Here is a 144,179-nt window from a genome sequence, read left to right on the forward strand (position 1 = left end):
AGTTCCATCTCCTACATAGTGTTTATTACTGTTACATGTACCGAGGTCTAGTGAAACTTATTCTTTAGCATGCCATCTATACAGACCACTTCATTACAAACTTGTATTGAGATAGTACAAGGGAAAACAATAACAGAACACTGAATAAAGTGTTACAGTTATAGAGAAAGTGGAGTACAGGAAAACACTGAGTGCAAGGGTCATGATGAGATAGATTGTGAGGTCAAATCCACTTTATCATACTGTGGACCATTCAATGGTCATATTACGGCAGGGCAGATGCTGCCCTTGAGCCTGGTAGTAAGCTTTTGCCTGATGTATCTTTTGCCTGATGGGAGAAGGAAGAAGAGAGAATGATGTGCCTTGTTCCATGTTGAGTGGGGTGAACAACAGAAGGTGTGAGTGGGGGCTGCAGTCAGGGAGCAAAGGGCAGATTCAGAAAATATTTTGAGGGTGGGTGAGGTATTGGGACACCTCTCCTTTCCCCTCATAAGCCCCATCCCCTGGTGAACTCTCAAAGGGACATCTACCTCTCTTTGACACTGCATACTTGCCACACCCTGGCATTAGGCAGTGAGATAATTTTTGAGACAGACATTTCTGGGGTGAGCCAAGACAGTGAGGAGCATCTCTGAGCCTTTCTCTATCCAGCACACTGCCAAAGATCAGAGTGGAAATTACCGTATTCTATCAAATATTTCCAGGTCTGGAAATTGGAAAAGGTCATGACAGCCAATGTTGCACTTAAATAACTTGGACAGAAACGTGGAGACAACTGATTTGACTTTGAGAAGATTCACATCTTTTCCTTCTAATTAAAGATTAATCTCAGTAAACTTTCCTGCAATTAATTCTGAAAAATAAGCAATGTAATCCCTAATATTCTTGAGTTGATTATTGAATGAAGTATTTGAGTCTTTAAAGAATTTTATCACAGTTTCAAAAAAATACATGAAAACATCTCAGGCAATTTCCTTTTGAGAGCAATCTGACTTCTGTGTGCAGCAACAAACATTAAAACCGTTCATCATTCTCAAAACAAAGTTATCGAAATAGTTGAGAATTGAGAGCATGGGACTTGATTTTATTTACCACTGTAATAACAGTATTTAATGATCTGTGCAGCCGATAACTTAGGTTTTTTTTGTGACAAGATGTTGTCTGAATTGAACAGTGAATGGTAAATATGTTAGGTACAGCTTTTTTCAAGAAAGTAATAACCCCCAGGATTGTGTCCTGTCATTGATAGTGCCCCATCTGTTGCACAAGCAAGGATGTTGTTGAGCGGAATGTATTTCTCTTTGAAAAATAGCTCAACAACCCAAAATATTGTCTCCCCCTTTGTATCGGTTTCCAGTACCCTTGCAAATAACAACTCTTGAACCATGTTTTCATCTTCTATGAAGCAACCTTACACAAGAAGCAATGATTCATTACCTGGGAAAGTTGACTCATTCAACTGCAGAGCAAATTCTGTTCTCCTAAGTATGTTGCACAATGGGTCTTCTACAATCTCAGACCTTTCATCTATTCACCTTTGAACAGAGTTGTCACTGAGTGAAATTACTTTAATTATTTGGTCTGGTGACTTATACAAAACTTTACTCAGAACCCCTCCTTACTGCTGACAGAATCAGTTCTTCTATAATTGTATGGTGCTTTCCAGCTTTAGCAAAGAGCAATGAAATGTTTGTATGAAGCACGCAAACCATTACTGTTTTGTTGTGAAATGCTGGCAAACGTGTAATGCCATGGTTAAGATTTTTACTGCTAATACTGTAGAGTATTTCATTTAGTAGCTTTCTTTAGAAGCAGTGTGTCCTGTTGACAGCATGGTTGGGTTTCAGGAAAGATAAAGGGTTATGATGTTCAATTTAGGAGTGTTGTGTCAGCCAATCTGGATGGTGGAATTGGAGAAGTTTCTAGAGAAAGTTGAGCACAAGGTACTTTGTGCAGATAAATGGCTCCAAGGAGGAAGGGCCAATACCTCCAAGAAAGTGCCTGCTTGTTGGAGATGGATTTTGAACGACGTAGAGAATGTGGTGTGTGCTTTCATATTGCGTGAGGGTCCAGCACTTGAGTTAAACAACAAGTTCAAGATTAGCTCCAACGATGTGCATATTTAGACTGGTTTAACTGTAAGAAGTCCTTTTGTTTTTTTCCCACAACAAACACCTTGGCCTCTTTTGGTTGCATGGTGCTGGTATAAGTCCAGATTTCAGATACTCCACACTGTACTGTCTACACTTCTTCTTTTTCAGTCTGCTTCTGCCGTTTTATTATGGATTAATGACCACGGTCAATCACCTATTGTTTAAGCCCGACCTCAAGTGCTGTGATCAATAAAGGGTCACATAGTTCAGGCAAAACCTAACTCGCTGTCTGAAGATACAGTGGCATGCAAAAGTTTGGGCACCCCAAGAGATTTGAGCTCTCAGTTAACTTTTACCAAGGTGTCAGACCTTAATTAGCTTGTCAGGGCTTTGGCTTGTTCACAGTCATCGTTAGGAAAGGCCAAGTGATGCAAATTTCAAAGCTTTATAAATACCCTGACTCCTCAAACCATGTCCCAACAACAGTGGCGTATCTAAGGTATGGCATGTGCCCCGGGTGTCACTTGAAGGGGGCACCACTGAGCAGTTTCTATTAAAGTCAGACAAGCCATCTGCAGATAGTGAAAAAAGAATTTTCTTCAGGTGTATGATCTGTCTTTGATTAACATGGGTGAGAAGCACTAGGATGGGCTTATTTTAGAGCATGAAGAAGACCATGAAATGTTTCTTCACGAAGAAGAAGGAAAGTGGAGCTGAAGGAGGGAAGAGATGAAAGTTGGAAGCGGAGGAAGCCAAGAAGTTGAGCAAGTTCTTCATGCTCATCTTTGAAAAGCCCGGAACAAGTAGTTTGACACATTCCATGGAGTTGCCTGCACCTGCTACAAGTTCGTTAGAATCCGAGGGTGGATCAAGTAAAACTGTGTCACAAGCCGAGAAGGAAGTCAAGTCAAATAAATCCGAGTATGACGAGATTAAGAGTGAGGCTGCCACAGAGAACGTGGACATGACAGGAGGGGAAGACGATGGTGGTGGTGGTGATGTTGAGTTTATTGACAAGATTTTACCTGACGAGATTGAACCTGACGACACGGAATCTAGTGAACTGGATGGTGTCAAAGAACCTTGAACTGTCATATCAGAAGTGATTGAACAACATGACATTGGACTTCTGAAGTTTGACAAGGATACTGGAAAAGCAATTCTGCCTGATTTGTTGTGAACAGAAATAATAAAGCTGGGTTTGAAGTATTTCCAGAACATTGAGGGGCCTTTCCTACTAACAAATAACAGCTCAATGAACAAAACTTGGTTCAAGAGGAAATTGGGAAAAGGTCGTGGTGAGGAAGTGACTTGCTCATGGCCGGTCTATTCCCCTTCTAAAAAATCTGCATTTTGTATCTGTTGTCTTCTCTATTCCCGGTCAGACCATCAATCCTCATTGGAGCAGGAAAGTGGATTCAACCAGTGGAAAGCACCTGAAAGGATTAGTGTTCATGAAAATGCCAAGAATCGTTGGGAATGCTTCACACAGTGGAAAGAAATGGAAATAAATTTAGCTGGAAACAGAGGAGTTATTGACACAGTATTTCAGTCACAGATTGAGAAAGAAAAGCAGAAGTTGTGTGATATCTTGACGAGAATCCTTCACTGCATAAAATTCCTTGCGACTCAGAACCTGGCTTTGCGAGGACACAGTGACTCACTTCAGCTGGACATTGTTTTCAACAACAATAACACACTTCAAGCAAAGTCTAAGAGAACGGTGGGTTAGCAAGAGACAAGTGAGTGCGTGATCATTGTAATCAATTATGTGGCACTAAGGATCAAAGCTTATAATAAGTATCCCCTTTCTTAAATTAAGCCTGTAATCCCTCAGCTGCCCCCCTGCTACTGTGTAACTCCTCTCTGCCCCCTTAGAAACTCCCGCCACCCCTGGGGGGTGATATCGCCCACTTTGGGAACCACTATTTTATGTTAATGCCCTTGCTGTTCATGGTACTTACTGTGTGATGACTGAATGCCATGCTTCACTACACTGTAACAATGGAATATCATTCCATATCTTTGTTCGATCAAAGGAGATGAGACAAAATCAGTCATTGATTGTTGTTGATGGGAAAGAACTCTGTTGCCCGAGTGGCAAATGAACCAACTCACAGTGGCTATAGGTCCACTTATCAGAGCTTGGGGGACAGTCTGCAGTATCAGAACTTAAAACTGCACCATTAGTATGGAGTCTGAGAGCTGCAGGGCATCCTGAGATTGTGGAAGTCTCTGTGACGTAGAAATTCATTGTTTGTTGCTTGCACTAAATGCAGTACAATTCTCATTACACTTTGAGCAGATATTTCATGGATGTCCAGATTAAGGTCCAATTACCTATTGTAATTGTGATAGTTTGTAGAAGGTTAAAATTATTTCATGCAGAACCTTCTCCTTCTAAATTATGCTAATATTCTTATTACTCATATCCACAAAATGCTGGAGGAACTCAGCAGTTCAGGCAGCATGTATGGAGAGGAATAAACAAATGATGTTTCAGGCTGAGACCCTTCATTAGCACTTTCCATAGGTGCTGCCTGACCTGCTGACTTCTGGCATTTTGTGTTTGTTGCTCTGGATTTCCACCATGTGAAAAAAAATCTAGTGTTTACTCATATCCAAATGCTCTCGGTGTTTTGTTTTTATCCACCATAGACAAACTCCAGGACTTTTTTCCATTTACCAATCTTCTTCCTTTTGTAAAATCCTATGATTGCAATGGGAAATACTCCTAATGTTGTTGGTGGTTTACTGCATGCAGCACCTCCACTGGAACATTAGGCTGTAGTGTCATTATTCTCCCTGCTTAGGTGAAGAGAGCCATTTACAGTATCCAACTCATCTTCATTTTACACTCCTCCCACTAACAAGAACACTGCATAGGAATGGCGATCACTATATATGTAGGAGCGTTCTACATGTAGCAAAGGTGACCAAATGAAGCCTCAGAATACTCATGATTAAAAATAGTCAACCCTGCTTTCAAGAGTTTATTTACACTGTAGCTTTCAATCTGGAGTACATAGATCATAAAATAAAAGCTCTTATAAGTGATGCTACAAAGTTATTATTTGCGTTTCTGTAATTCCAAAGTACACTTAACATGTACTAGGGCAGCATGGTGACACATAATGGGCCATAATTTACTGTCAAAATTAAGCTGAGGTTATAGTGTATGCTGTTACTTAAATGGAAATGATACAGTAACTTCATTTGATGGCAGGTTCATGACTAATGGTAGTAATCCAAATGGAGACAGCAAATCACTGTTATTGTTGGAGATTTTTAAAGAATGTAAAATTTAAAATTCTTTCTTCACCCTTCTCTTTGTCTACTTTTTATCTCTTTCAATCCCATCTTCCTTTCCTTCCCTTGTCTCTTTATTCCTCTTTGTATAATTTGACAATGAATTCACACGCTCAAATGTGCATTCCGCTCTCTGTCCCTGTTTTATTGATTACACTTCAATCTGGTTGGTTAGAGAGATGTCCTGCTGTATTACCTGATACCAAGTCTTAGTTCCTCCTTTCATTCATTACCATATTGTTCCTTTAGCAACTTGTGATTCAACATTATCAAGTGGGCAAGGGCAAGTCTAAATAATGCTCATTTCTTGCTACAATAGATTGTGGCCTGATGTCAAGCAGTAAGAAGATGGAGTAAGCTCAAATGCATCCTGACCTCTTCATTCCAGCTGTTATATTATTCATTTATTCTAAATGAAATTAACTAAATCAGCACAAAATATTTCCAATACTGATGAGAACAAGACTGACCTACATATATTTTGTTACAAACATTAAATGTAATGCAGTATTTGGTTTTATAGAGAAGTTTTATTCAGCACCCTCAAACATCTTCTTTCTGCCTTCCATTCCAGCCTTCTCCTCAATGTTCTTACGCCAGTCTCCAACATCCCGCAGATCCTGAAGGGAGAAAGATTTGTATACATTCAGTAAAATGTTGAATTAATCTTTGATAGCACATGCTTCCTTCTGACTATCGGAGTGATAGAATAAACATTGCACAAGGACAGGACACAACCATGCCTATAATGTGAAACTTAATACTCCCTCTGATGGCTTAGGCATCAGTCTCTCTGAAATAGAGGTTACCATTTGATTCTATTCTGCAGCCTAATGTCTATTTCGTACTTCTTGTGTGAATGTGAAATATCACAGCAAACATCCCCATGCCTATTCTGCATTAACTAATTTGATGCAGATCAGAAATGGACAAAAACATCTGCTCTCTACACTGTTCCTGATTGATTGTTAAATTCTTGTTAAATATTTCCCTGCAATGTGGAGCTTACAAATTATTATACTTCTGATATTGGTCAGCCTGATAGATCAAAAACATAATCTCTTAAGATCAGAGTGATGCTGCAAGTGTAACCAAACACAGGGCACCACTTTCAGAATTCTGAATGATTATTATTCATCAGTGAACAGTGAGCACAGGCACTTTATGGGGATTACAATCAATCTGCCACTGTTAGCTACCCATTCAGCTATACTTTCTGAAAGAAGCATCAGTTAGAAGCTGTTAATCTCTTATCCATTATCCTTTACTCATAAATACTGGGGGCTAATTTTAGATTTGCTGACAGTACAAAGTAAGGGAGGTTGCTTAATGGCATGTAATCCAATATTCATCATTTCACATTGTAACCAAATGTTAAAACTACTGCAAGAATTCTGGAAAATGAAATGTCACTCGTTTTACAGATAACTTTTTCCAAGTCCCTCTGTATCTCTGTCTGCTGCTACCTAGCCTCGTACAGTGGTAGTGCTTCCCTACAGCATGTGGTTAGCACAAGGCTTTACAGTACCAGTGATTTGGTTCAAATCCTGCCACTGCCCGTAAGGGATTTGTACATTCTCCCCGTGACCTTATAGGTTTCCTCCGGGTGCTCCAGTCTCCAGTACCAGTTGGTAGGTTGCTTGGTTATTGTAAATTAGGATAGGATTAGGATAGGATTAGATTGGGAGATTGTTGTGCGGCATGGCTTGAAGAGATGGAAGGGCTGATTCTACACTTTATGTCAATCAATCAATCAATCAATCAATCAAACAATCAATCAATAAATAGTTCAATTGATCGATCAATCAATCAATCCTTTGCTAAAGTCCATGTCTCCTATCTAAGTTTCTCTACTATGACTTAGTATTTGTGTTCTATTTTACTCTGCTTTATGGGTAGACAGCTTTTTCTATATTATAGGTGCTGTTGTTGTGTGAGCCTTTGTGTAGCAATCCATGACCAGAAAATTATAGGGTTCTATCCCACTTGAGAAATTTGAGTGGAGAAGTCTAGACTGACTTCTTGTGCTGCGTGGGGAAAGTACTGCATTGCTGAAGGTGCTGTCCCTTCTGATGACATTTTAAACAAGGACCCACTAGTCCTCAAATAAAATTATAATATGTATAATCCCAATACACAATTTTGAAGAAGGGAAGGAAAATGTTCTCTGGTATCCAGTCAATATTTATCACTCAGACAAAAATCACTTTAAAAAAAACAATTATTTGATCATTAGCACATTGCTGTTTTTGGAAGCATTCCCAGCATAAATTGGCTGCCACATTTCCTACATTGCAATAATGACTACATTTCAAATATTACATCATTGGATCTGAAGCATTTTGGGAAGGAATAATGTCATGAAAGGCACTGTATAAATGCATGCATCCTGTCTTTATATAAATGCACATTGTTGTAGTTGCTAATTGAGATCAACCAGCTCAACAAAAGCTGTTGACAGGTCCTAGAACTGTTTACTCAGAGTGCAACATTCCCACAAAACATAATGTAATTTCACACCAATTTTTCCTAAAATAATCTGAGATATATAGGTTTAAAACTTGAGAACCGAACAATGAAGTTGCAATTAATGAGTTCTGCTGGGTGGGGTGTCCGTTCTTGAGTGTGATCTTTAATGCTAAATCCACACGCTATTTTGTTTGGAGGGCATCAAAACCAGAACCTATGTCAGCTAGTTGTTATTGTTGTGTGTGTGCATTCCCTCACATTTAGAAATTACTGAAAACGCCAGCATTCATTGTCCATTCCTAATCACCTCTGAACCAAAGAGACAGGAGTCAACCATATTGGTAAATATAGAGTCACATACAACTGAGACTGTGTAAAGACAACAACGTTTATCAGATTTATCCATTGGTTGAGTTCCTTCCTACCGACATCGGTGCGACTTCATATGCTCTCAATCTCTTCAGCAACCTTCAATTGCCTGGCACTGATCGTTACATTTTCACCATAGATGCTCAGTTCCTGTATAATTCTATCTCTCTTCAAGAAGACCTTAGAGCTCTCTGCTTCTTTCTTGGCAATAGACCTAACTTGTTTCCTTTCACCACCACCCTCCTCTGACTGGCAGAATTGGTCCTCACACTCAGCGGTTTCTCTTTTGGCTCCTCCACTTTCTCCAAACCCAAGGAGTAGCAATGGACCCCAGCTATGCATGCCTTTTTGTTGGTGATGTGGAACAGGCATGTTCCAAGTCTTCACTGGTAACACTCCCCAACTCTTTCTGCACCTCATTGACAAATGCATTACTGCTGCCTCATGCATCTGTGCTGAACTTGTCAATTTCATCAACTTTGCCTCCAACTTCAACCCTGCCCTTAAATTTACTTGGTCCATTTCTGACACCTCTATTCCCTTTGTCAATCTCTATCTCTGTCTATTGACTATCACAGCTATCTTGACTATACTTCTTTCCAGCCTGTCACCTGTAGAAATGCCTTTCCCTTTTCTCAGTTTCTTTGTCTCTGCCGCATCTGTTCCTAGGATGAGGCTTTCCTTTCCAGTATATCAGAGATGTCTTCCTCCTTCAAAGAACGGAGTTTCTCTTCCTCCAATATTAATACTGCCCTCACTTGTAATTCCTCTATTTTCTGGACATATACCTCACCCCATCTTCCTGCCACAATAACAGGGATAGAATTCCTCTTGTCCTTACCTACAACACCATGAGCCTCTACATCCAACACATCATTCTCAGCAACTTCCACCAACTTCTAAGAGATCCTACCATCAAATACATCTTTACCCCCCCCTCCCCCACGGTCCTCTTTCCGTGGGGATCATTCTCTCTGTGGTTCCCTTGTCCATTAGTCCCTCACCACTAATCTCCCCCTAGGGACTTATATATGCAAGCAGAAGAAGTGCCTGTCCATTCACCTCCTCCCTTACCTCTGTTCAGGGCCCAAAGCAGTCCTTCCAGGTGAGGTAACACTTCACCTGCAAGTCTGTTGGGATCATCTACTGTATCTGGTGCTCCCTATGCAGCCTCCTCTACACTGGTGAGAGATGACATAAATAGAGGGGCCACTATGTCAAGCACTTTCACTCCATATGCAGGAAGCAGGACCTCCCAGAGGCTAAGCATTTCAATTCCAGTTCCCATTCCTATTCCGACACATCAGTCCGTGGCCTCCTCTATTGCCACGACAATGCCGCTCTCATATTCTGTTTGGGTAGTATCCAATATGATGGCATGAATTTTGATTTCCCTAACTTCTGGTAATTTCTCCCACTCTCCCTTCCCTCTTTTGCTATTTCCCACTCTGGTTCCCTGTAAACTCTATTCTTCTCCTTACCTGCCTCTCACTTCCCCATGGTGCTACCCTCCTTCCCTTTCTCCCAGGTCCACTCCTATCAGGTTCTTCCTTCTTCACTCTTTTACCTTTTCCACCTATTACCTCCCAGCTTCTCACATTGCCACCTTCCACCATCCACATGGCTTCACCTAGCACTTCCTAGTGTGTACCCCTTCCCCTCCCCTCACTTTCTTATTCTGGACTCTTCCCTCTTCCTTTCCAATCCTGATGAATGGTCTCAGCCTGAAACATTGACTGTTTATTCCTTTTCGTGGATGCTACCTCACCTGCTGAATTCCTGAAGCATTTTGTGTATGTTACGCTGGATTTCCAGCATCTACTGAATATATTGTGTTGTTAAATTTTTTACCGATGGGCATTTATGAACCAGACATATTTACAGCAATCCAGTGTTTTCACAATAACCGAGAGTAACCTTAGCTTTCGAATTTCAAATTTTATTTAATTACTTTAATGCTAATTCCATGCATATCATGGTGCAACTCGTACTCATATCTCTGGAGTAATCATACACAACTCCGTATTCTACTCCAGTAATTTAACAATGACGCTACTGTACCTCTTCTTCCAACAGAGAATATTACAGATTGGAAACCTCCAGTAGTGCAGCCTATCGTTGTCTGTGGTGTTAAGACTAATTATCACACCCTGATTCAAATGGGACACACATCAAAGTTGACAAATTGAATACCATTGACTTAGATATGATGTTGTGGAAAGACTGAAGTACCTACCAATAACATATCTAAAACTACTAGCAAAGGAAAACATCTGAAACTAAAAGAGCATAACCAAGGTGTGCCGAACTTTAGGGCACAGGATTAGGGTAAATGGTAAGAGGTTCAGAGGGGATCTGGAGAGGGTAGGTTTTTCATCCAGAGGATGGTTGGAATCTGGAATGCACAACGTAAATGAGCAATGAAGGCAGGTAGCATCACAAAAGTTAAAAATTGTCTAGACAGCTATGTGAATCATACCGAATGAGATTGGTATGAATGGGAATTTGATGGTGAGCATGGTTACGGTGAGCCAGAAGACCTATTTCTGTCCTGTGCAGAGACTTGAGTAGATAAGCCACAGAGGCATGCTTGAGTTACTCCTGTGCAACCCTCAATAGGCTGATCAGAGCAGCAGTGGGGGTGCACCAGACATAATGGCTCACTCTTGCTGGCACAACAAGCAAAGACATTTCGACTTCCAAAAAAAAAGCAGAGCATTTTGCTTTGCCATTTGTATTAAATGTGCTAAATTTTCAAGATGACATTAGACAACACAGTGATGCAACTAAAATAACCACTGCCACGCAGAACTAGAGATCCAGGTTTGTTCTGCCAGGGTGCCATCTGAGTGGAGTATGCACATTCTCCCTGTCAGAGCAAGGGTTTTATCTAGGTGCCCCCGTTCCCTCCCACATTCCAAAGGCAAGTTGATTAGTGTGTTAATTAGCCACTGTGTATTGTCCTTAGCGTGGAGGAGAGAGGTAGAATCTCAGTGGAGTTGACATGGATGGGGAGAATAAAACTAGGATTAACAAAGGATTAGTTTAAATGGTGGTTTATGGCTGGCATGGACTCAGTTGTCCTGTTCCTGCTCTGTGTGGCTCTCCAACTGTCAATGGCTAGCATAGAAATGAAATTTATTTAAAAAAATACAATATTTTTATTTGTGAGTTGTTTTGCCGTTTGGCACATGGAGAGTAATTTGACACATCAACACAATGAGCACAGATCAAAAAGGTTTGAAACACTTCTCCATTCTTGTTTCACATTGGAAAGGCTTATATTTACATAGTACCTTTCACAGCCTTCAGATGTCCAAAAGTGATTTACAGTCAATGGAGTATATTTTTGATTTGTGCAACAAGTTCTCACCCACAGATCTATGATAATCACTAGGTAATCTGTTCTGGGGGAGGTTGTGGGGTAACCATTAACCAGGGTAACACCCTCTCAGCCTTTCAAAACAGTGCCAGTGGGATTCTTTGCATCCAAGTAACACCTCTTTAAAACCATACTTCTGACAGAGCAGCACTCTCAAAGTCTTCCCTGGGCTATGTCTGTGGAATGGTGAACCAACAAGACTCCGATTTCTGGATACTCAGAGTAGTTAACTCTGGAGAGATCCCAATCCACGTCCAGCTAACAGAGAGGCAATGATCACAATCCAAGCAACACACAAAATGCTGGAGGATCTCAGCAGGCCAGTCCTGATGAAGGGTCTCTGACCGAAACGTCAACTGTTTACTCTTTTCCATAGCTGCTGCCTGGCCTGCTGAGTTCCTGCAGCATTTTCTGAGTGATGCTTGGATTTCCAGCATCTGCAGTTTTTCTCACATTAATGATCACAATCTGATCATCTTTCAAAGCCGAATTGGGGTTGGGAATATGGGAAGATTGAATAGAGCCATTGTTCAGTTCTTTTAATGGGTTTCCTAGTGGTTGATTAAATTATCTAACAGTAGGGCCTCAAATGATCTCCACAGAACTATGAGATCTTGGGGCTGGGAGGGAGAAGATCATAAAATAGTAACAAAAGAATGAAGGGAAGGCAGACATAGAAACATAGAAAACCTACAGCACAATACAGGCCCTTCTGCCCACAAAGTTGTGCCGAACATGTCCCTAATGTAGAAATTACTAGGCTTACCCATAGCCCTCTATTTTTCTAAGCTCCATGTACCTATCCAAAAGTCTCTTAAAAGACCCTATCGTATCCACCTCCACCACCGTTGCCGGCAGCCCATTCCACGCACTCACCGCTCTCTGAGTAAAAAACTTACTCCTGACATCTCCTCTGTACCTACTCCCCAGCACCTTAAACCTGTGTCCTCTTGTGGCAACCATTTCAGCCCTGGGAAAAAGACTATCCACACGATCAGTGCCTCTCATCATCTTATACACCTCTATCAGGTCACCTCTCATCCTCCGTCGCTCCAAGGAGAAAAGGCCAAGTTCACTCAACCTATTCTCATAAGGCATGCTCCCTAATCCAGGCAACATCCTTGTAAATCTCCTCTGCACCCTTTCTATGCCTTCCACATCCTTCTTGTAGTGAGGCGACCAGAACTGAGCACAGTACTCCAAGTGGGGTCTGACCAGGGTCCTATATAGCTGCAGCATTACCTCTCGGCTCCTAAATTCAATTCCATGATTGATGAAGGCCAATACACCATACACCTCCTTAACCACAGAGTCAACCTGTGCAGCTGCTTTCAGCGTCTTATGGACTCAGACCCCAAGATCCCTCTGATCCTCCACACTGCCAAGAGTCTTACCATTAATACTATTTTCTGCCATCATATTTGATCTACCAAAATGAACCACTTCATACTTATCCAGGTTGAACTCCATCTGTCACTTCTCAGCCCAGTTATGCATCCTAGCAATGTCCCGCTGTAATCTCTGACAGTCCTCCACGCTATCCACAACACCTCCAACCTTTGTGCCATCAGCAAATTTACTAACCCATCCCTCCACTTCCTCATCCAGGTCATTTATAAAAATTACGAAGAGTAAGGGTCCCAGAAAGATCCCTGAGCATGCCACTGGTGACCGACCTCCATGCAGAATATAACCCGTCCACAACCACACTTTGCCTTCTGTGGGCAAGTCAGTTGTGGATCCACAAAGCAATGTCCCCTTGGACATTATGCCTCCTTACTTTCTCAATAAGCCTTGCATGGGGTACCTTATCAAATGCCTTGCTGAAATCCATGTACACTGCATCTACTGCTCTTCCTTCATCAATGTGTTTAGTCACATCCTCAGGCTCATAAGGCACGACCTGCCCTTTACAAAGCAATGCTGATTATTCCTACTCATATTATACCTTTTCAAATGTTCATAAATCCTGTCTCTCAGGATCTTCTCCATAACTTACAATCACTGAGTTAAGACTCACTGGTCTATAATTTCCTGGGCTATCTCTATTCCCTTTCTTGAATAAAGGAACAACATTCACCACCCTCCGGAGCCTCTCCCGTCCCCATTGATGATGCAAAGATCACCGCCAGAGGCTCAGCAATCTCCTCCCTCGCCTCCCACAGTAGCCTGGGGTATATCTCACTGGTCCCGGCAACTTATCCAACTTGATGCTTTCCAAAGGCTCCAGTACATCCTCTTTCTTAATATCTACATCCTCAAGCTTTTCAGTCTGCTGCAAGTCATCACTACAATCACCAAGATTCTTTTCCATAGTGAATATGGAAGCAAAGTATTCATTAAGTACCTCTGCTATTTCCTCTGATTCCATACACACTTTCTCACTGTCACACGTGATAGGTCCTATTCCTTCATGTCTTATCCTCCTGCTCCTCACATACTTGTAGAATGCCTGGGGGTTTTCCTTAATCCTGCCTGTCAAGGCCTTCTCATGGCCCCTTCTGGCTCTTCTAATTTCCTTCTTAAGTTCCTACCTGTTAGCCTTATACTCTTCTAGATCTCTAACATTACCTAGCTCTCTGAAACTTTTGTAAGCTTTTCTATTCTTCTTGTCTAGATTTATTACAACCTTTTTACACCACGATTCCTGTACCCTACCATCCTTTCCCTGTCTCACTGGAATGTACCTGTACAGAACTCCACACAAATATTCCCCGAACATTTGCCACATTTCTTCTGTAATTTTCCCTGACAACATCTGTTTCCAATTTAAGCTTCCAAATTTCCTGCCTGATAGCCTCATAATTCCCCTTACTCCAATTAAACGCTTTTCTGACTTGTCTGTTCCTATCCCTCTCCAAGGATATTGTAAAGGAGATAGAATTATGATCACTATCTCCAAAATGCTCTCCCTCGGAGAGATCTGACATCTGAGCAGGTTCATTTCCCAATACCAAATCAAGTACACCCTCTCCTCTTAAAGACTTATCTACATATTGTGTCATGAAACTTTCCTGAATACACCTAACAAACTCCACCCCATCTGAACCCCTTGCTTTCAGTGGTCTGCAAATTAATCAGCTCACACCAATAGCATATTTGAATCTCAATAAGGTCAGGTGTTTAGTAACTAACTGTAATGTTTCAGTCAGATTACATGTCTTGATTTTAGGGGATTGGTCAGACATGCATGCTGCTGCCATCAGAGACAGAACTAAAATCCAGCCATGGGTTTTCATTGGTGATGACTTACCTTCTCCTTTTCAGTGTCCTCTTTCTTCACTTGTTTCAGGTTGGCTCTCAAGTCCATGGACACCTTGTGTTTGGAGCCCAGCAGAGCACGCAGCATGGCATCGGCCGACATGCGCACTCTCTTGAGGGGTGGTCTCTTAAATTTGCCCTTCAGGTCAAAGACTTTCAGGTTCAGGTCATCAATCTGCAACATTTAAGGATTGACATTTGCACCTAAATAGTACATAACTGAAAAATCAAAGAACTGTTCTTGGTTCCCGGATCCTGGCTGGGTTAAAAGTGACTTTTTAATCATTTCAGTTCTGTCTGACAAAGATTGATTGGGCACTTTCACCACTTCCCCGCACTCCCATGACTCCAGCTTCTTGACTGGCAGTTTTTTATATCCCCAACGGAGACATTGAAGAGTGCTGGTGCAGATTTCCCAGGACATGTTTATAAAGGCTTCTCCTCCTTGGTGAGAGTAACAGGCCTTGGCTTTCAATCAGTGATTGAGGATGTTATACACTTTGGAGGTGGCTGCTAAAGGTTGTGCTGAATACCACACATGGTGGGGCAGGATAGAAAGGTTTTAAATATGAGCAAAAACATTTTTTAAGAAACGACTCTGGAACGCAGTTTACCTGGCTTAATAAAGAAATAGCAGTGTACCTTTATGACATCCTTTACAATCCTCAGATTATATTTGAGAGACAATCGAATGACGTATTTGCTAAATGATAATTAATCCTCCAGGATGCTTACCCTAAACATGTTCTTACTTTACATATTAAAGTGTGAAGCCTGTATCTATTAACAGAGCCTTTACGGTATGCTACTTTGTACGTTTCAATTCGGTTATTTTACTAAACCTAAGATTTAGTGATGTAAATAAGGGGATATGAACCAACAAAAGCTAATGTTGTTCATTGATAAACAATTGATAGCTTAAGTACCTTGTTTGGAACAATCCAAAGAAAGCTTTGAGCTTGAGCCTTTATAAAAGACAGGCTTGATTATAGCTCGAATGTTTTGTTCAGTAATGGGCAGCATAGTTTGGAAAATATGTGAAGGCTTTAGCCAGTGTAAAGAAGAGATTCACAAAGAGAGTACAGGGATTGAAGATGAATTATGTGGATTGACTAGTGAAGCTGGGGTTATCCTTTTTTAGGACTGATGAGTTTGATAGGTGATCTGCTCAAGGTATGTAAAATCATATATGGTCTAATTACTGTAGAGTGAAAATGTTCCTATTGGTGGAAAGGTGAAAAATCCTAAAGGATATAGAATAAAGGTGAATGGCTGGGGAAATAGGACAAGTTGAATTAGTCTTCCATAAGCATGGCATGGACTTAATGGGCCAAATGTCCTCTTTATATTCTGCATCATTTCTTAAGAGGCCAAATCATTACACAGAATCGCAGAATCCAGTTTCCTTTCAGGCTCTTGCTCAGAACAGAACGAGTGCAGTGAGTGAAGGGAGAGGAGGAGTCCATCCACCAGCCAGTCTACTTTCATAAACTCTGACTGAGCACGGGTCTACCTCAATAAGGTTTTACACTGGAACTGAGGACAAGCAGATTGAGAAGAAATACTTTCCAAGTTAGTTGTGGAATTCCACAGATGCTTTGGTCTGTTTGTGGTTTGGGTGCAAGTTCTCATCCCCAGTGTTCATAGGATCTCCTTTGATTGGGTCAGATGAGAAGGATATTAGCAATGTCTCATGTTACTTTGAGATATGGGTTCTGTATCTGCTCTTTGTCCAAGGTCATGGCAGCCCAGGTGAGATGAACGGAAAAGGGATCCTGATAGAATGGACTTCACCCATCTTTCCTGTTTTGGCACTGATTCCTCTTCTGATACAATGAAGCAGTATCCCAGTTGTGAGCCCTTGTGGAAATGTTTGGGTACCAAGCTTAAGTTAAGTGAAGGCAGTGTAAGGATGGATGAATAGTGTGTTTTACTTGAATACCTTTGGATAATCAAGTTATTTGTGGAGATTAAATGGGTGGATAAAGAACTGAGTGGGAATTGTTATTCCATTTATTCCATGTAACAAATCTGGAAAAAGAAGAAATTGATTGACACAGGTACTAGAAACTACACATGCAATGAACTAGCAGTGATTTGCATGATTTAGATAACTGATAACTGTGCAGACAGACACTGCTTCACTTTCTTTCCATTTCATTCCATTGATGTTGTCTAACCTTGTGCTCATGGAGTCAATATGCTTAAATTGTTGATTATTATTAATATCGTTTTCTGTTGATATTTTTGGATTTTGCTTGTGGCTCCTTTATTCAGTTTTAGTTCAATCAGTGAGTGGCCTGTTTCATATGATACAGAGGTGTGATTACAGGTTTAAATATTAAGGAACTTTCCTATTGTTAAACAGTTTGCATATAATTATACATAAAAAGGCACTGAATTGATCCATGTTAGCTTCCCATCATCTAATCCCAATAGTTTATTCTATTTTTCTTTTCCCCCTCATGTCTCTGACTTCCTTCCCCTTTAAATATATCTGTTCTAATTACTTCACTTGTTCTCTGTGGAAGAATATTGCACATTTTAAACAATCGTCATTGACTTCATATTCCATTCACTAACCAGGCCATGCAAAAAGTTGCTTCAGAAAAGGAACAAATAAGATGTTGAACATGTTTGGGGGAGGTGGCCATTACCTCTTTGGCAGTCTTATCAACTCTGGTTTGCAGGTCATATCTCTCCTCATCAGCCACATCTATCTGTGAATGAATTTTTTTGCATAGATCCTGTTGAGACAGAAAATCAGCAAATTTAACTCTGAGGTGTCACTGTGTCTTGCATCCATTCTGTAATTAGAGCATAGTTTAAAAAGCACTCGCATTATCACTGTTATTGATGAACAGGCCTGTGAGCCACACTAAAACGACCAGTAACACCTTAAAAGGGAAGAAATAATTGCTTGACTGAAAGGACTTGCTTTCTTACCCTTCCGATTGGCATTGATAAATTGTGTAAGATTCAACTAGAAATCATAATATAGAAGAAAAATCATTATACGTTTCTCATCAGTTTTCTTGTTCATAGTGTTTCTGCAACACTTTGGTCAACAAAAGTAGACCGGAAAAACCTACTTACAATGCATCTGTTATGCAGTTGTCCAACTTAAAAGAAAGGATAAAATGACTGTTTCTACCAAAAGGTGCCAAATTTCTAGGATTGGGGAATAGCTGTTGCTTGTGAGAAAGGGATCCATGTGGACAACAAGTGCTTAATGGAGGTACTTCTGCAAGGCGGCTGGAGCTTCATTGCCCTGAATGTGGTGCGTGATAATTTCTTACAACTGAGGTCAGAAATGGTGAAGAATAGGGAAAAATGGCAATGAACATTTAATGTAGGGCTGCCTGAATTGTGATTAATTATATTCAGTTTAAAGCTTTGGATCATTTCCAAAAAGGAGCATGGATTCAACTGAAGACGGAAAACATGAATTTTGTCCTGAATTATAGTGACACCATTGACAAATGAAGAAATATTTTCATTGCTGGCGCAGATTGCTTCCAAAGTAAAAATTTCTTCTACAATGATCATTGTTCCCAAGCTAAAAATCTTTCAATTGTATGAGCTGTGTACTCCTATGGCTACAAAAGCAAGATTTTATTTGAATAAAATGATATTGAAGTAACCTGTAATTCTGCCATTGAAATCCCATGAACTTGCAGAGCTGCACAATGTTCTGCCATGTACCTCTCCTTCTCCGCTATCCGATCTGCTTCTTCCTTCTCAATCGCAACTTTGGCAAGTGAGAGCAGCAAGCTCTGAAACACAGATGTAATGCAGCAATTGGTTAAATCGAAATCTGTCAGAATCAGTGAAAGGAAAGTGCACAATAAATTGAAAAGGTACCTTCAGATGCATTCTGCGAGAGGAGGTCATCTTGGATCTTTTCTGCAGCAATACATGAACATCAAATATGAGGAACATTTGGTAGGTAATTTGAAATCAGATTATTGTAAAAGAATGTTTAAGCAGTGGGACATGCTGTTACTGTGCAGTAACTTTAGTTAATCTGTTAGAACAAACTTTTCTCCAACAACCCAGAGTTATTTCCAATCAACTACATGGTTTATGTCAACCACTCTTTCTCCTCTGCCTTGCTGATGAACACTAACTTTGTACCACTAATGTTTTTCCCATTGAAAGCAATGGGCTAATACATGCTCATTTTCGCTAAAGGAAGTACAGTTCATTTGTTCATACAACCAACCTTCTGCATCACTATCAGTTTCAGCATTTTTAATTAATTCAATATGGTTATTACCATGATTAAAATACTATGCTCAAATTATACCATTACAATTTAAATTCAGTTAATAAACAAACATATGAATTTATCCTTGAAGTTGATGGTTTGTCATATAGGTTAATTCACTAAAATCATTTGAACTACTAAACTGACAATTCCTACCCTAAGTCACAACCACATTGATTTGTTTTACATTTGGGCATCTATCAGCTCTTTTGCAATCATCAGAACCATAATGGAATGAGTAATCCCATTGCTACCAGACAACACTTCCACACAGTTCTACCTGCTTATAACTTACTCACCAATGGTCACATTGGCAGCCACCCAACAGCAAAGAGACAAACCAACACCTATTGGTGTTTTCATTAACAAGGTCCATCTTAAACTCCTGGGGCTCATCACTGTCCAGGAAATTCCTTGCACTGGTCGTGTACATTCTGCGGCTGGCAGAGCAGGTCTGAAATTAGGCATCATGAGCACAGATGGCCATTTCCAAACCCCTCAAATCTTGCCAGCACCAGTGAGACACTGCTGGCTAACTGCTGTTTGCCTGGATGACTGCAGCAGCCACAAGGGTCAAAAATCTATGCAGGTCAGCATTATTTTTAGTTCGCTTTCTTCATCCTTTTTTCTCATTTAAATAACCATACCTTGACTAACATAGCTCCATTTTAAGCACCATTATACCCAGTGTTATTACTGTCTGGTGGTCAGTGTTAGGAAAAAAAAGCTCACACATCATAATATTATTAAATATTACTGCTTGTAACTCATCATCTCCAATAGCCACTTTCAACACTGTCTCAAGACAGATGAAAATTACCTCACTTGTACAATATGTAATTCCAGGCTGACCCCACATCCAAAAGTAAATTCCCAAGTTCCCCTTTGTGGATAACATGGGTGCAAAATAGCCATGCAGAGGGGCTTGTGGGAATATTTCACACACCTAGTATAAGATATACCAAATAACCCCAGCTGTTGAAACTGTTGGAATGCAGAGCATGATTGTGCATGCTTTAAGCTACACAGTGAAAGTGTTCTTTAAATCATGAGTAAAATTATAATAGGACCAGCTTCACATTATCATGCAGTCACACAAATTGTACTGTAGTGGACATCCAACACCATACCTCGTCACTGTAAAGAAAAAGGGCAGTCATTAGTATCCAAACAAATTCCAGATTTTCCAAATTTCATTGTTTATTACTACTAAGTTAATTGGCACCAGAAAAATCACCATTACATGGACTTCCACAGAGCTTATAACAAGAAAGAGGCCATTTATCCCAAGTTGCTCATGGCCCACACAATCATCCCCGAACCACTCTTCATCTGTCATTACACCCTTGCTTGTATATGGGTGCTATATCCTTGCATACCTTATACTTGCATGTTTTGCATAAAATCTAATATTTCTCTTGATGTTTTAATAAATTCTTATTGTCTGGATGATACTTACGACTTAAATCTCAAATACTGCACTTAAAAATATTTACCCTATGTTTATCCCTACTGCAAACTTCACTTTTCAACAGGAATATGCCACAGACTGTTCAGCCTTATAAACAGTAATAAATATTTCTTCTCAGGTCTATTACCCTCACTGAACATATTTTATCCATGCCCCCATATTTTATCCAAGCCCCCATATTTATTGGATATTTTATCCAAGCCCCCATATTTTCTACCAATGCAGAGATCAGAACTTTGGGCACACCGCACATGGTGAATAGTTATCAATGTTCAATACAACATATATTCTCAAAGTTTTAGGCTTCCAATTTTAGTAAGGAAATAATCTTTTTTTAAATTTGTTTTATTAAGGCCTTAGTTACCTGAGCTGCTGGTTTTTAATTAACCTGAGCTTCTCTATCTCCAGGACTCTTACCCTATTCAGATCTTTGCTACATAAGCAATGCTTGGCTCCTTATTCTTCCTGCCAAAGTATATCACCTCAACTCACACTTGGCTGCATTGAAATTTATTTGCCAATTACATGCCCATTAAATCAGAAAATGTACAAATCAAACTGAACGATTTAAAGCTTAAGGTAATACTCACTCTCCCATTGTGACAGTTGTGTTTTATGACCCTGTAAATAAAGAACAATTAAATGACTAAATTAATGATATAATCTCAAATGTTTACTATATGACTTGTTTTCAATGCAAACAGCCTTAAATATAATGATTTTTGAAATAAAGGTGACTGGACTATATTACTTCATGTAATCAATATGGAAATGGGTGGATGATCTCAATAGCAAAATGCTGATTGCTTGTAATGATTTTCAAAACCAGACCCAAGAGGGAAAGATTAGCTGTAGGGAAACCAAATCCTCCAGAATGGTTGGCATTTGGAAATTAATTTGAGAAAGTGTGTCTAAATTTGGACTGAACACGAAGGGTAGCAGATGCTTGATGGAAGGGCTTCTTAATGTCAGTCATTTCTTAGCCCCACACACTCTGAGACCAATGTCAGGTGGCAGTAACACAACTGTCAAAGAGACAGCTTTCTCCTTGTAAAACTGGAGACTTTCTTCACCCATGTCAACTTCTGCTTCAAATAATTGCTGAAGTAGTTTATGGTAAACATCAAACTTTAAAAAGTCTTTGCAATGCAATTTTTAAGATTGTTTGAATATTCATCATTCCAATATTATATGCAATTATTTTAAAACAATGATACACAGAAATGGAAATACTCTAAATCTATGGGCACTTTTAATTAAAAAATCATAACAGGTCAATTAATACAATATATAAAATTATCTTATAATTATGGAAAATGTTTTGCTTTATTTCATTGATGATATTAGATACTTTTAGCATAAAATATTAAATATATTAAATGGCAGTCATAAAAATAAAAATTGGTGTTTAAAATTAACAATACATAGCAAGAAAGATTGCTAGGAGTGATATGAGAAAAGAGATTGGTAAAGTCAAAATTTAAGCTCACCTGGAAGAAAGAAGGCAAACAGCAGACAGGGAGTCTGGAGAGATGGTTGAAGACTGGCAAGCCACAGGCAGTTTTCAAAAGCAACCGGTATAAATTGCTTTGTGTGATGGGTCAGCAAAATGCAGCTTTCTCTTTATGGCAATGAGTTCTCCTTAGACCAATAGACTCCAGCCTCCAGAAATACCCAAGCTGAGCATCTAGAGTATAAATAAATCAGCTGCAAGACAGCCTCAAGGAACCATTGCACTGAGGAGAACTCTTTAAAAAATGTGAAACTTTTGCCTGCTTCAATGTACTTAATGAAGTCAGGACTGTAGAGGATTTATTGACATCCAAGTAATAGTGGCCCAAAATTCTTCAAAACTTCAGGAGGCACAAAAGAGTCTTAATCTTTCATCCTACAAATCATTTCAGACACTTCCTTTCACTAAGGAAAAATAGAACTGACCATTTTCTGAAGAAGTTACACTGAGGATATCTTTGCTCTAGCTAGGTAGTCTTGTACTGAGACAAAGGTTGGCCATTTAACTGAGGTGAAGGGAGATTTGATGATATAGGGGTATGTTTAACTGTCATTACATCAGATATCTATGGTCCAAATTTGAATGTATTTAACACTAAGATGACTATATTTTTGGACATTATATGAATAGGGAAGAGGAGATGCTACACAAAGATCATTGAGAACAAAAATAATAGAACACGGGAAGCCTGATACAGGATGGCTGGTTCTTCAGAACAAAAGGGAAAACAACCCCAGACAGCCCTGTGATCTCAGCAGTCACAGAGGCTGACATAGGAGCATCCTTCAGGAGGGTGAATCCATGAAAAGCATCTGGTCCAGAGTTGTACTTGGCTGAGTACTGCAGACCTGTGCTAATCCACTGGTTGGAGTATTTATGAACATCTTCAACCTCGTGCTTTGGATGTCTGAGGTACCCAGCTGCTTCAAGCAAGCATCAATCATACCAATGCCAAAGAAGAACGTGGTAACCTGCCTCAGCGATTATTATCCAGTCATAGATACATTCACTAAGATGAAATGCTTCATCAGATGCCATTTCATTAGTTCTTCACTCAGTTCTGGAACACCTGGACATACAAGTTGCAAATGTCAGGATGCTCTTCATTGACTACAGCTCAGCATTCAAAACCATCTTCCCCTTGAAATTCATCCCTAAGCTCCAAGTCCCAGTCTTCAGTGCCTCCTGTGCAACTGGATCCTTAATTTTATCACTTATTTAGTATGCATTGGAAACAACATCTCCTCAATTACTCAGGCTCAACATAGGCACAGGTGCACCTCACGACAGTGTGCTTATCCTCCTGCTTTACTCTCTTTATCCTCTGACTGTCTGGCTAAGTACAGCTCCAATGCCACATTTACATCTGCTGATGATACCATGCTGTTCACCAAAATCAAAGGTGGTGACGAATCAACATATCAGAGGGAAACTGAAAACCTGGTTGAGTGAGGCCACAACAACCTCTCAACTACAAGAGGAAGAAGTTAGAGGTCCATGAAGCAGTCCTTCTTGTAGAATTGGTGGTGGAGATGGCCATAACTTTAAATTCCTTGGCATTATTATATCAGAGGATCTGTCCTGTGACCAGAATGTAAGTGCCATCACAAAGATGGCATCTCTACTTTCTTAGAAGTTTGTGCAGATTTGCCATATCATCAAAATCTTCAACAAACTTCTAAGAAGCACAGTGGAAAGTATCCTAACTGGTTGCACCGCATCCTGGTATGGAAACCAGTTCCCAGGAACAGAAAGACAACTGAAAGAGGTGAATACAGCCCAGTCCATCACAGGCAAATCCCTCCTCACTTTTGAGTACATTTACATGAAGTGTTGAAACAAAAAAGCAGCATTCATCGTCAAAGACCCACAGAAACCAGGCCATGCTTTCTCTCACTGATACCATTGGGCAGGAGGTAGAGAAGCCTTAGATTCCACACAACCAAGTTTAGTAACAGTTATTACCCTACAACCCTCAGACTCCTGAACTGGCACAGAAAGCTTCACATATCATAATTCTGAAATGAGTTACAGGAGCTACAGTGGCCTACAGCCTAACTTTCAGGAACTCTTTACAACTCATGTTTGTATGTACCTATTTATCTATTTGCACAGTTTGTCTTCTCTTTGCACATTGGTTATTTGTTAGTTTTTGTTTACATATAGTTTATCGTAGATTCTATTATATTTATTATTTTTCTTGTAAATGCCTGCAAAAAAAAGAATCTCAAGTACATGGTAACCTACATGTACTTCATAATAAATTTTCTTTGAATACTTTGAAATTTTGAAAATCATCATTCAGGTTCAAAAAGTACACCCAGTGAGGGTTCATAGGATTATGTAAAAACTGTGTACGTATCTTTTATAGAAACTCACATAAATAAATTCCCATCATACAGGATGGATTTGGAAGTGGGAGCATCAGCAGAGCATTGAACAATGATGATGAGACTGGAAGGTGGTGAAATAAATTCTTGCAGATATAACTCCTACCACGAGAGGGAGTGCTAACCAACGCTCCCGCATTCTATGAAGATTTATTAACAGAGAACAAATGAGGATGCATAACAGAGGGAACAAAAGAAAAATTGCTTTAGATCATTTGCTTCCAGGAGTAATTAGTAGAAAACATAACACTGAAGTGCTGTCATTTATATATTTTTCAATCATATCGTGCTGCGTGATTTTTTTAATATGAAAGCCAAATGCATTGGTTGGCACGTGCAGTTCAGCAGGCAGTACTCTGGAGCGAATGCATATGAAAAACTAACTTCCATCTCAGCAGGAATTCCAGTTGGAATTGCACTTTCTACTTTGTGACAAATTTCCCTGAAGTGGAGGGTGGACGATGGGATAATGTGTGACGTACGTTCAGTTGTGACTTTATTAGCTACCCCCTGTACCTAATGAAGCTGCTGCTGAGTGAACGTTCATGGCCTTCTGTTGCTTTAGTGCATCCACTACGTGTTGTCTGCTCAGAGATGCTTTTTTGCACACCAGTATTGTGATGCATGGTTATTTGAGTTACTGTCACCTTCCTGGCAGCTTGAACTAGTCTGACCATTCTCCTCGGACCTCTCTCATTAACGAGGAATTTTCACCCACTCAACTGCCATTCACTGGATTTTTATTGTGCTTTTCGCACCATTCTCTGTAAACTCTAGTGATTGTTATAGATAGACAATAGACAATAGGTGCAGGAGTAGGCCATTCGACCCTTCTAGCCAGCACCGTCATTCACTGTGATCATGGCTGATCATACACAATCAGTACCCCATTCCTGCCCTCTCCCCATATCCCTTGACCCCACTATCTATAAGAGCTCTATCGAACACTCTCTTGAATGCATCCAGAGACTTGGCCTCCACTGCCTTCTGGGGCAGAGCATTCTACATATCCACCACTCTCTGGGTGAAAAAGTTTTCCGCATCTCTGTTCTAAATGGCCTACCCCCTATTCTTAAACTGTGGCCTCTAGTTCTGGACTCACCCACCAGCGGGAACATGCTTCCTGCCTCCAGTGTGTCCAATCCCTTAATAATCTTATATGTTTCAATCAGATCCCCTCTCATCCTTCTAAATTCCAGTGTATACAAGCCCAGTCGCTCTAATCTTTCAACATATGACAGTCCCGCCATTCCGGGAATTAACCTTGTGAACCTACGCTGCACTCCCGCAATAGCAAGAATGTCCTTCCTCAAATTCGGAGACCAAAACTGTACACAATATTCCAGGTGGGGTCTCACCAGGACCCTGTACAGCTGCAGAAGGACCTCTTTACTCCTATACTCAATTCCTCTTGCTATAAAAGCCAGCATGCCATTAGCTTTCTTCACTGCCCGCTGTACCTGCATGCTTGCTTTCATTGACTGATTTACAAGAACACCTAGAGCTCGTTGTACTTCCCCTTTTCCTAACTTTTTTTAAAAACTTTTTTTATTGTGTTTTCAAATAGTTACAGAATAAAAGTATGTGAAAAAGAAAATATGTGTTATCCATCCCCCCTCCCCTTAACCCCTCCCCCCTAACATCCCTACTGAAAGAAAGAAGAAAGAAAGAAAGAAAAAAAAAGGAATGCCTGGATATTGGAGGATCCCCACATGCTCCACGGAGTTCGTAATAACTTTAGTATATATATTTATTTGTTTCCCCAAGTAACCAATTATTTCATCTTTGGAGCGCCTATATATTTAATCCTGTCTTTTGTAAATAAGGATGCCAAATTTTCAAAAATGTTTCATATTTATCTCTTAAATTATAAGTAATTTTTTCAAGTGGAATACAGCCATAAATTTCTTTCTTCCAACAATCTATACTTAAATATGTATCCGATTTCCAAGTAACTGCAATAGCTTTTTTGGCTACTGCCAATGCAATTTTTATAAATTCTTTCTGATATTTATTCAATTTGGATATCGGTTTTATCCCTTCAATATCACCTAGTAAAAGTAATATTGGATTATGTGGAAGTTGTATTCCAATAATTTGTTCCAGTAAAACTCTTAAATTTGTCCAAAAAGGTTGAATTTTAGAACAAGACCAAGTAGAATCTAAAAAAGTATCAATTTCTTGGTTACATCGGAAACACTGATCAGATAAATTTGGGTTTAATTTATTTATTTTTTGTGGTGTAATATATAGTTGATGTAAAAAATTGTATTGCACTAATCTTAATCGGACATTTATTGTATTTGTCATACTCTCAAGACATAGTCTTGACCAATTTTTTTCTTCAATTTTAATATTCAAATCACTTTCCCATTTTTGTCTTGACTTATGGACTCCTTGTTTAATTGCCTGTTTTTGAATCAAATTATACATACAAGAGATAAATTTTTTAGTCTTTCCTTTTTGAATTAAAGTTTCTATTTCATTGGGTTTCGGTAATAACATTGTTTGACCTAACTTTTCTCTTAAATAAGCCCTTAGTTGAAAGTAACAAAAAAGAGTGTTGTTAGATACTTTATATTTATTCTTTAATTGATCAAATGACATTAATATACCTCCTTCAAAACAGTCTCCTATATATCTAATCCCTTTTTGAAACCAATTATATAAAAGTTGATTATCCATTGTAAAAGGAATAAGTCTATTTTGAATTAAAGATCTCTTTGCTAATAAGGATTTCTTTGTCTCATCGTCAACATTTATCTTATTCCATAAATCAATCAAATGTTTTAATATAGGAGATTCTTTCTTTTCCCGTATCCATTTAGATTCCCATTTATATATAAAGTCTTCTGGTATGTTTTCTCCTATTTTATCTAGTTCTATTCTGATCCATGCCGGTTTATCTTTCTCAAAAAAAGATGCAATAAATCTAAGTTGATTTGCTTTATAATAATTCTTAAAATTTGGAAGTTGTAACCCTCCGAGCTCAAATTTCCATGTCAATTTTTCCAACGATATTCTTGACATCTTACCTTTCCAAAGAAACTTCCTCACATATTTATTCAGCTCTTGAAAAAACTTCTGGGGTAATTGTATTGGTAGTGATTGAAATAAGTATTGTAATCTAGGGAATATATTCATTTTTATGGTATTTACTCTACCTACTAATGTTATTGGTAATACCATCCATTTATCAAGATCTTCTTGAATTTTTTTCAATAGTGGTAAATAATTTAATTTGTATAAGTTCTTTATGTCATTATCAACTCTTATACCTAAATATTTTATACCATTTGCTGGCCATCTAAATTGGGTTATTAATCGACATTGATTATAATCTCCTTTAGTAAGAGGTAAAATTTCACTTTTATCCCAATTTATTTTATAACCTGATATTTTCCCATATTCTTCTAATCTATAGGATAATTTACGCAACGAGTGCAATGGGTTTGTTAGATAAAGCAGAACATCATCAGCAAATAAGTTAATCTTGTATTCTTCCTGATTAACTCTGAAACCCTTAATATCTGGGTCCATTCTAATCAATTCAGCTAATGGCTCTATCGCCAACACAAATAAAGCAGGTGATAATGGACAACCTTGGCTAGTTGACCTTGTTAACTGAAATGGTGTTGAAATTTGACCATTTGTCACTACTTTAGCTTTGGGATTAGTATTTAAGGTTTTAATCCATTTTATAAAAGATACTCCTAATCCATATTTTTCCAATACCTTAAATAAAAAATCCCATTCCAATCTATCAAATGCTTTTTCTGCATCTAAAGCAACTGCCACGCTCATTTCCTCCCTCTTCTGCGCTAAATGAATTATACTAAATAAGCGAGTTACATTATCTGCTGATTGTCTATTTTTAATAAATCCTGTTTGATCCACATGTACTAATTTTGGTAAGCATTTAGATAATCTATTAGATAAGAGTTTTGCTATTATTTTATAATCAGTGTTTAATAAAGAAATAGGTCTATATGATGATGGCTTTAAAAGATCTCTATCTTTTTTTGCCAATACTATTAAAATAGCTGTCGAAAAAGATTCTGGAAGTTTATGCGTTCTTTCCGCTTGGTGTATTAACTCCATAAAAGGAGGAATTAATAAATCTTTAAACTTTTTATAGAATTCAGGCGGAAAACCATCTTCTCCTGGAGATTTATTACTTTGAAGTGATCCCAGGGCTTCTTCGACCTCTTTCAATGTAAAAGGCATATCTAATCCCTTCTATTCTTCCGTATTTAATTTTGGAAGAGTTATTTGTGATAAAAACCTTTCTATCTTGGCATTGTCATTTTGTGATTCTGATTTATACAACTCAGAATAAAAATTCTTAAAAGCTTCATTAATTTCTAAAGGTTTATAAGTAATTTTATTTACTCTTGTTCGAATTGCATTTATTGTTTTAGAAGTCTGATCTGTTTTTAACTGCCATGCAAGAACCTTATGTGATCTTTCACCTAGTTCATAATATCTTTGCTTAGTTCTCATAATTGCTTTTTCTGTTCGATATGTTTGGAGCGTATTATATTGTAACTTCTTGTTAATAAGTTGTCTTCGTTTTTCTTCTGTCATATTTCTTTGGGATTCTTTTTCTAATTTTGTAATCTCTTTTTCCAATTGATCTATTTCTATCATATATTCCTTATTAATTTTAGAAGTATAACTTATTATCTGACCTCTCAAGTATGCCTTCATTGCTTCCCACACTATAAATTTATCATCAACTGAATGCGAATTTGTATCTAAAAAGAACTGAATCTGTTTTTTCATAAAATCACAAAAATCTTGACGTTTTAATAATATTGAATTAAATCTCCACCTATAAATTGATTCCTCTTTATCTATCATTATCATTGTCATTATTAAAGGAGAATGGTCTGACAATATTCTTGCTTTATATTCCACATTTTTCACTCTATCTTGAATATTCGTTGATAATAGGAAAAAATCTATCTTTGAATATGTTTTATGTCTATTTGAATAAAATGAATAATCTCTTTCTTTTGGATTAATTCTTCTCCATATATCAATCAAATTTAAATCTTTCATCAATGATAGAGTTAATTTTATTGCTTTTGATTTTGTAACAACCTTTGTTGATCTATCTAAAACTGGGTCTAGACAAAAATTAAAATCTCTACCTATTAATATTTTATCATGTGCGTTAGCCAAATTCAAAAAGACCTCCTGTATGAATTTTACATCATTTTCATTTGGTGCATAAATGTTCATAAGGGTCCATAGTTCTGAAAAAATTTGACAGTGTATAATTAGATATCTCCCCGCCGAATCAGTTAATACGTTTTGTATTTTAATTGGTAAATTTTTATTAACCAAAATTGCAACTCCTCTCGCCTTTGAATTAAATGAAGCTGCAATAACATTTCCCACCCAGTCTCTTTTTAATTTCTGATGTTCTATGTCTGTTAAATGAGTTTCTTGTAAAAAGACTATATCTGTTTTCATTTTTTAAATATATGTTAAAATTCTTTTTCTTTTTACTGGCCCATTAAGCCCATTAACATTCAAACTTTAAAAATTCAGTAGATTAGTCATTATTATTTTTTAATTATATTACTCCAATCTGTAATAATACCTAATCTTTCAACTTTCGTGGTATCCTGGGAATCTTTATAAAAATCTCCATGTTGCTATGTGTATCCCCACCAATCATCCAGGCAAAAAGATAGAAGAAAAATAGAATATAAAGAAAAAAACAAAATACCCCCCTACTAATGTTGTGGGAAAAAAAACACAACATTACCCCCCTCTGTTGTACGGGTCATGGCAACCACCATGATTACACACGTGAATCCCGTAGTAACCGATCCAAAGCTCCCCAGCCCCCCCCGCAACATAAAAAAGTATATGTATAAGAAGAGAAAAAAAAACTATTCTCATTTAGTATTTCTAAAATTTTGCTTTTCTCTTCTATAATATCCATAAATGTCCATCACTTCTGTTCGTTGACTCTATCTTCATCTTTAATCCATTACGTTTGGAAGCCTCTATGTGTAATTAGCCAATAGATTAAAGTTTTTGTACGAACTCCTCCGCTTTTCGATAATCGGAAAAAAATTTTTTTCCCTCCTCCAAAAAAATTATCAGTGTTGCTGGATGACGCATTGTAAATTTATAACCCTTTTCCCATAAGGCTTTTTTCGCTGGGTTAAATTCCTTCTTTCTCTTCAACAGGTTGTAACTTATATCAGGATAAAAAAGAACTGGTTTCCCTTCTATCATCAATGGCCCGTTTCTATTTTTGGCACTTTGGGCAGCCGCCTTCAGGATCTTTTCTTTGTCTTGGTATCTTAAGCATTTTATCAAAATTGATCGTGGGTTTTGATCAGCTCGAGGTCTTGAACTTAAGGATCTATGAGCCCTTTCAATCTCGATTGGAGTTTCTCTTTCCATTTCCAATTTTTCAGGGATCCATTTTTGAAAAAAATTTATTGGATCTTCTCCTTCTATATCTTCTTTAAGTCCAACAATTTTAATATTATTTCGTCTACTGAAATTTTCAAGCTTATCAATTTTTTCCATAAATTGTTTTCTTTCTGATGTCCAAGCAGTATTTTCATTTTCCATTTTGTCCATTCTTTCAACCATGTCTTCCGTTTTAATTTCCAAGTCCATAATTTTCTTTTCCATTTTTTCCTGTCTTTTTGTCATTTTATCAAGCATAATCTCCATATTTGTCATTTTTTTGAGTACTTTTTGATTACTTTTAATTACTTTTAATGTGTCTAATTTACGCATGATTTGCCTCAAAGTCTTTTCTATATTTCCAAAAGAACTTTTATCTCCCTCTTCGTCTGATCTTTCCGGAAGATCTGACTCTCCCTCCGATTCGCTATCACTTTCAGTTGCAGTGGTAGCTGGGCTTTGTAGTTCTTGTTGCTCCTGTTTGCGCATGCTCCATCCTTTGCGTTTGCGCAGTTCACGATGGTCTTTTCCTTTAGAAATGGCCGATGTTGCCGCAGTTTCCCGTTCCATATCGCCGGTGGTATAATGTACCTGAGACCGCGGTTCCTCGGTAGATGCGGGCCTTGTTCCTGTTCCAACTTGCGTAGTCTTCCCGGTATTAGTTTTCTTCATCTTCCTTCTTTGAGGCATAGCTTGACACAATCCGGAGTAGTTTATAAGTAACTTTTAGAAAGTATTGACTAACTTTTCTTCATTTAAACATTAATTTATTAACTTTTTACGGGAGAGCTGGGATCCAGCGTCTTGATCCTACGTCATCACGTGACGTCCCCCCCCCTTTTTCCTAACTTGACTCCATTTAGATAGTAATCTGCCTTCCTGTTCTTGTCACCAAAGTGGATAACCTCACATTTATCCACATTAAACTGCATCTGCCATACATTTGCCCACTCACCCAACCTGTCCAAGTCACTCTGCATTCTCATAACATCCTCCTGACATTTCACACTGCCACCCAGCTTTGTGTCATCAGCAAATTTGCTAATGTTACTTTTAATCCCTTCATCTAAATCATCAATGTATATTGTAAACAGCTGTGGTCCCAGCACCAAACCTTGCGGTACCCCACTGGTCACAGCCTGCCATTCCGAAAGGGACCCGTTAATCACTACTCTTTGTTTCCTGTCAGCCAGCCAATTTTCAATCCATGTCAGTACTCTGCCCCCAATACCATGTGCCCTAATTTTGCCCACTAATCTCCTATGTGGGACTTTATCAAAAGCTTTCTGGAAGTCCAGGTACTCTACATCCACTGGCTCTCCTTTGTCCATTTTCATAGTTACATCCTCAAAAAACTCCAGATTGTTATGTATGAGAATCCCAGGAGGTCAGCAGTTTCTTAGATACTCAGACCATCCCATCTAACACATTCCTTCCCCATTTTGATGTTTAGTCTGAAAAACAACTGCACCTCCTGACCAGGTCTGCATGCTTTTATGCATTGAAGTTACTGCCACGTGATTAGTTGATTACATTTTGGCAATAATAAGGAGTGTACAAGTGTACCTAATAAAGTGGCCACTGAATATATCTATGATGACAAATGGGACATTCTGAAGCTGGCAATGGAATTGCTGGGGCAGCCAAAGCACAGTCACCTTGACCTGGAAAACATATAAATTAGGAGGGTTGTTCCTTTTGCTATTAGCTGGTTTGTGCCCCCTGTTTTTGGAATTTCTTCTCTGAAACCCTCCAAACCCTCCTTCAGCATCTCAAATTCTCTTTCAAAAGTCGACGGTGTACCTAATAGGGAACTGGAAACCTGTGTCAACCAACTGTTGGCAGTGTTCAAAGGCATCTTCAACCTCCCACTGCTGCAGTCATGGGCTCCCACCTGCTTCAAAAGGGTGTCAAACACACCAGGGCTCATACATTCTGAATGTTAAAAGGCCTGAACAGATTAGATATGGCAAAGTTATTTCCCATGTTAGGAGAGTCTAGGACAAGAGGGCATGACTTCAGGATTGAAGGACATCCATTTAGAACAGAGATGCGGAGAAATTACTTTAGTCACGAGGGCGGTAAATCTATGGAATTTGTTGCCCGAGCAGCTGTGGAGGCCAAGTCATTGGGTGCATTTAAGGCAGGGGTAGATAGGTTCTTGATTAGCCAGGGCATCACAGGGTATGGGGAGAAGGCAGGGAAGTGGGGATGACTGGAAGAATTGGATCAGCCCATGATTGAATGGCAAAGAGACTCGATGGGCCAAATGGCCTACTTCTGCACCAATATCTTATGGTCTTTTGGCTCAAGAAGAGTAGGGTGAACTGCCTCAATGACCACCACCTTGTGTACTGTGATAAAACCAGAAGACCATAAAACATAAAAGTAGAATTAGGCTATTCAGCCCATCACATCTACTCCACCATTCCATCATGGGGTGATTTATTATCACTCTCAACCTTATTCTCCTGCTTTCTCCCCACAACCTTTGATACCCTTACTAATCAATAACCTATCAACCTCTATTTTAAATATACAGTTCATATTGAGGGCCTCCACGGCTGTCTGTGCAATGAGTTCCACATATCCACCACCCTCTGGTCTTAGACTCCTCCACTAGAGAAAACACCCTCTCCATATCCATTCTATTAAGCCTTTCAATATTTGATAAGTTTCAATAAGATCCACCCTCGTTCTTCTCAATTCCAGTAAGTAGAGGACCAGAATCATCAAACACTCCTCATGTGCTAACCCTTTCATTCCTGGAATCATTCTCGTGATCTTCCTCTGGATCCTCGTCAATGCCAGCACATCTTTTATTTAGATAAGGGGCTCAGAACTGCTCACAATACTCCAAGTGCGGTCTGACCAATGCCTTATAAAGCCTCAGCATTACATCCTTGCTCTTACATTCTAGTCCTCTCAAAATGAATGCTAACATTGCAGTTGCCTTCCTGAGCCCCGATTCAACCTGCAAGATAACCTTCAGTGAATCCTACACAAGGACTCCTGTCCCTTTACATCTCTGATTTTTGAATTTTCTCCCTGTATATGCCTTTATTCCTTCTATCAAAGTGCATGACAACACACTTGCTTACACTATATTCCATCTGCCACTTCTTTGCCCTTTCTCGTAATCTATCTACAGTAAGTCCTTCTGCAGGTTCTCTCCTTCCTCAACACTACCTGCCGCTCCACCTATCTTCTTATTGTCCGTAAACCTGGCCACAAAGCCATCAATTCCATCATCCAAGGCATTGACGGATAACATGAAAAGAAGCAGTCCCAACACTGACCACTGCGGAACACCACTAGTCACCAGCAGCCAACCAGAAATGCATCTGCTATTCCCACTCTTTGGCTCCTGCCAGTCAGCCAATCTTCTACTCATGTTAGTACCTTTCCTGTAATACCAAGAGTTCTTATTTTGTTAAACAGCCCCATGTGCAGTACCTTCTCAAATGCCTTCTGAAAATCCAAGGAAACATTATCTACTGACTCTCCTCTGTCTATCCTGCCTGTTATCTCCTCAATGAATTCTAAAGTGCTTTGCGAAGGTGGTCATGGCAGAAGTAATTCCTGCCTAAGCAAGGACCTGGACCCACTGCAATTTGCCTACTGCCACAATAGGAGCAAAAGCAACCTTACTGGATCTCCACTCAGTCTTGGACAGCCTGAACAACAGCAATACCTGTGCCAGACTGCTGTTTGTTGATTACATCTCAGCAATCAACACCATCATACCCTCGATACTAATCAACGAGTTTCAAAACCTGAGCCTCTGTACCTCATACTTGACTTCCTCTTTGGAAGATCACAGGCAGTGCGGATTGGAAATAACACATCTTCTCACTGACAATTGACACCAGCACACCTCAAGGATGCATGCTCTACTCTCTACACCCGTAACTCTCTGGCTAGGTACAGCACAAATGCCATCTATAACTTTGCTGATGACACAATTGTTGGCAGAATTTCAGATGGTGACAAGGAGGCATACAACAGTGGTTGAGAAGCGTTACAACAACAACCTTGCATTTAATGTCACTAAGACTAAGGGAACTAATTGTGGACTTTAAGAAGGGGAAGTCAAAGGAACTCAGTTTAGTCCTCATGGAGGAGTCAGCAGTGGAAAGGGTGAAGAGTTTGAAGTTCTTGGGTGTCAACATCTCTGAAGATCTGTCCCAGGCCCAATGTATTGACGTAATTGAATGAAGCTATATTTCATTAGAAGTTTGAAGGGATTTTGCATGTCACCAAAGATTCTTACCAACTTTCTACAGATGTACAGTGGACAGTATTCTAACTGGTTGTATCACTGTCTGGTATGAGGGGAACACTGCACAGGATCAGAAAAAGCCACAGAGGGTTGCAAAATCAGCCAGCTCCATCATAGGCACTAGCCGCCCCAGCATCAAGGGCTATTTTCCTATTTTAGGAACAGCTTCTTCCCTATGGACAATGAACTGGCCATTAACACTACCTCACTACTTCTGCTTTCTACAAACATATTTGCACTATTTGTTTAATTTATTTTAATGTACTTTTCGTTGTAATTTATGGTTTGTTTTTATGTATTGCACTGTACTGGCGTACCAAAACAACAAATTCCATGACATATGTCAGTGATGTTAAACCTGATTCTGATTCAGTAATGAAGTCTTACATTGTCACCTCTGTCCCAGAGCTTCCCAGAACTGGCAGGATAATCGATAGAGGAGGACCTGAGAGATATGTCAGCCTGTACAAATTGAACCTGCTTGCAACACGAGTGGAGAACAGAGATTGAAAATAAGGAGGAGGAAGACCAGAAAAAGAAGGGGTAGAATACATTTCAAAAAGGATTCTCAGCACTTAATTGGAAAATTTCAATTCCTGTTCTCCAAGATCACCTGGCTTGCATAGATTTATATTGGTTGGGGTTGATGATACATACTGCGTCCTCGCTGTCTACATGATATGCAAGCCAGGGGAGTACAATATGGAGAGCAGTCTGTTGCCCATGCTGCAGACTCCCCCTCTCCACGCAGATGATGAATCCATAGGCACGGCAGAGACTGATACAGTTTGGCACCAGCTGTGTTGCAGGAATAACCAGTCAGTGTTGAACTCAACATACGAGGGGTGATTGATAAATTCATGGCCTGGGGTAGAAGGAATCAATTTTAGAAAACTTAGCACATTTACTTTTCAGCATAGTCCCCTCCTACATTTACACACTTAGTCCAGCAGTCGTGGAGCATACGGATCTTGGACCTCCAGAAAGTGTCCACAGCAGCGGTGATTGATAAGTTCATGGCCTAAGGTAAAAGGAGATGAGTTATACAGCTCTCGTTACATGCACATGCAGTTCAACTCTTTGAGTGATTATGCAGAAAGTTTGAAGTTAATAACTCATCGGGGTGATTGATAGGTCTGTGGCCTAAGGTAGAAGGAGATGAGTTAACTTCAAACTTTCTGCATAATCACTCAAAGAGTTGACCTGCATGTGCATGTAACGAGAGCTGTATAACTCATCTCCTTCTACCTTAGGCCATGAACCTATCAATCACCCATCTGGACACTTTCTGGAGATCCAAGTGTGTAAATGTCGGAGGGGACTATATTGAAAAATAAATGTGCTAGGTTTTCTAAAATTGACTCCTTCTACTTCTAGGCCACGAGCTTATCAATGTCCCCTCGTAGGACTGCAGCTCTGGAATTTTTCTCAGGGTTTAGTCCCGAAGCCTCTCTCATGGATGGGTATACCCACAAGGTGGCAGAGCTTTCAGGTTGGAGTTATAGACTTGTAGAGGACATTGATAGCTTTTTGGAATCTAGACAATTGATGCAGCCAGAAATATTCTGCTGCGGTCCTAACCCTTCATGAATCAAAGTGGACTTTAATGATTTATTGGGCAGGCATGGCAATATCATACCTGAGTCTTTGATTGCCTCAGTCTATAATTCTATTTGCAATTATCTCATCTCCTTCGTTTAACTCTCCTTAAAAGATGCATATACTGTAGTTACCTACCTTAATACCACTTCATGGGGCTTGTGTTTGACAACATTTCAATGATATTCCTTGCAAAGTTTTAGGATACAATATGTGTTATATCAATTCTAAATTCTTGTTATTGTTGATATTCACTATAATCCATAAGGTCATATCCAATATTTTTTATTATGTCATACATGAGCAATCACAGTTGTTGATGCAACGTGATGAAATGATTGGGTATGTTGTATTTATTAAAATATGCTTTTACGGTAACATGGTATGCTATAAATTAACATCATATTCCAAAATTCAACACATCACCTTCAAAATTCACATTTCTTAATTGTGCCTTATATAGTTCATTATGTGAAAAATGACATGCAAATGTTGTGAAGCATCATTCCAGACAGTGTACCTGGTATTCAACAGCTCTGATGTAACTAGCCTATGATAATTTCAAAGAATTCCCATGGCCAGCTAACCTAGGAACAAAATGAACGTTTTAAATTTTTAAAAATATTACACAGATTATCAGTTAAAGATTGCAGTTTCCCAATGTAATAAAAAGAAATGCTGAAGCATCATAAATTAACTTTATTATTTTAACATATTTTTGAAATAGTCATGTAAGGAAGTTGCAGTACATACATCAATTTAGATTTTCAAGTTTTAAAAACCCACTTAGATTTCTTGTAACCAAGTATAAGTTTGCTATGTGACTGGCTCATGACTGTTTAAAATTCATGAAGATCCACTGATTTCCCTTGATTAGATGAGGAAAAATGCAAGTAGCACAATCTCTGGAGAAGTACTAAGTCACTGACAGAAACTCTGTGATTCATCCAGTAAAATCTGCATGTGAGTAAGTCTCAAATTCAATTTCAATTTATAAGAAAACACAATTGTCAGTAGTTTTGCTGCCTCGAATTCCACAATATTCACGCCTGTGTTTCAATGTCACTGGTGGCAATTTATGGGTGAAGGAGTGGGCTCAGGGGCTGGGAAGTCAGTCACTGGATAACGTAGCTCCCATCTGTTTGACGCTTCACGTATAATTTAAGAATGAGGCACAAGATCTGCTCATGCATTTCTGAAAAAATTGATGGTGGACAACATTTGGATGACGCACATAGAAGCTTACAATTCCATGCTCATATATAACTAATGTGCCATTTTTAAAATACGCACTCTATTGTCTACCTGCACTGCATCGTCTCTGTCAGACTTCATATTGTTATTGTTTTATCTTGCATTGTTAATATGAATTGGTATGAACAGTATGCAAAACAAGTTTTTCAAGTATCTCACTACATGTGACAGTAATAAACCAATTTAAATTGCTGCACATATGTGCAATGTGTAAATGGTGGGTTTTAACCGAGTTTGCATGTTGAGATAATTCATATGAATTGCACTGAATGATAGAGAGTATTGGTGCTGGGTGAGAGGTGAAATAAGCACTGGTGGGAGTCAGTATATCTCATTGCGAGAATGATTCATTTTGACAATTCACATCATTCTGCTCACTAATTTTATCAAAAACATGGTAAAGTTAAAAAGGAAACTGTTTGCATCCAGGAAAATTCACCAACTGCTTTTAAAAACTATGGCTTTAATAATATACTTCTTTGTTTCCCCATATTTTTCTAATGGAGTGAAAAAACAACATACAAGGATTTTGAAAAGAAGCTGCTGAGAACTCCACTAAAGAGGAGCTTCTGTTTTGCTGATGAGGATTAGGTTGCTGCTTGCCCCAAAGGCAAAAACAGTAACTCTCAGTTGAGAACTCAAGCAAGACTTGGGGACTCTTGGAATACAAGTGATGAAATATTAATTGCTAGATGAGAAAATGTCAAATCAGAACAGTAAATTGCTTAAATGTAACAAAACCACACACATCGAATTATATTTATTTTCAGTGAGGACTCCAGGATATTTTAAATCATGTTCACAGCTTGCTGCTGAAAATCTAATTTATTTTCTATACTTCAAGTATTTTAAGATGCAGCTAATTAAGAGCTGGTGGGCTGTGGTTGCCATAGCAATGCTCAATTAATTGGAGCATTGTTGACTAGTTTAGTCTACCCTACATGCTGTAATTCCACTACAGTATTAGGGTCAGACACGGAGCTCAGATTGGTCTACAAGTCAAAAGAATATTCCTACGTTAGAATTTTACTCATAGTTCACCACTATTTTTTTCATAACTTTTAACTTTAAAATTTTAGTGGTCTACAAGGGAGTTGAAATTGGGAACTGAAAAGAGTATTAAGTACTTAATGCTGAGGTGTATGGAGAAAACCTTCTATCTCAGGTAGCCATAAAAGCCTGACACTTCTTCATTTCTCACATCAGACACCGTGTTGTTTCTCCTTTAGAGGGCTAATGTTCTTGCTGCTCAGGTATATTGCTTTCTTGAACAGATCCAGAATAATAGAGCACATTAAACATTCATTTCATATTCCTCCTGGATTCTGAAAAGAAACCACACCTTTTCACTCCTTCATGGCAAGGGGTCAATTTAAATCCCTCAGAATTGTGTAAGCAATTCCTCTGAGAGGACCTGTGATTATAAAAGCCCCATTTTCTTCCCCTTCAACTGAATGGGACCACGAGATCTCCAGTGGTCCGTGGAAGTGAATAAAAGGCCAGTAAAAATCCAGAATAGGAGCAATTGCAGAAAAGGAACTCAGAATATATATTAGCCGAACTTTTTGTCCTATTTCTCATAAAATTCTTCTTTTGCAAAACCCAGGAATTAAAGTCTATAAAGAATAAAATTAATCTAGAAATGGTAATAGCAAGATAATCCACCCAAAGGGAGAGTAGAAGTCTGACCATACACTCCTCACACAAATTTCACATTTGATATTTCTCGATTCTTTTGCAGGAACAATTACTGCAAATGTGAAAGGGGTTTAGGGGCTGGTGGGGGCTGCCAGAAGAATTTGCCTTCAGAGCCAAGATTTGCAAAAGCTAATGGGCAAAACAGCTCCTGTTATTAATCTGCCTGTGTGGGCAAACATAGAATTGAATGTATGGGCTGGTAAAAAATGGAGTGGAGAGGCATTTACAATTGGTAATTGTTGCATAGATTTGCCTGAAATTGGGAATTTAGGAGTGAAAGTCTGATGGAAGGTGCTTGCTCCACAAGGAGTACCTTTAGTACTTTCTGAGGCCAAAGGAAGTCAGAGAACACACTAAAACATTCAGAAGTTTACAGTGACACCTGCCCCTTGATCAGAATCAAAGAAAATCTGCAAGATTGAACATAGAAGAGTACAGCACAGGAACAGGCCATTCAGCCCTCAATGTTGTGCTGAACCAGCTAAAAAGCAAATCAAAAACACTCAAACACTAATCCCTCCTACCTACACCACCTCCGTATCCCTCCATCTTTCTTACATCCATGTGCCTATCCAAACGTCTCTTAAAAGCCTCTAATGTATTTTCCTCTATACCACCTACCAGCAGTGCATTCCAGGCATCCAAGACTCTGAGTAAGCGATTTATCCCTCACATACTTTTGAACCTACCCCTCTCACCCTTTGGTATTAGATATTTCAACCCTGGGAAACAGATACTCTCTCCACTCTATCCATGCCTCTCATAATCATTTGAACCTCAGTCAGATCTCCCCTCAGCCTCCCAACTGTTGTGCAGTGGAGAGCATCCGAACATGCTGCTGCATCACTGCAGGGTATGGAAATGGCACTGAGACAGACAGGAAGGCTCCTCAACGGGTAGTGAAAACTGCCCAACGCACCACTGGCACCAGCCTACCCACCATTAAGGGCATATAATAGAAAGGTGCCAGAGAAAGGACCAGCAGTATCGTGAAGGATCCCACTAACCCTGCACGTGGACTACTTGTCCCAGTCCCATCACACAGGAGGCTACGTAGAATGCACACCTGGACCACCAGACTCAAAAGGTTTCTTTTCCCCAAGCAGCAAGGCTGATCAACACCTCCACCCATGAACCTTCCCCTCCACAACCCCAACCACCACTGTTTTATCATTTTCTGTCAGTCACCTTATGTACAAGCACTCCTGTGCCTAGTGTCACTTTATGGACATGTAATCAATTTATGTATACAAGCTATCTCATGTATTTAAATTTATTGTGTTTTTGTTTGATGATCAGATCCTTTACACTTCTGTACTGGAAATGACATTAAACAATCTTGAATCTAATAACCAGTAGAGGCTGCCACCTACCCTACCCATGCCTCTAATAATGTTACAAACCTCTATAAGGTCACCCTTCACCATCTAGCCTATCTAATCTCTCCTTGTTAATAAATCCCTCCATTCAAGGCAACATCCTAGTGAAGCTCTTCCACACTCTAGTGCTTTCACATCCTTTCTATAGCATGGCAGCCAGGGCTGCACACAATATTCCAAGCGTGGTCGAAGCTGTTCTTTATAAAGCTTCATGTCCCAATTTCTATACTCAATTGGTGTTGCCTTTGAAGGGAACCTCACTACCTTATTCACCTGTGTCACCATTTTCTGTGTCAACCTGCACCCCATGGCCCTCTGCTTCCACACCCTTGCCATGGGTGGTGTATGTTCTGCTAGTATAGATGATAAAAATACATTATCTCACACTTTCTGGATTAATTTCCAGCTGACCTTTGTCCCTCCGGGTCCTTAGGCAACCATCCTTGCCCTCCACAACTCCACCAATCTTAGCGCCATCAGCCAATTTACTTATCAGGCCACAGCATTCTCATCCAAGTCATTTATTTATATGGCAAACAATAAATGTGCCAGCACTAATCCCTGAAGTACACCATTGATTACACACCTGTAGTCACAAAAGTCTGTAACCATTAACTCTGGCTGCTATCACTAAGATAATTTTGAATCCAGTTTGTCAAAGCACCTTGGATTCAATGTGTCCTAATTCTCTGGGCCAGCCTTCCTTGCAGGAACTTGTCTAATGCATTAGTCAAGTCCAGGTATAACATAACCACTCTCTTGCCTTCACCAAGGGAGGCAAACTCCTCAAAAAACTCAAGATTTGAGGGGCAGGATTTCCCATGCATAAAACCATGCTGACTTCCCCATCAGACCCTGTTATAAATCCCATCCTATCCTCAAGAAGTTTTTTCTACTACTGACACACACTCAGTGCCACTCTGTTAGGTATATCTGTACAGCTGCTTGTTAATGCAAATATCCAATCAGCCAATCACATGGCAGCAACTCACTGCACAAAAGCATGCAGACATGGTCAAGAGGTTTAGATGTTGCTCAGCCCGAGTGAGGAAGAATGATTGTTGGTGGCAGACAGGGTGGTTTGAGTATCTCAGAAACTGCTGAAACCCTGGGATTTTCACACACAGCAGTCTCTAGATTTTACCAAGAGTGGCGCGAGAAACAAAATGTCCGCTGAAAAGCAGTTCTGTGGGCGAAAATGCCTTGTTAATGAGAAAGGTTAGAGGAGAGTGGCCGGACTGGTTCAAGCTGACGGGTAGGTGATAGTAACTCAAATAAATATGCATTACAACAGTGGTGTGCAGAAGAGCATCTCTGAGCATACAGCACGTCTAATCTTGAGGTGGATAGGGTACAGCAGCAGAGTACCATGAACATACACTCAATGGCCACTTTATTAGGTAGAGGAGGTACATAGTAAAATGGCCAGATTGTAAGCCTCACCAGCCAGCAGTCTTCTGGTTTATCCCAGTGCCTTTCTTCAATTTGGTATCAACAGCAACTACTCTCCAGATTTCTGGAACCGATTGTAAAGCTTGGGAACACTTTGATCCTAATATGTACAGCAGCTAAAAGCCAGCTCTTTTGTTCAATTTTCGCACACCTATCAGTTCTTGTTTTTTTTTTGGTCATTTGTACACACAAAGTTTTTCATTCTTTTACAAAATTTCATTTATAATTAGTTTGGTATTTTAGCTTGTAAGTCATCGGCCACAGTCCTTTAGCGCCAAGCTATATTTTAACACTGACTCAACATTCTAGGCCAAGGATGGTGCAAAGAACTTATTACAGCTATGTTACAATGCTGCAGCCACATCAGTTTATATTAAGCTTCAATTGTAATTCAGATTTAATATAAACAAAAACAATAATTGAATGATTTGCACTCCAGGTGTACAAAAATCTACTTTAGCTAGTGTAGGTTGCGCTGATAATAATTTCCAGGTAAAACCGCAACTGTCCCAAAGTTAAACCAGGCACTGTTGATTGGTATCCAAACAAATGCAGCTGAGCTTTGTAAATGAACAAACAAAATTACATAATAAGTTCAGCACTGTACTTGTCATCATCTACACTGTACTTTCTATGAATACAGAACAACTGTCTTCTGACAGTCAAAAAAACCAAACAAGCAGCAAAACCTGTTAACAATTATGAATGAGACGTGAATTCAGGGGTCATGTTTCTGGTGGCAATCCTTTGCATACGGCACCTGCCAGATTCACCTTGCACTGCTCTAGATTCTTGCAAGCTTATGTTTTTTTAAAGTCCATAAATGATTACAGCTTTGGGACAAGCTGTTTTATTGGCCAGTCAGCACACAGTAGTAGCACGGGATCTCCTGTTCTATAGGGCTCCATCAGGGCAGGCATTTGTGCGAGTGTCCACACAAGCACATAAAAGAGATCATAATGTCCCCCTCCTCCCTCCACCTTTTCCCCACATTTTCTCTAGCGTCTATCTGCCGTGGATGGGATACAGATTTTTTTTTTATATGCCTCTGTGTGTGTGTGGTCGTTGGTAGAATTTTCTTAAGATCTAATGTTCTCCTTGATGAAAAGCATGGCAAATTCTCAGTAGCTGCAGGCTGAGAATTTCTCCGAATACCTTTCTCCACAGGCAAAATACACCTCAAGATTTACCATTTCTTCCCAGGTAGGAGACAGTGTGCTTTAAAAGAAATTGTCATCTAATTTCTCCGCTGTAATTAGAGTGACCCACCTTAGCATTTGTGATAAGTGGAATGATACTACAGTTCACCTAAATGGGTCCAATGGAATATCTTGTCACTCTTTTATTTATTCCATTTGAAAAATGATGCATATAATTCATGGGAAAAATTTAATGCAGAAAGAAAATGATGGACAACTTATAAAAGTGTACATAAATACTCTAGGAAGGAAATAGTTTGTCCAAGTTTTGTATCTGAAATAAAATATTCAAGCCAAACAAACTCGCAGGCAAATGTTTCAAGTTTTAAACTTCTGACCAACAGACACTGAGAGAATCGTTAAGGCATTTATTTGGACAGGCTGTAAAGATACAAGACTTAAAGATTAAGTCCAAGCTATCTTTCGAGACAGTGCCTGTTTAAAACACTCAGGGTCCTTTTTCCCTGGCCTCAGTGACTTCTCAAGTGTTACTAAAAGATTCTGATGGCATTCCTGGATATTCAGTGGATACTTGGATCTCACAAATTCATACGCTGTCATAAGATGCATGTTTTGCTTCAGCATGAGGTACTGTATAATACACGTAGGTGCTAGGGAGTATCCATCCCGGCAATGAACTAGGACTCGTTTCTGTTTCTCAGCTGATGCGCTGATACAGCCATTGATGTCTTCAAAGCAGTGTTCTTTCAAAGGGAAAACATCTTCATTTGAAAAGTCATTGATGTTGACCTTGAGACGAGACCAGCTGTGCTTTACGTTCTTGGAGCAGGTACACGGGATGAGACACATGTTCAACTCTCCAGGGAGGTTGCTCATATCAATAATGCTGTCAATGTTGTTCTTGCACAGGATATGTCCACTGTAGGCGGCATTCAGATTCCCCACATAAATATATTCAGTCACCTTGGCAATGACAGGTTCCGAGTACTGCAGCTGCTCAGGGATGCCGTGCTTGCACTCCTTCGGACTGTCTGTTTTGCTTGAGGCCTTGCGACTGTGGTTCTTCAGTTTTTTGGAGCCAGACCTCGAGGGTGGGTTGGAGTCCGATTCTGAGCTGCTGTTCCAAGGTGGCGAAAATAGAGAAAACCTGCTGGAGGACTTGGTCTTGGCCAGTGTTTCGTTGGAGCCTGATAAATTTGACGTAGATGTGGCTGATCCAGAAGCACAGAAGAGGGAAGCTCTCTCCAAAGACCCCGTGCTGCTTGACGCTCCAGTTGAGTAGGCTTTGTCCATCTGAAAGAGATGGTGGAACTGTCAGGGAAAATATTCTTCTCATTAGACAGAGAATGGTACAGCACAGGCATGGGCCCTTCAGCTCATGTGTGCTGACCAGGATACCAATCCAAACCAAATCCAACCACCCACACATAACGTATACACCACCACTCCCGCCTGTCTCTTTCCACCACTCCACCGGCAGCTCTTTCCAAGCCCCTACCACTCAATGTAAAAAAAAAATTGCTTCATAAATCTCCTAAGTTTCCTCCCCTCCACCCCCGACTTTAAAATGACAGCCTTCTAGTATCTGGCATTTCTACTCCAGGAATAATCACTGACTATTTGCAACTTTAATAATTTTTACATTCTTCTGTTAGGTTTCCCCCTCAGCCTCTGAAAACAATGGAAGTTTGCACAACTTCTTCACATTGCTAAACTTAACAGGACCCTCAAAAATGGCTTAATAATAATGTAATGAAAGAATATGATTTTTTTTAAAGATAAAATTAGTTGTTAGATGATTTTTGCATGGCAGAGTTCTGATACTTTATGAGGCAACAATGATGAGATGCCCTGCAGAGAGGTGGTGAGAAAGCTAAAGGCCTAGTGCCGGGCAAATAACCTTCTCCTTGGTCTTGCTGCCAAAGAGGTTATCAACTTCAGGACAATCTGCACCACCTACACCCTCTTCACAGCAGCGGCAAGCAATTTCAAACACCTGGGAGTGCACATTTTGCGCCAACTTTCACGGTCCCAAAACACATCCTCCTCAGTCAGGGAGGTCGAACACATCGATGCTTTCTGAGGGGGCTGAAGAAAACTGGTCCATGGACATAAATGCTCATGATTTTCTCAGACATCCCACCCTGCAAAAACACATTTCAGGGAGGTAGCGCCCCTGACCCCTGCAACCCCATATCCTCCCCCCCCACCCCCCCCAGTTGACCTCCAAGGGTGTATGTAATACTTTGTTAAGTGATTTTGTCTAATCTGTAAACCAAGTTGGGTACATGCAGAAAATGTGACATTAAAATATGTACTTATATTATCATGGAGTCACTTTTTATTGTATTACAACTTTAAGCAAGTCTACAGGGAGTTTGGCCTCATCACGTAGGACATCAATAGAGTAGCTCCTTAGCAGCTAACCAGCTAGTTTAAATGACGTGAACTATGTTAATGAACGAATGACACCTGTTAAACTCACCTCAACATGTCTTTTACATTTTAACCCACCATGGCCAATAGAAAAGTCACTGTTGAAAACAGTGCAGCGAGCATCACTGTCATTATTTTTGAGGTCGACTGTAAAGCCCGCCCACAGAGAAAACTGATAGGTCTACTTAGCACGAAGAGAGACCAATCAGGATGCTCCCTCTCGCTCTTCCTCTCCAAAAAAAAAAATCAATTTCTGGGATATCGTATACAATTTGCGGCTGTCAGGGAGCCGCTATCAATATGCGGGAGACTCCCGGAACTTCGGGGAGAGGTGGAATGTCTGTTTTCTGCCGATGTACAGTTGTGAGCATCCTAACTTGCTGCATCACTGTCTGGTACAGAAACTGGACTGTGGTGCACAAGAGGACTCTGCAATGAGTCGCTGAAACTGTCCAAAGCATCACTGGCACATGCCTACCTATATCCAGAAAGGTGCCAGAAAAACAAAACCACAAACAAGAGAAAATCTGCAGATGCTGGAAATCCAAGCAAGACACATAAAATGCTGGAGGACCTCAGCAGGCCAGGCAGCATCTATGGAAACAAGCACAGTCAGTGTTTCGGGCCAAAACCCTCTGGCAGGTCTAAAAAAAAGCCAGCTATGTCATGAAGGATCCTGCCCACCCTGCCTATGGACTGTATGTCCCACTCTCATTAGGGAAAACACAGCATCCATGCCAGGACCACTGGATTCAAAAACAATTACTTCCCCAAAGCCATCCGGCGAATCAAATCCTATCAATCAGTCTACGTACATACAATCAGCCTATGAGTAGAACAATTATTTGTACATTGAGTTTTATGGGATTACTTTTGTTTTTATTGCGCGCTTTATGCTTATTGTGATTTTTTAATGCCGCATCGGATCCGGATTAACAATTATTTTGTTCTCCTTTTCAGGAAACCATCCTGAATCTTGAATGGTTTTCCAAAGAATGTGGTTTCAACAGGGTGACCAAGCAAATCTATGAGTGCAGTCACATTGATAGTGCTGGTTGGTTCCCAATCAGGGTGTCACTGGCTGAATGCATGAGGTAATTAAGGCAACATAAGATGAAACAAGGTCAACTATTAATCTCACGGGCTTCCCCTGCACCAGTATGATGTAGGAGTGTGCTAGATTCGCAAGCAGCTGTAATGATGCTTTTGGTTCGTTGTAGTCCATCCTGTCTAATCTGTTTACAATTAGAAAAAGCTGGGAGACACCATGAAGTGCAGAATTATGCGGGTGAACGTCATGTGATTGCCTATTGTGATACCATAAAGAAACCAGGCAACTGAACTGATGTGAGGGCATCCTCCCTCCTGTGCACTGTAGACAAGATATGGAATAATCACTGTAGCACATTCTCTCTCCGCAAAACTGCTACAAGGTTAAGATGAACAAGATGCAAAGGAGTAAGATGGTGCAGAGAACAAAGCAACTTTGGCTTCTTCGTTTGAAGATGAGGATGAGGAAGAATAAAAGACCAAAAAAAGAGGCCGAAGACAATGCCGGCAATATACCACCTACAGCCCACATTCTGCCTGGGATATTCACTGCTGTGATTCTCTTTAGTTGCAACAATACATGTCATCTGGAACCAAATATAAAAGACACTGTGCTCCAAACTACCCTTGTGCACAACGTGATAACCACATTCAGCCCCGTACACAAATCAGCACTCCTTTCACAGCTCCACACCCTCCTGTAGTCATTCATACTGCCCTATTCATCATCATGTCTAAAGAAAATACACCTGCCAACCCACAAACAAAAAAGAACAAGTCCTGCAAAGAAGAACTACAGGCTTAAATGTAACTTCAGAGGATCTTTCCTGGCTCCAGAAAGCTAGTGCCATTACAAAGAAAGCGTGGCAGCACCTCTACTTTCTTAGAAGTTTGCAAAGATTTTGCATGTCATCTAAAACTTTGACAAACTTCTATAGATGTGCATCATGTCCTGGTAAGGAAACAGCATGCCTTTGAATGGAAAGTAGTGGACACAGTCTAGTCCATCACAGGTAAAGTCCTCCCCACCATTGAGCACATTTACAAGGAGTGCTGTCGCAGGAAAATAGCATTCACTTGCAAGGACCCCCTACCATCCAGGCCACGCTGCCATCAGGAAAGAGCTACATGAGCTTCAGAACGCACACCACCAGATTCAGGACCAGTTATTAACCTTCAGCCACTAGGCTCTTGAACCAGAGGTTCTAACGTCACTCAACTTCACTCACCCTAAGATTAAACTGTTCCAGCAACCCATGGACACATCATCAAGGACTCCTCATCTCATGTTTTCGATATTTATTGATTACTTATTGGTTATTATTGTGTTTTTTTCTTTTTACATTTGTACAATTTGTTGTCTTCTGCTCATTAGTGGTTTGCAGTTTTTCATTGATTCTACTGTGTTTCTTTGTATTCACTGTGAATACCCACAGGAAAATGAATCTCACTGTTGTATATGGTGACGTGTGTGTGTATAGATATATAAAATATGTCACCATATACATGAACTTTAAACATTTAACATATCTTAATTCAGCAAAAATGAAGGCAGGATATACACATCCCTGCTCTGTGTTTAGATACTTGAGTCTTGTCCTCAGCTTCTGACCACTGTGTCATAGACTACACCCCACCTCCCCCAGCAGCCACCAGGGAGAGGAGGGACACCCACCATCTCCATGGCAACCTCTTCGCCCACTAGTCCTATTTGCCTGCATTCGGACCATATCCTTTTCTACCTTGCCCAGTTAAGTAACTGGCTAAACATTTCCGCATATTAGATCGATCAAGAGCTATAGGGGCAGAACAGGAAAATGGAGTTGCTGCAGGAGATTAACCATGATCTGTTGAATGGTAGAGCAGGTTCACAAAGCCAAATGGTCAACTCCCGTTCCTACATTTCGTGTTCTACTGTAACTGTGAGGTTTACGCAAAAACCAACTCCACAAAAATTCTCATAAAAGAATGCAAAGTCTTACTGAAATATTTGCAATTTTTTCCAAAGAACTTTAAAATTGGTATTAACTCTGAACTAAAAAAATGCTGATATTTATTGAAAAAAATGTCCTCAATGTGCTCTTGGTGCATTAACTGTTCTGTCCATGACCACTGAAACTACAGAGAGTTGTGGACACAGTTCAGCATATCACAGAAAGCAGCTGGACTCCATCTACACGTCTTACTCACTACATCAGTAAAGCAGCAGGCATAGGCAAACACCCACTCCCTCCCTCCCTGTACATCATCCCTTCTCTCCCCTCTTCTATTGGACAGAAAATATAGAAAACCGAAAGCACATACCAGCGGACTCAAGGACAATGTTACTCCACTATTACAAGACTATTAAATTGTTCCCAAGGACAAGATATATTCTTGACCTCACAGTCTACCTCATTATGATCTTGTACATTATTGTCCACCTGAAGTGCTCTTTCTCTGCAGCTGTTAAACTTTACTCTGCATTCTGCTATTGCTTTACCTTGTTCTACCTCAATGCACTGTATAATGGATTGATTTGTATAAACAGTATGTATGACAACCTTTTCGCTATATCTTAATACATCTGACAAATTCCAGTTAACAAGTTCACCAGGAAGTATAATTGCAATGTCTTCTCAGCTTAAAGTGCTTCTGTGTTAGGAAGGGCAAAAAGAAACATGGAATGTATTTGGAAATCGGAGGGATAGGAAGGTAGGCAGAGAGAGTGGTGCGGCTCTACTGGTAAAGAATGACATCAAATCAGTAGAAAGATGTTGAATTCTTGTGGGTTGAGTTAAGAAACTGCAAGAGTAAAAGGACGTTGATGACAGTTATATACAGGCCTCCCAACAGTGGCTGGGAGGAGGATCAAAGGTTGCAACAGGAAACAGAAAAGGCGAATCAAAAGGGCAATGCTATGGTAGTCATGGGAGATTTTAGCATGCAGGTCGATTGGGAAAATCAGGTTGGTAATGGATCTCAAGAGAGTGAGTTTGTTGAATGCTTAAGAGATGGCTTTTTAGAGCAGTTTGTCGTTGAGCCTACTAGGGGATCAGCTATACTGGATTGAATGTTATGTAATTAACCGGAGGTGATAAGGAAGCTTAAGGTAAAAGAACCCTTAGGAACCAGTGATCACAATATGACTGAGTTCAACTCGAAATTTGATAGGGAGAAATTAAAGTCTGATGTAGCAGTATTTCAGTGGAGTAAGGGAAATTACAGTGGTATGAGAGAGGAGTTGGTCAAAGTAAATTGGAAGGAGTTGCCAGCAGGGATGTCAGCAGAGCGGCAATGGCATGCATTTCTGGGAAAAACGAGGAATGTGCAGGACATGTGTACTCCAAAAATGAAGGAGGACTCAAATGGTAAAATAGTACAACTGTGGCTGACAAGGGAAGTCAAAACTACTGTAAGAGCAAAAGAAAGGGCATACAACAAAGCAAAAATTAGTGGGAAGATAGAGGATTGGGGTGCTTTTAATAACCTACAGAGAGCAACTAAAAAAAACATTAGAAGGGAAAAGATGAAATATGAAAGCAAGCTGGCAAATAACATTAAAGCGGATAGTAACAGTTTTTTCAAATATGTTAAAAATAAAAGAGAAATGAGAGTGGATATAGGACCACTAGAAAATGAGGCAGGAGAAATAATAACAGGGGACAAGGAGATGGCTGATGAACTAAATGAGTATTTTGCATCAGTCTTCACTGTGGAAGACACCAGTAGTACGCCTGACGTTGTAGTGTGTGAAGGAAGAGAAGTGCTCCAAGAGAGAAGGTGCTCAAAAAGCTGAAAGACCTAATGGTCCATAAGTCACCCAGAGCAGAGGAACTGCACCCTAGGGTTCTGAAAGAGGCAGCGTCAGAGATTGTGGCGGCATTAGAAATGATCTTTCAAAAATCAGTGGACTCTGGCATGGTGCCAGAGGACTGGAACATTGCAAATGCTACTCCACTCCAAGAAAGGAGGAAGGCAGCAGAAAGGAAATTATAGACCAGTTAGCTTGACCTCAGTGGTTGGGAAGATGTTGGAGTCAATTATTAAGGATGAGGTTATGGAGTACTTGGTGACACAGGACAAGATAGGACAAAGACAGCATGGTTTCCTTGATTGAATGGCGGAGCAGACTCAATGGGCCAGATGGCCTAATTCTGATCCTATGTCTTATGGTTTTTTAGTCTAAAATGTGGAGATGGCAGGAGATGGTGATGGACGGCAGGCCACTGGAATTAAAGCTAAGAAACAAGTATACAGACCACCAATGTCACCCAGTGTCAACATTATCCACAGTTAGTTCAGCACCATTTGACAAGAGGTAAGGACAGGTTAACACTTCATAAACAACTCAGCCACTCTTGACAGTTCTGATGATGATCCTAGCAAATACTTGTTCATTTCCTCTCCACAGTTTGCTTAGCCCTTTCTCAAAAGTATTCTTTCTGAATGTTAATCAATGTGATTTTATTCTGTAAGAGATGATGTGTAGCATTTTGTTTTGGTTCTAATGTATATACAAAGGAGGAGAGAAAGGAATGCCAAACTTGAAATAATTGCTGGTAACTTTGGTTAATTATAGTAAACCAGTAACACCTCCTGCACAAGTGATTCAGGAGCAGCATGTGCTGAATTTGATGCTTTTAAAAATGGACTCAACTAGACAGAAGAAGGGCTTCAGCAATGTACATAAGCTGCTGACCTTCTTACACCTTAATTGCTACCTAGTCAGCTATAACTTAAAATGGACAACAAGGTGTCAGGTCAGAACAGCACCAGAGATCTGATATCTCATTGTATCCCAGCTACTGCACTCGAATGATACTGTGAACCACACAAACCTGTGGCTGATTTATGGACTGCTGGAGGTTGCAGAACTCAACTACAACATGAATGCCAACCTGAAGAAAATGTAAGAGCAAAAAAAAAGCCAGTAGGCCACTAAGACCCTCAAGCCCGCCTTGACATTCATTTGTTTATGGCTAAGCATTGCCAAGGCTTCATCTCCTCCTTTGTGTCACATCCCCACTGCCCACAATTCCCCAATTCTTTAAAATTTATCAACTTACTCTTTAAATTCCCCCAATAATTTATCATCCACAACTCCTCTGAAAGACAGCTGTCCAGAGATTCACCATCCTATACGAGATGTTCTTTCACAGCTCATTTTTAAATAATAACATCCTAATTTTGTAATTACGCCCTCCAAATGATCTTATGTGCTTCAATGAGATCACCCATCAATATGCTGAACGCCAAAGAACATACATCTAATTTCTTTAGCAATTTATGATTGGAAATCCTCTCAAACCAGGAGGTAGCCTAGTAAATCATTATTGGATTGTCTCTAATGCAATAAAGCATTGAAATATCAAACAAATGAAAGAGAGAACACTAGTTCTAATATTCCTTTCATCTCTTATTTAAATCAACAATGCTGATGAGTTTAATTGGAAGTATAAGAATTCAAGTGACAGGTTCAGAGAAGAAAGTATGGTCTATTCTGCATGGACTCTCTTGCTGAAGGTTAGGACAATCTCTTTTTCGTCCCATCAATATCAACAGAATTTTATGAAACATATTAAAAATACAGAAGACAAAAAAAAAAGATTGGAGTTCCAACAAATCAATTCCTTCCCTATTGTCATCCCTTCCAGGATATGTGAGTCTACTGAGATTTACTAATGGGTACTATTGTTACCCACACTGCCTGGTGGCTCGCTAAAATATCTAATCCTCTTCAGAGTTTAGATTGCTTTCCTTGGCCCTGGCCCACCCGTGACCACACCTGGCAATGTTTCTTTACAGTAGGTACCACACTTCACTTAGGGTTGAAAACATCTCACACATACCTGAGATTTCAGGCTGCTTTTAAAATCATGGGATTCCAAGGCCGCATATCTCCCGTTGCCATCTGAAGAAACTGATAGACAGAGAGGCCTGTGCGATCGGACAGGAAGCTTCGGGGTCGAAGTCATGGTTATGTGCTTGTAGCTGGGTCGCTCGCTTCTACTCATTCCCAAGTTTGGGCATGAACCTGTGGAATAAAAGAGAAAATTATCAAATGGAATTTATATTCTTTGCCATCTCTCTAAAAAAGTAGATATTTCCCATAAATTTACAGCTTGTAATGACTGAAGGCAAGCAAAGATCAATTAGCTGGTGATGCAATGGGGCTCTGCGATAAATGATTAAAACCACTGATAATTATAGAGAGATTGAGGAGAACAAACAAGGTAGACAGCTGAATGTAGATAACTCTGATGTTCTGGGTCAGATATCCAACTAAAATCAGAAGAGTTTTATGGCTCCATTTCCTATCTGACTGCTGTGTAGAAATCTAACAACACACTGAGGTCGGACATACAGAAATCAAACAACACACCAAGGGCAGGTATGCAGAGATCCAATGACACAAAGAGGTCTGGATGACCAGCCTGCATATCAGATTGAATGTGGTACCACTGTTGCCAAGTTTAGGAATGGATATTTTCAAAAGGAATGGTATTCATTCTTTGCTCCCGATATTTGCTGGTAAATAATTTCTCTAAAATCTTTGTTGAAGTACACATACAAAGTCTGCCAAGTAGGGAATACCCTTCCATATTTATTCTGCTCTTTCTGATTTAACAGCAGACAATATTCTAGAATGCTACGAATTTGTTCTTTAATGCAGATTTAGCTTAAAAAAAACCATTCTTCTCTCAATGGATGTTTTGAGAAATGGTGCATGCTAGTGAGGGTTCCTTAGGATAGTGAACTGGTATAATGAAGGATCAGGTGTTACTGAAGGCTACTGCATTTATGATCTTTAGATCTGCTCAGGAAGCTGCCTTTACAATCATGGTCAATGCAAAGTAAAGGAGTACGATGTCAGAACAAAGAATGACTACTACCCCCCACCCCCACTTTGACCTTTAACACATTCTCATCTGCCTATCACTTCTTCCGGGTCTCCTCCTCCTTCCCTACCTCTCATGGTCCAGTCTTTTCTCCTATCAGATTCTTTCTGCTCCAGCTCATCACCTTTCCACCCACCTGGCTTCACCCGTCACCTTTCCAGCTAGCCTCATACCCCTCCCCCCTTCCCTTTCAGTCTTGAAAAAAGATCTCGGTCCAAAACGTCAACTGTTTATACATTTCCATAGATGCAGCCTGACCTGCTGAACTCCCCCAGCATTTTGTGAGTCTTGCTTTCTTTTTAATATGTTTACTCTACCAGCTACAAATATCAAGGAAATAAGAAAAAATGAAATGAAGTTTGAATTAGGGATAATCACCATTTCTCTGGCATATTTTTAGAGTTTTTCCCCCTTTTCAATTTTCAGTCAGTATGCTTGACATTTTCTCTAAAAATATCCAAGGCAGTTAGTTCTATTTGGCTAACAGTGCTGTGCATAAGAGCGTTTCTGAACACACAACACTTCAAACCTTGAAGTGGATGGGCTACAGCAGCAGAAGATCACGAACGTACACTCAGTGGCCACTTTAATAGTAGAGAAGGGACCCGATAAAGTGGCCACAGAGTGTATACTTATATATACTTCTCCAACTACGCTTAAATACATTTCAATATTCCCTTCAATTACCTTCTGTGTGAACAAATGGTCCCATTCTCACCACTTCAATTAAAGTATTCCTTTTCTGATTATTTTTTTTTAAACAACTAGTTATATTGATGGCCCTTGATTTCAAATGAAAATACTCTGGTGTCTATGCCATCACACCATTCATAATTTTAAAGACCAATCTAAAGACAGCTTTCCCATATCTTTTCAAAATAAGATCCCAGGTGTTAAGCTCTTACTGACAGAAACAGCCACATAGTGTCTGTGGGCCAATTCTTTACTGAGAAATCAATATAGTAGTTATCAATGTAGTTATCGGCTGACATCTCTGCACAAATATTAACATTCAGCAACTGCCCTTAACTGGTACTTCTTGTCCCTATTTAGAGCAGAGTGCCAAGGGATTATATTTCTGTTCCCATCCTCAATCACAAGAGCCAATCCAGACAAAAACAGACCTGACATTTTGAAAATGCTGGAGGAACTCAAGTCAGGTAGCATTTAGAGGAGAAAAAAAAAAAGTTGAAGTTTCAGGCTGAGACCCTTCATAAGTCAACAGAAGACGAGGATTGTGGTCGATGGGACTTATTCTAGTTGACGCCCCGTGATTAGTGGTCTTCTGCAAGGTTCTGTGCTGGGACTTCTGCTGTTTGTGATCCACATAAGTGACCTGGATGAAAATGTAGATGAGTGCATTAGTAGGTTTGCAGGTGATACAAAGTTGGTGGTGTTGTGAATAGCATGGAAGACTGGCAAAGAATACAGCTGGATATATATCAACATAGATATAGACTGGATATAGATTGTAGATATGGACAGAAAAATGGCAGATGAAGTTTAACCCCAAAAAAAAAGTGATGCACCTTGGTAGGTCAAATGTAAGGAGACAGTACACTGTTAAGGGCAAGACTCTTAACCGTGTTGATGAGTAGAGTGATCTTGGAGTCTCAGTTCATAGCTCCCTGATAATGGGTACACAGGTTGATGGGGTGGTTCAGAAGGCTTATAGCATGCTTGGCTTTATTATTCAAGGCACTGAGCTCAAAAGTCAGGAAGTTGTGTTGCAGCTTTGTAAAACTCTAGTTAGGCCGCATTTGGAGAAATGCATACAGTTCTGGTTGCTGCATTTCAGAAAGGAATGTTAGGCCTTGGAAAGAGTGCAGAAGAATTCTGCCAAGATGCTGCTTGGATTAGGAGCCATGCACTATAACAAGAGTTTGGATAAACTTTGGTTGTCTTCTCTGTAATGGCAGAGACTGAGGGGAGATTGCAGTCTATAAGATTATGGGAGCAATAGAGTATACAGTCAGGGTTTAAGTATCTAATACCAGAGGGCATGCATTTAAAGAGAGAAGGGATAACTTCAAAGGCAATATGAGGGGCAAGCTTTTTACACTGAATGATGGGTTTCTGGAATGCAGTGCCTCAGGTGGCAGTAGATGCAGAAATATTTGGGCAGGGGTTCCCAACCTTTATTATGCCGTGGACACCTATTATTCATCAAGGGATCCATGAATCCCAGGGTGGGAATCCCTGCATTACGAACTTCTAATAGATGTTTACATAGGTACATGAATGTGAGGACAGTTTAGTTTAGTTAGTTATTTGATTACTTGGTTCGTAACAACGTTGTGGATCAAAGGGCATGCTCCTGTGCTGTTCCATGATATATGTTCACAACTGTATCCCTGATCTCCATAAGCACCCTACCCATTCCTCCCCAAGACCTTCTGCCATTCTACCTAATTTCTCCATCTTCCCCACCATCATTTTCCTTTCAGTGCCATCACTTCATCTCTTTCCACACATTTCTCTTGTCCCCACCTAATCTCTGTACATCCACCCCCAACACCACCTTTCCAACACAGCTCTCACCACATCCACTGCGGTCTGCTCTCCTCCCCGATCCGAAACGTTCCAACCTTCTCAGCTACCAGCAATGATGGAGCAACCCCTACTCTCTCTGGGCTCCCACTCAATCGTCAGAGGTCCACTGACCCCCATCCTTTCTCAGCCAGGCTATCAATGGCATTTTGAACCCATGAACTCTTCACAGCCTGGTGTAATTCCCTTTACTATCCAGCCCCAGCCCTGTTGCAACACTTTCCCTTCCCCAGCATTGACATTTATCACAACAATAGCCCTCTCCCTTCTTTTGACTTGCTGTTTAAAAGTCTGATGCCATAGGCCAGTCTCCCAATAGCCAACCAGGCTTGCATTATGGCCGAGAAAAATTCAACGGAGCCTGAAGGAAATCTATTCTTTACCTCATTATTTCCCTTCCTCCAACCTATTACAGCCTATCTCTGCAATTTAAATGTAAAAAGACACTGAACTAACGACAAGCACAAAAGATTCTGCACATGCAGATGCATAAAAATAAATACATAAATTTAACAGCCACATACACAAAATGCTTGTGGTACCAAGCAGGTCAGGCTGCATCCAAGGAGGAAGGAGACTATTATTTTCAAACTCTAACAAAACATCATTAACCTGCAACACTTACCTTGTTTCTCTTCTACAGATTCTGCCTGACTTGCTGAGCAGTCTCTGCACTTACTGGTTTAATAATAAAACTTAATTTTGATGATCACAAAAGAGGAAAAACTGGCAGATAAAGCACTCAGAACTTATAAGGTTCAAAACCGCAGTTCAGAAGGATATGCAAGAAATATTTTAGGCTGATAGAGAGAGAGAAAGTTCAAAGAAAGTTAAAAATTAAAAGGGGAAGCAGGCAATGAAGACTGGGGTAAGAGTTAGGGGATTCTTCCCAAAATAAGAAAATATTATATAAAGAATCTTGTTCTTACCACCAAATCATCAGATGGGTTTGCTAAGGCACCACTTCTGCAATTTTTGCAAATTGTGGAATTCCTGGCTCTACACCAGGTCTTGGAAAAATATATATATATATTGCTTCATTTTTGCAACAAAATTTCGGGCAATTCAAACATACTGCCATAAATCCTGCAATGTCTGCGATTCAGAATCTTTCCTTTCACTTTAAGGACCGTGCAACATTTGTTCAGCACTGTAACAAAGTTCCTGGCTAAATATTAACACAAGGAGCACTGTGTGTGTGTGTGTCTCAGAACAAAAGCAGCAAAGTGATCTGCCTGAAATGTGGCCGTTTACTTTCGAGCACTTGTCTATGTCTCCGTCAGCAAGGTAAACAGCAGATATCTCCAAGCTTGAAGCTCTATTGGCTGCACCTCTGAATCTGGCTAATAAATTGTGCAGGCCCCTTTGCTATTGCAAATAAAGGATTTATTACATTACCAACAAAATGCAATGAAGAGATTTGCAAAGAGTAAAAGCTCAGAGAATGAACCGTACATTCACTATGGCAAATAGGAACAAGACATGTTATATTACAGGAGGAAGAGCGCATGTGAGATATGACAGGGACATGCAAAGAAGCAAGGGAACGCTTAGATCTCTAACCTGTTGTCGAGAAGGAGGGCTACATTGGAAGGGACAGAAAGAAATACGAGTCAGGAATGAACAAAGATGTGTGTGTGTGTGTCTGGGAGTGGCAGAGCAAAACAGAGAGCAAGAGACATCACTCTACTGAAGAGAAATAACTGAACTGGTTATTGTTTAACCAAGAGAAAATTAATGACACAGAAAGAGGTTATCTATCTTATCGTGACCATGCCAGTCAAAAAAGAGCCTCCCAACCTAATCCCACCTATCCTTGGCACCAGGTCATAGCTCTATAGGTCACGGCTCGTTAAATACATATCCCTGTACTTCTGAAATGTGATGAAAGTTTTACCGTTTGCCAATTTTTCATGTTAAGACCCACTGGGTAAAATGTTTTTCCTCATCTCCACTCTAACTCTTCTACCAATTACCTTAAATCTATGCTCCTGTTTCCTCCATTATTCTCCAGAATTTCGAAAATCTCCAAAGGGATCCAACCACAAAACATAGCTTTACCTCCCCCTCTCAAATTTCCACAGGGATCGCTCCCTCAGCGATTCCTTTGTCAATTTGACCCTCCCCAGTACTTACCCCTACAAGCAGCCTAAGTGCTACACCTGCCCATACACCTCCTCCCTCACCTCCATTCAGGACCCCAAACAGTCCTTCCAGGTGAGGCAGTACTTCACCTGCGAATCTGCTGGGATCGTCAGCTGTGTCTGGTGACCACATTTACATTGGAGAGACGGGTTGTAAATTGGGGGACCGCTTCTTTGAGCACATCCACACCATCCACCACAAGCCAGACTTCCTGGTGACCAAACATTTTAATTCTGATTCAGATTCCTGTTCAGATGTTTCAGACCATGAGCTTCTCTTGTGCAAGATGAAGCCACTATCAGGGTGGAGGAGCAACATCTTACATTCCGTCTGGGTTCCCTCCAATCTGATGGCATGAATATCTATTTCTCCTTCTCGGAGACAAATTCACCCCCTCCCTTCCAGTATTCCCCACTCTGACCTTTTAATTCTCCTCACCTGCCTATCAATTTCCCTCGCCCCTCCTCCTTCCCTTTCTCCTACGGTCCACTCTCCTCTCCTATCAGATTCTTTCTTCTCCAGACCTTGACCTTTCCCACCCACTTGGTTTCACCTATCACATTCCAATTAATCTCGTTCCCCTTCCTCTACCCTTTTATTCTGGCACCCTCCAGTAGGGATAGTTGGGGTAATTATAGACAAGTAAGCCTTACATCTGTGGTGGGAAAGCTGTTGGAAAAGATTCTTGGATATAGGATCTATGGGCATTTAGAGAATCATGGTCTGATCAGGGACAGTCGTGAAGGGCAGATCGTGCCTAACAAGCCTGAGAGAGTTCTTTGAGGAGGTGACCAGGCATATAGATGAGGGTAGTGCAGTAGATCTGATCTACATGGATTTTAGTAAGGCATTGATAAGGTTCCACATGGTAGGCTTATTCAGAAAGTCAGAATGCATGGGATCCAGGGAAGTTTGACCAGGTGGATTCAGAATTGGCTTGCCTGCAGAAAGCAGAAGGTCATGGTGGAGGAAGTACATTCAGATTGGAGGGTTGTGACTAGTGGTGTCCCACAAGGATTGGTCCTGGGACCCCTACTTTTCGTGAGTTTTGTTAACAACCTGGATGTGGGGGTAGAAGGGTGGGTTGGCAAGTTTGCAGATGACACAAAGGTGTTGTGGATAGTGTAGAGGATTATCGAAGATTGCTGAGAGACATTGATAGGATACAGGAGTGGTCTGAGAAATGGCAGGTGGAGTTCAACCCAAAGAAGTGTTAGGTGGTACACTTTGGAAGGACAAACTCCAAGGCAGAGTACAAAGTAAATGGCAGGATACTTGGTAGTGGGGAGGAGCAGAGGGATCTGGGGGTACATGTCTACAGATCCCAGAAAGTTGCCTCACAGGTAGATAGGGTAGTTAAGAAAGCGTATGGGGTGTAAGCTTTCATAAGTTGAGGGATAGAGTTTAAGAGTCGTGAGGTAATGATGCAGCTCTATAAAACTCTGGTTAGGCCACATTTGGACTACTGTGTCCAGTTCTGGTTGCCTCACTATAGGAAGGATGTGGAAGCATTGGAAAGGGTACAGAGGAGATTTACCAGGATGCTGCCTGGTTTAGAGAGTATGGATTATGATCAGAGATTAAGGGAGATAGGGTTTTGCTCTCTGGAGAGAAGGAAGATGAGAGAAGACATGATAGAGATACACAAGATATTAAGGGGAATAGACAGACTGGACCAGCCAGCGCCTCTTCCCCAGGGCACTACTGCTCAATACAAGAGGACATGGCTTTAAGGTAAGGAGTGAGAAGTTCAAGGGGGATATTAGAGGAAGTTTTTTTTACTCAGAGAGTGGTTGGTGCGTGGAATGCACTGCCTGAGTCAGTGGTGGAGGCAGATACACTAGTGAAATTTAAGAGACTACTAGACAGGTATATGGAGGAATTTAAGGTGGGGGGATATATGGGAGGCAGGGCTTAAGGGTCGGCACAACATTGTGGGCCGAACTGCCTGTACTGTGCTGTACTGTTCTATGTTCCCCCTTCCTTCTCAGTCCTGAAGTAGGGTCTCGGCCCGAAACATTGACTGATTATTCATTTCCATAGATGCTGCCTGACCTGCTATGCTCCCCCAGCATTTTTTGTGTTGTTTTGGATTTCCAGCATCTGCAGACTTTCTTGTGTTTATCTATGGTCCTGTTTTCTGACCCCTCAGCTAAAGGATAGAGCTAATTACTTTACATAAGTTTCTCATAATGCTTCAATTAGCTCTCCCTGCCATTCTGCAGATAATAATCTTATTCTGTGCTGTCTTTTCTGTAACTAAAGATCCAGCGTCTCGTCAACTGGTTCATAAATCTCCCTGTAACAACTCTAAGTCTTTAAATTCTCCCTAAAATGTATCAAAGGGATTGTTTAAAGGAAAAATGTTGGATTCTGTAATCCATAACATACAGAAAAAGAATTAAACTTATTCTTATGATCAAATACCTTTTAATATTGCTAAAAACCATTTCACTTACCTTGGTATCAAAATTACTAAAAATTTTAAAGACCTATACAAGTATAATTTCTCCCCTCTAATTGAATATACTCAACAAGCGATTTCTAAATGGTCGCCTATGTCGATGTCATTGATAGGTCAAATAAATGCTATAAAAATGGTTATTTTACCAAAATGTTTATATATTTCAAGCAGTTCCCTCTTTTGTTCCAAAAACATTTTTTGATAAAATAGATTCTAAGATTTTGTCTTACGTTTGGAATAACAAAAGCTCTAGAGTGAACAAACTTTGATTGCAAAAATCAAAAAAAGATGGAGGACTGGTCTTACCAAACTTTAGATTTTATTATTGGGCAATTAATATTCATTATATTACTTTTTGGATTTATGATATGGATAACCAGGATCACCCTCCATGGTTAAATTTGGAGGAAAATTCGGTAACGGGGTTTTCTTTAGCTTCTTTATTAGGAGCTCCCCTTCCTTTTTCGTTCTCCAGAATAGGTAGACAAGCTCACAACCCTATTGATAAACATACTTTAAAAATCTGGTTTCAGTTTAGTAGATTTTTTGAATTAAATAATTTTCTACTCTCTAGTAATATTTATTCTAATATATTTTTTAAAACCATCAACTTTGGATAAGCCTTTTGTAAAGGGGGGTTGCTTCGTCACTGTGTATGTTAATCAAAATGGCTTCTTTGTTTTGTTAAAAGTAGGAATGCTTCTTTGTTGTGAGAGAGTGCTGGAAGCTATTTTGGGTTAAAATTTACTGATAACGAGAATTGCATTCCTTTGTAAACCAATTGGGATTAATGTTGGTCTTTCTTCTGAGTTTGTAAGCTATTGTTGGCGGGCTTTTGGGGAGTCGGCGCGAGGGGGTGAGAAAGAGAGAATGAGATGCTGTAAACTGGGCGAGGAACGGACCCCAAGCGGGGTCCGAGGCCAGGAGGTACCCCGAGGAAAGGAGATGAAGCTAGATGTGCTTGGTTGACCATTTCGGATGGTCCTGAGCTGCGAGTCGAGGAGTTTGGAGGGGATCGAATGGTGGCCAGAAGACTTCAGTAATTGAGCTCCAACGGTTGTGCACAAAGTGGTTTGGACTGTGATAAGTTTGGCGCCTTTTCTTTATTTTCTTTCCTTCATATATACTGTATGGTTATTAATCAGTTATAATAATCTTTATAAACTGTAATCATTTAATCGCATATGGTGTCCTGTTTGTTCTTTGGCGAGGTGGGGACATCACAGCATCCACACCAGCTGATTACCCAGTTTGGCGGGGCCGAAGGCTGCTCCCCCCAGACGAGAATGAGCTGAGCGAGCCTGAGGCAACCCAGGGGGTTACATGGAAAACTGAGGGAATAAAAACTTTTTTAGATTTGTTTTTACGGGATTGTTTAATGTCTTTTTCGCAGTTAATGGATAAATATGACATCTCTAATACACATTTTTGTTTAGATACTTACAGGTTAGGATTTTTTTTTTACATGATTTTCTACCGAATTATCCCTTGGCCTACTCTTCAAATTTGGCTTATGCTATTTTTCAGCTTAAACCATTTCAAAAATGATTAACAGCTATCATTTATAAACAGTTAATGAATGCTTGCATGCCGCCTAATGATAGGGTTCAATGCACTTGGGAAATAGAACTTCAACATTCACATTCAGATGATCAATGGAGTAAAATTTATTATCTAGTTAACAATTCATCTATCTGTGCACACCACTTCTTAATTCAGCTTAAGATAGTACACAGGGCCCATATGTCCAAAGATAAATTGGCGCATATTTTTCCTAATACAAGTCCTTTTTGTGACAGATGTAACACAGAGGTGGCTACTCTAACTCATATGTTTTGGTCCTGCGTAAGCTTAAAGAATTTTTGGAGGGATGTATTTAGAATATTATCTAAAGTTATAGATGTGGATGTTCAACCCATTCACTTACGGCAATTTTTGGGATAATTCCAGAGGAAGCAGGTAGACTATCTGCTTCCGCTCAACATGTGATAGCCCTTTCAACTTTACTGGCTCGGAGAACTATCTTGTTATTCTAATCCGCCTACTGTTTTTTATTGGCTCTCCTCCATTATGTCATGTCTAAGTTAGGAAAAAATTAGAAGCTGGACATTTTATACATCTTTTAATTTCGAGCAAGTCTGGCGACACTTTATTCAATATTTTCATATGATTATTTATTTATTTATTTCTCTTTAGGGAAAATCCTTATCCATAAAGGTTCGAAGGTGACTGGAAGGATGTTTTTTTCTCTTTCTTTTTCTTCTAATTTTATCCTCAAATGGACTGCCCAATCTTTCTTTTCTTTTTTCTGTTCCAGTTTAGTTTAGTGGTTTTTTTTCCTTTTATTAAATAAAATTTCCAATCTTTTTTTTTAAAACAATTTGTTAAGAGGAGTTGTGGTTTCTTTTTTTTATAATTTTTTTTAATTGAATTTTCAAATGGTTACAGAAGGAAAAAAAATATCAACCCTTCCCCCTCCCCCCTGACATATCCCTGTAGAAAGAGAAAAAACGAAAGAAAGAAAGAATGCCTGTATATTGGAAGATCACCACATGCTCCATGGAGTTCATAATAACTTTAGTATATATATTTATTTCTTTTCCCAAATAACCAGTAATTTTTATCTTTGGAGCACCTATATATTTAATCCTATCTTTTGTAAATAAGGGCGCCAAATTTTCAGAAATATTTCATATTTATCTCTTAAATTATAAGTAATTTTTTCAAATGGAATGCAGCTAAAAGCTGTATCTATTTTCATTTTCTTAATGTATGTTAAAATTCTTTTTCTTTTCACCAGTCCATTAAGCCCATTAACATTAAAACTTAAAAAATTCAGTGAATTACCGGTAGTCATTATTTTTAAACAGGGTTATTCCAGTCTATAGTAATACCTAACTTTTCAACTTTCGTAGTACCTTGGGGAATCTTTTTAAAATTCTCTGTGTTGCTACATGTCTCCCCCCCCCCCCCCCCGATTGTCCAGGCAAAGAAAGAAAGATTAAAGAAAAATAGATTATAAAGAAAAAAAAACAAAATACCCCCCTCCGTTGTGTAGGTCATGGCAATCGCCATGATTACACACGTGAATCTCGTAGCAATCGATCCGAAGTTCCCCCAGCTCCCCCATAACATAAAAAAGTATATATAAGAGAAGAAAAAATAATATCACTACTCTCGATTAATATTTCTCAAATTTATACCTTACTCCCCCTGTATCATATAATTAATATATTTAAATATTCTTCTGTCCTTAAACATCCATCAACTCCATTCACTGTCCCTGTCTTCATCTTTAATCCGTTTCACTTTTAAATCTTTGGCTGTGGTTAGTGAATATTTGGGAGTTCTTCTGCAAATTCTTCTGCATCCCGATAATCAGTAAAAGATCTTTTTCCGTCATCCAAAAAAATTATCAGGGTTGCCGGGTGGCGCAAAATAAATTTATAACCCTTTTCCCATAAAACTTTTTTCGCTGGGTTAAATTTTCTTTCTATTCAAAAGGTCATAACTTATATCAGGATAGAAAAGAACTGTTTATCCTTCTATCATCAATGGCCCGTTTCTCTTTCTGGCACGTTGGGCAGCCGCCTTCAAGATCTTTTCTTTATCTTGATATCTTAAGTATTTTAGCAAGATTGATCATGGGTTTTGATCAACTTGAGGTCTTGATCTTAAGGCTCTGCGAGCCCTTTCAATTTCAATTAACTGGGTTCCTTCTTCCATTTCCAAAATCCATTTTTGAAAAAAATTTATTGGATCCTCTCCCTCTATACCTTCTTTAAGTCCAACAATCTTAATATTGTTTCATCTGCTAAAATTTTCAAGTATATCCACTTTTTCCAACAACCATTTTCTTTCTGATGTCCAGGCAGAAATATTATCTTCCATTTTATTCATTCTATCAATGGTGTCTCCCATTGTTTCTTCCAAGTTTTTAATTTTCTTGTCCATTTTGTCCTGTCTTTTCATCCTTTTATCAAACATAATCTTCATATTTTTAATATCTTTTTTATTACTTTTAATGCTTTTAATTCATGCATTATTTGCACCAAAGACTTTTTTATTTCCCCAATATCACCTCCAACCTCTTCCTGTTGCTCTTCTTTGTTTGTCTCTTCATCTTCGTCTGATTTATCCAGAGTATCTGATTCCACCTCATATTCACTTTTACTTTCAGTTCCGATCATAGCTGGAAGTTGTAGTTTGGGTTGCTCGTGTTTGCGCATGCCCCTTCCTTCACGCATGCGCAATTCCTGTTGCTCTTTTTTTTTGGAAACAGTTGATGTTGCCGCAGTTTCCTGTTCTGTATCGCCGAAGATAAAATGCACTTGAGCCAGAGGCTCTTTCATGGTGGCCGGCCTTGATTCTTTTCCAACTTGTGTTGTCTTCAAAGTAGTAGTTTTCTTCTGCTTCTATTTAGGAGACATATCTTAAGACAATCCTGAGTAGTTTATAAGTAATTTTTAAAAAGTATTTACTAACTTTTCTTCACTTAAACATTATTTTACTGTTTTTTTTTAAACAGGAGAGCTGGATTTCCACGTCTCGATCCTACGTCATCAAGTGACGTCCCCCCAGGAGTTGTGGTTTCTTGATTATATTGTATATATAACAGCATAACATTGTACCCTATTCAATTTTGACAATATACATTTTTTTAAACTGCTGTTCATATGTCTTTTGTATTATCTGTTTGCTAAACTTCTGCTCTGATTTGTATATTTTTACTGGAAAATCAATAAAAAGATTGAAAAATGAAATGGAACTTATTTTTGTTAGTGAATATTTTAGTATTTAAAGTAAGTTGATTCAACTTATTTCAAATATTTTAAGGCTGTTATAGCAACAGAAAACTGAATACAACAAGAATGCCTGTAAAAGGAAAGAAATCAACAAGAGGATTTAATAGATTATATCAGGAACGAAAATGAATGAGCTTATAGCCATTTAGATCTTCCAGAACAGCTCAAGAGATCCAAAAAACATGACCTTGGCATCTGTCTCACATGCTAAGAGCAAACAACAAGACATATCAATGATTTATAAAAGGAGGTAACATATGCTTAACCCTAAATAGTTCAAGAGGGGAAAAAGAAATAGAAAACTTTTCCCTTCATATGTTAACTAATTTTTTTCCACGTGTGGTCTCACCTTCTGAATATTTCTAGCTTTTTCTATTTTTCTTTAGAAGAATGGAAAACCTGCAACCAGAAAGCGGAAAATCCTACAAAAAAAAGAGTGGATTCGGCCCAGTGCATCATGGGTAAAGCCCTCCCCACCACTGAGCACATCTATGCGAGGTTTTACTGCAGGAAAGCAGCATCCATCATCAGAGATCCCCAGCACCCAGTTAATGATCTCTTCTTGCTGCTGCCATCAGGTATAAGTGCCTCAGGACTCGCACCACCAGGTTTGAGAACTGTTCCTAACCCTGAGCTATCAGGCTCTTGAACAAAAGGGGATACTGTGACTACACTTGCCCCATCATTGAAGTGTTCCCACAACCAATGATCTCACTTTCAAGGACTCCTCATTATCTCATGTTCCTGTTGCTATTTACATAAATCTGCATTTGCAGTTTGTTGTCTTCTGCACTTAGGTCCATCCTTCACTGATCCAGTTATAGTTATTATTCTATTGATTTACTGTACATGCCCACAAGAAAATGAATCTCAGGATTGCATTCAGTGACATATATGTACTTTGATAATAAATTTACTTTGAATTTTAAGAGCACTGGCAGAATAGGGAAGCCATTCCAAACCTGTTGGTGTGGTGCTTAGAAGCTGAAGGAGAAATTAATGGAGGTGCAGAATCCATATGTGAATCCTGCATGAGCATTCAGGCAGCCATTTTATATTCTGTGAGGTCTTCTTTTCCATTGCATTTAGGGAAGGGGAGTAGTGGCAGCATTTGAGAGGGACTTTAAAGCCTATGCCAAATGCTGGAGTAATGTGCATTTCTATACAGGGCAACAACTACATTTAAAAGAATGCTATTCGTGTATCAAGGTGTCAGGAAAAGCTGGTGATATGAATACTGTATCGCCTCTGGCAGTTCATCTGACATTTATGGCAGTGCTCCCTTTGAACCTGGTGGCCAGCAGCCTGCCCACAACAGATGCACAGTGGTACTAGCTGGCTGACTCCCAGTTGCCACTGATCAGGTAGCCTAAGCACTTTCTGTCAGCTGTAGTGGTGATGATGCTGTGGGAGATAAGTTTGAGAGCTTGAGAAGACATAGTGTAGGGTCGGTCATAAATTTTAAAGCTACTTTTCAGTGTTGGTACTATTGCACTGTACAGAAAAAGTGGGTAATTCTAGATAGGAAAGATCTCTGAGAATGTAATTTCTCTTACACTGATCGAGGGAGTTCATTGGAAAGGACAATATACCTTTCTTTCTGAGGCCAGGCATGGAAGTGCTTTCATGTTGTTATGATTTGCTTGGATTTCACACACTGCCTCTTTCCTGCATGTGCACATATGGCCATAAAGTAATCCACCAAAATGTGATTGTTTTGTAAACCAGAAGAAGAGGGCCTTTAAAGATGGTGATCGGTTGGAGCTTAAAAGAGTTCAGAAGGAACTCAGAGTACAGATAAGGGGGGCAAAGGAGCAGTATAGGAGGAAGCTAGAACAAAAGCTGCAGAAAAAAAGCATGAAGGAGGTGTGGGATGGGATGAAGATCATCACCGGATGCGGTGCAAAGCGGGGGGGCAAACATAAGTGGAGATGTGGAGAAAGCGAACCAGCTGAACAACTTCTTCAACAGGTTCGACAGCTCAATCTCATCCTCACCGCAGAAATCCACACCAGGCTTACTTCCCTCACAGGCAAATAGCCACTCACAGGAGACCTTGCCCACGCCCAGGATTACGGCTGCACAGGTGGAAGGTCAACTGAGGAAGATCTGTACCAGCAAGGCGGCTGGACCGGATGGAGTTTCCCCACGATTACTGAGGGCCTGTGCGACTGAGCTGGGAGAACCACTACAGCGCATCTTCAACATGAGCCTGGAGCAGAGAAGAGTACCCAGACAGTGGAAAACATCCTGCATTGTCCCGGTACCGAAGAAACCACAACCAAAGGAGTTGAATGACTTCAGACCTGTTGCCTTGACGTCGCACGTGATGAAGACCATGGAGAGGCTGATAATACAGAATCTGAGGCCACAAACCAGGCACGCCCAGGATCCTCTTCAGTTTGCGTATAAGGAGAAGGTGGGAGTGGAGGATGCTATCACGTATTTGCTGCACAAATCACTCTCTCACCTAGATGGGGTCAGTTGTGCTGTGAGGATTACATTCCTTGACTTCTCTAGTGCCTTTAACACCATCCAGCCCAAGATCTTAAGGCACAAACTAACGGAGATGGGAGTAGACTCTCACATGGTGGATTGGATAGTGGACTACTTGACAGATAGACCTCAGTATGTGCGGTTGGGAGACTGTAGGTCTGACACGGTGGTCAGCAGCACAGGAGCGCCGCAGGGAACCGTACTCTCTCCGGTCCTGTTCACCCTGTACACATCAGACTTCCAATATAACTCGGAGTCCTGCCATGTGCAGAAGTTCGCTGATGACACGGCCATAGTGGGGTGTGTCAGGAATGGACAGGAGGAGGAGTATAGGAAACTGATACAGGACTTTGTGATATGGTGCGACTCAAACTACCTGCTTCTCAATATCACCAAGACCAAGGAGATGGTGGTGGACTTTAGGAGATCTAGGCCTCATATGGAGCCAGTGATCATTAATGGAGAATGTGTGGAGCAGGTTAAGACCTACAAGTATCTGGGAATAGTTAGACGAGAAGCTAGACTGGACTGCCAACACAGATGCCTTGTGCAGGAAGGCACAGAGTTGACTGTACTTCCTTAGAAGGTTGGCGTCATTCAATGTCTGTAGTGAGATGCTGAAGATGTTCTATAGGTCAGTTGTGGAGAGCGCCCTCTTCTTTGTGGTGGCGTGTTGGGGAGGAAGCATTAAGAAGAGGGACGCCTCACGTCTTAATAAGCTGGTAAGGAAGGCGGGCTCTGCCGTGGGCAAAGTACTGGAGAGTTTAACATCGGTAGCTGAGCGAAGGGCACTGAGTAGGCTACGGTCAATTATGGAAAACTCTGAACATCCTCTACATAGCACCATCCAGAGACAGAGAAGCAGTTTCAGCGACAGGTTACTATCGATGCAATGCTCCTCAGACAGGATGAAGAGGTCAATACTCCCCAATGCCATTAGGCTTTACAATTCAACCGCCAGGACTTAAGAACTTTTTAAAAGCTATTATAAATGCTTTTTGAGATATTGATTTAGATGCATATCATATTGTATGTAATTAGTTTTGCTACAACAAGTGTATGGGACATTGGAAAAAAAAGTTGACTTTCCCCATGGGGATGAATAAAGTATCTATCTATCTATCTATCTATGTGATCCACCAAAAATTTTGACAACATATGTGTGCTTGTCATGCTCTGGGTTTATGCATATCCACAGAATCTTGTTTTTGCACAGGATACTAATGATGATTGGCAATTACTTTTGTCTACTGAAGGACAGCTACAACATTAAAAAGCAAGTGTTCTGCTAACATTTACACAGTGGATTGCAGTTAATTGGGACACATCAGGACCAATTCACCTTGGCCCAAATAAACAGCTGCCAATGAGCTAAACTTTCACGGAAATAGTTAAAAAGATTTAAAAAACCCAGATGTAATAACAAATTATATATTTAAGTGAAATACTGAAGTTACATATGTAAGGTAAATCCAGAACAAATTAGAACACTACCAACAGTACTACAGTCTTATAAAACTGTACTAATTCCTAATAGTTATTGACGGAAAAAAATCATCCAGTGTACCCAATGAACAAAGTCAGTCCAGATACCTAATACAGTAATGCAGTTCTGAATTTCTTGTTTCTCACCAACAATCAGTAACAAAAATCACTGCAGTTTGAACAAACATGCACAAGTGATATTATTTAAAAACTGTTCGCTCCAAACACAATGTAGTGTCTAATGGCCACACAAGTGTGAACAACTGACGCTGGTTAGAACCTGTTTGGCAATAATCTCCTGCCCCAAATCAGCAAAGGGAATCTAGGCAATTTTCGTCATCAGTTTTTTGTTCTTTAGGAGTTGTCCTGAGTAAGTAGCTGTCCCAATTAACCAGAATCCACTGTTTTTGTGAAAGGAATTGTCGAGTTGGTAGCATTCCTTTCACAGATGGAACTGCTTTTGCATAAGCAGGAATTTAACCGTCAGTAAACTGTAGTAAATATGGGAACATGAAGAGAAAAGATGAGCTGCAGAGGGCAGGGAAAATGTCTTCCCCCCCCCCCCCATAATGTGTCAGAGGACGAACAATAGTAATAGAAACATATTTTATTTTATAAGGTTAGAATAATCTTAAAGTAGGTTAAAAGGTCAGCTCAACATCGTGGGCCAAAGGACTTGTACTGTGCTGTTCTGTTTTATGTTCTAATAGGCAAATCTTGCAAAGACCCAGCTCTGGAACAAACATACGGGAACTAATTTAAAATATAAAGTGTGGAGTAATCTTTTTTTCTAGAAACAGTAGTACAGGTTTGAGTACCCCTCATCTGGAATTCCAATATCTGAAAACCTCCAAAGTCTGAATTTTTTTTTTGAGAATTGCACAAGAGTCTGGAAAAGTGCCCAGGTGATGCATGGGTCTCTGCTCGTCACAGACAGTTTGGAGAAGTGACCTCACATATGTAATGAATAGAAGTTAATGGAAAATAAAAAAACACCCCATAAAGAGCAAAATGAAGATCTCAATCGTCAGTGTTGGAGTGAACTGCTGCTGCCTAACTTCATGCTGATCATGAAACAAGCAAAGATCTATCACGATGAACTGACAATTGAAGGTAATTGCGAACATTTAGCAGGCTGGTTTCGGAATTTTAAGAAAAGGCACAGCATTATTTTTTTAAAAATGCATTGTTGATGAAAATCTAACATCAGAAAAAGTCTACAATGCTGATTGGTTTTATACTTTACATAAAACCTAAAGTAAAATACAAATGCAGTGTACTGTAACCTTTTAATCAGGTGGAAAGAGAAAGCCTGCTGTTTGTTGTTTCAGGTACTCTCCTGAGGCTGCTGTGCGGTGTTAGTTACCTTGCACTCATTATATTTGTAATTTATACTGTTGAGTACATATAAGTGATGAACAAGTATAAGATTGCTTACTGGTAGTACATAAATACTGAGTAGGAAATGATGCTGATCCCAAGTTATTATATAGTCCAACATCCGAAAAAATCAAAAGTCCAAACTTCTGGCCCCAAGTATTTTGGATACGGGGTACTCAACCTGTACTAGAATGGACCCCATAATAAATCTAAATAGCTCAATTGAAGCTTTAAGACCACAAGTCAAAGGAGCTAAATTAAGCCATTCAACCCATTGATTCTGCTCCAACTTTTCATTATGGCTGATTTATCATCCCTCTTAACCCTAATTTCCTGCCTTCTCTCCATAAATGTTGAAGCCTTTACTAATCTAGAACCTATCAACCTCCATTTAAAATGTACCCAATGATGTGGCCTCTGCAGCTGTCGATGACAATGAACTCCATAGATTCAACACTCCAGAATCTACTGAATTTTGAAAGATCACTTCTAATGCCTCCACAATCCCTTCAGAACCCTGGTGTGTAGTCCATCTGGTCCAGGTGTCTTATCTACCTTCAGACCTTTCAGCTGCCCAGGCAGCTTCTCCTTAGTAATAGCAGCTTACACTCACATGCCTCCTGACACTCTGGAGTTTCTGGCATACTGTTGGTGTCTCCCTCAGTGCAGAATCATGCATAATACTTATTCAGTTCGTCCATCATTTCTTTGTCCCCATTACTACCTCTCCAGCATCATTTTCAAGCTTTCTGATAACCTCCCTCACCTCTCTTTTACTGTTTATATATTTGATAAAAGAGGATGCAAACGGTTTTTTATGTTAGTTTAATTTAGTTCAAATTTAATTGACATTCAATCATACATGAATACAGCTGAACGAAAGAACGTTACTCCAGGGCCAAGGTGCAACACAGAACCAACAGCTATACACAAACCAAAGCACCTCTAGCACAAAAAAAGATAGCAAGCACACAAGATGTCAGTAAAATACAGTCACACAAAAATATATATAGTACAAGACTATGAATCCATGAACGTTGCAGAAATCCACAGTTGAACACAACACAGCTCGTCTTCTGCCAAGCAAATACCAACTTGGACACTATGCCACACTGCCTCCGGTGGAGTGCACCAACTCTGATGCCTCTCTCCTGGACAGCTGTAAGCTGGTAACACCACACTCGAGGCCTGGTCCTCGCTACAAACAAGGACCTGCAGCTCCCCCAGACTTGCAGCATTCCGCATTAATTATGTCAACAGGGTCTTGCGATCACAAGGAAAATAGACTAAGGTGGTCACTCGACTACACATCTCCCATTGGCTAGCTTACCTTCATATTTAATCTCTTCTCTCCTTATTTCCCTTTTAGTTTTCTTTTTTTTTTTAAAAAGCTTCCCAAACCTCAAGCATCCCACTGTAGCTTATGAAATTTTCTCTCCACTACAGGCCTCTGAACTCCAAACACCTCCTCAATCTATTCTATATCTCAGGTAGGTACTTGTCAGAGGTTCATAGGGTCGTAAAAAATGTTGTTGGCACATTAGCCTTTATAGATCAAAGTACTGAGTACATGAGCTGGGATGTTATGCTGAAGTTGTATAAGAGGAGGCCTAATTTGGAGTATTATGTATAATTCTAGTCACCTACCTACAGGAAATATATCAATACATTTGAAACAGTGCAGAGAAACTTTACAAGGAATTTGCTGGGATTCATTCAAGGACCTGGGTTATAGGGAAAGGTTGAATAGGTTAGGACTTTATTCCATAAAGCATAGGAGAATAAGGGAAGATTTGATTGTGGTATACAAAATTATGAGAGGTATAGATAGAATAAATATAAACTAGCTTTTTCCACTGGGGTGAAGTGAGACTAGAACTAGACGTCACAGGTTCAGGGTGAAAGGTAAAATGTTTAAGGAGAACATTAGGGGGGTGGGGGAACTTCTTCACTTAGAGGGTGGTGGGTGATGAATGCAGGTCCGACTGCAATTCTTAAGTGAAGTTTGCTTAAGTACATGGATGGGAGAGGTATGGAGGGCTATGGTCCTGTTGCAGGTCAACGGGACTAGGCAGAATAATAATTCAGCAAGTACTAGATGGGCCTAATGGCCTGCTACTGTGCTGTAGTGCTCTATGATTCTATGGCTGTCATCCAAAAACTACACGTGTATGGTGGAGCTTGCAAAAGGGAGCATTGTCAAAGAACATCACTTGTGCAAAACTCATTGGGTACTGATGCACAGCCAAATATCCCAGAGTAAACATTAACCTCCTTTAATCTGCCTTTTGGGATCAGAATTCTCTATCTCTACAGCTACAATGAGAGAATGTATTTATAAAATTTTCAGAGATTTCATTGGAGGAACACAACAGTAGAAATAAATTAACACAAGTTCATTACAAACATTGGCAAAGTCAATTCAAGAACCGCCGTCTGATCCAAAGTAATACCATTATATGAGAAAATCTGTGTAACAGCAAGGCTTCAAGACATAAATTCCTCATTCAAGACACCTTTGCTGGCTATTTTTCAAGTGGACAATATAAATCTTAAATATAAATAAATAGTGTTGCATATATAAATTTCTTTAAAAGCCTTTTAACACATTCCTGACAAAAGGTTGGAAGAGAAGCTTAAAATGGCACCAGTGCAGGGGAAGTTAGAACCTGACCAAAAAATGGTAACAGAGGGATAGATGTTGGGTGGGGAGAATTACTACTTATAAGGGTTCCTGCTGTTTCCAATTCATATCAAATTTGCGAACTGCAACAAATTCAGCGAGGGGGGTCAAACCACAGGCAACCGAGCATGGACAAAAAGTATTAGAAATTGTGTAAGTGGTAAGCAGCAGCAAAATTAAATGAAATGGTAAATGTGAAGTAATAAGCTAAAAAACAGCAACTGATTTAAAGGCATATGCAAAACACCTTCAGCTATTATGTAATAGTAAAGGAAGGCACAAGGTTATTTAAGAAATTGAGGGAAGTTCTTGGTATAGTAGCAACAGATTCCTGTCAAAATAATCATCTAAACATGAGGTTACAAGGCATGTATACAACATGACATCATAATATTTAGGATGCTTTTATGTATTCAATTAGAGGTCAGCATATACCCTGAAAATAGCAAACTAAATAAAGTTCCCAATACTATAACTGGATCTACAGAGTACATTTGGCCCATTATTTGTGTCAATTAAATTAACTTAATAGCTACTCCGATTCCCCTGATCTTTCCCCCAAGTCTGATGATTGTTTTCCCTTTGTTACAACTAAGCCCATTACCACTACAATTCAGAGCAAAATGTTTCCAAGTTGCAAAAAACTTATACGTGAAAACAGCTACAGCAGGCAATGGTTCCCTTTGTCAATGCTATTAAACATGTTCAACATTTCTGACACGGAAGCAATCCCTTCCTATTGTATCGAAACCCTTTATGATTTTCAATGTCTTCATTGTCTCTCCTTGACATTCCCTGCTCACCGGAGAACCCTACCTTTTCCAGTCCCTCCACAGAACTAAATTCCCTCATTTCCCGATTCTTTCCTAAAAGGTCTTTTCAGTCACAACCTCCTTCCTCAGGTGTGTTGCTCAGAAATTTCTAAAAATTCCTCTGGCTGAAGCCTTAAATTTACCAGAACTTTTCTTGCTCTTCTGCTTCTGCCTCCATAACAAAACAAAGGACCCCACGCGCAAGATGTTTACTGTTGTCTCTACTTAGCCTATTACCTACAAATATTTCAATACATTTGCCCCCTAACCTCTATGTTTCACTACTCATTTTAAAATGGTAGTTTATAGATTTTAGTTGTTATTTTACAGTTTTCTTTACTTTTCACAGCAAGGTGCATGCTCCATATTCCTTTCTGTTTAACTTCACCTATTACGCATCTGCTTACTTCTCTCTTATTTCCTTCCAAAGTCCGTCACAAGCCTTCAGTTTGCACAACAATTTTGTGTTTTACATTTCCTGCAATATACATTCAAGTTCAGGCAATAAATTTGTATCAAAGAGAGTTCTGGTCTAACAGTGATGATGGATGATCGCAGGCTTGGCTGGTCACCGGCTTACACCCTTTATCCAGCTGCGTATTCACACTGCTATTGTTGCCTTCACGCCTCAAACTTTAATTTTGTCAGCTACAGGGTTCTTTGTTTAACATCTTCTGAAAATGTAGACATACCAGTAAGCTTCCTTCTCCCCATTTACATCACTGAAGAACTCAATGATGTTGGTTGAAGCAAATTTAAATTTTGTTAAACCTGTGCTGACTTTCATTTATTAGCCATACATTGCCAGTTAATTTTGACTCATTGTTTTGAAGATTCTCAACCGGTTACAGTCATTAACCAACTCCTCTTCCAACTCCCACCTGTAACTTCCATACCTCTAAAGATGGGAGTTGGAAGAGGAGTTAAAACATAAGTTTGAAATTAAATTCTATCAATAAGTTAGAAATGATCCAATATCCTTCCTCTCCAAGTGTACCTATTGTAATGCTGCAATCATTTCCTCTTTTATAGCCAAAACTGCAGCAGCCTGTTAGCGAAGATAATTCGATGCATACTATTAATAACTTGGCTGTTTGCACAAAATAATTTCCAGTGGCTCCCCGAAACTAAATGCCTTTCCTTTATCAATCAATTCATATATTTGTATTTCCTTTTATGTTAGATATTATTTTGTTAAGTTTTTTCATTGTCTGTTATTGCTTTTTACAAATATAATTTTCATCCTAGTTCTCCACTCTATTACGTACCATTTACATAGCAAGTTTCCTTTACCTTTTCCATTTTAACCTCCACAGAGTAAAAATTAGTGTTGTAGTACATTTAAATCTCTTCAACTTCAATAGCATTGTGGCACAGCCAGAAGAGCAGCTACCTCATAATTCCAACAGCCGAAGTTTCATCCTGACCTCTGGTGCTCAGAGTGTGCAGTTTTCCCCGTGTACTCCAGTATCCTCCCATATCCCAAACACATGCAGCTGGTAAGTTAACTGACTAGTTCATTTTGCCCCAAATGTAGAAGTGGGCATTGAAATAGCAGATGCAATTTTATTCAGACAAGTGCAAAGTGCTGTTTATTAGTTAGTTACACCAGGACAGGACTTACTCAGTTAATGGCAGGGCTCTGTAGAGTGTTCTAAAGCAAACTGACCTGGGGTAAAATTATAACTCCTGGAGGTGGAAGAGATGGTAAAGGTGGCGTCTGGGACATCTTCCGTCATTTGTCAAGGAACTGAGTGCAATAGGTGGGACGTCATGCTACAACTGCACAAGACATTGGTGAGGTCATATTTGGAGTATTGTGTGCAGTTCTGGTCACCATGTCATCAAATTTGGAAGCATGTGGAAAAGATTTAGAGGGATGATACTGGCACGGGAAAGCGAGTTATAGGGAGAGACTGGATAAGCAGCAGTTTTCAATTCTGAGGCTGAGGGTAACCTTTTTCAGGTGCAGAAAAATTATAAGAGGTGTAGAGAGAGTGAATGGTCATTATTTCCTGCAGGGTAGGGGAGTCTAAAACTAGAGTGTATAGATTTAAGGTGAGAAGCATAAAATTTAAAGGGGAAATGAGGGGCAAGTTTGTTGTTCCCAGAAGGTGCATGGAACAAACTGCGGGAACAATTGCAACATTTAAAAGGGATTTAGATAGAAACACAGAGAGGAAAGATTTCGGGTTATACAAGCCAAATGCGGGTAAACTGAACTGGATCAGGTAGGCAATAGGTAAGCAAGACAAGTTGGATTGAAGGGCCTGTTTCTATTCTGTACTGCTCCATGTCTCTGAATTAAAACACCTTGGGTGGGGGGCAATTGATGGGATCTGGGATTTGTGAAAAACTGGTTGATAGTGAATGTTTCCTCAAGCCCTGTGGGAAGCCAATGTAGGAATTGCAGGGGCCCTAGCAGAGACATTTAAAATGTTGTTAGATTCCAGAGGACTGAAGGACTGCTAATGTTGTTCCCTTGTTTAATAAAGACTCTAAGAATAAGCCAGCAAATTATAAGTCAATAGACAATAGACAGTAGGAGCAGGAGTAGGCCATTCGGCCCTTTTAGCCAGCACCGCCATTCACTGTGATCATGGCTGATCATACACAATCAGTACCCCGTTCCTGCCCTCTCCCCATATCCCTTGACCCCGCTATCTATAAGAGCTCTATCTAACTCTCTCTTGAATGCATCCAGAGACTTGGCCTCCACTGCCTTCTGGGGCAGAGCATTCCACATATCCACCACTCTCTGGGTGAAAAAGTTTTTCCGCATCTCTGTTCTAAATGGCCTACTCCTTATTCTTAAACTGTGGCCTCTAGTTCTGGACTTGCCCATCAGCGGGAACATGCTTTCTGCCTCCAGCGTGTCCAATCCCTTAATAATCTTATATGTTTCAATCAGATCCCCTCTCATCCTTCTAAATTCCAGTGTATACAAGCCCAGTCGCTCCAATCTTTTAACATATGACAGTCCCACCATTCCAGGAATTAACCTCGTGAACCTACGCTGCACTCCCTCAATAGCAAGAATATCTTTCCTCAAATTTGGAGACCAAAACTGCACACAATACTCCAGGTGGGGTTTCACCAGGGCCCTGTACAACTGCAGAAGGACCTCTTTACTCCTATACTCAATTCCTCTTGTTATAAAGGCCAGCATGCCATTGGCTTTCTTCACTACCTGCTGTACCTGCATGCTTGCTTTCATTGACTGATGTACAAGAACACCTAGATCTCGTTGTACTTCCCCTTTTCCTAACTTGACTCCATTTAGATAGTAATCTGCCTTCCTGTTCTTGCCACCAAAGTGGATAACCTCACATTTATCCACATTAAACTGCATCTGCCATACACCTGCCCACTCACCCAACCTGTCCAAGTCACCCTGCATTCTCATAACATCCTCCTGATATTTCACACTGCCACCCAGCTTTGTGTCATCGGCAAATTTGCTAAGGTCGGTGAGCTTGACATCAGTAGTGGCTAAGTTATTGCAAGGTGTTCTTTGGGACCAGATATCTAAGTATTTGGGTATACAGGGGCTGATTCGGGATAGTCAACATGGTTTTATGGGTGGTAGGGTCATGTCTAACCAACCTTAAGAGTTTTTGAGGAGGTTTCCAGGAATGTTGATAAAGGCAAAGCAGGAGACTTTAGCAAGGCCTTTGACAAGGTCCCACATGGGAAGTTGGTCAACAAGGTTCAGTCGTTTGGCATTTAAGATATAGTAAACTGGATTAAGCTTTGACTGCGGAAGAAGCCAGGGAGTGGTCATAGGCATTTGCCTCTCTGACTGGAGACCTACGACCAGTGGTATGTCACAGGCTTGGTCCACTTTTATCATCTACATCAACAATCTGGATGAAAATGCGGTAGGCTGGATCAACAAATTTGCCGATGACACCAAGATTGGGAGTGTAGTGGACAATGAGGAAGACTATCAAAGCATGCAGTGAGATCTGGAGCAGCTGAAAAATGGCAACTGGAATTTGATGCAGTCAAGTACGAGGTGTTGCACTTTGTAGGGCAAACCACAGTAGGATTTAGTCAGTGAGCAGTAGGGCACTGAGGAGAGTAGCAGAACAGAGGGATCTGGAATACAGTCCATAATTCCTTGAAAGTGGTATCATAGGTAGATAAGGTCATAAAAAAAGCTTTTGGCACATTGGCCTTCATAAATCAAAGCACTGAATACAGGAGTTGGGGTGCTATGTTGAAGTTGTACATGACGTTCGTGAGGCCAAGTCTCGGAGTATCATATGCAGTTTTGATCAACTACCAACAAGAAAAGTGTCACTAAGATGGAAAGATTGCAGAGAGAATTTATGAAGATGTTGCCAGGATTTGAGGACCCGAGTTAAGGGGAAAGGTTGAATAGGTTAGGACTTCATTCCTTAGAGCATAGAGGAATGAGGGGAGATTTGATAGAGGTATACTTTTCAGGATTTTGTATAGGTAGGGTAAATGCAAGCAGGCTTTTTCCACTGAGGATGGGTGAGAATAGAATTAGCAGTTCAGGATGAAAGGTGAAATATTTAAGGGAAACTTCTTCATTCAGAAGCTGGTGAGAATATGGAACAAGCTGTCAGCAGAAGTAGTGCATACAGGTTTGATTTAAACATTTAAGAGAAATTTGAATCGGTACGTGGATGGGAGGGCTATGGATGGCTATAGTCCAGGTGCAGGTTGATGGGACCAGGAAAGTAAACAGTTCAGCTTTGACTCGATGGGCCAAAGAGACTGTTTCTATGCTGTAGTGTTCTTTGACTCCATAACATGCGTAGTGTGATTGTGGTAGTGTACATCTTTATTTATATTTACAGCCTATCTTCTGTTAAATGATACAAATCCAGTACCTGCACAAAGCAAAACCTCCCAGTTTCCTTCCAAACTGACAGTATGTGGGAGAGAATACGAACCTGCACCACGATCTGAGCGAGTAATGCAGAACGGTAGACAGTCGTGGATCTGAAATATTTGTAGAAGGTGCTTAGCTATCATTCCTGAAAAGGAAGAAGCACAGAAGTAAATAATTGTGTTTGTGGTCATTATTTATACTTTGTGCTTTAAATTGAGTCACATTCATTTTGAACTCCAAACCATGGTTGTGTTGTAAGTTTAACCAGCTTTAGATTCACCTTCTGGTGTGGTGGGAGGTAGAGAAGATGTCTCTACTTTTTGTTATGGTTAACACTGCAACTAGGCTCAGAATGAGTGCCCAAGTGAGAGTTTGCACAATTGGACCACGTGCCACAGATCCACGTACTCTGCTGGTAAATAATACTCTACATTCATAGCATGGTCACCAGGATCCACTGTAGGGGGAGCTTTGAGTTGCTTATTTCTGAATCTTGGTATGTTGAGCAGGGAGGTAGCATTGTGAACGGGGCGGGGGGGGGGGGGGGGGAGGGAGAGTGAAAGAAAATATTGCCTGCAAATTGGTTCATACCTCCATTGGACTTTTAACAAGGGCATTAGTGGATCAGAGCAGACAAAAGGAATACAGATCACAAGAATATTTGCTCAGCAAAATCAAGTTGTTTCATTGTGCTCTACTTAATTCCACTTATTTACAATGCAGTAATGTAGGAACATTATAGCACACATAGAAATGGACTCTTCAACATAAAGGTATTATTTTTATTTATTTATTTAGAGACAAGGTGTGCAATAGGCCCTTTCAGCCTTGGAGAATGACCAATTAACCTTCTAACCAGGACATCTTTGCACTGTGGGAGGAAACCGGAGCATCCAGAGGAAATCCACGCATTCCACAGGGAGGATGTACAAACCTCTTACAGAGAATGCCGGGATTGAATTCTGAATTCTGAAACCCTGAGCTAACCACTAACCACTACACCAGGGGTAATAATACCTGTCATTAAAAACCATAATATACCTTAAAGTTAACAACATGCTGGAAACACATAACAGCACAGGTAGAATCTGTGAGAAGAGAATCAAGCAATAACGTTTGAGAGTAATGACCTTTCATTGGAATTAGTCAAACCATCCAGTTGTTGACTTTGAACATTAACTGTTTCTCTTTCCACAGCCTGACTTGCTGAGTATTTCCAACATTTTCTGTTTTGGCTTGGTTTTCCAGCAGGTTTTTTTATTTGCTTAACACAAAGACATCTTTTAAGCTTCAACACAAGAAATTCTGCAGATGCTGGAAATCCAAAGCAACACACACAAAATGCTGGTGGCATCTATGGAAATGAACGAACAGTCAACATTTCAGGTTGAGGCATCCTTCAGGATGGAAAGGAAGAGGGGAGACACCAGTATAAAAAGGTGGGGACAGAGGAAGGAGGACAACTTGAAGTTGATAGGTGAAGCCGGGTGGCTGGGAAAGGGGTGGAGAAGAAGGAATCTGATAGGAGAGCAGAGTGAAGCATAGGAGAAAGGGAAGGAGGAGGCGATTCAGGAAGAGGTGACTGTCAGGTGAGATGAGGTAAGGAGAGTGGAGAATAGAAGAGGGGAGGGAAGAGGAGATGCAAGAACTGAGAAAATGGAATAGCACTTTTTTTTTTAAACAGGAGACAGGGTGGGAAGAGGTATAGTCAAGGTAGGCTTATAAAAGACAGAAGATGCCATTGTCCAGAAACGGACTAAGTGATTTAAGGGCAAAGTGGAAGTCAGAGACCAATCAGTCATAAATGTAGCAAAGGAAGAGTTAGGGAGCATAACCAGGGAAGTCTTGGAACATGGATTGCTCTATGTTGCCAACAAAAAGGCAGGCATAGCTGAGCCCCTACCAGTGGCCGTGGCATCTTGCTATAGATAAAGGTTGATACACAACAGATACAGTTGAGAAAACCTTCTGCCGCTGTAAGCCATCCACTTCGAAGGTTCTAAGTGCTGTGCATTCAGAGATGCTTTTCGACACACCACTGTTGTAACACATGGTTATCTGGACCACTGCCACTTTCCTGTCAGCATGAACCAGCCTGGCCATTCTCCTCTGACCTCTTTCATTAACAAGATGTTTTTGCTCACAGAACTGCCATTTACTGATTTGATATCTTACGATCTTACTGGATTTTTCTTGTTTCACACACCATTCTCTGTAAACTCTACAGACCGCTGTGCATGAAACTCACAAAAGATCAGAAGTTTCTGAGGTCCTCAAATGACCCCTTTGGCACCAGCAATCATTCCATGGTCAACGTCACTTAGATTACATTTCATCCCCATAATGATGTTTAGTTTGAACCAAAATTACAGTTCTGACCATCTCTGCATGCTTTTATACATTGTATTGCTGCTACAAGGCTGGCTGATTAGATACTTGCATTTGAGCAGGCCTACAGGGGTACTTAGTAAAATGGTCACTAAGTGTAGATGTGAGCCTTCTTCTGTCAATGTTCCAAGTATATAAAATTTGTAACATCAAAGTTATATACCTTGGGACATAAATTCTGATTGGCAGTGGGATGTTGTCTGGATAATATGGATGCCATTTGGGGATTATAACATTATCCATTTTACACTTCATCCCCCACTGAAATCAGATTACACACCACAAAGAGGTGGTGCTGGTATATGTACACTGAATGACCACAGGAATTGGTTAAGGCATGGACTTGATCAGCTGAGACTAATTGATGCCAACTCTGCCACTCTGTCGCTTAATGTTACAGCTAACATCTCCTGTGTTTTAAAATAAAGCACACATTCAACCACTGGGAGGATTCCCTCCACTAAAGGTAACTCTTCACTACGAAAGACAGTGGCTGGAATGTTCCAACCATTTGTTGCTTTCCATCATCTTTGCATTTCTGTGGCTGTGTTATACCAGCTGCTGAATTACTATCTGCTGATCTCTATGCAAACCATTGTTCCTTGGACACATCCACAAGAATTCCAACTGCAAAACACCATATCCAGGGCAGACAGAGTGGGTGGGATAAGCTGAAGATTGATTCATCGAACTTGATGAAGCCCATGACGTCATTCAAATTCTAGCAGCAGAGCAGTATGCTGGTGCTCAAATTGGATTGGCTCAAAATAGATTGACCAACACCCTTTAATTTCTGAGCAAGTGTCGTATGCTCCTGTAGATTCACAAAACCTTTTTTTAAATCAAGGTTTCCTACAATGGATTGTACCATTTCTTTCATCACCTCTGTCCAGCTTCACATTAAATGCCTGGCAGCAACTCTTCCATTCATACTGCCTCTTGGACAAATACGTGTTGATCAGAAGGAGCTTCCCACTGTTAACCACTCACAATATCGATTCCACTTCCCATTCCCATTCTGCCACGTCAGTCCATGGCTTCCTCTACTGCTGTGATGAGACCACCCGCAGGTTGGAGGAGCAACAGTTTATATTCTGTTTGGGTAGTCTCCAACGTCACAGCATAAACATTGATTTCTCCAACTTCCGGTAATTTCTCCCCTCTCCTTTTCCATTCCCCATCTGGCTTCCCTATTATTCCTCCTCTTCCCCTCACCTGCCTGTCATTTCCTCCCTGGTGCCCCCCTCCCCTTTCTTTATCCCATAGTACATTTTCCTCTCCTATCAGATCCTTCCTCAGTCCTTTCCCCTTTCCACCCTTCACCCCCATGCTTCTCACTTCATGCTCCCATCCCAACCCACCTACCTTCCCCCTCATGGGGCTTCACCTATTACCTTCTAGCTTGTACTCCTTCCCCCCCCCCCCCCCCGACCCCACCTTCCCATTCTGGCTTCTTCCTCCTTCCTTTCCAGACCTAATGAAGGGTCTAGGTTTAAAGGGGGGGAAAAAATGACTCTTATCCCTCTGCTTAGATGCTGCCTGACCCACTGAGTTCCTCCAGCATTTTTGTATTTTATAAAATTGATCCATGTTGAAATGACTGGATACTTCAGAATAACATTAGGAAATGTTGCTTTGCACAGCGAGTTATGAACACATGGAACAAACTACCTAGTACCTTAGAGAGTTCCACATCTGAACTCGACAGTTATTTCAACAGACTATGTGAATAGGAAGTTGGCAAGCTTGTTGGGCTGAATGGCCTGTTCTTGTGAAAAACTTTCTGCTGTTCTAAAGTTCAATCATTGTATTTGGCTGGCACCATCATGCAGAATGCTGAATAGACCAGAACTGAGCATTTGATCAACTCTACACATTTTTGCAGTTGTTGAATTTACTTCCCTACATCTCCATTCAAAATACAACCAAAATATCATTACTCTAAGGCAAAATCATTGACTTTGCTTCTCGGCCACAGGCGCTGCCTGACCCGCTTTTATTTCAGATGTTTGACCATGAGCATTTCTTTTTTAATTTTGCTTCCTGATTGTTGTGAGAAACATGTTTATTAAAAGAACAGCAGGCATTCCTATGCTTCCCCCACATCTAACATCAACTCCATCTAAAAGGCAGAGGAGGCATCACTACAAGTTATTGGGTACTCTTTACATTTTACATTTCTTTACATTTGGATAAAATGTGGCTGAGAAGAACAAATGAGGGAAAAAAACATAGCTTAAATTATTACACATTAATTTTATCCTGAAAGCATCATCATTTGAGTTTTTGACACTATAACCTATTCAGTTTTATTCTTTGGTCTGCAATATTGCAGCCCTTACAAGATTATGCAACTGATACACTATTAACCTCATTAGCAACACAGCAAGATCTTGAATAATCCCACCTATTCACATATTCAATATTTAGTCAAACTGTATTCTCCTTTATCGCTGGTACTCTGGGTAAATGCGCCCCCTAGTGTTGTTCTGAGCCTCACAATCCAAACAAAACTTGACTTGTTCCTCCCACAAACAAGAGAAAATCTGCAGGTGCTGGAAATCCAAGCAACACACATAAAATGCTGGAGAAACTCAGCAGGCCAGGCCATATCTATGGAAAAGAGTATAGTCAACATTTCAGGCAGAGACTTGTTCCTCTCCTGATTTCAGCTGGTTTGGATTGCAATACACTATCTTTTACCACTTTTCAATTAAGGAGAAGCTACCAGACATTCCCTTCCCACTGCCTACCACTTCCAAACTCAGTAGGAGTCAGAAAGTCATTAAAACATGGGAGAAATTTGGACCAGTGAAAAATAAGTTTGTCTCAAATTTGAAAAAATATACAATTACCCCTTAAACTATATATTTAAATGGTTTAATCAAATTAAGATTGTTCTGAGAGGATATCAGTACATTGAGCATCCCTACCTGTGGTCCCATTTTCCTTTGAGTTCAGCTTTTTGTCCATAAGCTTGAAAACGAGCAAGTCTTTGTGCAATTTCTCCACTGGTTCCATTTTTTAGACCTCCTGAAATTTCAGAAGAACAAACATCAGGATTGACGAAATGTTCACAAGGTTGTGAAGGATGTTGTAGCACTTCCCAAACACGGCTTCTCTGTTGTTCAAATAAGAAAGCCATGTGATGCCTTTCAGCTGAGGGCATATCAGACATCTGACTAACCAATAGGAAATCTTCTGAAGTGCCACCCAGCATTCCATTTGGCAGTTGTTGGGACATGGACTTGATGTTCATTAGATTCAGCATAGCACATCTGATAGAAGTCTAACTATCCTTAAACTTGACAGCACTGCCCATTATTCAAAAGACTCTGGACAAAACTTTTCCTGAGCAGTGTGACCCCATGACCCAGACAATCCTGGTTTCAAAAAAAAAGTCAGGTGGCTGTCAGGGACATTGACATGCAGCAAGGGTGATGTTTCCAGGAAACCTGGAATTGACGGGAACAGAGTGCTGGAATCGGCAGGGTGAGGAGCCGGGCTCTTCAGGAGGCAGAGGGGATTGGTTCATCATTTTGTTCTTACATTAAACCTAAAATTGTAATAAAAAGTTGGCTACACCCTTTGGATACTTTTTTTCTGTAATGGGTAGTTAGATCCAGACATTTTCTCTATTCATTTACCTTCGGATCTAGAAATGAGAAGGACAAATCTAAAATGACAAACAGCCACAGTGAATATCAGACCCCCTAATTAGTTGGACAGTCCTGACTTTTAACAATTTCCTAAAGGAAATGAATGTAGAAGTAGAAAGGTGATGCTTCACACACTGTTTATGGAGCATTGGCAACTGTATACAGTATCAGTCTCTTTATTTAATGTATTGGAAGTTTTTCCAGAGGTTTACTAGATTACTATTCTGAGTGAGCAAGTCTCTTATGACGACAAGTTAAAATAGTACTGACACAAATATGATTCACAATCTTGACTCATCAGTGGAGAACTTCAAACTATGGGTCACTGTTTAAAAATAAGGGTTGCAGATTGAAGACAGATAATGTAAATTTTTCACTTTCAGAGGGTGATGAATCTTTCTCAGACTCCAGGAGGAGCATCTTCGAATATTTTCAAGGCAGTAGTAGAGAGATATTTTATATGCAAACGGATGAAAGGTTACTGCAGGTAGAGAGGAATGCACATTTGGGGTTAAAAGTAGAGCAGCTATGATTTCATTAAAGGTAAAGTAAGTCTGAGGGGCCAAGGAGCCCACTCTTGCTCCTAATTCACACATCCCGATACCGTGTTGAAATGTTTTAGTTGTCCAATAGTGCTAGATTCACAGCAAACTCCTGTTTCACTTGTTTACTCAAGAGATGGGAGTAAGGGAAAGCAAGGAGCTTGAGGATCCAGTAGGAAGAGGGAGTGGGACAAGAAGTCTAAGATGCCATCATTTGTCATGCCTCAGCTCAATTCCCACTCTCAGAACATATCACCAATGCCTCGAATATAGGCTGCAAGACCAGGTTACTCAATGCAAGTATCAGATCTGATGACATATCATTAGCTCTAGGGTTTTATTCATAAAAATCAATTAAAGCTTATTGTAACTAATGGCTTGTAGCTAACTCACTCCCTCATAGTGAGGTCCTGCAAGTCAAATTCACCAAATGGGTGGGGTGATCAGCATTTGCAGTATACTGTACAGATCATGGTTTTGAAATTGGTTGTGGTTAAATTAAATTATTTTAGATTGAGAAAGGCTAGTAGGAAGATAAACACATTCAATAAGTCCTCCAGGTGAGGGATGTCTCAATTATCTTCTAACTATATTCTGAGCAGAAATACAGAGGTAGTAACGGGGAATGTGAAGAAACAAAAATGAAACAGGGCAGCAGATAAGAGCTACAGTCTCCTGCACCAAACACCTGGTTCAATGCTGATCTTGGTGCTGTCTGTGTGGAATTTGCAAATTCCCCCTTTGAACCAGATCCCAAAATGGTCCGTTGGTGGGTAAATTGGTCACTATAAATTCCCTTCTATACAAGTGAGTGGTAAAATGGTAGTGAGAAGAAGTGAATGTATTAAGAGTAGGGTTTGTGTCATAAAAATGCGTACTTGATAGTCGGCATGAACTTGGTGATTCAAGGACCTGTTTCTAGGCTCCATTTCTATAATTCTATGAGAACTGTGTCTAGATGGGAAGAATTATTTATTAATATTGCTATAAAAAAAAAACGAAGCAGTTTGTTATGAGATCATTGACTTTGGTATTCAGTCTAGTGATCTATAAAAGAGTTGGCATGTGGCCAAGTGATTATGGCGTTTGTCTAGTAATCTGAAGGTCGCTAGTTCGAGCCTTGGCTGAGGCTGCGTGTGTGTCCTTGAGCAAGGCACTTTACCACACATTGCTCTGTGACGACACTGGTGCCAAGCTGTATGGGTCCTAATGCCCTTCCCTTGGACAACATTGGTGGTGTGGAGAGGGCAGCTTGGGCAACTGCCAGTCTTCCATACAACCTTGCCCAGGCTTGCGCCCTGGAAACTTTCCAAGGTGCAAATCCATGGTCTATCGAGACTAACGGAGGCCTACACTATAAAAGAGTAAATAATTTTTTTTTAAACAAAATAAACTTAACTATATAAACTGCATTCATAATAAAAAATTTTTACAAGATTAAACCATTCAATGCCTTTTAATTCTTCACATTCATTGTCAATGCTGTCCATTCTGTTGCATTGCATTCATATACATCAATAGCAGTGCTGCCACTCCAAGGCTGTATACTACTTCAATAATAACTAAGTACCCTCCTTCCCCAACCCAGCCCCTCCCTCTCCAGTAGGAGAACCCCACACTGTGGTCCTTCCCAACTGATCCCTTGTGGTGGCTGCACCAAGCTTCAGTGTGCCCTGCACCACATACTCCTGCAGTCCCAAATGTGCCAAATGGTGGCATTCCTCCAGAGAAATCTCCATGTGCTGGCAGACCAAGAAGTTTTGGGCCGATTAAAGAGCGTCTTTCATCAAGTTGATGATCTGCCAGCAGCACTTGATGTTTGTCTCTATGTGTCCCCCTGGGAACAGCCTGTAGACCAGAGAATCCTCTGCACCCAGCTGCCTGACACAGGCCTTTTCTCCACACCCTCTTTGCAAACTCAATCCTCAGAGGTAAGCAACTGTTTCTCCCCCACTATGGTCATCCTGCGTAGAGAGAGCTGTGGAAATAATGCTCTGGACATGCAGAGAAGATCTGACTACGGGGGCTGCTTTCACTACCAGCTAGGTAAGGTCTTCATGCCAGTTGCTGAGGCCTGGGCATGAGGCATTCTGCTAGATGGTCTTGGCAATATTCTCCGGAAACCACGCCACTGATTTCTCTTCCTTCAATGTCTGCAGGACATTCCATGCTGACCAATGCCTGATGGCCCTGTGGTCAAAGGTATTGGTCCAGAAGAACTTTTACACAAGGGACAGGTAGTGCAGCAGTGTCCAGGTGACTGGGATGTTGTGCGGCAATGGGGCCAGACCCATCTTTCACAACATCCGGGACAGATAAACCCCAGTACATAGTGGTATTTTGTGGCCACCTAGTTAGATTCCATGCACAGCCTGATGCAGCCATACACAAAGGTAGTCATCAGGTTCAGACAAGAGTAATCCAGGTCAGTTTCTATCTATGAGGACGACATTGGTTATGTTTTGCATTCAGTTCTGGTTACCCCTTTACAGGTAAAATGCAGAGGCTTTGGGGAAGCTGCAGAAGAGGTTGACCAATATTCTCTCCGTACAAGAGGATATTAGCCACAAGAGGTTGGACAACATGAGTTATTTTTTCTGGGATAATGAAGATTGAGGGGAGACCCAAGGTGGAATTGTCCAAGGTGAGAGAGGCAAGTTCACAGGAGACGTACTGAGCAAGTTTCCTACACGTAGAACAGTGTGCGCCTGGGGTGGTGATGGAGGCAGTATAATAGAGGTGGTTAAGAAAACGCTTAAGATATGCACATAAATATGCAGAAAATGGAGGGATATGGACATGGTTTAGGCAGAAGAAATTACGTTTATTGTATTCTTAGTTTCTAGAGCTTAATTGGTTTAGTACAAAATAGTGGCCTATTCCTGTTCAATGGCTCCCAAAGAGACTGAGATTGAATTATACACCCTCCTATAATCTGTAGTGAGTAACTCAGTAAAGCCAGCCTACTTTATTGTGCCATTACCTGCTTCTGTATTTATATATTTTTTCTTTAATCTTCCCTTGTGAGACTTGATATAATGTCAGCTCTTCGACCAAGGCCAATCCTCTACTTCTGAGAGCACTGTGTATGGTTCCAGTCCCCACATTCAGGGATCAGACTACACCCGAGTAACAATTCAGCAACTTTGCAATCTCTTCCCACAGGGTTCCCATTGCTGCAGTACACCAGATTTTCATCTGCCTTTCCCAAGGATGAGCAGCAGGGAACTGAGTCAAGCCATTGTACTCTGCCGGATATCTCCCATGCTCCACGTTCCATCATGGAAAAGAACAGCAAGCACATCCCCATGGAGTGTCACTTACAGGGACTGAGTGTTGGGCAGAGGGATTGTCTAATGTGTGTTAAATCCAGAAGGGGCTGATTCAGAACAAACCCAGGAGTGCCAAGCACATTTCCCACCAGCATACTTTGGTCATACCAACACTGGGAGTGCTATGCATGGTTTCCAGTTCTGTACCCCTGGATTAGAACCACATTGGGAGAACTGTGCATAAATCCTGTCTCCATATCCCTGGGTCAAAAACCACACTAGTAGCGCTTTCCACATGTGGAAACTCTGGAATAATTTATTTTTGTTCGGACATTCTAACTTTTCTCCCCTCTCTCAGGGAATGACCTGCTATTCACTGACAACTCTCTGCCCATCTTTGTCATCCCTGGATTGTCCTCAAGAGGGTTAGTTGGATCCTTCTCCAACTCTACTCACCACTCCCTTTGGGCTCTTTTCAGGTGGCCATTTTATCAAAGGGCGCAGTCCCACCACCCTCCGTACACCATCCCCAGCATCCCTTACAGCCCCCACCCAAACACCACTGGAGTTCCAGGGTCCTGGGATATCTGTAGATATGTTTCGGGCCTTGCTGTGGCAATTGAACACGGGAGAAGCCTGCCCTTCCACATCCAGGCCCAGGACTGAACTTCCCATCGGCGCCTCCCACCCGATGGGAGAGGTCCCACAAGCGGGAGGGCTTAGACCCAGGCCTGATTGAGGAGAACACCCAAGTCAGCAACAGGGATCTTCACAGAGGCTGCTGAGGGAGCACCAGAGGCCACATCCCCTGGCAGACCACCAGGAGCAGTGGCTCCCATGAGGTTAGGTCACGGGAGGGATGTTCTACAGAAGGGAAATGTGCAGGACTGATGTGGAAAAGGGGAGGAAAGTGTCAGTGTTTAATCCTATCTGACATGGCCTAGTATAAGGCACCTCCAATGTCTATTCCTACTCTTAGTGATCCTGTGTGGTTTTAAAGGGGTGGGTGGGTAGGAGTTGGAGAGGGGAGGGGGAGCAGTAGTGGGGATGGAGAAAGAAGGAATGGAGAGATGAGAAAGGGAGTGAGATGGGGGAAAGAGGGGAGAGGGAGTGGTAGTGGGAATGGAGAGGGTAGTGAGAAAGGGTATGGAGAGGGGAGAGGGAAATCTTCTGAATTAAACAATAAAGTGATTGCTTGGAACAAAAGGCTGAGGGGGTGAATGGGCTTTCCTGCCCAGGGCCCAGGCCTGAGAGTGAAAAACAAACTGATGTTTGGCTGATTTAAGCACTGAGCCACATTAAAAAGATTAAGGTGACAAGACTGAACGAGTGCACTGTTCAATACTCCACAAAGTTTACTCGCCTCAGCACTGTACTGTCTCGGCAGCTGTGGCCTGCAGCCATTGGCACTTCCCTCAGCACTGAGCTGGCTCCATGGCTGTGGTGGACTCACTTTTTGGGGACTGTGGTTCCCTTTCCGTGTGTTGGTTGTTTAGTTTAAAAAAAAATTGTTTTCATTTTCTTTTTTTTTGCAAATTGGGTGTTTGACAGGGTTTTTAAAAAAATGGGTTCTACAGTGTTTCTTTATTTTGTGGTTGCCTGCAAGGAGACGAATCTCAAGGTTGTATACAGTATATATACACACTCCGATAATAAACGTACTTTGAACTATAAAACCACCAATGTGTTGATACACTCACACCCCAGTCTCAATCTTCAGCACACCGCCCCCGCCAAACACACTCCAGTACATGTGGGACCTCTATCCTCTTTTAATAAAAATTACCAATAAAGCATGGATCTCAATAAAGGTTAAGTGGGACTGCAGCGGGGAATGAAGATCTGGGCCATATCAAAATGACTGTGTCGACTGACGCTGAATCTCCAGTAAAGAGAGCAATAAACACAAGAGCAATTATCTCTCTGCCCACAAACTGACATCCTAATATAAAATATAGAACACAAAAAAGTACAGGCCCTCCAGTCATGATGTTGCACCAACCTTTTAAGCTTATCCAAGATCAATCTCACCCTTTCCTCCCACATAGCCCTCCATTTTTGTACCTAATTGAGATGTTCTCAAATGTCCCTAATGTCCCTGCCTCTCTCACCACCCCTGGCTGTGCATTCACTACTCTCCATCCAAAAGAAAAACTAACTCTGACATTCCCCTCTCGTATTAGCCACTCCCCCAAGCAGTAAGGCTGACGAAAACCTCCACCCTCTAACCCACCTCACCACCACCACTTTGTCACTTCCTTCAGAATCACCTTATGCACAAACACTCCCATACCTAGCGTACTTATTGCAATTTTTTTTAAAATTGCGTGCTCTTTTGTGCTGCATTGGATCCAGACTAACAATTATTTCATTCTCCTTTACACCTGTGTACTGGAAATGACATTAAACTATCTTGAATCGTGAAGTGTGAACTGACGTGGCAGGCAAATGCAAACTCACTGTCATCCTTAATGGGCTAATTAAGGGGTTTCAGAAAATGACTGCCTGCATCACTAATAGAGGAGGTCACATCATGAACCACTAATACCGCTTCTAAACAACAACAAAAAATGAAACCATTAATCCACTGGAAAAAATATTTGGAGTAAAAAATTTCTTGAAAAACAAACGAGTTACATTTAGAGTCCAAGACCATTCATCTGAACTGGGAAAGGGAGAACAACAATTTAGTTTTAGGTAGGAAAAATCTTTCTATTTTTCCCCTATCCTAAAGGAGAATGTTAGGCCTGAAATGCTAACTGGTTCTCTTTCCACTGATGCTGCCTGACATGTTGAGTGTTTCCAGCATCTTATGATTTCCAACATTTGCAGTTTCTGATGTACAAAACTGCTTGAGGCCTGGATGGTGCTATGGGAAGAAAAGGAAATATTTGGTAACTGAGCTGTGTAGAAAGAGGGAATAATGCCTTCAGAAAGTTGAACGGAGAGTGAAGGTAATAGGTTCGGTGGAAGGATCATCCAGGAACTCAGTGAAATGATGGAGGATGATTCACTGAATGTTCAAGTCAATGTCAAAGGTCATCTTCCAATTTCAGATGGCATTGGTGAAGTTCTGCTTGCTGGTGCTAAATAAGACAAAGAAAACTAAATACTTCATTAGTTACATTTTTTCTGCTAAACGATCACTGCAAACAATAGACTGTAACTTCCCTATCACAGTTGAGCTTATGAACCTCCTATAAGACCTGGTATTTTTGTGGTGGGAACTGAAGTCTCGACAGTTGCGTACAGGCTGAATCAGGGCTGCGGGGTCCGGGCCGGAGGGCAGGGAGCCGCTGCGGGGTCCGGGCCGGAGGGCAGGGAATGAGCCAATGTTTGGCTGGTGTAGACTTGGAGGCAATGTGATACAGCAGAACCAAGGCGAGGAGAGAGGAAGCAATGCAGAGTCAAGTTGGTGGGGGCCTGGATCCACACCCGAGAGTGAGGAAAGGCCTGAGGTTTGATTGATTTAAGCATTGAGTCAAATTGGAAAAGTTGGGTCTGATCAAATTGAGGTGGTGGGGCACCGGCCCGAGAGTCTATTGAAGCAGCAGGGTACGGGTCCAAGAGTGAAGTCTGGATGATTTAAGCACTGGGCCAAATCAAAAAGGACGGGGTATTGGGCCGAAGGCAAGGGGCAAGCCAGTTCAGATCTCTGCTCTGAGTTTTACTTGACTCTGCACTGAACTTAAGCTCGTTACTCCGGAGGTTTACTCATCTCTGCACCGAAAAGTGGCTGTGACCTGCAACTACCACAGTGTGGACTCACTTTTGTGAACTTCAGTTCTGAATGCTATTTGCTTACTTTTATTGTTTACACTTTTTTCTCTGCACACTGGGTGTTTGACGGTCTTTTGTTTTAATGGGTTCTAGTGGGTTTCTTTGTTTTGTAGCTGCCTGAAAGAAGATAAGTCTCATGGCTAAATTAAGTATAATACTTAGAGAATATGTAAATTAGGAAAACACCAAAAAATAAAATTAATTGACATGGAGCAGGACAGAATGGAGTGCAGTGAAGTTAGCTGTGAGCCCATGGATTTATATTGGATTCCGAATAATAGCACATCCCCAGAAATATAGATAGGGATGTGACGGAAGGGAAGAGAAAGAGGAGAATTGAGTGAAATATTCCAGTTCATATCAACAGCACCAATCATGTATTTAACACTTATTAGAAAAAGTGAGAAAAGGTAGTTGGATAGGACTAGAATGCAAAAATGTTCCTCATATCCCACAAAAAGGTAGAAACAGAACTTATATGGACTCCCATAACAAGACTTTTCATAAAACCACGTCATTCTGTATCTTCTACAGAATGAACTAATGCAAGCTAATATATACATACTCAATGGCTTTCACACAAGGACATGGGGCTCAGTTGTGATAGCATTGTCAGATTATCAGGGTTGTACCCTTTAATGCCTGTGCTACAATTACTGCATTGGTGGTGCTTCATGTACCCATGCTGAGCTTGTCAATTTCATCCACTTTGTCTCCAACTTCCAACCAGCCCTTAAATTCATTTAGTCTATTTCTGATCACTTGGTCTCTCCCCTTTCTCAATCTCTGGGAACAAACTGACATCTTTCATAAACCTACTGAGTTCGAACACTATCTTGACTATACCTCTTCCAATCCTGTCCCCTGTAAAAATCCTCTTCCCTTTTCTCAGTTCCTGCATCTGCATCAAATCTGGTCCCAGGATAAGGCTCTCCTTTCCAGGATGTCAGAGATGTTTTTCTGCAAAGAATGGGCTTTCTCTTCCACCACCATTCATGCTGCCCTCAAGTGCATCTCCTCCATTTCTCAGACACCTTTGCACACCCCATCTTTCCGCCGTCTTAACTGGAATAGAGTTGCTCTTGTCCTCACCTACCATCCCATAAGGCTACACATCCAACACACCTTTCTCTCCAGTCTCCACCATCTTCAACAGGGTCCTACCACCAAAAACACATCTTTACCCTCCCCCACTCTCCACTTTCTGCAGGGATAGCTCCCTCTGTGATTCCCATGACTATATCTCCCCACTAATCTCTCTCCAGGCACATATCCGAAGAAGTGACAGGAAAGCTACACCTGCCCATACACCTCCTCTCTTACCTCCATTCAGGGCCCCAAACAGTACTTCCGGGTGAGGCAACACTTCACCTGCGAAACTGATGAGACCTGATGTAAATTGGGGGACCGCTTTGCTGAGCACCTCTGCTCCAGCCACCAAAATTGGAAATTCCTGGCTGCCAACAGTTGTAATTTCTATCAACATACCATGTTCCGACATGTCAGTCCATGGCCTCTTCTTTGGCCACATTTAAGCCACTCAATGGCAACACCTCATTTCGCGGAGGAGCAACACCTCATATTTTGGCTGGGTAGCCTCCAACCTGATTGCATGAACAGTGATTTCTCCTTCTGGTAAACTGCTTTCCCTCCCCCTTCTTGTTCTCCACTCTATCCTCTTGCCTCTTCTCTTCCCCTCCCCCTTCCCTTTCTTCTCTCATACCAGATTCCTTCTTCTCCAGCCCTTTGCCTTTCCCATCCACCTGGCTTCACCCATCACCTTCAAGCTTGTCCTTCTTCCCCTCCACCCATCTTTTTATTCTGGCATCCTCTCCCTTCCTTTCCAGTCCTGAAAATGCCAGATTTAATTAGGAGTTCCAGTTAATAGTTCTGTAGCATTTCTCAAACACAGAAAGAAAAAAGACCTACTGCCTTTGTTATAAATGAATTATCATAGAGCAGTACAGCACAGGAACAAGCTCTTCAGTCCACAATGTTGTGCAAAACCAATTAATTAGTAATCAAATGGCCAGCTAAACAAATCCCCTCTGCCTACACAATGCCCATATCCTTCTATTTTCCTCACATTCCTGAGCTTATCTAAACGTCTCTTCTCACTGCTACCATCAGGAAGGTGGTATAGAAGCCACAGGGCTCACTGTACCAGGCTTAGGAATAGTTATTCCTCCTCATCCATCAGGCTCTTGAACCAATGGGGATAACTTCACTCGCCCAATCACTGAAATGCTCCCACAACGTACAGACTCACGTTCAAGGACTCTTCATCTCATGTTCTCAATATTTATTGCTTACTCATTTATTACTATTATTTCTACTTGTGTAGCTTGTTGTCTATTGCACAATGATTGTTTGCCTGCTCTGTTGGATGCTGTCTTTCATTGATTCTAATGAAGTTCTTAGATTTACTGAGTACTCCTGCAAGAAAACAATTTTCGGGTTTGTATATGTACTTTGAACTTTAATAACTTCTTAATGTATCTACCTTTACCACCATCCCAGGCAGCACATTCTAGGCACCCACTTCTCTGTGTAAAAAAAAACTTGCCCCTCACATCTCCTTTGAAATTACCCCCCCTCACCTTAAATGCATGCCCTTTGGTATTAGACATTTCAACCTTGGGAAAAAGATATTGTCCGTCTATTCTATTTATGCCTCTCATAATTTTATAAGCCTCCATCAGATCTCCCCTCAGCCTCTGCTGCTCAGAGAAAACAACCCAAGTCTGTCCAGCCTCTCATTATAGCACATGCCCTCTAATCCAGGCAGCATCCTGACAAACCTCTTCTGTGCCCTCTTCCATGCCTCAATATCCTTCCTATAATGGGACACTAGAACTGTATGCATGACTCCAGATGTGGCCTAACCAGTTTTATAAAAGTGCATTATAACATCCTGATTATTGGACACATTGCCCTGACTAGTAAAGGCAAGCATGCCATACACCTTCTTAACCACCCTATCAACCTGTGTAGTCATTTTCAGGGAGCTACAAACTTAGACCCCAAGATCCCACTGCTAATCAACACTGTTAAAGAGTTTTACCCCTAACATTGTACTGTCTCTTTACATTTGACCTACCAAGATGCAACACTTCATATTTGTTCTGATTGAACTCCATCTGCCATTTCTCTGCCTATATTTGAAACTGCTCTATATTCTGCTGTATCCATTGCTAGTCTTCTATGGTATCCACAACACCAATAGTATTGGTATCATCTGCAAATTTACTAACCCACTCATCAACAGTTTAATCCAGGTAATTTATATACATTACAAACAGCAGGGGTCCCAGCAGAGATCCCTGCAGGACACTACTAATCACAGACCTCCAGCTAGAACAAGTCCCTTTGACCACTCTGTCTTCTATGGGCAAGCCAGTTCTGAACCCAAACGGCCAATTCAGCATGAATCACATGCATCTTAATCTTCTGGATGAGCCTCCCATGAGGGACCTTGTTAAACACCTTAAGACTTGCCCTACACAAAGCCATACTGGCTCTCCCTAATTAGGCCATGGTTTCCAAATGCACATAAATCCTATTCCAAATAATTACCTTCAGTACCTGCCCTACCACTGACAGTAGCCTATAGTTTCCAGGATTATCCTTTGTTCCAGAAGGGAACCTTCAATTATTGGTTAATGTTTTCATGTAACTATTTTTATTCACTAATTTCAGTTGGTTTTATGACATGAATGGATTCCCTCGTTGACTCCCATATTTCAAATGAGAAGGATAATTGGCCTATTGAGTGCATGCTTACTTTCAGAGCATTCCTATCAGTCCCATTCCCCCACTTCCCTACAAACGATTCCCACTCCCGTGTCCGTCAACACCACCTTGATTCACATCTCACACATAAGTAATTTACAGTAACAACCTGTACATCTCTGAGATACAGGAGAAAACCAAAGCACCTTAGAAAAACCAGGCAGTCGTATCGTGAACATACAAACACCACAAAATAACACTGCGAGAACGGGATGAAATCTAGGTTGCTGGTGCTGTGAAGCAGCAGCGCTAACTCTTGTACTTCAGGTAGACTCTTGCCTTTATCTGTTAACTCAGCAAACTCCAACCAAACTGACCTTCATCCCTTGTTTTGCTTATGCTCACCACAGAAAGCATCAATCAAATCAATCCCATCCCAAATCAAAACCCCATTGCAACTCAGGCAAAAAAAATGTAGAAAGCCCCTTTTCTAACTCAGAAAGTGTGAGAATGTGCATTAGATGACCAATCTAACCTTACTTCTGTACCAACCCATTGACGGAAAAGATATCAGACTTGAAAATGTCATTTTAAATGAGTGGATTCAATCCGTACTCTAAATGCAATGCTTATCGTCTTAAAAAAAATGGACAGCAGTTATCATCTAGGCTAAAAAGCCCATGACTTCTACAACAAAAGACAAGTGCTGCAAGCACCTGGGCACATGGAACATCACACTTCTGCAATTTCACCCCATACCCTACAGCATCCTGGTTTGGAAATATTATCTTCAATCCTTTACCATTGTTGGGTATAAATCTCAGAACTCCCTATTGTACAGCACTGTTGGAGTACTTTCGCCAGAAGGTCTGCAACAGTTCAATATAGTAAATAAATGCTAGGCTTGCCAGTGATGTCAAGAGAATGAAAATAAATAAAAAGAAAACCTTTATCTGATCAGCTGAAAGCTTATGGTTCTCCAAAACATGGAGTTTCAACTGTTATAGCTTTTTTTAGATAATCACTCACCACCCCAATATCGATTCCTGTGAAGCAGCATTGATAACAAGAACACTTGCTCCAATTTTGAATGCCAGTATTGCTGTTCATAGCACAATGTTTACACTACGGAAAGAATTAAAGGATTGGTAACTATATCTTCTGTTCTCCCTTTATATCCTTGTGGTTCAACTTTGTAATCTCTCCTCCAATTTCCAAGCTGTTGGCTTCTTACACTTGGGAATGCATGTTTAACACATGGCTTGGGTACAGTAATTGATTACTGGGTGATTTCTCCTGGGTGTGAAATCTTTGATCTACCCATTAACTTTAATATCTCTAGATTTCAACGATTTCTTCATTTCTTTTACTACAGCAGCTTCCCAAAAAAAAGTAGAGAAAATCTGTCAGCATCCAAGAGGAATGCACGCAGGCTAGATATATTAAGAGACCTTTTATCCACCAGTTCAAATTAGTACCCAGAGCAAACCCTGATTAATTATGTTATTTATGAATGGCTGTCATGATATTCTTGCTGATATTTGATTGGCCCTTTTTTGAAAGTTCTGAATCACAAATATACTCTGAAACTACACATTACTTATATAAAAAATAGAAATGGGAGCAATTTTCTGCTTGCTTGAATACACTGCATGCAAATAGACAACCCCCCTCCAAAAAATAACTTAAAAAATTAGATTCAAAACATATAAAGAACACCAATATGTACCAAATCTTCTAATTAAATTACCATATTTGCTGGTTGAAACTATACATTTCAATATAAAACAGAAGATGCTTTTGAATCATTATTTTTGAGCAGTTATCTCCTAATTCTGACTTCTTTTTCATGCCTCTGTCCTTTTTATATTTAATAATTTAACAATTATTTCATTGATGTTTAATCTTCTCATTATGATTGTTACTTTAAAATAAACCTTCTGTGCTTCTTTGTGTTTTTTTTTTACCCCCCACCAAGCCTGTTTAGTGCTGAAAATGATCAAGTAGCATTTATGGAAAGAAAAAGTCAATCCATTTTTCACAGATGCTGCTCAACTCAATGAATATCTACTGCAATCTCTGATTTTATTTCAGGATTCCCATTCCTGCATTCTTTTCTGCTTTTACAATTCCTTGACGTCCATAAGTGTTTCACTTTTAATGCCATTTCATATGAACCTCACCCAAGCTGCATCTTGAATGGGTTTGTATAGGTTTGTGCCCCACTTTAATTATTGCTTTTCTAGTTTATGTACAAAGCCACTTGATTCAAGTGATCACACAAAAATGTAATGATATAATCAATGCATCAATAAAACCAGGATTACATAACAAGAACAGCATTTTAAAATTCATTTTAAAGCAGCGGACCCATCAGTGCCTTGAATTATGGTCAGTTTGAAGGACGGGTTATATTTTGAAGGGACAGTATAGAGAAAGAAAGATCGGAGGGTCAGTTAAATGAAGGAGCAAACAGTAGAGGAACAAAGTCTGCAGAGAGAGTAGCAGTAGCTAGGGAAGAGGAAAAATACAGCAAGACTTTAAAACATTGAAATAGAGGCTTTGGAACAGTTTGTTTAAACCTGGCTGCAAGATATTGGGAATTAATTTTTGCAGTGAGTTTCATCATTTGCTACAAAAACTAAATAGCTCCGAGGTGAGAAATTTGAAATAGAAAGTACTAGACAGGTAACTTCTAGCAAATGCTCAAGTCACCTAGTAAATCTAAAAGATTAAAATGTGCATTTAGAGAAGATGCTATTCCTTGAGCTTTTGCTAAATTTCAATGAAACAATGTAGAAAACCAAGGAACGAATTTGGGGAGTTGGATGGAGAAATTCAGAGACAACCTAGATTCTCAGGTCATATTTACAAATAACTGAAGATGTTTCATAACAATTACCCAATCTGCATATGTTCTCGCTGATACAGAGATAACCACTGTATAGACAGTGAATAAACCATTTTCTAATTCCTTATTCCATATCCTTATTAACAGCTCATTCTAAGCAACCTTTGCTTCCCTGCTTGTTTCAATACACCTTTTCCATTGCATATCAACTATTTTCTCCTGCATTCTATGCTATCATATTCACTTTTGCCCTCTCCCATAGAACAACAGATCCATAGAACACTATAGCACAGAACAGGCCCTTCAGCCCTCCATGTTGTGCCAACCCTTATCCATAAAAAAGTACTAAACCCACACTACCCCATAACCCCCTATTTTTCTTTCATCCATGTGCCTGTCCAAGAGGCTCTTAAATACCCCTAATGTTTTAGCCTCCACCACCATCCCTGGCAAGTCATTCCAGGCACTCACAACCCTCTGTGTAAAAAACTTACCCGATGTCTCCTCTAAACTTCCCTCCTTTAATTTTGAACATATGCCCTATGGTGTTTGCTATTGGTGCCCTGGGAAACAGGTACTGACTATCCACCCTATCTATGCCTCTCATAATCTTGTAGACCTCAGTCTAGTCCCCTCTCATTCTACGCTCTAAAGGGAGAAGTCCCAGCTCTGCTATCCTTGCTTCATATGACTTGTTCTCCAAACCAGGCAACATCCTGGTAAATTTCCTCTGCACCCTCTCCATAGCTTCTACATCCTATAATGAGGTGACCAGAATTGAACACAATACTCTAAGTGTGGTCTCACCAGAGATTTGTAGAGTTGCAATATGACCTCTCTACTCTTGAACTAAATCCCCCTGTTAATGAAGCCTAGGATCCCATAGGCCTTCTTAACTACCCTATCAACTTGCGCAGTGACCTTGAGGGATGTATGGATTTGAACCCTAAGGTCCCTTTGTTCAACCACACTCTTAAGTAACTTACCATTAATCCTGTACTCAGTCTTCTGGTTTGTCCTTCCAAAATGCATCACCTCACACTTATCCCGATTGAACTCCATCTGCCATTTTTCTGCCCAACTCTGCTGCCTGTCTATATCCTCTTGTAACCTTCGACAACCTGCAGCTCCATCCACAACTCCCCGTCATCCGCAAACTTACTCACCCATCCTTTTGCCTCTACATCCAGGTCATTTATAAAAATCACAAATAGCAGGGGTCCCAGGACAGAACCCTGCGGCACTCCACTAGTCACCGAACTCCAGGCAGAATACTTTCCTTCCAATTTTTTAATCCAAACAGCCAAGGTTCCACTTATCCCATGCCTCATGACTTTCTGGATGAGTGTCTCGTGAGGGACCCTTTCTCATCATTATACAAATATTTATCTTCTGTCAGTTTTGATGTAGTTATAAATACAAAATGTTAACCATTTCTATTTGATTTGCTAAGTATTTCCAATTTTCAATTAAATCCTAAAATGAAGCTAAATTTTATTTAATTCTGAACCCAGCTTTCATGTAAATGAGCTTCATAACTTTTGTTTTGAAACCAGATGCCACAGCACAATTCAGCAACAAGCTAGGATACAGTAGCGCCTTGCATTCTTGGACTACCTTCACATTGAAAAGCATGCCAACATGTTATTCATACTTGGAGTAAAAATGAAACATCAATATCAAGACCTGTCTTAATGGAATATGATCTACCCTGTTCTGACCTTGCACATTGTCCACCTGTACTTCCCTTTCTCTGCAACTCTAACACTTCTTTCAGCACTCCTATTGTTTTACCATGTACTACCTCAATGTACTATTGTAATGAATTGATCTATATGCAAGACAAGTTTTCCACTGTACCTCAGTACATGAGACAATAATAAACCAATCTGCCATAAGATGAAGAAGCAGGAGTCAGCCACAAATGTTTGCTGAACATCTCGATGAACTTGTGTGGCTGATCTTTTATCTCAGTGTCATTACCCTTTAATAGCCCCATAACTCTCTAAATGTACTCTTCAATAAGCTCACAGACAAAGCTTGTTGGATAGAGAACTTGAATGCTTCACATCCATCAGGATTCAGAAGTCTCTATTGTGAATGGATGTCACATTATTTTAAGATTGTCCGTCCGTCCGTCCCCCCCCCCCCCCCCCCCCCGTATTTGACACTTGAGCCAAAGTCAATTTCAATGCAACTTCTACATTGTCAAGTCTCTGAAAAATGTTGACTCATCCAATTGGAAGATACAGCTCTTGCTCTTAGTCAGTAAGTTGTTGATTCAAGTACTACTCTATACTCAGAAAAGGGCTACTGCTGAAATCCAATGACTGAAAAGAACGGTGGGCCACCAATGGAAATTACAAGGTATCTCAACAGCATTAGGGTGGAAGGTGGCAATGTTATTGATGTGGAAGATGTGGTAGTGAGCAGAACTGCAGTGTCATCTCTGGTACAATACTATAGCAGAATAATTAACAAGACTGCAATCAGTTATATTTTGAACTTTCCAGCTGTCTGTGAGCTCATATGCAAGTTACTGGTGACATTATCCACCAATGGTCTTGGTGATGGTTGTTTTGCATTTTTCTGATGCCAAGAATGAATTAGTATCGGTTAGACCTAATGTGCTGACTGTTTTCACTACCACTAAGAAGTCGAGTTTATTGTCATATGCACAGGTAGGAGACCTTTGGGTGTTAAGCGTTTGTAAATCTGGGGAACACATACAAAAAGATGGAGGAACTCAGCAGGCTAAAGCAGCATCTATGGAAAAGGGTACAGTCGACGTGTCGGGCCGAGACCCTTCATCAGGACTGGAATGTAGCAGAAATCACATTGAATGCAAGAACAGTCCTCTCCCATGTGGTCTTTACCTTGGTTAACCGCATTATCTACAGTGGCGACAAATCCTGAAGAGATTGTTCAAACCTTAAAAACTCGCGACCACCGGTTCCCGTCATTGTTCGTTCAAAGTATCAAGCGAAGAGGGACTTGATGGCGCACTATTCTGTTCGTTCCACCGACGGACTCCTTTAAGGGAGGTAATTTTAAGGAGTGTGCACTGAAACCACAATCTCGGCGAAATGTAAACCAAATGACCAAACAACGTCATTGCCTGCTCTGCCTCCAAATAACACTTCAACATTTATCTAGTGGGTCCGCCGGACGCACTGAGAGTCAATCATTCAACTGGACATCTTGTAACTCGGTGAAATTCACATCATTCAACGGGCACGGCTACAGGAAAACACAGAGTCACGCTGCGTTTGAAACTGAACAGCCACCTAGAGCCAACAGACTTTGCGGTTTCGCCACAGTGCGCACACGGCCAACTCGAGGCCGGCCCCACCGCTCGTGTGTGACCGGAATGCGAATCCTAACGCTAAGCCTCATTAAGCGTCTTACAGTTACCTCTGGAAACAACTCACTAATCTCCAATAAACCTTATTAGCCGGAGATCACGTCTGATTATGTATGCGATCAGCGGTTTGCTGCCGCTCTAGATAATGGGAAGCGGACCTCTCGCCCCCGCCCCCACTTACCCTGCTCTGCCACAATGAGCAGGCTCTATGGTGGGCAGCTCGCCCGGACCAGATCCATGCGTTCCCCGCACCATCCCCGCCGTTGCTGTGATTTTCCTGCGGCCGATCAGCGGGGGTCGTGGGTCCAGGCGCCCTTATGCCCGAGATGCACACACAACACTGCCTTCATTCACCCTGCGTTCAATTCTCCACGGAAATCCAGCTGGCCGCTTATCATCGTGCCGCTTTTTGAAAGCACGTCGCCCAATTGATATGCCCGCCTTCAAAGCAAATTATAAATGTTTAAATACCCAGGAGTTCCCCCCCCCCCCACCCCGCGTCTTGCTTTACTAATTAGAAAAATATATACAGAAACGGTGCCCATCGTGAGCTCGGGACGTCCCATAGAGCCTCAAAGATTACTTTCGAAGCACAGTAAAATACATTTGCACAAAAAAACATACCATTACCAAATTATTCCATTTACAGCTCGGTAGTTTGCACGCTGATGCTATTCCGCTCGTTCCTAGACACCGGGTTAATGTGATAATTTCCTGGATTTCCCTCTATGCTTTGCCACTGTTGATTCATTCACGCACCGTGCATTTGATTTATTTGCAGAAAACTGATTGTCTAAACAGGTCTGAATTCTCCACAAATCCAACCCGCAAACCCAACAGCACGGAGCAATCCAGTATATATTGCATTTTAAGATTAGGTAATAAAAGCATTAAATCGAATAAAAAATGCAGCGTCCTACCTTGCATTTTGCGGTTAGTAATTAGAAATACTCAACAAATTGCTTACATTAAAATTATTTTTGACAAAAGAGCCATATACTGGCTGCAGAGAAGCGTTGTGTGAACGGACTTTATAGCTATCCCCACCTGGTAGAGATCTGGAGTTTGCTGATAATATAATAAGCCATCCACCAGTGTCACGACGCACCAATCTCTTCCATCTGTCCCTTCTGTCGTCGACCCCCTCTCATTGAAAACTCCGACTCATATCTACCGAGATTGAACAATTGGGATGCCGCCTTGCTGCCATTGGCTAGTTTCCCTTGGATACAGTAGTGCAATTTCAACACGTAATTGACGAAATCCTGAGAGACCCGAATTAGGTGCTTCTCGGAAGGCTGGCTGCCAAAACCAGTCATTAGGAAGCCAAATAAGGGTAATCCTCAAACGCCAACTCACCCCCTCTACCCACACACACACGGAAACAGAAAGGCATGCCAGAGTGCAGAACATCACACCGTGCTGTAAACTCTTACAGTGATGTATATTCTGGCAGTCTACTGGGTCTATTGCTCAAATGCATTTATGACGCATCAAGAAGCAAACTCTGTCCCATCTGTCCCATGCTTCAAACTAACTTCTATTTCTTTCTTGGTACTGAATGTTCACAAATGAGAGCTTTCCATATCTCTTATCTCTTACTATCTTTCCTTTCGGTTAGTCCTGATGATGGGTCTCGGCCCGAAACGTCGACAGCGCTTCTCCCTATAGATGCTGCCTGGCCTGCTGTGTTCCACCAGCATTTTGTGTGTGTTGTTGTTTGAGTTTCCAGCATCTGCAGATTTCCCCGTGTTTGCTTTCCATATCTCCTCATTATTCTCAACTGACCTGCAGGTCTTTACACAGCATTTGACCATGCTGTCCTTTTCCCCCAGTTGGATTGAGTTTGGATTCCTGTTTTCCTAAATACATGGGGAATCATTTGCTTGGCACCAGAGTTACCCAAGAATCAGCATGTTCCCTTCTCCCACCATTTCTCACCTAAGCACCATTTCTTCATGACATCATTCAAAAACCCATACAATGATAAATTTGACATATACTGAAAACAAGCCCATCTCCCTCATCGGCTCCTCCACCACTTCTAAACTCTCACCTGTTTATATAGCATCCATTACTGGAAGACCAGAAAATAAAGTTCAATATTAATGGTAAAATTATTATTAAAGTACATATAGCACCCAAGATTTATTTTCTCACTGGCCTTCACAGTGGATACACAACAGAATCAATGAAAATCTGCACACAAGACAAACAACCAATGTGCAAAAGTCAACAAACTGTGCAAATACAAAAGAAGGAAAACACATAATAATGAATAAACAAGCAATAAATATAGAGAACATAAGTTGTTGAGTCCATAGACTGTGGGATCATTTCAGAGTTGTGCTCTAGTTTAAGAGCTTTATGGTTGAGGGTTAATAACTGTTTTGAACCTGGTGGTGTGGGACTTGAGGCTCCTGTTTCTCCTTCTTCCTAATGGCAGCAGAAGAGAGCATGGCCTGGATGGTGGGGGATTCTTGATGATGGAGGCTGCTTTTCCGTGACAGCGCTCCTTGTAAATGTACTCAGCGGTGGGGAGGGCTTTACTTGTGATGGACTGGATGTGTTCACTATTTTTGTAGGTTTTTCTATTCAAGGGAACACCAAAGCATTTGCTTTAGTCTTTATCACAATCTACATGTCCTGGTAAATTATTTTATTGGTTGGCCGCTACCTAAAGTTCAGCAAGACAGTATACAATATTGGGATAAACTTTGTACCCAAAATGAACTTTTGATCCCATATCCTCTTCATCACTTAATTCCCTCCCCACACCACCACCTCAGTTTAATTTTGCTGATTCCCTATTCTCATTCATTTTCCTTCCTCCATTAACAAACTTGTCTTCAACTCAAATAAAAACACAAAATGCTCTATTTCAGGCAATGTCTGTAGAAAAAGAATTAAAGCCTTAGGTAGAATATTCTTCATCAGAAATGGGAAATATTTTTTTCAAATTTTGATTAAAGTCTCTTCAACCTGAAACATTGGCTTTCTTTCCTCCACAGGTACTGCTTAACCTGGTGAGTGTTTCCAGTATTTCCTATCTTTATTTAAGATTTTTGATTTTCATTCAAAACTCTAATGCTCATCTTCGTAATCATCCAGATCCCATTTAGCCATCAGCCCATCTTCATAAACTATACAGAACATCAGGTTATTTGTGATGTTCCAAAAAGAGTTTCCCATCCTATTCTCATCCTCCAACACTGCATCCTCAGAAATGCATCCTCTGGCACCGCATCCAGTGCACTTCAACCATTAACATTTCAAGTACACATCCGGGCATATCAAGATCTGATGAAGGTTTCAGACTCTGCACATTTTAAGCAGGACCTCACCTCCCTCATCATGAAAACATTTTTCCTCCTTCTACAATTACTTTAAGACAACGTGTTCCTTTTTTGACCCCTTTACCCAGGATCTTAGGTCATTGCTATTTACTCGGTCTAGATTCCTCATGATGTTGTACAATTCAATTAACTTCACAGTCCTCTCCGGTGCAATTCTACAATGCCGGGTGTAACCTCTTCTGTCACATCTGCACCCTGTGATCTTTCCTGTAGTATCATATCATAATCAACACAATAATCAAGACTTAACCTGTACAATTCAATCATAATTTATTTTATTCTGTGCCATGCCTAATTAAAGAAAGCATCCTGTATACCTTTTTACCAGATGGGGTGACTGTTTTGCTGAGCACCTGTGCTTGCTCCACCATGACCACCTAGATCTTCCAGTTGCCAGCTAGTTTAATTCTCCTTCTCATTCCCACACTGACAAATGATGCTAAATACAAAGTAGAGAAGCCCTCACTTCATTCTGTCTTGACAGTGTTAACACTGAATTCTCCAACTTCTCATAACTGTTCCCCCATTTTACTTTCCTCTGTCCTCATAATTCACTTGGCTCCCATCATGATCTCTCTTTCCCCTCCGCCCACTTTCCATCTGTCTATCTTCCCACTGGTTCCCCTCCACCACTCCTCACCACATGCCATTCTGATCTCCCTCACTGCTCAGTCTTCCTGTCCAATCAGATTCAATCATCCTCAGCCTTTAGTCACTCTTCCACCTTTCACCTCCCAGCTGTTCTACTCCTGCCGATCTCCCCTCTTCAGCAGTCTGCTCTTGCTCTGCCCCTTCTTGCCAACTTTTTATACAGTCTCTTTCTTTCAGATGAAGGAACTTGACTCAAAATGTCAACTGCCCCACTATTCAGGACATTTACAAAAACTGGTGTGTAAAAATGGCCCGAAGGATCACTGGGGACCCGAGTCACCCCAACCACAAACTGCTCCAGCTGCTACCATCTGGGAAACGGTACCACAGCATAAAAGCCAGGACCAACAGGCTCCAGGACAGAACTTCTTCCACCAGGCCATCAGACTGATTAATTCATGCTGACACAACTGTATTTTTATGTTATATTAACTGTCCTGTTGTACACACTATTTATAATAAATTACTATAAATGGCACATTGCACATTTAGACGGAGGCATAACGTAAAGATTTTTACTCCTCATATATATGAAGAATGTAAGTAATAAAGTCAATTCAATTCAACTCAAGTCAATTCATTTCAATTCAATTCCCACCATAGATGCAGCCTGAACTGTTGAGTTCTTCCAACGCTTTTTTTGCTGTTACCTTTTTAACCACTTTATCCATATAGTCTGTGAATATATGCTCCCTCTGTTCCTCGATACTTGGTGATTTACTCTGATCCGGCAAAACTTGACTTAAAAAATTCAAAACACTGTTAATACGTGAAAACTGAAATAGAGAAATGTCATCCATACGAAATGTTAGCTATTGCTCTTTCTGTAGATAGTGCCTGACCTGAAATTTCCAGTATTTTTTGATTTTATGTAATGTCACGTCCTTGTCTATTAATCATAAACACAAGAACTTCAGCAGATGCTGGCAATCCAAGTCAACGTACTCAAGATGCTGGAGGAACTCAGCAGATCAGGCAGCATCTATAGAAATGAATAAACAGTTAATGTTTTGACCAAGACTCTTCTTCAGAACTGGAAAGGAAGAGGGAAGATGACAGAATAAAAAAAAGTGAGGGAGAGGAAGAGGAAGAGGGATAGGTAGAAGGTGATAGGTGAAGCCAGGTGGGTGGGAAAAGTAAAGGAATCTGATAGGTGAGAAAGTGGACCATAGAAGGGAAGGAAGAGATGCACCAAGGGAGGTGATAGGCTGGTGGAAAGAGGTTAGAGGCCAGAGTGGGACATAGAAGAGGGGTTGAGGACTGAAACATTTTTTATTACTGGAAGGAGAAATTGATATTCATGCCTTCAGGTTAGAGATGACCCAGACTGAATATAAGGTGTTGCTCCTCCACCCTGAAAGTGGCCTCATCATGGCACAAGAGGAGGTCACGGTCCAACATGTCAGAACAGGAATGGGAATGGGAATTAAAATGTTGGGCCCACCAGGAAGTTCAGCTTTTGGCGGCTGGAGCAGAGGTGCTCAATGAAGCAGTCTGCTAATTAACGATGGGTCACACCAATGTAGAGGAGATTGTATCGGGAGCACTGAATGAAATAGATGACCTCTGCAGACTCACAGGTGAGGGAGGAAGTGAATGGATAGGTGTAGTATGTTACCCCATAAGCGGAGGCTTGTGGAGTGATAGGTAAGGACAAGAAGGACTCTATCACTGTTAAGGCAGCAGGGAGGATGGGATGAGTGCGAATGTCTGTGAAATGGTGGAGATGCAGGCAGCATCAATAGTGGGGGAAAGGGAAATCCCATTCATTGAAGAAGGAGGTCACCTCTGATGCTCTGGAAAGGAAAGCCTCATCCTGGGGACAGATGCGGTAGAGGTAAAGGAACTGAGAAAAGGAAATAGAATTTTTGCAGGAGACAGGGTGGGAAGAAGTATAGTCAAGATAGTTGTGAGAATCAGCAGATTTACTTATATGTTACTACCTCTTTGAAGTTATTTCTTGTTATTTCTTTAGCCTCAGTCCTAAAATCCTTTAATTACCATTGCAAACCCATCCTTTTGCATCTTCCTAAATTGTGTTTATACACTACCCAGACATGAAGATATGGAATTTTCTCTTGAACCCACTGCCTCTTATTGTCCCCTTGAAAATTGTCCTGAAATGAAGCTTCCTGGTGAAGTTTTAGAGCTTGTATCCCAACATCGCCTCATGTAGCCTGGTGTCAAATTTCATTTGAATCAATTCGATGAACCACCTCGGAACATTTTTACTGCATCAAAGGTGCTAAAGACATGCAAATTGCTGTTGCAATTAAGACTACTGGAACACTCTGTTGGTTAACTGGCCAGTTTGGCTCATTGAGGGGAAGTGGAAATGCAAATATCATTCAGGAGTCTTGCACTCAGCCAGAGGGGAACACAATGCCCCTTTAAAGAGTGGTCATGACAAAACAAACAGCAGAGGATTACAATTGCATCGTGCTTGTAATAAATTGATTTTATTTAATTATATCCCAGTGACAATTTGCTGCAGATTTAGGCAGCCCCATGTGCTTGTTGACTGGCACAAAGCTCAGATAAATTGGATATGACTGGCTGATTTGGATTGTATGGGCATTCCAAATCAAATTTACAGAAACAAATCTATGTGGGGTTTTCAGTTGTTTGGTTTGGATTCAGATTCAGATTTATTCAGCACACGTACATCAAACCCTATCGTGAAATGTGTCATTTACGTTACCACCCAACACGTCTAGGGATGTACAGGGGTCAGCCCACAAACGTCGCTACACATTGTGGTGCCAACATAGCACGTCCACAGTGCTCGACAGAGCGACACAGAACACAAGAAAAGCAAAACAATCCACTTTACTCCCTCCCACCCACCACACACACACGGACTATACTCCAACTCCACGAAAGGCCTAACGTCTCTAGTCTTCAGTTTCTAGGCTTCAACTTCCAGACTTCCGATTGATCTTTGGGCTCCAAACTTTGATAACAATCATGGACTAGCCAATGGTGGGACCCTGAACTGGGCACACTGATTCACCAGCCCTTGTGCCTCCTCGTTTCTCCTGCTTGCATGGACTTATCCGAACCTAGGACTGCCTGACATCCACAGATGTCCTTGGTCACCCATCCATGCCTCTGGCCTTTGAGCACAGAGTGGAGTCCTTGATGATGGACACTGTGACTGGGAGCTCTTAATTCTAGGAAGTTTTGGTTCACAATATAAGCAGTTGGCTAATAATGTAGAATATCTCAAACCGAATTATAATTCATTTTCACAGGGATTTTTTTATCTAGGTGTGAATTTTTTTGCAGTGAAATATATTTATAAATTATAAATTTCATTGAATTACATTATTTTCCTGTAACCTAATGCAAGATATGAAATTATTTTGTTTAATATATGAATAGCCATTTGTGTGAGCAGATTTGTCTGCTGTGTATTGGAAATTTTAAAGCAAGTGGTTCATAATTTCTGTTAAACAAAAGATTTTCATTCAAGCACATGAAGTACTTCTATCCTGATAACATATGCTGACAACAGTATATAGTCTTTTGGGCTTAATAACAAATATACACAGTAATATCTAATCATAGTAAAAAATCTAATCGTTTGATTTCTTTGTGTAACACACACACAAAGTACTGGAGGACCTCAACAGGTCAGGCAGCATCTATGGAGAAGACCAAAGAGCTGATATTTTCAACTGAGACTCTTCATCAGGACGCATGAGCTGGCTACTAAAGTAGAATATCTCATAAGCAGAAGTATAATTAGTTTTCCCACTTCTTTTCTATCCAGATTGTTTTTTTTTAAATAGGTGAAAAATATTTACAAATTATCAAGTTCATTAAATTACAATACTTTCCAGTAAAACATAGAATAGTACAGCATAGCACAGGCCCTTCAGCCCACAATGTTGTGCCGACCCTTAAATCCTGCCTCTCATATATCCCCCCGCACCTTAAATTTCTCCATATACCTGTCTAGTAGTCTCTTAAATTCCACTAGTGTATCTGTCACCACCACAGACTCAGGCAGTGCATTCCACGCACCAACCACTGAGTAAAAACCCTTCCTCTAACATTCCCCTTGAACTTCGCACCCCTTACCTTAAAGCCATGTCCTCTTGTATTGAGCAGTGGTGCCCTAGGGAAGAGGCGCTGGATGTCCACTATCTATTCCTCTTAATATCTTGTATACCTCTATCATGTCTCATCCTCCTTCTCTCCAAAGAGTAAAGCCCTAGCTCCCTTAATCTCTGATCATAATGCATACTCTCTAAACCAGGCAGCATCCTGGTAAATCTCCTCTGTACCCTTTCCAATGCTTCCACATCCTTCCTATAGTGAGGCGACCAGAACTGGACACAGTACTCCAAGTGTGGCCAAACCAGAGTTTTATAGAGCTGCATCATTACCTCGTGACTCTTAAACCCTATCCCTTGACTTATGAAAGCTAACACTCCATAAGCTTTCTTAACTACCCTATCTACCTGTGAGGCAACTTTCAGGGATCTGTGGAAACGTACCCCCAGATCCCTCTGCTCTTCCATACTACCAAATATCCTGCCATTTACTTTGCACTCTGCCTTGGAGTTTGTCCTTCCAAAGTGTACCACCTCACACTTCTCCGGGTTGAACTCCATCTGCCATTTGTCAGCCCACTTCTGTATCCTATCAATGTCTCTCTGCAATCTTCGACAATCCTCAACACTATCCACACCACCACCAACCTTTGTGTCGTCTGCAAACTTGCCAACCCACCCTTCCACCCCCACATTCAAGTCGTTAATAAAAATCATGAAAAGTAGAGGTCCCAGAACCAATCCTTGTGGGACACCACTAATCACAACCCTCCAATCCAAATGTACTTCTCCACCAAAACCCTTTGCTTTCTGCAGGCAAGCCAATTCTGAATCCACCTGGCCAAACTTCCCTGGATCTCATGCATTCTGACTTTCTGAATAAGCCTACCATGTGGAACTTCAGCAAATGCCTTACTAAAATCCATGTAGATCACATCCACTGCACTACCCTCATCTATATACCTGGTCACCTCCTCAAAGAACTCTATCATGCTTGTTAGACATGATCTGCAAGAACTTAATGTGAGAACTGAAATTCAGTTTAACATATTAATGAGTCCTGATGAAGGTCTTGGCCCAAAACATCAGCTCTTCATTCCTCTTTCCTAGATGCTGCCTAACCTGCTGAGTTCTTTCAGCATTTTAAGTGTGTTTTTCTAGATTTCCAGCATCTACAGAATCTCCTGTGTTTAGCTTTTTTTGTATTTTGGCTTTTCCCACCAATTTTCAGGATTTGTTTTGATGATTTTTTTTTCATTTTTACTGTATTTTTACGTAAATTTTGTTTCTTGGTCACGGAGTCATAAAGCACAGAAACTGATTCTTTTGGCTACCATGTCCATGACAGCCATCTCACTCTCTCTCTCTCTCTCTCTCTCACACACACACACACACACACACACACACACACACACACACACACACACACACACACACACACACACACACACACACACACACACACACACACACACACACACACACACACACACACACACACACACCTCCCCCCCCCCCCCCACCCAAGTTACTAGTATTTCATTGTAACCTTCTATGCCCTGGTGATTCCCATTACTTGGTTAAATATTTCATAAGTGTTAGGATAGTACCATTCTCCACTACATTCTCAAACTTCAAGTTCGAAGTGCGTATACTGTACGTCACCATATGCAACCCTGAGATTTATTTTCTTGTGGGAATACTCAGCAAATCTGTAGAATAGTAATAGGATCAATGAAAGATCAACCAGAGTATAGAAGACAACAAACTATGAAAATGCAAATATAAATAGATAGCAATAAATAACAAGAACATGAGATAATGAGACAAAGAGTTGTTAAAGTGAGATCACTGGTTGTGGGGCATCTTAGTGGATGGGCAATTCAGTGCAGTTATCACCTTTTGTTCAAAAGCCTAATGGTTGAGGGGTAGTAACTGTTCTTGAACCTGGTGGTGCAAGTCCTGAGGCTCTTGTACCTTCTACCAGCAAGAAGAGAGCATGACCTGGGTGGTGGGATCTCTGGTCATGGATGCTGCTTTCCTATGACAGCGTTTCATATAGATGTACTCATTGGTTGGGAAGGCTTTACCCATGATGTGCTGTGCCAAATCCACTACCTTTTGTAGGATTTCCATTCAAAGGCTTTGGTATTTCCAAACCAGGTCAGGATGCAGCCAGTCAATATATTTTCCACTCCACATTAATGGAAGTTATGTTCAGCTTCAGCAGACTCTGAAGGAAGTAGAGTCGCTGCCGTACTTTCTTCACAATTGCACTTAAGTGCTGGGTCTTCTGCAATAGTAACACCCAGGAACTTGATGCCTGCTCATCCTCTCCACCTCTAATCCTCAGATGAGGATTGGCTCATGGACCTCTGGTTTCCCTCTCCTGAAGTCCATAATCAGTTCCTTGGTCTTGCTGACATTGAGTGAGGGGTTGTTGTTATGACAGCGCTCAGCCAGTTTTTCCATCTCCCTCCTGTATGCTGATTCATTGCCACATTTGATTCGGCCGATGACAGTGCTGTCATCAGCAAACTTGAATATGGCATTGGAGCTGTGCTTAGCCACACAGTCGGATGTATAAAGGGAGTAGACAGCCTTGTGATGCAACTGTGTTGATGGTGTTCCAGATACCACATCAACCTCTGAGTGAAATGGTCCTCTCAGATTCTGTCTACGCTTGTTACAGCATACCCTCAACACATGCCTCTAGTTTTAGCTCCCCTTTGCTATGGAGGAAACATTCTTGTTACCAATGGCCCACAATTTTGTTGCTACGGGGAAACAGATTTGCAGATTTGGAAGTGGGACAGAAGACATTGATTGCGATTAAGCACATTGACTATTTATTTACAAGACAAACAGTGAAACACTCAACCAAACATCTAAGTCAAACAAGTACTTATCAAAGCCCTCTAAATTACAAAACTACACTAAACAATTAATAACCCTTCAAGCTAAACTCAGTTACAGATACTTATCCAAATGGAGTGCCTGAAATGGCAGGACCAAACAGACACTGAACATACGGATGTGGCAAATAATTAACTAAAGTGTGCACATGGGCCATTAATGCAGCACAACCCCCACTGAGCCCACAGTACCTATCGTCTGCCTGGTCCGCAGTGAACTGAGAGGAAAAGAGACTGTAAGGTTATCACATGCTAGATTTAAACCCTACCGGTGCCCTAATATCATCAGCTAAAAGGAAGTTTATGGGTGGAGCAGCAAAGCTCCTTACACGGCTAGTCCCCACCTCGATCAGCAGGTAAGTTAACACACTTACTGCAACATTTGTGTCCTTTTGCTAGATTCTCCTTCAGTTTCTTTCAATTCAAGGGAAAAAGTCCAGGCCTATCCAGTCTCTTCTCATGGTGAATCTCCTCTCCTGGAGTGTGGCAACTATTATTCTATTGTGGCCTAACCAATATTTTATATCTTGTCCTGCCACCTCCTCCCTCACCCCATCCAGAGGCCTAAACAGTCCTTCCAGTTAAGGCAAAGATTCACATGCACCTCCCCCAAGCTTGTCTTCTGCAACCAGTGCCCTTGATGTGGCCTCCTCTTATTGGTGAGACCAAACGCAGATTGGATGACCATTTCACAGAGTCCCTTTGATTGGTCTGCAAAGTCATTCCACGCATGCCATTTCAATTCCTCTTCAAATTCCCACACTGACCTGTCCATTCTTGGTCTCTCTGCTGCCAGTGAGGCCGAACACAAAATGTAGAAACAACACCTTGTATTTCACATAGGTAGTTTACAAACCAATGGCATGAACACAGTTTTCCAATTATAGTTCAGAATCAGAATCAGGTTTATTATCACCAGCATGTGTCGTGAAATTTGTTAAGTTAGCAGCAACAGTTCAATGCAATACATAATATAGAAAAAGAAGAAAAAATAAATAATAATAAATAAATCAATCAATTCCAGTATACGTATTTGAATAGATTAAAAATCATGCAAAAACAGAGATAATATATATTAAAAAATTGAGGTAGTGTTCAAGGGTTCAACGTCTATTTAGGAATTGGATGCAGAGGGGAAGAAACTGTTCCTGAATCAAAGTACAATTATTATCAAAGTATGTATACATTATACAGCCTTGAGATTTGTCTCCTATCAGGCAGCCACAATACAAAGAAACTCCAGAAGAACCCATTTAAAAAAACATTAAAAATCCAATGTACTGAGAGAAAAAAAAATCATGCAAGTAGTAAAAGTGAGCATATAACTTCCGAACTGGAGTTTTATGAAAGATGCAAAGACAGGCATCACTGCAGATGGCACTGCATTTCAGCATCGAGCTGTGTAAACGTCATGGATCAGTGAGCAGAACCAGCCATCACTTCACCTCTGGTCCTGACATGCTGGCCTTTTCAATCTGGCCCAGCGCTTAAACCATCCAAACATCGGTTGTTCCTTGCTCTTGGACTGTTCTGGGGCCATGAGTTGCCCCATACCCAAACTTTCCAATTCAGCCCGATGATTAAATCGGTCAGACATTGGGACTTTTCTCACACTCAGGGACACCATGATTCTGCTTTGACCTTGACTCTACTTGCCACGACCTTGCTTTGACTGTGTGTTTGGATTCTCTTTCACCTTGTCTGCTAAAGGAGCCTCATGCCTTCTTTTAGTTCTCCTGAGTTCCTTCTTCAAGTGTTATGTTTTATTTCTTATACTCCTCAGGTATCTCATTTGTTCCTACCTGCCTATATGATGCACCATCAATAACTCATGCTGAGACTTAGGAAGCGAGATATCGGCTTTTATTGACTGGAAGGATAAACAGCACTACATCCTGGGGAAAATGAGGGAGAGCAGCAGCCCACAGTCGCCTTTATACAGGGGTCTGTGGGAGGAGCCACAGGAGCAGTCAGCAGGGTCTGTGGGAGGAGCCACAGGAGCAGTCAGACAGGTATATCTAGTTCACCACACTATACCAGCTACACACCTCCTTTCTCTTCTTAATCAGAGCCTCAATATCTCTCAAAAACACAGGTTCCCTAAACCTGTTATCTTTTGCCTTTTATTCTGACAGGAACATACTAACTCTGTCCTCTCCAAATTTCACTTTTGAAGGCAAGTATTCATTTGCCAGAAAACAACCTGTCCCTATTCACATTTGCCAGATCTTTGCTGACACCATCAAAATTGGCCTTTCTCCAATTTAGTATCTCAATCTGAGGACTAAACCTATCCTTTTCCATAATTACCTTGAAACTAATGGCATTATGACCACTAGATGCAAAGTATTCCCCGACACAAAACTTCTGTTTTCCCCACGTTTCAAATAAAATACGAGATTTCTGGAAGAGACGCTGACAGATGGTTTAAGGTGGTGTAAAAAGAGTGGCTGTGTAATTTGTATTTACCTTGATGTACTACTGTGCTCTCCCCTGTGCTCCACATGATAGAGCATCTTGTTCTTTTTCTTATGCTGTTCTTAAATAATGTATCACTAGAAGAAGTACTTTGGAGGTCTCCTGCGGCCTGCTGTAATATCTGCTTTTGATTCAGGTGGTTGCCTCATTCAGCTTTGTAGACCCAGGAGGCTGCATTAGAGCATCAGGAACAACATATCATGCCACTTTAGTTGTTGGCTTGTTTTGGAGAACATGTCCATTGCTTATCCTGGTGTACATGTGAGGATAAGATGAGAGTTATCTACACTCTGTCAACTGCCCTTACTCTGTGTCTATACACAACTATGTAGCAAGCAAACAACTTCTCAAAAATCATGTGAGATGGATTTCATCTTCAGGGTTTTTACTAAGATCTCTTACTTTTGAAGACATTGCTGTTTCAAGAGTAAATAAAGAGTGGATGGAGATGTGTGTCACTCTATTGTGTGCCTCAAGTCAAATCAAAACAAACCTGCACAGGAAGTGATACAAAAAACAGCTTACATACAGGAAGTGATGTCCATGCAAAATGAACTGTGCCTCTAGAGGTCAGAATGCTCCCTGCCTGGCATCCATAGCATGTTAAACTTAACTACTGAACCTAAAAATCAAGTGATCACTTCATTAAGTCTTTGACAAAAGAAGGATAATCTCAGAGACTGGTCTTGAAAACAGTCTTTAACCATCCTTACTTCTAAAACGCTGGCCTTGTTGACATATTTGCTCATGGTAGCGTCTAATGAGCAGAAAGGTGACATGATGCTCACCCGGAATGAAGTTTAGGTGAGCTTCCCCTGAAGTAAGTATGCCTTTGTGGCGACCCACTTCCTAGCGCACTCGAACCGGCTCACAAATAGCCAGCGCGCCGGCATAAAGGCCAGTCCCAAAAGGGCGCCAAGTCTGCTTCACCAGCAAGGGGAAAAGCCCGCGCGGGACGGTGAATACGTGCCCCCTACAGCATCCGCGCGCGGGACAGGACTGTGAATACGTGCCCCCTATAGCATCCGCGCCCGGGGAGGGCGGGATCAGGAATGATTTAGATCAGGGATGTCAAACTCATTTTAGGTCACGGGCCGGATTGAGCAAAATGCAGCTTCATGCGGGCTGGATCAGTCGGACGCGTGCGAACGCAGCTTTCGTTGCCTCCGTTTTTTCAGCCTGCTCTCATGTGTCTCAGTCTCTGCTATAACTACAAAGTGTTTCACTTTACAAATTCCGTTTCTTATGAAGAAGTCTGCCGAGCAAGACTGCCGAATAAACACTAAAAACCATGAAAACCTGGTACCTGAATAAACTCAGCATTAGCCATATCATACGCCATAGGCGCTTCGATTACTGGGGCCAGCTTTAATAGTAATTAGATATTATCTCGCGGGCCAAAGATAATTCCACCGTGGGCCGGATTTGGCCCGCGGGCCTTGAGTTTGACATATATGCTTTAAAGCGAGGCCGCGAAGTTCAAATAAAATCTTTTCGTAACTGCAGTTCATCGACTCCATGTCGTAATTTCAGCGCTGCGTGTAGCACACCACTACAATTGGTGATCCCGACGGCCCAAACGATATTTGAGCCGAAGATGACCGATGCCGCATCTGTTCACGCAGTTTCGTTGAAACTGCCAAGCTTCTGGACGCTGCGACCTCACCTCTGGTTCCAGCAAGCAGAAGCCCAATTCCACATTCGGCAGATAACCTTGGAGGACACAAGTTACTATTACGTGGTGAGCTCCCTCGACCAGGAAACAACGGCCCAGGTTGAGGAGTTCATACAATCGCCCCCAGCGGACGGCAAATACACGGACTTCAAAGCCCTGCTCATAAGGACTTTCGGACTCTCACGGCGCGAGCGAGCTGCCCGGTTACTGCACCTGGATGGCTTGGGGGACAAGCCGTCTTCGGCTTTAATGAATGAGATGTAGTCTCTGGCCGGAGGACACAAGCCCTGCCTCATGTTTGAGCAGGCATTCCTGGAGCAGCTGCCCGAGGACATCTGCCTGCTGCTGTCCGACGCGGATTTCAGCGACCCCCGGAAGGTGGCAGCCCGGGCGGACTTGCTGTGGAAAGCCAAGAAGGAGAGTGGGGCGTCCGTCGCACAGATCACCAGGCCATGCTCCCAGCAGCAGACCAGACCAGACCCGGCAGCAGAGCCCACTAACCCCAGAGGGAGGGGTGGGGAGCCCAACGAACAATGGTGCTTCTACCACCAGTGGTGGGGCGCAGAAGCCCGCCGCTGTAGCTCGCCCTGCAAGTTCCCGGGAAACACCAGGGCCAGCCGCCGCTGATGGCTACGGCAGCTGGCCATTGGGATAGCCTCCTGTATGTGTGGGACCAGCGGTCGGGATGCCGTTTTTTAGTTGACACCGGTGCCGAGATCAGCGTCTTACCTTCGACGAGTTATGACACCCGCAACAGGGCACCGGGTCCCACCCTGAGGGCCGCGAACGGCAGCACAGTAAGGACCTACAGCACCCATATGGTGCGGCTACATTTTGGCTCCAGCCGGTTCACGTGGGACTTCACATTGGCCGCTGTAGCCCAACCGCTCCTGGGCGCTGATTTTTTGCAGTCTCACAGCCTGCTGGTCGACCTGCCGAGGCAGAGACTGGTCCACGCTGAGACCTTTCAAACGTTCTCCCTGGGTGAAGCCCAGTTGCCAGCCCCACACCTCGACTCCATCACGCTGTCCGACAACGACTTCACCAGAGTCCTGGTGGATTTCCCATCTGTTCTGGCACCGCAGTTCACGGCAGCCATGCCCAGACACAACGTACAGCACCACATCCCGACACAGGGACCACCCCTCCACGCCCGTGCTCAAAGGCTTCCCCCGGACAAGCTCCGACTGGTGAAGGAGAAGTTCAAGAGGATGGAGGAATTGGGGATCATACGGTGGTCCGACAGCCCATGGGCCTCCCCCCTGCACATGGTGCCCAAAGCATCAGAGGGCTGGAGACCATGCGGCGACTACCGCAGGCTGAATGAGGCTACAACACCGGACCGCTACCCTGTGCCACACATACAGGACTTTGCAGCAAACCTGCACGGCGCACGGATCTTCTCCAAGGTAGACCTCGTCCGAGGATACCATCAAATCCCGATGCATCCTGAGGACGTCCCCAAAACGGCACTCATCACCCCGTTCGGCCTCTTCGAGTTCCTCCGCCTGCCTTTCGGCCTGAAGAATGCCGCACAGACGTTTCAGCAGTTAATGGACGCGGTGGGACGCGACCTGGACTTCGCTTTCATCTATTTGGACAACATCCTCATAGCCAGCAGCAGTCGTCAGGAGCATCTGTCCCACCTCCGTCAACTCTACGTCCGACTGAGTGAATACGGCCTGACAATCAACCCGGCCAAATGCCAGTTCGGGCTCGACACCATCGACTTCCTGGGCCACAGGATCACTACAGACGGGGCAACTCCTCTGCCCACTAAGGTAGACACAGTCCGCCATTTCCCCCGACCCAACACAATAAAAGGCCTTCAGGAATTCGTGGGTGTGGTAAATTTCTACCACTGCTTCCTCCCTTCAGCTGCCCGAATCATGCGCCCCCTGTTCGCCCTGATGTCGGGTCCGGTCAAGGACGTTACCCGGGATGAGGAGTCTGCTGCCGCTTTCATTAACAGGAAAGAAGCCTTGGCAAATGCCGCGATGCTAGTGCACCCCAGAATGGACGTCCTTACCGCCCTCACAGTGGACGCATCTAACACGGCAGTCGGTGGGGTGCTGGAGCAGCTCATCGCGGGCCGCTGGCAACCCCTGGCGTTTTTCAGCAAACACCTGCGACCACCCGAGCTCAAATACAGTGCTTTCGACCGGGAACTGTTGGTGCTATACCTGGCAATCCGGCATTTCAGGTACTTCTTAGAAGGTCGGCCCCTCACTGCATTCACGGACCACAAGCCGCTTACCTTTGCGTTCACGAAGGTGTCCGATCCCTGGTCATCCCGCCAGCAGCGCCATCTGTCCTACATCTCTGAATACACGATGGATGTCTGGCACGTCTCGGGTAAGGACAATGTCGTGGCGGATGCGCTCTCTCGCCCTAACATCCAAGCCCTTTCCCAAGGGGTAGACTTTGAGGCGCTGGCAGAGGCGCAGCAGGCAGACGAGGAGATCCCTAGTTACAGAACCGCAGTCTCCGGTTTGCAGCTCCAGGACCTCCCCGTAGGCCCAGGTGAGAGGACCCTACTCTGTGACATCACCACCGGCCAGCCCCGTCCCGTCGTCCCGGCAGCCTGGCGGTGGTGCGTTTTCAACTCCATTCATAACTTAGCGCACCCCTCCATCAGGACAACCGTCTGGATGGTCTCCAGCAGGTTCATTTGGGCACGGACTCCGCAAGCAGGTCAGTGGATGGGCCAGAATGTGCATGCACTGCCAGACGGCCAAGGTGCAGCGGCACACCAAAGCTCTGCCGCAGCAGTTCCACCCCACCCACCGTCGTTTCGACCACATTCATGTGGATATTGTGGGCCCCCTGCCAGTGTCGCGAGGAGCGCGGCACCTCCTCACTATCGTGGACCGGTTCACAAGATGGCCAGAGGCGATCCCGCTCACCGACACCACCTCCGAATCTTGCGCCCGGGCACTGATCGCCATCTGGGTGTCCTGCTTTGGTGTACCGGCCCACATTACCTCCGACAGAGGCGCCCAGTTCACCTCCAGCCTGTGGTCAGCGATGGCCAGCCTTTTGGGGACATAGCTGCACCACACCACTGCCTACCACCCACAGTCGAACGGGCTGGTGGAGCGTTTCCACCGTCACCTAAAGTCGGCTCTCATGGCCCGCCTGCGAGGAGCTAACTGGGCGGACGAGCTTCCCTGGGTCCTACTCGGCATCCACACAGCGCCCAAAGACGATCTGCATGCCTCGTCGGCCGAGTTGGTATACGGCGCACCCCTGGTCGTCCCTGGGGAGTTCATACCAGCCCCAAGGGGGCACGAGGAAGAACCCGCAGCAGTCCTGGGCAGACTACGCGAGAGGCTCGGTGCCCTGACCCCCATACCCACTTCGCAGCATGGGCAGAACCCGACCTGCGTACCCAAAGACCTGCAGAACTGTAAGTTTGTGTTTGTACGAAGGGGCGGGCATTGGGCACTGCTACAGCGGCCCTACGAGGGGCCGTTTACGGTGCTCAGGAACAACGGGTCCACGTTCGTGCTGGACGTTGGGGGGAGAGAGGAGGTTTTCACGGTGGACCGACTCAAACCGGCCCATGTGGACGTGGCACTACCGGTCAAGTTTCCGGCACCGCGGCGCAGAGGCCGACCTCCCAAACAGGGTCCGGCCCAGACTGTGGACATTGGGGGGTGTATCGCTGGTTCTGGGGCGGGGTTATGTGGCGACCCACTTCCTAGCGCACTCGAACCGGCTCACAAATAGCCAGCGCGCCGGCATAAAGGCCAGTCCCAAAAGGGCGCCAAGTCTGCTTCACCAGCAAGGGGAAAAGCCCGCGCCGGACTGTGAATACGTGCCCCCTACAGCATCCGCGCGCGGGACAGGACTGTGAATATGTGCCCCCTACAGCATCCGCGCACGGGACAGGACTGTGAATACGTGCCCCCTACAGCATCCGCGCCCGGGGAGGGCGGGATCAGGAAAGCTTTAAAGCGAGGCCGCGAAGTTTGAATAAAATCTTTTTGTAACTGCAGTTCATCGACTCCGTGTCGTAATTTCAGCGCTGCGTGTCGCACACCGCTACACCTTGTTAATATATCCTCCAGCTCACAGTAGCCCCTGAGAATCAAAAGGACAGAGTTTATGAAGGGAATTTTATTTCGGGAGAGGTTCCTGCTTTTGTAATGCACCACACTTCTTCTGCATAAACCTGTCTTTGAACAAAAGGAAAGATTCCAAACTTCGCCCATATCAGTTGCTTTGTTCTGAGAGGTTACGTACCGATGTGCTAACCACTACAAAGGCTGTCTTTTTCTATTCTTGGAAAGGACTGATCAATATGTGAGAGCCAGGCAATTGCTCTGGTAAGCAACTTCCAGGTTGAAAAATGCTCCAAGCTTACACTGCCAAGTTGGAGCGGTGATAAAAGAGTAACATTGGTCAACATTTGAAGACACATATCTACATCTGCCTCAGGATTAGCTAAGTTGAAAGTTTTCTGCTGATTATGTTTTCTGTTGTGGGATCAGTGAGAAAGGCTGGGACAGTTAATCATGAGGAGAAGGTGAGCTGATTACCTTGGAGTCTTCTTGCAGCATGATTAGCCAAGTTGAGATCAGAAGGAACATAGTTCCATTGGATCTTCTGGGTTGATCGCCCGATATGTTGGATCATATTATGCACATTAACATAGAGTCTCCTTGTTTCAATAAATATATAACTAAGCACAAATTTGCTGCTGGTAAAGAAATAGATATCATCTAGTTCTAAGTCCAGCACTTTGGTTATCATCTCTGTCACCTCAACTGCTAGAACAGCAGCTTTGAGTTCAAGCCTTGGTATGGTGAGATCTGATTTTGGAGCAAGCTCCCAAGGATGAATATCCAACTGCACTATATCCAGCAGCATCAGTGACCTTCAGGTATGCAATTGCATCAATAGCTTTGGTTGACGCATCACAGAAAATGCTGACCTCTTTCTTTTAGGCTGTAGATAGTGGAATTTTGTAGGTTCTTTGAATTTTCAAGCCTTTAAAATCCTGAAGTGAAGAACAGCACTGCTGCCACTACTCACATTTCTCTTTAGGGAGAAGGACATCCCTTCCACAAATGTCATGGTCAACTCTTTTAACATAAAGCGTTCCTGGATACTGACTGGAAATGTAAATCCAAGAAGGCCAAATAGGCTGTTGATAATCAATAGCATGCCACAACAGTTAAAGGGGCTTTCAGTATCAATGACCAAGAAAGTAAAGGCGTCAGAAATGAGGTCCCATCCAAGGCCCAGACCCTACTGCATAGGAGGGATGTCCTTTCCATGATCAAGATTCTGTAGATCTTTGGTCTGATCTTCAGACAAGAAATGTACGCATTCGGTGATTAGACTGCACCAACTTTCAGCACAGTGTCTGCTTCTTCTGCATTAGAAAATAATTTAAAACCATGATCAACATTGGAATACCTTTGTATATGCCTTCATTCTTCATTCCTGAAGTCCTCCTCTCCCTCAATAGATGTACTCCAGAATCTTGTTGTCCAGTAGGTGCTCATGAAGTCACAAGAATCTGAGGTAGACTTGATGATCCTCTCTCAGTAGGAAATTGCGGAACATTTGTTCGATGTCTGCCATCACTGCGACAGGCTCAATTTGGAAGTGCAAGAGGAGACTGTTATTGAGATCAGGACCCCGCTACAACATATTGTTCAGTGATATGCTTTTGAACTGTGCACTTGAATCAAAGACAATTTGTAAACACTGGGGGTAGTAAACACTAAAGTGGGGCAAATATCAGTTTTTGTTGTTGGGATCTGGTAGAGCAGCTAGCTCAGCATGATTGTTCCTGAAGAGCCTCCCCATGAGTGCCACATAATGATCTTTCATTTCTGGTTTCCTTCTCAATGTGTGACTGAGGGACAGAAGTTGTTGTTTAGCAGGAGTTTTGTGAAGAGCATAAAGGAAGTCAAGGTACCCTATTGTTTGACTCGTCTTTGCTAAGCTCTTTGTTCATGATTCGAAGGAAGACCTCATCTTTGATGGAAGGTGCCAGCTTATAATCATCTTCCTAGTGACAGAAGACCAGCTTGTCTAAATCTGATTGAGCAGAGGTATGCCAGGGTGCTTGTTTGCTTACCTACAATCTTCTCTTTCATACAGATTCTACTCTCATAGGGTCTGAAATTACTTGTGCACTCATTCTCCAGGATATACATGTTAAACTTGATGACAATGGCCTGAATAGCATGATCGAGTCAAATTTCACCCACTATCTCAGTTCCAATCATAGAGCATAAGGTGCATTGTACTAACCATTGTGCTGCTCACATACCTTATGTGCACAGATGGTGTCTCTGCCAAGCAAAGGGACAATCTCAGCAGAAGAGTCAAATGGGAGGATCTTGTCAGCTGTGGCCTGAAGATGCGATTAACCACAACCAGCTTTGAGAGTTGGATTTCATCCCTGTTGTTTGGAATATGGTCACACTCAAATGAGGATCAGCAAAGGTAAGCAGACCTCCTGCCCCTATCAGAGTCAGAGGGTAGTAAATCTGTGGAAGTTGTTGCCATGAGCAGCTGTGGAGGCTAAGTCATTGGGTGTATTTAAGGCAGAGATAGATAGGTTCGTGATTAGCCAGGGCATTAAAGGGTATGGGATGAAAGCAAGAGAGTGGGGATATCTGGAAGAATTGGATCAGCCCATGATTGAATGGCGGAGCAGACTCGATGAGCTGAATGGCCTACTTCTGCTCCTATATCTTATAGTCCTTTAACTTCACGAAAAATCCATTGGCTCTTCTTCCAGCAACTTCTGATGTTCCAGAACATGTCTTTAGAGTGTACGTGGAAACAGAACATGTATGTGTCAAAGAATGCTGATTTGCGAATGACACATTGCTCTGATCATCTAATATCACATATGCCTTTATTTTTTGCTCAGGATGTCCTTTTGGGGAGATGCTGGCTGGACATGTTCTAGAGTAGGATTTGCCTTGAAAGCATTTCCCACATACCTCCGTGCATGAAGAAAAAGCTACACAAGACCATATGACCGTAAGATATAAGAGCAGAATTAGTACTTTTAGCCCATCGAGTCTACTCCACCATTTCATCATTGCTGATCCAATTTTCCTCTCAGCCCCAATCTCCTCCCTTCTCCCCATATCCCTTCATGCCCTGACAAATCAAAATTCTATCAACTTCTGTCTTAAATATACTTAAAGACTTGGCCTCCACAGTTGCCTGTGGTAAAGAATTCCACAGGTTCACCATTCTCTGGCTAAACAAATTCCTCTTCATTTCCATTCTAAAAGGATGCTCCTTTATTCTGGGCCTGTGCCTTCAGGTCTTAGACTCTCCCACCATAGGAAACATCCTCAATACATCCACTCTATCAAGGCCTTTCACCATTCAATAGATTTCAATTAGGTCACCCTTCAGTCTTCTGGATTCTAGTGAATACAGGCCCAGAGCCATCAAATGCTCTTAATATGATAAGCCATTCAATCTTGGAATCACTTTCATGAACCTCCTTTGAACCCTCTCCAGTTTCAGCACATCCTTTTTAAGATAAAGAGCCCAAAACTACTCCAAGGAGGGCCTCACCAGTGCTTTATAAAATCTCAAAATTACATCCTTGTTTTTATATTCTAGTCCTCTTGAAATGAATGCTAGTATCACATTTGCCTTTCTCACCACAGACTCAACCTGCAAATTAACCTTTAGAGAATCCTGCACAAGGACTCCCAAGTCAATTTGTACCTCAGTTTTTTTGTATTTTCTGTCCATTTAGAAAATAGTCAACCCTGCAATTTCTTCCACCAAAGTGCATGAACAGACTCGTCCTGACATAATATTCCATCTGCCTCTTCTTTGCCCAAACTCCAAATCCAAGTCCTTCTGCAGCCTCTCCGCTTCCACAAAACTACCTGCACTTCCACCTATGTTCATATTGTCTACAAACTTTGCAACAAAGCTATCAATTCCATAATCCAAATCATTGACATATAATGTAAAAATGATTGGTCCCAACAGAGACCCTTGTGGAATGCCACTAGTCACTGGCAGCCAACCAGAAAAGGCTCCCTTTATTTCTACTCTTTGTCTCCTACCAATCAGCCACTGCTTTAACTTTCCTGTAATACCAGGGGCTCGTAGCTTGTTAGCAGCCTTATGTTTGGCATCTTGTCAAAGGCCTTCTGGAAATTTAAGAACACAACATCAACAGGTTCTCCTTGCTATCTTGCTTGTTAGTAAAGATAGCAAAGGAGAATCTGTTGGTGGCGTGTATTTGGATTTGTCCGGCAAGATTTTCCCTTGAGTGAAAATTGTATCATATGCCTCCAAGTAGCCCAAAACCACATCCTTAACAATGGACTGCAACATCTTCCCAACCACTCAGGGCAGACTTACGAGGCTAACATTTCCTTTCTTCTGCCTCTCTCCCTTCTGGAAGAGTGGAGTGATATTTGCAATTTTCCAGTCTACCAGAACCATTCCAGAATCTAGTAAGTTCTGAAAGATCGTTACTAATGCAGCCACAATCTCTTTCAGAACTCTGGGGTTCACACCATCTGGTGCAGGTGATTTATCTATCTCAGACAATTCAGTTTTCCAGAAACCTTCTGTCTTGTGATGGTAACTTCACACATTTCATGTCTCCTGACACCTGAAACTTCCACCATACTGCTAGTGAATTCCACAGTGAAGACTGATGCAAAATACTTATTCAGTTTGTCTGCCATTTCCTTGTTCCCCATTCAGTATTGTTTTCCAGCTGTCTGATATCCACTCTCATGTCTCTTTTACACTCTTTTACACTCTGAAGAAACTTTTGGTATCCTCTTTAATATTATTGACTAGCTTACTTTTGTGTTCCATTTTTACATTCTTAATGACTTTTTAGTTGCACTCTGAAGGTTTAACTTCCTAAACCTTTAACTTCTCATTAATTTTTGCTCTATTAAATGCCAAAGTTGTGTCATCTTGCCTTTAGAATACTTCTTCCTCATTGGAATGTAAATAGCCTGTGTCTTCCGAATTGCTTCCAGAAATTCCCAACCATTGCTGCTCTGCCGTCATCCCTGCCAGTGTTCTTTTCCAATCAATTCTGGCCAATTCCTCTCTCATGACTCTATAATCCCCCTTTCTGCACTTTAATACTGAAACATCTGACTACAGCTTTTCCTCAAATTTCAGGGTAAATTCGATCATATTATGATCACTTTCTCCCTAACAGTTCTTTCACCTTAGCTCTCTAATCAATTCTGGCTTGCTGCACAACAGCCAATCCAGAATACCTGATTGCCAAATAGTTTCAACCATAAGCTGCTTTAAAAAGCCTCCATCTCAAAGGCATTCTAGAAATTCCCCTCTTGGAATCCAGCATGAACTTGATTTTCTCAGTCTATCTGCATACTGAAATCCCCCATGACTATTGTAACGTTGCCATTTTGGCATGCATTTTCTATCTCCTGTTGTAATTTGTAGACCACATCCTTACTACTGTTTGGGGTTCTATATATAACTCTCATCAGTGTATTTCTACCCTTGCAGTTCCTTAGCTCTATGCATAATGATTCAATACCTTCCAAACCTATGTCACCTCTTTCTAATGATTTGATTTCATTTTTTACCTACAGAGCAACGCCCACCCACTCTGCCCTCCTGTCTGTCCTTTCCATATAATTTGTATCCTTGGGTATTAAGCTCTCAGCTATAATCCTCTTTCAGCCATGATTCTGTGATGCCTGCAACATCCATACATGCCAATTTGCAACTGTGCTACAACTTCATCTACCTTATGCTGCATATCGCGTGCATTCAGATATAACACTTTCAATCCTGTATTTACTCTTCTCAATTTTATCTGCCTTTTACATTGAAACTCATACTGTTTACTGCAATTCTGCACTATCACCAGCCTCTACTCAGTGTACATTGTCTGTGCTTGTGAAGCAGTTACTTCATCCTCATCTGCCTTTCCTACGATACTTCTTGCCTTGAAATATATGCAGCTCAGGACACTAGTCACACCCTGATCAACCTTTTGATTCCTAACTTTGTCGGAGGTCTTACTAATATCTGCCTCAACAACCTCTCCACCAACTGTTCTGGCATCCCCCTGCAACTGTAGTTTAAACCCCACTGTGCAGCACTAACAATCTTTCCCGCTAGGATATTATTTCCCCTCCAGTTCAGGTGCAAACCATCCCCACTGTACCAATCCCACCATCTCTGGAAGAGAACCCAATAATCCAAAAATTTTATGCCTTCCCTCCAACACCAAGTCCTTAGCCATGTATTAAACTTAATAAACTGTATAATCTACCTAGTTCTGGCTTCACTAGTACATGGCATGGGTAGCAGACCTGAGGAGTGAGGTTTCTTACGGACAGGCGTTGTCTATCATGGTTCATGTTAGAGTTTTCTTTTTTTTAATTTTTTTTATTTTTTTATTAGTTTTTCAAAACATTTTACAAAATTAAAAACCCCAAATCCCAATGAGGAGCATTAATACAGAGCAAGGTTAAGCATACAATAACAATATGCTACACAGGAAGAGAATTTAACAAAAAAGCACCTAAATTAAAGACAAGTGAGCTTAGTGTCCTCCCCAAACCCCATAACGCAAGAAAAAAAAACAACAATTCCAGACCAACCACCACACAGTATAGAGAGTATAAGTCCGGACAGTCAAACTCCCAGACTGTAAATACACTTAGCAACAGAGGATAATAATGCCTACTACCAGAAAAAAAAAGGGAGCTGAAAGCAAGGGACTGAAAAGAAAAAAAAAACCCTAGTCAAGAGGAAGGTTATGAAAGTACTCAATAAAAGGCCCCCAGATCTTATGGAACTTTAAATCCGAATTGAGAACTGAATAATGAATTTTTTCGAGGTCCAAGCAGGCCATAATGTCGTTAAGCCATTGCGCATGAGTGGGCGGGGCAACATCTCTCCATCTAAGGAGGATCAAGCATCTCGCCAGGAGAGAGGCAAAGGATAGTATTCGGCATTTGGTCGGACCCAGACATAAATCTGTCTCGCCCCAAAAACCGAACAGAGCAATTAAGGGGTTAGGTTCTAGGTGCTGATTCAGAATACCCGATAGTGTAGTGAAGACATCTTTCCAGAATTTCTCCAAGCTAGGACAGAACCAGTACATATGGATGAGAGAGGCCACACCCCTCTTGCATTTATCACAGAGCGGACTAATGCCAGGGTAGAATCGAGATAGTTTAGATTTAGACATATGGGCTCTATGAACAATCTTAAACTGTAAGAGACAATGGCGAGCACAAAGAGAGGTTGCGTTAACCGATTTGAGAACTGAGTCCCAGCTCTCCTCGGATAAGGAGATACTTAAATCCTGCTCCCAGGCCATTTTAATTTTATCCACAGGGGCCCGTCGTAAGGCTGCTAGTTTATCTTGGATAATTGAAATTAAACCTTTACCTAGTGGATTAATGGAGAGAAATAGGTTCATAGCATTTTTCGCAGGCATTTCAGGAAAGTTAGGAATTAAAGGAGCAGTAAAGTGTCGGATTTGGAGATATCTGAAAAAGTGAGCGTTAGGCAGGTTGAACTTAACAGAGAGCTGTTGAAAAGAAGCGAAGCGGTTATCAATGAAGAGATCTTCAAAATGTCTAATGCCCTTCCTGTACCAAACATGGAATGCTGAATCGAACGTGGTAGGTAAAAAAAGGTGATTATGTGCGACAGGGCTAGAAATGGAAAACCCCTGGAAACCATAGCATTTCCTGAACTGAGCCCATATACGCAAAGTGTGTCTAACCAGAGGATTAGCTATTGATCTGGGCAGACTGCTAGGGAGTGCAGAGCCAAGAAGTGCAGATATAGATAATTCTTTAGTGGAGCTCAACTCCATTGCCACCCAGTTAGGGCACTCAGGTTGACCGTGGAAGAAAGACCAGAAGGCAGCACAACGTATATTAGCTGCCCAGTAATATAAGCGAAAGTTAGGTAAAGCCATGCCACCCTCTTTTTTAGATTTTTGGAGGTGGATTTTATTAATTCTAGAGCGCTTATTCTGCCACAGATATGACAAAATAATAGAGTCTAAGGAATCAAAAAAAGATTTAGGAATAAAAATTGGGATAGATTGAAATAAGTATAAGAATTTGGGGAGAACATACATTTTGACAACATTGATACGACCTACCAAGGACATAGATAGAGGTGACCATTGTGCCAGACTCTGTTTTGTAGCATATGAAAGATTGACAAAGTTCTCACGAAAGAGATCTTTAAACTTCCTTGTGACTGTAATTCCAAGATAAGTAAATTGATTATGGACTACTTTAAAAGGGAGATCTCGAAATATTAGTTCTTGTGCTTCTTTATTAATTGGGAAAAGTTCACTCTTATGTAAGTTGAGTTTATAGCCAGAGATCTGGCTAAACTGGTCAAGAAGTGAAAACATTAGAGGTAAGGATGTAGACGGATATGAGAGAAAGAGTAGTAAGTCATCAGCATAGAGAGAGACTTTATGTTCAACACCCCCTCTCCAAATCTCGGTCAGTTCAGGACATTTTCGAAATGCTATCGCCAGAGGTTCTATAGCCAAATCAAAGAGAAAGGGACTTAAGGGGCATCCCTGACGGGTGCCACGTTTGAGATTGAATACTTGGGATTTCTGAAAGTTAGTTAGAACAGAAGCAGTAGGACACAGGTACAGCAATTGGATCCAAGAGATGAAACTTTGGCCGAGGTCAAATTTTTCTAAGACTGCAAAAAGGTAGTTCCACTCTATACGATCAAATGCTTTCTCCGTATCAAGGGAGATAACACATTCTGGAGTCCCAGTTGGAACTGAGTATAAAATATTAAATAGACGCCGAATGTTAAAAAAAGGGAGACGGTTTTTAATAAAGCCTGTTTGGTCATGTTATGCCATCGGCCCCCTCCTTTGTGAGAATCTCAAGAACCCTAGTCAAGGGGGGGTCAACTGACCCAAAAGAGGAAGAGACGTGCTGATTGGACGCAGAAAAATGGGAGAGAGAGAGAGAGACCACATTCTCCCAAGAAGCAGAATAAAGGTGACATTGACTATTGTCTCATGGAGACCACGTGAAAAGCCCTCGGGCAAAGTGGGCTGGTTGAGAGAGAGATCGCATTACCTGCAACTTGATTGACACCTGCGATCCCGTGAAGAAGTATAAAGGAGTGTCTGAGGGGGGGGGGGGACCCTCAGACGCACCCAGGAGACGAAGGAAGCACGATATCGATTCCCGTGGGAGCGGGAAGCCATGTTGAAGGAAGCCACGTGCGTTAGATTCCAACTTTTGAATCTGTGGCTAGAACCAACGAAAGACTGCTTTTAGCTAACAACGGGGAAGTCTGCTCCCCTGATTCCAAGGATTTGCTCTGCCAAGACGACGGGCAAGTGTTTATCTTTTCCAAATCATCTCTTTCTCTCTACAACGTGAAAACCCCAGCGGTTCCCAAAAGGGAAAAGCCTGCAAACTTCTGAGTGACTCTTTATATTTCAATTGGACTCTGTATTAACCCCTAGACAACTGTAGAGCTTATTTCTGATTGATTATGGTTACACCGGTGTTTTAGATTGAGTTTGACGATGTATATGATCTGAATGTTTTGTATTAACCATACGTTTGTGCCCTTTTCAAATAAAACATTTGAAAATAGTAGCATCCGACTCAGCTGATCCATCTATCTTTGCTGGTAAGTTACCTGATTACGGGGTTACGTAACAGTCATCAGAGATAATGGAGGGAATAACGGTTTCTAATCTATGAGCCAACACTTTGGCTAAGATCTTTACATCAACATTGAGCAGAGAGATCGGCCTGTACGAGGAACACTCTGTTGGGTCTTTGCCCTTTTTTAAAAGAAGAATAATAGATGCCTCATTGAAAGAGGGTGGCAATTTGCCGTAGTTAAACGAATCAGATAATACTGAAAGTAACTGAGGAGAAAGAAGTGAGGAGAATGATTTATAAAATTCCACAGGGAACCCATCAGGTCCAGGAGATTTCCCTGAGGACAGTGCAGAAATTGCAAAAGATATTTCTTCTAGTGATATAGGCGCATTAAGTTTGGCTTTGAAATCAGATGAAAGTGAGGGGATATTCAGATTCTGTAAAAATTGATCCACAGAGATATTGTCATTCAGGGATTCAGAGGAATAAAGCCGAGAATAAAATTTTTTAAATGCGTCATTAATTTCTAAATGATCCGATGTAAAGTCTCCGTTCTCCTTCCGGATCTTTGTAATATGTTGTTTGGCTTTAGAACGCCTCAGCTGATTGGCTAGGAATTTACCAGACTTATCCCCATGAATGTAAAAGCGACTCTTGCTTTCGAGAAGTTGGCGTTCGACAGGTTGAGTGGACAGAAGGTTAAATTTAGTTTGGAGTTCAACGCGCTTCTTGTATAATTCAGGGTTCTTAGTTTGGGCATATAATTGATCCACATCTTTAATCTGGTTAATGAGGTCTGCTCGATCTGCACGGGATCTTCTATTGAGATTTGCTGTGTAAGAGATTATTTGACCCCTCAAATATGCTTTCATGGCATCCCAGACAATCTGGGATGGCACTTCAGGTGATGTATTAGTGTTAAAATAGAAGGTTATCTGGTCTTTAATAAATTTTACGAAATCATCATCCGATAATAAAGTTGAATCGAACCGCCAGTGTTTGTTCCTCTGAGGGAGACCGGGAAAGTTCAGAGAGAGGGTAATTGGGGCATGGTCAGAAATCAGTATACTCTGATAGTCACAAGTGTGGGCAAATGGGATAAGTTGGTTATCGAGTAGGAAATAGTCAATTCTAGTGAAGGTATGGTGAACATGTGAGAAAAAGGAATAATCTCTCTCCGTAGGATGGAGGAAACGCCATATATCAGAGATACCAAAATTAGAGAGAAACGACTGAATAGCTAAGGCAGATTTGGTAGGTGATCTGGTAACAGAGGACGATCGGTCCAGTTTAGGATCCAACCAACAGTTAAAGTCACCACCCAATATAAGAGAGTATGAGTTTAAGTCTGGTAGTGAGGAAAAAAACCGTTCAAAAAAGTTAACACCATCAAAGTTGGGGGCATACAGGTTTGCTAGTGCAACTTTAGTGTTATATAGTTTACCAGAAACAATAATAAAACAGCCATTTGTGTCCGATATTTTATTATGGAGTTCAAAAGGAATATTTGAGTTAATAAGAATGGAGACTCCCCTAGCTTTAGCGGCAAAGGATGAATGAAAATGCTGACCCGCCCACTTGGACAGAAGCCGGGAGTTATCGAAACAACGAATATGAGTTTCTTGGAGGAAAGCAATGTCAGCTTTGAGTTGTTTAATATGTGAGAATACCTTCCTCCTTTTAACAGGGTGGTTCAGTCCCTTTACATTCCAGCTCACAAATTTAAGTGCACTAGCCATTATCAATTACTAATGCATAAAAGGCAGCAGGCATATAAAAAATCAAGCGGTACAATAGCTGTCTGGGAGCAGAGATGTAAACATAGATTCGTAAGGTTAAAATATAAACATGTCCTAAACAATAAAGAAATGTTGGAACTGGAAAATTCACCCCACCCACACAACCCAAAACTAGACGGCTACCAAAACAAGTAGCTAGCTCTACCAGAAAAATTAACCCAAATACAACTTCCAGATCTGTGTCATTGACAGCAGTTCCGTATAAATGCTATAACAAACAGTAACTAGTTTATGCACTAGAAAACATAACTACAGATTAGAACACCTTCTGCCTAGATATACAACTTAATACAGAGCGAATCGGGAGAAAACCAAAACTAACCTACCCGCGAAATATTATAAAAGAATAAAGTAAGAGAAAGGGAAAAAAAAGGTAAGAAGGAAAAAGAAAAAAAAGAGGAAGGGGAAAATTATAAATTCAAGACGAGTATTTATCAACCATTTACCGAGAAGGGAGAAAAAAACATTCAGAGAATGGAAAAAAAAAGGGGATGAAGAAAAGAAAAAGATAAAATAAATAAGTATTTAAAACAGAGGAAAAATAAAACAGCAGTTGAACTGTGAACCGACAAACAGGGAGGCCTTCACTAAAGACTTCAAACCTCCGAAACAAGTTAAGATTTAGTTGTAGAACTCTGTAGGTAAAGTTATACAGAGGTAAAAATAGATTACACACACACCAAATCCCGGGAGAGATTGTCAACAGCCTTTAGAGTTTCAGTGAATAATGTCTGAGTGATTCAAGTGAATTCCGAGTCCAGAGAAAGTAATTTTACTACGAGGAGTACTTATCCACCATTTTAGGAGGTCTGATCAGATTCCGAAGATAACTGGATAGCTGGAAGACTTGCCACAAACGCTTCAGCTTCCCTCGCTGATTTGAACCACTTGAATTCCCCGGTATTAAACTTGATTCTTAGGTCAGCAAGATTACGAAAGGAAGGTTTGAAACCACAATCAAAAAGCACTTTCATTACGCCTTTATACTCAGCGCGCATCTTTAAGGTCTGGGGTGCAAAATCTTCCACAAAGCGAATGGTTGTATCCTGGAAAGAAAAAGAGCCTCTGCGACATGCCTCCACAATCAGACTGTGTTTTACCTGGTATTGATGGAAACACAAGATTACTGGTCGCAGACGGGTGCCCAGAATTCCGGGGGGGACGTTAACTCTGTGTGCCCGTTCCAGCTCGGGCGGGTTTGGAAACAGATCCTTCCCGAATATCTCACAGAGAAACTCGGCGAGAAACTTCACGGTTGACCCCTTCTCAGTTGCCTCTGGTAATCCCAGAATTCTGATGTTGCAGCGTCTGCTGCGATTTTCGAGATCCACCATTTTGGAAAGAAGTTTATTAGATTTTTTCTCTAAGCTGGAACAGAGAGTCTCCAAGTATCAAACCCGACTTTCTAAAGCTTCAGAAGTCGAATCGATGCGAGATAAGTGTTCAGCATGTTTGTCCACTTTATCGTTGATCCGATCCAGTTTCTCTTCTAACTGTTTGAAAGTGGTTTTAATTTGCTTTAAGATTTCGTCTCGGAGATTTTCAAGCGCCTCCATCGTCACGTCCGACGAGGTCGTAGTTTCTTTTCTCCCGGATTTAGAACTCTTGCTAGACATTGTAGGTTAGATATATTCACAGGCAAGTAAGAGATACCGAAATAATTCCTAACTAAGCTTTATAAAATGGAGACATTTAGTGCAAAGGTAGCGACAGTAACGGAACAAAAGTTCGGAGCAGCTAAGCGATCGCCATCTTACCGGAAGTCCATGTTAGAGTTTTCTACTTTGGTTTTGTTGATATTAATAGGGGTTTTGGCTTTCCATGCTTTTGTTGGAGTCCTCTTTTTGAATGAAGTGCTGCTGGAATTTGGGAGTATAAAACTAGGGCTGCATTTCTGCATGGTGGTAGGCGAATTCCACAAAGAATGGAGATGGCAGACAGGGTGCATGATGCTTCATTTTGTACATGAACGCTTCAGTTATCCACTGCTCACAGATAAGACTGGTAGTTTCTCCACTGAAGAACTTATTCCCCTTGCGGTGTCCAAGAAACTCAGCCCTCCAAGATAAACTTCATTTTTGTGGCTTGCAGTTCTGACAACAGATCTGCAAGCTCTCTTAGCTTCTGCTTTGTGTGAGAGCTTTGGAAAATTATCAAGTCTACTGAAGAGGGATTCTTCGATTTCCTCTGGAGAGCCATAGCATCTGTTCAGTCACTGCCAGAGCATTTGTACAGCAGTAGCTGGTTTATTAACGTGAACTGCCTTAACTATGTTGCAGTGACCGCCCATCAAGCAACCTACAGAGAAGGTCTAGTTCTCCACTTGGTTTGAGTCTTAGTCCTTCTAAGGCATTGCGAAAGCTTGACTTCTAGGACAGATAACTGGCAGATTGGTTGTCGAACACTTTTAGCCAAGTTACAACTAGGTCTCCAGGAGTCAGATACCAAGCTAAATCTAATCAGAATCAGGTTTAATATCACTGGCATATCTCATGAGATTTGTTGTTTTGCAGCAGCAGTGCATTGTAATACACAATAATAAGAACCATGAAATGCAATAAGAAGTACATACCTATAAAAATGAAAGTTAAATTAAATAAGTCGTGCAAAAAAGAGAGGAAAGGAAAGGGTGAGGTAATGTTCGTGGGGTCACTGTCCATTCAGAAATCTGATAGCGGAGTGGAAGATGCTGTTTCCGAAACACTGTGTGGTTGTCAAGCTCCTGTACATTATCCTTGATGGTAGCAATGAGAAGAGGACATGTCCAGGGTAAAGGAGGTTCTTAATGATGGCTGTCGCCTTTTGACTGCTTTTTCTGATCCTGTGCAGTTGCCCGTCCATATCAGATGGTAACACATCAGTCAGAACACTCTCCACTGTACATCTGATGAAATTTCTGAGTGTTTTTGGTGACATAGCAATTATCCTTAAAGTCTAATGAAATATAGCCACTATTGTGCCTTCCTTGTAATTATATCAATATGTTAGGCACAGGATAGATCCACAGAGGGGTTGACACCCAGGAACTTGAATTTCCTTACCTTGTACACTTCCGATCCTTTAATGAGGACTGCTGTGAGTGCAAGGCTGTTGCTGTGACTCCACTCAACCAGCTGATCTACCTCGCTCCTGTATGCCCCCTCAACACCATCTGAAATTCTGCCAACAATAGTTGCATCATTGGCAAATTTATAGATGGCATATGAGCTGTGGCTGGTCCCATAACTGTGGGTATAGAGAGAATAGAGCAGTAGGCTAAGCACATATCCTTGAAGTGCAACAGTATTGATTGTCAATGAGGAGGAGATGTTATTTTCTATCTGCACAAATTCTGGTCTCCCTTGAGGAAGTCAAGGATCTAGTGCACCTGAAGTCCTGATGGATTGTGGAGACTGGCTTGCAAAATGTGTGTCCTGGAATGGATAGAAGTTCAGTCTGTCCATGCCTATGCAGATGGGCTTGGCATTAGTCATCATTATCATCATTATGTGCCATGTTGTATGAAATTTGTGATCATTTGCTTCCATCTACCTTTAATTTGAAGATCCCTCTCTTTTCTCTATCCATAATCAAGATTGTTCCATAGAAGTGGCTTGCCATTGCCTTCATCTGGACAGTGTCTTTACAAGACAGAGAGCACAGCCATTATGAATACTCTTCAGAGATTGTTTCCCTGGTGTCAGTCGTCACATAACCCAGACCTGTGGTATGCACCCGCTGCTCATATTACCATCCACCACCTGCTCCCATGGCTTCATGTGACCCTGATCAGGTGGCTAAGCAAGTGCTACACATTGCCAAAGGGTGACCTGCAAGTTAGTGGAGGGAAGAATTAGGGTAGCAAGGACAGGCCAGGGAATTGCAGGTTGGTCAGCCTGACATCTGTTGTGGGGAAATTACTTGAAATTTCTGAGGGAAAAGATCTGCTATCACTTGGTTAGTCAAAGCCTGATCAGGAATAGTCAGTATGGTTTTCTGCATGAGAAGTCATGTCTGATGAAACTTTTGAAATTTTTTTGATAGGTAACTAAGGGAATAGATGAAGGTAAGGCAGTGGATATTGTCTATATGGACTTTAGTAAGGCCATTGACAAGGTCCCACATGATTTAGAAGGTTAGGTCACATAGGATTCAAGGTGAGCTGGTGAGGTAGATTTAGAATGTGCTTGATGATAAGGAGCAGAGAGTGAAGGTAAGTTGTTGTTCTCTGACTGTAGGGCTGTGACTAGTGCATCCCAGGGGTCAGTGTTGATATTGTTATTTATTATTTATAAATTTCTTGGATATGAATATATATTGCATGTTTAGCAAGTTTGCTGATGATTCTAAAGTGGGTATTTTGTTGATAATGAAACAGGTTGCAATGAATTGCAAAGAGATCTTGATCAGTTATGGACATGGGCAAAGGAAGGGCAAATTGATTTTAATCTAGATAAGAATGAGGTGATGTATTTTAGACAATCAAATGAAGGTTGGGCCTTTACAGTTAATGACAGGGCACTGAGGAGTTTTGTGGAATGGACAGGTTTGCGATTATAATCAATTCATTAGAAGTGGCCACACATGTAGACTGGGTGGCTGGGTGGAGAACTTGGAGGTGCTGATAAAGTAGACCAAAGCCAGCATGGTTTCCTTTAAGGGAAATCCTACCTGATAAATCTGTTGGAATTCTCTAAGAACATAACTGGCAGGATATACAAAGGAGAGTCAGTGAATGTTAATTACTTGGTTTTCAGAAGGCCTTTGCCAAGGTGCCGCACATGAGCCTGCATAACAACATAAGAGCACATGGTAGTGCAGGAAAAATACTAGCATGGATAGAAGGTTGGCCGACTGTCCAAAAAAGGTCAGGCAAAAAAGTCAGAATAAAAGGGACCTATTGTGGTTGGTTGCCAGTGACTAGTGGTGTTCCGCAGTGGTTGGTATTGGGAGCATTTCTGTTCACATTATATGTCAATGATTTGGATGATAGAATTGATGGCTTTGTGGCCAAGTTTGTACACGATACAAAGGTAGGTGGATGGGCAAGTAGCACTGAGGAAGCATGGAGTGTGCAGAAGAATATGGACATATTGGGAGAATGGGGAAAGAAGAGGCAGTTAGAATATAGTGTAGGGAAGTGAAGGTCATGCACTTCAGTAGAAGGAATAAGGGTGTAGACAATTTACTAAATGGAGATAAAATTCAAAAATCAAAGGTGGAAAGGGACTTGGGAGTCCTTGGGCAGGATTCCCTAAAGGTTAATTTGCTGATTGAGTCAGTGGTAAGGAAGACAAATGCAATGTTAGCATTCATTATGAGATGACTAGAATATAAGAGAAAGCATGTGGTGCTGAGGCTTTATAAGGCATTGGTCAGACTGCATTTGGAGTATTGTGAGCAGTTTCAGGCCTATTATTTATGAAAAGATGTGCTAACATTGGAGAGGGCCCAGATGAGGTCATCAGGAATGAATCTGGGAATGAAAGGGTTAACATTTGAGGAACATGTGATATGGCTCTGGACCTGTACTGACTGAAGTTTAGAAGAATGAATGGGGATCTCATTAAAAATGATCAAAACTTGAAAAGCCTAGATAGATTGGATGTCGAGAGGATGTTTCCTCTAATGTGTTTGGCTGGTATTCGTGGGCACAGCTTCAGAATAGAAGGGAGTCCATTAAAGAAAGAGATGAGAAGGAATTTCTTCAGCTAGAGGTTAATGAATCTGTGGAATTCATTGCCATGTATGGCTGTGGAGACCAAGCCATTGAGTAAAGTTAAAGTAAAGGTTGATAGATTCTTGGTTAGTCGGGGCATCAAAGGTTACAGGGAAAAGGCAGGAAAATAAGGTTGAAGGGGACAATAAATCAGCCATGATGGAACACTGGAGCAGACTCGATGGGCTGAGTGGCCTAATCCTACTCCTATGTCTTATTGTCTTATTAAGGTACATATAGAAAACCATCTGATAGCTGTCAATATACATTGTTACGGATCCCCATGTGTTTAATAGAATTTCATCTGTCTCTTTCTTCGACCCACCTCGTGCTTTCTATTTACCTAAGGTCTATTTGTATTCCAGATCTCAGGCATTACTTTTCTCTGCAAGTCTTTAAATCTTCTCTCAACCATCATGTCTTATTCTAACTCTTGTCCATGCAATCAACTCTGATCTCTCTGTTCCTTTTATCTTGCAAAGAACTGGGGAAAACTAATTTTGCAACTGCTTTGTTGTCTCCCATATATTGACTGAGATATAGCTTTTTTGTTGGTGTGGGATTAAATGGGTAGAGAGACAGTAAATGGATTGAGATGATAGAGTATTACAGATATTTACAGCACCAATTAAACAGACAAGGGAAGTTCGAAATGGACATTAAACATATTAAATAACAATAAGGAACTTGATCTTGTAAGAATTAATTTGTAAAAAGCACAGAGAAGTTTTCAGAACTACGAATCAGAAATTATTATTTCAGAATTGAATTCAAATTAAGCACTATCCAATAATTCTGTTTCTCTCCCCAACTCTGCCTCTTATAATAGTTCTGTCGGGAGGATGGTAATCCAATTAGCTTTAATAAGTCATTAATTTACCTCAGAAAAAAAGTTAACAGCAGGATTGTCCATTGTGAATCTCTTGTCTCAAAATCTGTATTCTAACAAAATATAAACTATTTTACACCAGTATATAGTGACACCATTTATTCCTGACACCATTTATTTTTCTCTGCCTTCCCATCACTGATGCAAACAACTATCAACTGATTGACTCATTTTCGTGGTCATTTCTGGTGAATGGTGTTAGCAATGATTAGTGTTATTATCATCATTACATGCCATGTCATAAGAAGTGGGCAATCATGTTCTTTGACCATAATTGTACTTGACAAATTTTTCTACAGGAGTGGATGCCATTGCCTTCTTCTGGGCAGTGTATTTACAAGATGGGTGACCCCAGCCATTATCAATATTCTTCAGAGACTGTCTGTCTGGCGTCAGTGGTGGCATAACCAGGACTTGTGATATGTACCAGCTGCTCATACGACCATCCACCACCTGCTGTACACCCCTATTGAACTGAGTAAAATCATGATGGCATGGATTGTAGGTTAAATTGCAGCAAGCCATAATGGAAAGGAAGTGCATTGTTCTGATTATTGTAAATAGCTTTATAGAATTAGATATGGGTTGTCTTAAAATACACAATTATTAGCATAAATTGGCAAAGGTTAGCAAAGAGCTAAACATAAAATTAGGCACATCAAGGTAGTGGTTTTAGCCTATATTAAAAAAAATCGGACTTAACCCACCTTCTGATGACACCAGATGAAATCATAGAAAATATTTCAAAGTGCTGATATCCCATGCTTTAACGTCTTTAATAAACTACCCAAGCAGAAAAATATAGCTCTAAGACAAGATATTGAATAAAACCTGGCAGAAATGACCACGAAAATGAGTCAATCAGTTGATAGTTGTTTGCATCAGTGATGGGAAGGCAGAGAAAAATAAATGGTGTCAGGAAATGTGGAGGAGGCTTGACCCAAACACAGAGCAATGGAGATGATTTAGCGGTGAACAATCACTTTAATAATAAACTGAAAAATAACAAGCCACATGGTGCCACAAAGAAAGAGAGAACAGATACATAACATGTCAAGGTAACAAGATAACTGAAGGCTAGGAACAACTGTTTAACACTATTTGGTTTGACGGGTGAATAAGGACTGTGAGAGGATAAGAGCTGGGTTTAAATAGGCTGCAGGTGATGAGTTGGAGATGAGTGGCAGGTGACTCATGTTAGCTGGGTGGAGACTGGGAGGTGCCTGCCTGAGCAAGCCTGACAGGATCAGCTTCCCTCCTATGGCCCTCACCTGACAACCCAGATGGGTCTGCTGAAACTCCTTGAAGAGCAGTGTATCCAAGAACAAACTGGATGGCACTCGAGGCTTCTCATTTGGGATGTATCCTACCCAGTCAACCAGGTACTGCACACCCACCCACAATGATATAAATCCATTAACAGATAGACTGTGCACAGTGGGGCATTGCCACTACTCTTGGTGCCAGAGGTGCAGGCTCAGGTAGGTTGAGTCATCCACTGACAAAAGTCTTGAGGCTGGGCACAGGGAAGGTAGGTGTGATGCTCAGGGATGCTGGCAGCTGGAGACATTAATTGACTGGATTGATGTGATTGGTGATCTTGAAGGGACCAATGAACCAGGATAAAAGCTTGTGGGAGTTGGTGCACAGGGGTAGATCATGGTTGGGTAACCAGACACTGTCTCCAGGCTGGATTAGTCTGGCTGGGCACCCCCAGCAGTTGGCCTGTAACAGCAGGCATGGTTGGCAGCCATAAACAACCTTGGTGCCCTCTTCCAAGCATTCTGGCAGTGGCAAACTAGAGCTCTGGTGGATGGGACCTTCACTGTTGGCTCCTCCACATGAAAAAAATGGGTTGGTAGCCATGAAGCACTTTGAAGAGTGACATACCTGTGCCAGAGGTGTGTAGATAGTCAGTCAGCTCAGCCCAGAGCAGTTATTTCTTCCATGTGGATGGGTTAGAGGCAGCAAAGCATCGTAGAATCTTTTCCACTCGCTGATAAAGCACTTTCTGACTGACTGTTGGTCTGCTGATGATAGCCAGAGGACAAACTCATTGAGGTGCGGAGGAGGAGGTAGAAGGCTTGCCAGAAGCAGAAGATGAATTATGTAGGACAGGGCCCACAATGTCCTTAGGGAAACCATGGAGACAAACTACATGTTGGAGAATCAAGTCCACCATCTCAGTGGCTGACAGAAGTTTGTGGAGGGCAATGAAGTGGGCCGCCTTGGAGAACAGGTACACCATGATGTAACAAGGTGCAGAATTGGTTGAAATTGGCACACAGAAGCGCCATCCTCCAAGGGGAGTGGGCTGCTTCTGGATTGTGTACTTGTGTCAGTAGACAACATCCTTTTGGCGAGCAAACCCTCCTGGGTCAATCACTGGTTCACACACCCTGACAGCAAATGTAAAGGAGGCTTAACCCAAATGGACAGCAGTGGAGACAATTTTCAGCGAGCGCTTTAATAATAAACTGCAAAATAACAAGCCACGAGGGACAACAAAACAAGAGATAATGGATACTTAATACAACAAGGTAGCCGAAGGCTTAGAACAACTCTTTAGTGCCAGTTGATTCAATGGGTGAACAGGGACTATGCGTGAGAGCTGAATTTAAATAGGCTGTAGGCAATGAGTTGTAAACGAGTAGCAGGTGACTCCTGTTAGCTGAGTGGTGACTAGGAGGTACCCGCCTGTGCAGGCCTGACAAATGGGTCAGTGTTGCTCTGCCATATTCACATGCCTCATTGAATCAGAATCAAATTTATTATCACTTAGAAGACGTGAAATTTATTGTTTTGCAGCAGCAGTACAGTGGATTCATGTGATGTTCAGAAATCAGATGGAGAACAGTCAGAAGGTGTTTCTCAATTGTTTTGTGTGGATCCTTGGGCTCCTGTGCCTCCTCCATGAGGGTAATAACAAAAAGAGAGTATGACCTGGATGATGAGGATCCTTAGATATAGATGCCACCTTGAAGCACCGCCTCTTGAAAATGCCCTTAATTGTGGGGAGAGTTGTGCTGCATGAGCCTACAACCCCCTGCAGCTTCTGTGATCTCACAAATTGGAAACCCTGTATCAGACCGTGATACCACCAATCAGAATGTTCTCCACCATGCACCTATAAAAATTTGCAAGAGTAGTTGGTGACATACCAATTCTCCTCAAACTTCCAGTAAAGTAGAGCTGCTGGCACACTTCTTCATGATCGTATCAGTGTGTTGTGTCCAGGACAGATCCTCTGAGAAGCTGACAGCCAGGGAGTTGAAGCTTTTCACCATTTCCACCGCTGACCCCTCAACGAGGACTAGTGTGCTTCCTTCCGAACTCTTCTTCCTGAAGTCCACAATCAATTCCTTGCTCTTTCTGACATTGAATGCAAAATTGTTGTTGTGACATCAGTCAACTGGCTGACTATCTAATTTCTGTATGGTTCTTCGTCATCTCTGAGATTCTGTCAACAGTGATTGGCAAACTTACAGTTGGTGTTTGAGCTATGCTACACAGTTATGCTATGCTATCATACACAGTCATGATAGAAGAGAGAGCAGAACAGTGGGCTAAGTGTACA

General features: G+C 41.4%; 2 protein-coding genes across 10 annotated transcripts; both read right to left on the bottom strand.

The window, feature by feature from the left end:
- Positions 1 to 5,073: 5,073 nt before the first annotated feature.
- Positions 5,074 to 18,889, bottom strand: tnni2a.1 (troponin I type 2a (skeletal, fast), tandem duplicate 1). The gene is made up of 5 exons (XM_073049451.1): positions 18,748 to 18,889; positions 18,528 to 18,659; positions 17,541 to 17,630; positions 14,876 to 15,058; positions 5,074 to 6,022 (listed from the first exon to the last, which is right to left on the bottom strand). The coding sequence occupies exons 1-5, from the start codon at positions 18,823 to 18,825 to the stop codon at positions 5,933 to 5,935; spliced, it is 573 nt and encodes a 190-aa protein (XP_072905552.1). The 5' UTR covers positions 18,826 to 18,889; the 3' UTR covers positions 5,074 to 5,932.
- Positions 18,890 to 37,151: 18,262 nt separating this feature from the next.
- Positions 37,152 to 114,901, bottom strand: LOC140729557 (uncharacterized). Of its 9 annotated transcripts, none has more exons than XM_073049458.1 (5): positions 114,792 to 114,901; positions 85,168 to 85,267; positions 79,908 to 79,991; positions 53,110 to 53,294; positions 37,152 to 45,085 (listed from the first exon to the last, which is right to left on the bottom strand). In XM_073049458.1, the coding sequence occupies exons 2-5, from the start codon at positions 85,253 to 85,255 to the stop codon at positions 44,237 to 44,239; spliced, it is 1,206 nt and encodes a 401-aa protein (XP_072905559.1). In that variant the 5' UTR covers positions 85,256 to 85,267; positions 114,792 to 114,901; the 3' UTR covers positions 37,152 to 44,236. The 9 variants fall into 9 exon arrangements, with proteins under 9 accessions (XP_072905559.1, XP_072905555.1, XP_072905558.1 ...); XM_073049454.1 differs by lacking the exon at positions 114,792 to 114,901 and adding an exon at positions 104,482 to 104,595; XM_073049457.1 differs by lacking the exon at positions 114,792 to 114,901 and adding an exon at positions 104,355 to 104,454.
- Between the last annotated feature and the right edge of the window lie 29,278 nt (positions 114,902 to 144,179).

This window comes from Hemitrygon akajei, chromosome 6 (assembly GCF_048418815.1).
Source record: "Hemitrygon akajei chromosome 6, sHemAka1.3, whole genome shotgun sequence".
Lineage (NCBI taxonomy): Eukaryota > Metazoa > Chordata > Chondrichthyes > Myliobatiformes > Dasyatidae > Hemitrygon > Hemitrygon akajei.

Excerpts from the sequence above, each read along its gene's own strand:
- tnni2a.1 (XM_073049451.1), bottom strand. The coding sequence starts at position 18,825 with ATGTTCCTCATATTTGATGTTCATGTATTGCTGCAGAAAAGATCCAAG. Across the intron at positions 18,660-18,747 it reads CTCGCAGAATGCATCTGAAG|AGCTTGCTGCTCTCACTTGC; the intron begins GTACCTTTTCAA and ends TCTGTGTTTCAG. Across the intron at positions 6,023-14,875 it reads AGGACACTGAAAAGGAGAAG|GATCTGCGGGATGTTGGAGA; the intron begins GTAAGTCATCAC and ends TTCTCCCTTCAG.
- LOC140729557 (XM_073049458.1), bottom strand. The coding sequence starts at position 85,255 with ATGGAACCAGTGGAGAAATTGCACAAAGACTTGCTCGTTTTCAAGCTT. Across the intron at positions 79,992-85,167 it reads AAAGGAAAATGGGACCACAG|GAATGATAGCTAAGCACCTT; the intron begins GTAGGGATGCTC and ends CTTCCTTTTCAG. Across the intron at positions 53,295-79,907 it reads TCGCTCAGATCGTGGTGCAG|GTTCATGCCCAAACTTGGGA; the intron begins GTTCGTATTCTC and ends TTTATTCCACAG.